The 121896-nt window shown below is 33.5% G+C and overlaps 2 protein-coding genes across 3 annotated transcripts; one reads left to right on the top strand and one right to left on the bottom strand.

Annotated features, from left to right (window-relative positions):
- The first annotated feature begins 2985 nt into the window (after positions 1 to 2985).
- Positions 2986 to 65104, top strand: LOC113514663 (uncharacterized). Of its 2 annotated transcripts, XM_052903269.1 has the most exons (9): positions 2986 to 3249; positions 50129 to 50275; positions 53397 to 53543; positions 58969 to 59109; positions 60199 to 60313; positions 60850 to 60946; positions 61728 to 61812; positions 62481 to 62522; positions 63517 to 65104. In XM_052903269.1, exons 2-9 carry the CDS (start codon positions 50167 to 50169, stop codon positions 63642 to 63644), a joined length of 864 nt encoding a protein of 287 aa, XP_052759229.1. In that variant the 5' UTR covers positions 2986 to 3249; positions 50129 to 50166; the 3' UTR covers positions 63645 to 65104. The 2 variants fall into 2 exon arrangements, with proteins under 2 accessions (XP_052759229.1, XP_052759230.1); XM_052903270.1 differs by lacking the exon at positions 62481 to 62522.
- On the bottom strand, positions 6606 to 8936 carry LOC128202558 (uncharacterized). The gene is made up of 2 exons (XM_052903267.1): positions 8932 to 8936; positions 6606 to 7755 (listed from the first exon to the last, which is right to left on the bottom strand). The coding sequence occupies exons 1-2, from the start codon at positions 8934 to 8936 to the stop codon at positions 6918 to 6920; spliced, it is 843 nt and encodes a 280-aa protein (XP_052759227.1). The 3' UTR covers positions 6606 to 6917.
- Positions 65105 to 121896: the final 56792 nt, after the last annotated feature.

Genomic DNA, 121896 nt, shown 5'->3' with positions numbered 1-121896 from the left:
CATCATCATCGTTATATCAGGCGTTATCTGTCCACTGCTGTACATAGGCCTCCCTCATAGACTGCCATAAGGTACAGTCCTGAGCCACCTGCATCCATTGCCTCCCTGCAATGCATTTTAAATCGTCACTCCATCTATAAGTTCGAATATAATTTTAAATATTTTTGTAATGAAAGTGTCTTAAAACAAAAAAGCTTGCAAACAATCTATATAACTAGATTTTTTTTTGTATTTTTTTTAGATATTTAAGTATTGAGTTTATACATTTTATACAATAAAGTGGCAAAATTATTTTATTTTACCTACTGAAGTAGATATTTTAAATAGAAACATATATTAAATAGTTGTTCAATACTGTATTATTTATTTATTTTTTTGTGTGTTTAAGGCTTAATCACAGATATTACACTATGACAAATTTGTATGGGACTTATGATTTTTTATGCAAATTAGAATGACAAACAAGTTGATGGCCCACTTGATGGAAAGTGGTAACCGTCCCGTACGTACATGAGCGTACTGTACGGACATAACAAAGTATATTGTTTCGCCTATGGTACCCCCCATGCGTTGCTATTCCTGAGAATTCAGGTGTTATTCCTCTGTACCCTGTAAATTCACTGCCATATCCTACTCTTCAGACCGAAATACAACCATGCAAACACAACTGCTTTACCCTCATGCTTATGATACCCTCAATGCGTTGTCATTCCTGAATACTAAGGTGTTATACTGTATCCTATAATTTCACTGTTATATCCCACCCTTTAAATTGAAACACAGCCATGCAAACATAACAACTGCACGGTAGAAACACGAATGTGACAGAGATACCCAAGTAAACGACTTTCGTACAGTCTTCTTCTGTTAAATGTCTTTGATTAATAAGACGGAAATAAATTAGAGGAAAACATTGCGTAAAATGTTTAAAATTAAATGAATTGAGGGTTTCTTCCATTTTAAAGTTTATTTTATGATATATATTTTTTTATTTATTTCTTATTGCATTCCATAATATAATTAGTAGACAACATTTCAATTATGGACCCTGTTGGACACAGCAAGTAGGAGAGAGCCAACACATTTTTCCTGTTAGAAATAGTCTAAGGATCTGTTACAATATTATCCAGTCATTGATATTGTATCACGATAAGTACGTATTTTTTTATTATTATTATTATTAATTATTTAAGTATTGGTGTGTATCTATTCATATCGTAATTGTTATTAGTATTATACAGTTTTTTAATATATTATGTAGTTTATAATTATTCATATTCATATTGTAGAATTAATTAATAAATAGTTGAATAATAAAATTTCAGCAATGTCAGTTTTAGCTATGTCTTAAATCATTATCAATTCATATTTAATTATTTATTTGTAAATTACAAGATAAATTCTGCTTTGTAAGTTGATAGAAGAAGCCAACCCCTGTTTTATGAGGTAAATTTTAACGAATAAAACTTTAGCCTATTTTTCATAGACACCGTGTATTACTATAAAAATATTCACAAAGTCAGGCAGTTTATGGCAAACTTTTTCATTCGCGTTAAATGCGAAAGCGCCCTCTAGATACTGCCAGTGGGTACTATATGGGCTCCCTGCCATGTATTATTTACCCCAGTCAAGAGAACCGTTATTTTCAGCGCTGCCGTTTGCTACTTTACGCATGTGCAGTACATTTCTAGGGATGGGATATTATCGATGATTTAATTTTAAACATAATCAAAACAATTTATAATATTTTTTAAAGTAATAACTACCGGTTTAACATACGTGTCATTAGTTCGAAAAAGCTTGACTAGTTTCGAAATCAATTCGTGATCTTTAGTCATGAGCGACTGTGACGCGTACCAATGCGTGCTTACGAAACATTTAATAATTTGTTTTATTAAAATTTTAGTTTTAAAGTCATGCATTTTTCGTTTATTTTAGGTATAATCTTTACTAATACTATAAATGAAAATGAGTTTGTCTATTTGTTATTTTATGACAACCTAACAGATCAACTATTTGTTATAAAATTTCGTATACACTTAAATTATAATATGTGTAGATCTTCTATTTTTAAATATTTTTGTATAACTAATGGAATCAATTTTAATCATTCTTTTTTTGCAATTGATAGGATTTATAGCCGGATTGTTTTTTTTTTTATTTTGTCGTGTTTGAAGAAGCCTTTTATGTTTAGAAGAATATTTATTAAATTATCAAAGGATAATTAACAGTCAATACTCACCTTTAAGATTTTATGCCACAACTTTACACAATATATATATATATATATATATATATATATATATATATATATATATATATATATATATATATATATATATATATATATATATATATATATATATATATATATATATATATATATATATATATATATATATAAGTATAAACTCTATAAGTGATCATTATCACTTTCTATTAGATAGAAAGTCAGTTTATTTTCCATTCTAAGTTCCGTAAAAAATACATTTATTTATTGTGTTGCATTATTTTCCATCATTTTTATTTTGTCTCGACATATTTATTTATTTATAATAAAATTCTCTTAAATTATTATTATTATATATTATATTTATATATCCTGCGATGTGATGGATTTTGAAATAAATTTTGAAGTAGAATAATCATTATAAATAAACTATAGACTCTTCGGCCGCTGTATTAATTGATTTCAAATTTAAATCATATTTTATATTAATTATTTTTTATGAATCAACTACAGGGTTCGAAAGTTTGGTATTAAGCAATATATACAATATTTAATATAAAATGTGTTATATGGTATTGAATATATAATATATTGTCCACGTAAATAAGATTTTACGTTTTGCAAGCTAATAAAGTAATATGTAACTATATAACACAAATTAATAAAAATAAATATTATTATTTATTTATGTTGTTTCACGTCAAACATTGTTTTTAAGGCGATATTTCTGCCCTATTCCCAACACTAAACAAACCTTCGTCGCAGTTAGCGGTCGACCCGACCGGCCGCGCCCGTGTCATCGAAGATTTATTCCCGTATTGTTACAATTGCAGATTTTCTTACAATTAATTCCAAGTAAAAACAATAGAGAGTGTTAGTGTCGCATAAATTTGAGTGTTTGCCCCAGCCAGGTGATAGGTGATTGCAACACATGTGGCTTAAGGGTATAAGGTTCGATACTGCTTGGCACAAGCCTGGGTAGTTCGTGTGTACAGCCCTTTGTCCGTAGGAATGACAAGGTAAGTTAAATTTATAGTTTGACTTACATTACAATTGTTATCTGAGTTATTTTGTTTCAACACGACTATTATTAAGTTATTACTCTTTAAGTAATTTTCTTACAGTGACTTCGTATACGTCCTTGCGTTTAAATCATAAAAGTTTGTCTAACGACTCGTTGCTATAGTTAAACTTTGTTAATATCTGTTTAGTAACAGTATATGGTGTTGTCCTAAATTTACTGAAGGCTTCTTCTTTACAAAAAAATTGACAGTTATTCTTTTGTATGTATATTTATATAATATATTAGCTGAATCTTCGCTTAGGTAACTCAGTTATTAAAGTATCTACTAAATTAGGATATAACCTATACGTGTACCAAATTTTATTGATTCATTCGGTAGTTTTTACCTGAACAAGTAACAAACATCCGTCGACAGATATTTTCATTTCTGCATTTATAATAGTAATTAAGATTTGAAATTTATTATAGGAAAAATAAAATAATACAAAAATTAATAGGTACTCGTCATTTTCATTGTATATTTTACATTTTAAAAATAATTACATCGTATGACGCAATGTAACATATTTGTGACTATAGAAAGAAAAAAAGAAGAAATATTTTTATTCGAGTAAACTCAGATTTAAGAATATTTTCATTATTTTACATTATTTTAAGTATAAGAATACTATACTATACGATTAACAACTTATAAATAAACTCATATAGTATAGAATTTCACTACGTGTTTTTTTTTCTTTTGTAATAGTGAATTGTGCTTTATTTTCCTAACCGCCCCTTGTGACACGGTGGGGGCGAAAGACAGGGAGACATATTGTGCACTTACTCTGTCAAAACACCAACATGTCATGTTTTGCAAATACGAATGTCTTTTATTGTCGGTGATATGTCAGCAGTAACTTGATGCTTTGCCATATATATATATATATATATATATATATATATATATATATATATATATATACAATTTTGCAGCAATAAGCTGCAGTTATGCTTTTGCTTTGGTGATGTTTTAAGAGGAACACTATTGCCCTTTCCTCGACAATTAAATCCCCTTAGTCGCCTCTTACGACACCCGTGGGTAAAGAAGAGATGGGCCATTCCATGCCGGGACTACACGGCATTGTTTGTAATGCAGTTTCTTATATTTATATGTTTGTCATATTTATTAGTAAATCAAGATACGAGTATATGATTTACTAATTACTAATTAATCGAGATTTCTCTCTGATATAGAGAGGAAATTGTATTCTATTATTATAAGATATACAGAGGAAATTATAAGGTATAATTTCCTCTCTATATCAGAGATCTGTATCAAAGTACTAAAGTACATAGTATATAGTTAACTCCTCTTGAATTCATCATAATGAACCGATTAACAATTAGTTGTATTAGTTACTAATACAGATGTTATTTTCATTATATCATTCTCCACTGGTACTCCCTATACAGATGGTGAAAACGGGTGCATCATTCCTTCTTCATCCATCTAAAAAAATGGATTCAACGTTGCACGAATCAAACATTCATTTGAGTTAATTTTAATCTTTCATTAAGGGCAAATTATCTTTTGAAACGAATGCTTGGTGGATTAATTTCAAAAGAATGACTGCATGTAAGTCTCCACAAGGAAAATTTCATTTATTCCATTTTATTTTTTTATGCAACTTAGAATGGTTAAAACCGTCGCCTATAGACATGAACAGTATCATGGACGGGGGGAAAGTTTGGCAAAGAGTTTGACAGCCCTATTGTTAGTATATTTGCCCTATTAGGTCGACCTCCACGTGGTTCCCCCTGGAAACAATTGTGAACAATTTTTGTTGAATTCGTCACGATAGGCTAACTGACCTGCTTCATCCTCACTCTATCATCCTTCACTGGTGCCCCGCCGGTGTATACCGATAGCGCGAGTGGGGTTACTATTTCATTATCACCCATTAAAAAAAAAGTATCACGGAAATAACAGTGTATACTGTGTCGCCCATGATACGGTCCACGCGATTCCTGAGAACTAAGATGTTATGCTTCTGTACCCTGTAGTGAGGATTTAATTCAATTAATTAAATTATTTACACTTAGCTGAAGAGTGACCAATTTGGTCGCGTAATTTCTAATTAGATATAAATTTATTTTTGTATTTCTTTTTTCTAATTATATAAATATTTTTCTTTTATTTTATATTTAGGAATGGTCTTGGAGCTGTTTTCATTAACATAATGGAATGGAATCCTGGAATAAATTTGAGGTCGTCGCTGCATTTTTTGGGGGTCGTTCTATACCGGAGAACGTTTTTTTTTTATATTAGGTGTAAGTTTTTTTGGATATATGGCCAGTCCATTGCCATATCAATTTACTTATCTTTAAAATTATTAGTATAAGTACTCATATAGTACTTATACATCATGATACTATATCTATATACATATTTACCAGAGGGAGACTTTGTACAAAAGTCGATTGCTTGGGTACCTCTGTCCCATTCGCGTTTCTACCGTGAAGCAGTTGTGTTTGCATAGCTGTGTTTCGGTTTGAAGGGTGAGATATGGAGTGAATTTACAGGGTACAGAGGAATAACATGCTCGTGTCTATAGGCAACGGTTACCACTTTCCATCAGGTGGACGGTCAGCTTGTTTGCCATTCTAAGTTGTATCTATAAAAAAAATTTATAACGGGATTTTAACGATCTTACTGTGTCTGTCGTTTCCGACAATTGTCTCGACTTCATCCGGAAGTCTTCTTCAGGAGGGGTACGGCGCTTTGCGTCACAGCGTCTTGTCTCGTATTGCGGGACGCTCGCAGAGGCTATAAAGACGTCAGTGCGGGCGGGATTGGGGACGCAGATAGCGGTGACAAGACAATGGTATTCTCGGAGATGAGTGACTCTATCCTGTGTAGTAAATTCCCGTTGTACATTTTTTTTATACCACTGAGGTGGCAAACAAGTTTACGGCCCACCTGATAGTAAGTGGTTACCGTAGCCTATGAATACCTACAATACCAGAGGTATTACGCGCGCGTTGCCGACCCTGAAGAAACCTCTTTACCCCCCTTTTGAAGAACCCCATGCTGTAGTCTCTTGAGAAAACCTCGGCAGGCAGCTCATTTCATAATCTGAGTGTTCGTTGGAGGAAACATCTCTGAAAATGCGCTGTACGCGACCATTTAGGCTGCATATAGACTTCGTATTAAAAATAACCATCTATCTATCTATCCTATTTAAGAGTTGCGCTCTTGTCGATGGAGCTCTTGCCACTCACCACCATTTTCTACAAGTCTCTTTACCGCTTGATACGATAAAATATCAACTTTTTCCTAACTATGTCTTAGTCTCCCTCTTCCCCTCCTTTCTTCTATCTTGTCTTCTATTATAATGTTCATAAGTTCGTCGTGCCGTATCAAGTGTTATAACATTTTTTCCCTTCTGACGTCAACATTTCTTATAATTTGTCTCTCTTTCTTAACCCTAAGTAGGACCTCCTCATTACTAATGTTAAAATAACGTTTGGGCTTTTAAAGTACGATTTTTTATGAACGAAATGTTAAGTTCCATTTATTGAGCCGATTTAGATATGAACGGCAACACGAAATTTTTTTTTTTTTTTTTTTTTTACAACACAGGGGGCAAACGAGCATGCGGCTCACCTGATGGTAAGTGACTACCGCCGCCCATGATCACCCACAACACCAGCGGCATTGCAGGTGTGCTGCCGGCCTTTTAAAAAGGAATATACTCTTTTCTTGAAGGTTATGTTGTCGTATCGGTTCGGAAATACTGCTGCTGGAAGTTGATTCCAAAGAATGGTTGTGCGTGGAAGAAAGTGCCTTGAAAAACGCACGGTGGAAGACCGCCACTCGTCCAGATGATTGGGATGAAACTTTAGTTTGTGGCGGGTTGTACGGTGGTGAAAATCAGCAGCAGGTATCAATCCGAACAATTCCTCAGAACACTCCCCATGATAAATTCGGTAGAAGATGCACAGAGACGCAACATCTCTGCGCAGTTTCAATGGGTCAAGTCGGACAGTAAGGCGTTGACTATCGATAATTCGAGCCGCCCGACTTTGAATGCGGTCTAACGGAAGGAGTTGGTACTGTGGCGCTCCTGCCCACAGGTGAGAACAGTATTCCATATGCGGCCTGACTTGGGCTTTATATAATTTCAGGCGGTGTTCTGGCATGAAATATCGTCTCACCCTATTGAGCACTCCTAACTTTTTGGAAGCTATCTTAGCCTTCTCCTCCAGATGACCGCAAAACTGGACGTCGCAAGATATATCAACGCCCAGAATTCCTAGACTTGACTTTTTATCAAGGGAAGTGCCCTGAAAGTGAGGAGATACGACAAACGGCGTCTTTTTTGCGGTAAACGCGCAGACTTGTGTCTTTTTGGGGTTAAATTGGACAAGATTTTGTTCACCCCAGATCGAAACTTGATGGAGTGAAGTTTCGATTTCAGACACAAGTCTATTCCGGCACTCATCGGTATTGATTGAAATTGAGTCTGAAAATTTGGAATTTCATTTTATGCTAGACACCCAGTTCACGTTTCATCGAAAGCGTTTTAAATGGTAACTTACCTAATCGCGTGGCTATGAAATATTTGTAAGTAGGCAATTATTGTAGTGACGTAGGTACGTAGTTATTATATGAAATGTAACTAGGTGTAATGTGACAGATTGTATTGAAGAACAATGCCTATTTTATACTAACAATAGAGAATTTTTTTTTAAGGTAAATTTGCCTTACTTTTGCCTGTTTATCAGTATCCTTTTTGAAAGGGTATCTAATATAAAATATATAAGTTGACTTACTGTGCAAAATAAATAATCGAGGGTAGCTAGATACAGGGTTATCGTTTCCAGGACATACTATTCTAAGAGGATTCTAGGGCGACGAGATAAATAGTGGCAGAGTATACAGAGAAAAAAGACGGATTCCGACGTACTCGGTTTACCGGCTAGTAACGGCTTTTAGTATAACTTAATACCAAACTTACCAGTATGACGTAAAAAAAATTAATAGATGTTCGATATCTGGGACAATAAAGTCTTACTGAACACGGGATAACCCTGTGTTCAAAGACGAATAACATTTTACTGAATTGGGTGTTATATTTTTGAAATTAAACAAAATAGTTCTAATACTACTATATTAATTAGCAAGATAATTCAGGGACATTCCCAGATTTCCCAGTCATTTGGATAGTCTAATGTAAGCTGTAATAACATTGTAATACCCTAATGTAGGACTAGATGGCGTTATATAAAATAAGCAAATATGACAAAAGAAAAAAGAACGGAATAACAAAACGACATACAAGCAGAGGGACAAAATTATAGATTTATTTAAAAGTATCTGATATATAGCATACAAAAGATTTTATAGTATTTATTTTTGTACCAGGAACCCGTTGAGTCAAAGTTCTAATCGTTTTTCTCTTTTTTTAAACAGCTTTGCGCATTGTATACCGTGGTTTGATGTAAATTACCTACTAAAGTGACTAAAACGCCTTAGCAAATATTTCATGCAATTTATGTAACAAAACTTAGTATTTTCGTAAGCAAGAAACGCTTTAGCTGCTGCATTGTTTATTTTAAATTTATATCCACGAAATGCATTTTTAAATTCATGATAGTTTTTAGCATTATGTATTATGTTTCTTAGTCTAACAGCATAGTGTAAGAGGGATTTGTCTCTGACAGGCAGGTCATATTTCGTTTTATCGTTTTGTATAATATAATTTTTTATTTTATAATCCACATAAATAAAGTTTTATGGCCTTTAAAGTAATAATAGTGCATAACAATTCTTGTATGATAATAAAGGTCTTGTTTCTCTAAGGATGTCCTAGCTTTTTGCTCGCTACTTCGTACGTTCGATTTCAGAAGTAAGAAAACCAATTAAACCATTTCTAAATGTCATATCATGATAAAACACATCATTTTGAAAATTTGATTTTATGGAATATAACTATGAAAACTGCATCAAATTTGGTGCACTGGATACCTTTCTTCTCACGTTACATAAAAAAAGTATCTATAATAAAACACTTAGTATTTAGAATAGAGAAGGACATAGGTTTTTATCTCTGTCAGTCAATAAATATATTTTTTTTTTATACAAGTTAGAATGACAAACAAGCTGACGGTCCACCTGATGGAAAGTGGTAACCGTCGCCTATAGACATGAGCAGTAACCATGGACATAACAGAGTATACTGTTTCGCCCATGATACCCCCCATGCGTTGCCATTCCTGAGGACTCAGGTAATATTCCTCTGTACCGTGTAACTTCACGCCATATCCCACCCTTCAAACCGAAACACAACCACGCAAACACAATTGCTTCACGGTTGAAACACGAATGGGACAGAGGTACCCAAGCAATCGACTTATGTACAAAGTCTCCCTCTTGTAAAACAACTCGATAATGCGGACGATGTCGCGGGTAAAAATTAGTATACTATAAATTATTGACCGACTAATATCTGTCATTATACTGTACTATCCATACTTTAAGCCTCGTATTTTGTGGTTGATCTAAAGCCTACGAACAAGAATCCCATAAGCCCAGAATACCCAAGCAGCTTTAACTTAACGAGGAATTTAAAACCACAGATTGGTAAGGGCAAAGGGGACCAAGGATTATGTTAGAAAGTTATAGCCTGAAGGGATTTTACTACAGGTTTTATTCTATCTTTTACGTTAATCTTTTGGTAAATTATTTGTATTGATAATGGCTGGAGATATTTTGATGTATACACTTCGATATAATTTTCTATTCGGTATTACCATTTATCTTGTCCTTTTGTTTTAATAAAATTACGCAATTCCAATTCGTGTTTCAACCGTGAAGCAGTTGTGTTTGCATGGCTGTGTTTCGGTTTGAAGGGTGGGATATGGCGTGAATTGACTGGGTACAGAGGAATAACACCTGAGTCCTAAGGAATGGCAACGCATGGGGGGTATCATGGGCGAAACAGTATGCTCTGTTATGTCCATGGTACTGCTCATGTCTATAGGCGACGGTTACCACTTTCCATCAGGTGGGACGGGTTAAAATATTATATGATGTTAACCCCGTCTGCGGTATTGGATTACGTTGCCTGAGGATTAGTGAGGATTTAATCAGGACCTGTTGTAAATAATTCATAAAGAATTATGTATGACTGGCGCTTTTTTTATAACACAAGAAGCAAACGAGCATACGGCTCACCTGATGGTTAATGACTACCACTGCCCACTAGCATCCACAACACCGGAGATGTGCTACTAGCCTTTTAAAAAGGAATACGCTCTTTTCTCGATGGTTACAATGTGGTATCGGTTTGAAAATATTACTGCTGGAAGTTGATTCCAAAGCGTGGTTGTACGTGGAAGTAAGCGCCTTGAAAACGTACGGTCGGCTGGGAGAATAACATGGTAGACCTAAAAGAGATTGTAAGTAATGGGGATAAATGAAGGGGGGGATGGATGTTAACAATGGGATCTAACAACCCCGTTACTAGCAATATGCCCTATGTAGATCTCCATGTGGTACTCCTTAGGAACTATGGTGGTTATTTCCTGGTGAATTGATCACGGTAAGTCAATTGCCCTGATTTCAAACTCACGTATTTATTCATCAAGCAGGGTTAGTTCAGGGTTATTCACACTAACAATCTTGTTAGTGTGAATGCAGCAACATAAATAAATAAAAAAAAAAAAAATTAACAGTCATTAAAAATTATAATTTTTTTTTTTACTTTTTATACTTATTTTACTATCGAGAGATCAATTGTTATCAATAACTATTTCCGTTATTGTAATGCGTAATAACCCTTTTTGATGTATTTTCTTAAATTCGCTGCAACATCTGGGAATACATATTAACTTTATTGTAAAGTTTAAAAAGATTTTTGTCTTTTCATGGCTAATTTTTTTATGTATTTTATGATAAATCAAATCATCGTTATCACATCATTAAATCTCTACTGCTTGAATATAGAATAGGCCTCTTTCTTGGGGGATTTTGTTGCCATGTTTGGCACAGTTGTCACGCTTGGCAGATGCGTTGGCAACCGCAGTAAGGTTTTGATGATGTTTTAAGAGAAACGCCATTGCCAATCCCTCGCACATTAAATTCCCTTAGTCGCCTCTAACGACACCCATGGGAAAGGAAGAGGTGGCTTATTCTATACCGAGACTACATGGCAACACAATGAATCGAATGCAACAATAAAATTACAAGGTAATAGAAAAAAACAGGCAACTTGGACATTCTCGTACTAAATTATAGGTACTGCAGTACAAAGCGTGTGCTACACACGGAAATAAAATACCAAAAGGAACGTATCGATTAAAGTTTCCTTTTTAACTACTCAGCTGACGGCAAAAGTTTTGCCATTATAGTGGAAAAGATTGGGTAGTTTGCGTTCGATTTATGCAAGTATAATTATGTTAGTGTTGCCATAAAATTTTAGAACGTGATTTTTTATTAGGTAGTAGGTATATAGGGTGAAATATAAATCATTAGCAGACTTTAATGATAGGGAAGTTGAATATTTTCCATTTTTATATGAGGTTAAATATATTTTGCCGCGTAGTCCCGGCATCGAATGACGCATCCCTTTTGCGTGGATGTCGTAAGAGGCGACTAATCATCGAGGGATGGGCAGCAGCGACTCTCCTAAAATATTACCAAAGTCTAATTAACTACTAGAAAAACTCCTAATAGGAGAAGGACTATATTCCGCAGGGGCAACTTACAGCTGATATGATGATAATGATGAAATCTATTAATGTTTGCCATCTTGGTTGTGATTTTTTATTTATTATATAGAAATAAAAAGAAATAATTACCCCTATACATATTAATTAAGGGTAATAGACAAAGAAAAAAAAAATATATATAAATAAGTCTTCTATTCCAACTTTACTGCAGATGGTTCATGTTGTTTAGATCTTCCGTACTCGTTTATTTTTTTCTTTCTAGGCTGTAAGAGATTTGTTCTTCAACAAATGACAACTTTTTAAGTAACTTTCTGATCCGTCAACAGTTTTATCAAATGTCTTCAATAATATAAATCGTTTATCGTCATATCATTATGTCTTCAATGATGTGAACCGATTTTGATAATTATTTTTGCCATTGGTAGGATTTACTTTTTCGTGCCAACATACAAAATTATGCATTTCACAATTAGACCTTAAATAAATAAAAAAATGTGGATTATTTTTATTTATTTAATCTGAAGATTAAATTAGATTCCTATGTATATTTACGATCAAAAATAGCATTGTTTTACAGAAGTTTATTCAGTTACTTATATAATAAAAAAAATCTGCTTTTTCACTTTAGGCTGTCTGCTCAGTTCAATAGTTGGAACAACCCAGCCGTTGAAGCAGTAATAAAATCCAGACTAGCTCGAGGTTAGCCTTGCTAATCCACAATGCGGATATCCATATATTTATTCAATGGCGTGTGTGACCTCCATATGATGATTTCATTGTAATCTATTTGAGTGCCAAATTTCATTCAAACCATTTCAGCTTTTTAAGCATACAAAATTTCATATTTATAACACTCTGTGGCCCAATAGCCATATGATGAATATAAATATGTTTTGGCATATATTATATTTTCCTGTAACCGAGACAAATATGTCTCCGCATACACTTTGTTTATTAGACAGCGATATTGTACAAAAGTCATTTGCTTGGATAGTTCTTATGATAGATATTATATAGAATATTTGTGTACAAAAAATTTATCCCAATCCCTTTAGCCATATTTGCGTGATTGAGTAACTTTATAATATAATATATAGTAAGAATTTGTTTACTTCATATGAGAAATATATTTTAGCGGTTTAAAGTAAAAAGTAGAGATCAGTAGAAGAGTCAAGAAGTATTCTTTTTACGTTGATTTACCGTTAAGCTTTGTATTACAAAGTATTTGTTAACTGCTTTCTTTCAATACAAAGCTGCCAGGTTACAGATTATTTAACTGTAACTGTTAAGTGACTTTTATGTTACTTTTAGCGTTTTCTTGTAAATTTAACGTATCCATTTATATTTTACATGAGACTATCAAGAACTAAAGCACTACGAGCAATAAAATTTTACCATCTTTAAAACTGCCTCTTAAAAGGATATTAGTTCGTTAAGAACTTTTATGACTGTCGCGTTGATGCTTGTAATAAAAATTATTCCTTGGAATTTCATTTTTAGAACGACTTAAAAAAAAGTTTTCAATTAGACTGATTTTTTTTACAATAACAAAGGTGCAAATATGAGTAAAGTCTATAGAATTTATATAAAGCCTACGTCTATATATACTTCGTTCCTAATTGTACATAATTTATTTCTATTATTTACAAGATTCGAACTCGCCTCTCCACCGGAAGAAATACTACTTATTTTTTTTCTTAACATGGGCGATTTTTTAGATAAATTATTATGTCTGCCGCGGTGACGCGCACATTATTCTCCCTTGTGTCCCCGTTTTGTACGTATCAAAGCGTATGTTTTGGCGCGCGGCCAAGTTACAGAGACATTAAAACTAGTACTGCACTGCACATACTTGTAACGTTCTGATAAAAACTTAATTATCTTTAATAGGTCATTGGAATTAGAATTCAAGTTGTAAATTTAAGTTAACTAAAATTTATGTCAATTTTACCTGTGACTATAAATATTTGTTTATTATGAAGTTTATAGCTATAGTATAATGTGAGGTGTAAACTAGTCAACGTCATTTACCCCCTACCGCCATTTACCAGTTTTATTGGTAATTATTAAGAAAAAGTTTATCCTTTATTTACGAATCTTCAATAAAATGAAATCGAGCGAATTCAATAATTAGCTTAAACGAACATTGTGACATAGTATTTTTATATAAACGTGGTGATTAATCATTGATAGAAATAGGACAAACAAAATTTTTGACAATTATTATTGGTTATTTTGTTGCTTTATATTTTTTTTTTGTTCTGTTGTATAAATTTTATGATATCTTCTTGTTACTTATAAAAAACTAGCGAAATGCCCTGGCTTCGCACGGGCGTAATGCTGATACTAAATATACCTACCTACTACAGAATGCCCTTATAAACAACGTTTACAGTTTTTTTGTCATTAGATAATACAAACATGATAAAGTGCTATAGGGCGAATTTCCCGTAAAATGTAAAGGATAAAAAATGATTATTGTGGGTTATTCTTAGGAGATAGACATATAACTATCGCGGACTTTTTTGTTGACCTTTTTAAGGTGTACACTACTGTAGTACATTATTTTGATTTATCTCGTGGGGTTCAGCCAGCGTTTGCAATATAAGCGCAAAAAATGTGTTTAATTATGACATCACATTAGAAACCTCTAAATTTATCATTGTTTTTCTACAATATTATGTATTTATTATACATATAAACCTTCCTCTTGAATCACTCTATCTACTAATAAAAACCGCTTCAAAATCCATTGAGTAGTTTTAAAAATTTAAGCATACATAGGAACGGACAGACAGAGACAGCGACGTTGTTTTATACTTTGTAGTGATAGTGATATTCCACATAACGTAGTATTTTTTTTTTATTTATTTATTCATTAGTACAAATATGTGTACATGGCGGACTTAATGCTAAAAGCATTCTCTCCCAGTCAACCATAGGGAAGTGTCAGAATACTCGAATGCGGTACTAGTAATTATTGATATACAAACATACTAAAATTACATATATAAACGAATAAATATACATATATGAATAACAAATATACTTACACATATATGATATATACTATATTATACACACAATTGAGAATAATATAAAGCACTTACTGCTCGGATAAAGATAAAAAGTGAGCGTGAACGATTTTTTTGAAAAACGGTTTAGTCGGTAGTCTCTTAATGGCATCAGGAAGCGCGTAGTGCGCGATAGTATTGTTACGAATAAATAAATTAAATTGAATATATTGCCGTGTGGTCCCGGCAGGGAATGGACCACACTGCTTTCCCGTAAGTATCGTGAGAGGCGATTAAGGGAACTTAACGATCAAGTGATAAGCAGTGTCATGCCTCTTAAAATATCACCAAAACCTAACTGTGGTTACCAACACCCCTGACAAGCGTGACAATTACTGACAAACCTTCCTTATGGGGGAGAGGCCTATGTCTAGCAGTGAACAGTTAGTTTTTTTTTTATATATCTTAGAATAGTAACAAGCTGACGGCCCACCTGATGGAAAGTGGTAACCTTCGCCTATAGACATGAGCAATACCATGGACATGACAGAGTATACTGTTTCGCCCATGATACCCCCCCATGCGTTGTCATTCCTGAGGACTCAGGTGTTATTCCTCTGTACCCAGTAAATTCACGCCATATCCCACCCTTCAAACCGAAATAATGACTGGTATGATGACGATTATATTACGATAGTAGTAATATAAAATGGGACTTAATAATACTAATAGTACTGTTCAATTAATAAGTTTTTCACTTGCATACTTTTATGACATATGTGCATGTGCAATTAGGAATGATTGGATAGTTAAGCGTCCTTTGTATATGCTGGCTATTTATATACTTAATTATAAACTGTACATTTCACTTACAATTTCCTAAAATCTACCTCTACACTAATTATATAAAGAGGGGAGAAAGGGATTGTTAGTAATGGAGACTGAGAATCCCATTACTAGCAATATACCCAACCAGGTCGACCTCCTCGCGGTTCCCCCTGGAAACTATGATGGTTAATTCTTGATGATGGGCTAACTGGCCTGTTTTCATTCTTATCTATCACCCTTCACTGGTGCTCCGCCAGCGTATCCCGTTAGTGCAGGCGGTGTGGTTACCATACCATTTTCACCATATGGAGTATTGCTGTCACTTATGGGTGGGAGCACCTAGATACCAGCTTGAAACCTTCGACTCAATGCAACGACGAGCTATGAGAATTGTCGATGATCCCATGCTTGCAAGCGGTATTGAACCCTTAAGTCTTAGGAGAGATTTTGCCTCACTCTGCGTGTTCTACCGCTTATACAACGGATTGTGTAATTATTCAATATGATGCCTACGGCCACTTTCTATCATCGTACGGCTCGCCATCGGCAGGGAGTTCACCCTCATACCTTACAGCCTAAATGGTCGCGTACAACGCGGTTTCAGAGATGCTTTCTCCCACGAACACTCAGGTTATGGAATGAGTTCCCTGCCGAGGTTTTCCCGAGAGACTACAGCATGGGGTTCTTCAAAAGGGGGGTAAAGAGGTTTCTTCAGGGTCAGCAACGCGCGCGTAATACCTCTGGTATTGCAGGCGTTCATAGGCTATGGTAACCGCTTACCATCAGGTGGGCCGTATGCTTGCTTGCCACCTCAGTGGAATAAAAAAAAATTATAAAGAGGAAAAATTTGGATTTTTAGTGTATTTGTGTTTGTAATGAATAAACTCAAAAACTACTTTGCCGATTTCAAAAATTCTTTCACCATTAGAAAGCTAAATTCACCGTGAGTAACATAGGCTATATTTATTGCTAGAAAAGATTAGGGATCCTTACTAAAACTTTAGTAATGTAACAAAGTGTAAAAAAATGCTATAAAATATCTTTCGTCGCGTGCGCTGCGGAAACTATTCGTGATAGAACAAAAGTATGCCTTACAATATTGAAGATAATATCAATAACTACAAAAAACTTCCCGACACTATATGTGTACTATTATCGTTATGTCACAATAACTACTTTTTACATTTTAAAAGTTGTTAGAAATATCGACCATGTTATGAATAACTTCTATTTAAATACTTATCCAAATAAATCATATTGTTTTCAAAACTCTTTCAATTTATGTACATAAATTTTTTAATTGTACAAATTGGCTATTCCATTCAATAGATATTACGAATTTAATAAGTCATAGAACAAGAAAAAATAACGCTGTCACGTTGTACATGTTATTCATACCTATTTATTAATCTTTATTCAAATAAATTATTACGTATTTAAAACTGAGGGCTTACCGTGAAGTATTTTTCGAAATTTCGGGGATGAACGAAACAGAAATTTGATGTTAAAATTACATAATACATGCTGTTTAAAATTTTTAAAAATGTTAATATATCGTTCCTTTGGACTATTAGAATAGGATTTATGATGAACGAAATGTTAAGCTCCATTTACTGGGTCGATTTTGGTACGAACAAAAATACGAAATTGTTTTCAAATCGTAGGTATATTCCATTCGAAAGATATTATGTTGAAAAGTGTAAAATGTTGTAAAAATGATGACCCGTGCGAAGCCGGGACGGGCCGCTAGTATGTAATAAGCCAATTCATTCTTGTTTAAGAACCGCGCCTTGTCAGTAGAGCTCTTGCCACTCTCTACGATTTTAGCCAGTCTCTTCACCTCTTAATATGTCACGACACCAACTTTTTTATTTGATTTTATTTGATATGCCTTGGTTTCTGCATTTCTTTCTTTCCTTCTTTCATCATGTCGTCTGTTAGTATGTTTTTTTACAACACAGGGGGCAAACGAGCATGCAGCTCACCTGATGGTAAGTGACTACCGCCGCCTATGACCACCCACAACACCAGCGGCATTGCAGATGTGCTGCCAGCCTTTTAAAAAGGAATATACTCTTTTATTGAAGGTTATGTTGTCGTCTTTCTCTCTCTTCGTTCTCTTCATTATTAAAGGTCGTGTCTTTGAAAGGTGTCTGTTGCCTCTTTTATCATGTTATTCCATTTTGCACGGTCTTCAGCTTCTCGCAGGGCAGCTGCAATTGACAGTCCCGTAACGGCGGTTACTTGGTCCGACCAACGATTAGGCGATCTTCCGCGTGGTCTTTTTCCCTCTATCTTGCCTACAACCTGTTTGTCTATGTTGTCGTATCGGTTCGGAAATACTGCTGCTGGAAATCGATTCCAAAGAGTGATTGTGCGGGGAAGAAAGTGCATTGAAAAACGCACGGTGGAAGACCGCCACTCGTCCAGATGATTGGGATGAAAGTCGTGTTGTGTCAGTGTCCAAATATTCTTTTCTCTCTAATTATTCTATTGATTGTAATATTATTGTAAATCAATATTTAGTAAGTTTATCTAAACTATCATATGCATGAATATCTTATGGCTGTACGATCAGAGGGTAAACTGTAGAAATATATAGCCTGCTAAGTGGAAGCAAACAGAGCAGTGCAGTTATAAATAAGAATTCAGGTCACGTGCAGAACTTTCAGTATTGTTTCCCTTATTAAGAAACAGAAAAGTTTTTCAATAGCAAACAAGAAACAGTTACATTACTGAGTTTGTTTAATGAAGTCATTACGCACTGAGATAATTACTGAGATACCAATGTTTCGACGGCGAAAATCTTTATTCGTTCTTTTCTTCCTGGAAAAGAAGATTAGTTGGTATTGAACACGGTTACTTTTCCATATATATATACAATTACATATATGATTATAAAGTAAGCTTTTACAGTTATAGAAAACATGCGATTGACATACATTTACCACATTTTAATAATTTTTTTTTATGTTTGCTGGTAGAATGGGCATAGATGCTCATCTAAACGACTTACCGAGTTACAATTTGGAAACTGGTAATACTGTCCACTGCTAACCCCACTTCCAGGGGGATTTGACTGTATTTGCTGCTTGGCAGGTGGATTAGCAACCGCAGTTAGACTTTAGAGATGTTTTAATCATCCGTCCTATCCGTCGTCAATATATGTATGTATGCATAAATATATAAATTCCTACAGCTAGTTATGAAAATGTAGTATAAGTTATTTATATAGTATTTTGGATACAAAACATTTTAATATTATGAAGAGACGAGATATTAAAGTATTACTGTTTATTTCACAATATACTTATACACTTTTATTTGATTAAGATATTATATTATTAATTAATCATAGAAATAGATAAATGAGTAAATTGTCTCTTTGTTTTTGCAATTAAATGAAAAATAATGGATCGAATCACGCAAGTGTCTGGCGCTATATTCATGGTCAACGACATAATTTTTACTAATATAGTAAATGTGAAAGCGAGTTTATTTTACAGTAATAATAAACCGACAAATTAGCCAAGTATAAAGAAATATACAGAAATATTAATAACATTTAATAGATTTAATTTATTTTATTTTATTCTTAAATAATTGGCTTTTTAATGCTACTAAAAATTTGAAATTAAAATATTGTAGCTTTTATTTTCAATATTTGCATGTTTGTTTGATTTTGTAAGGAAAAATATCTAATTTTTAAGATGTAAATTGACACCCAAAATCGTAGCAAATAAAAGTTCTATTATTAATATTATCTATTTATTTATTTATTAACCACATTACAAAAAATGTCTGGTACAAAAGGTGGACTTAATACTATATAGCATTCTATCCCAGTCAACCTTTCAAGTCTAATTATTTATAATATGAATTTTAAATAAAGATTTTAGACATCATGCTGATTTTTTTATTTCCATAATTATGGTAATAGTAAAAAAGTATATTTTTGTTTATTTAAATTTAATAAAATTAATTTATTGTAAACATTATGAGTTTCTTGTTTTTATTTCTTGAAATCTTAATTGATGAACTAATTTTAGATATAATATTTAGAATTGTCAAGTCATGTTGACAAAAATTGAAAAAAGAATGTTGCGTTGGTTTGGCCATTTCGAGAGGGTGGATGAAAGAAGAATTACAACAGATGTATCGAACGAATGGAGATATCAGTAGGCGCCGCCCTAGACGGACATATGTCCACCAAATAGGCGACGTGCTGAAGAAGGGCAAGTAAAAGTACCCGTAACCGGCGAGCGTGTATGAAAAGATTGATGAATGTGGAGGAAGCGAAAGGGGCCTGTTTGAATTGAAGCATTTGGCGTTCCATTGTTTCTGCCTACACTAAAGGGAGACAGGTGTGACAGATATGCATGTGTGTATGTATTTAAAATAGAAAAGACAAAGGTCTCTGATCAATATATACCGGTCATGCGGACGAGCACGTGGGAACAGCTTGAGATAATATAAAACTGATATTACTAGGTTGACATAAATATTCTTTTGTTTTCTAATTCAGCACTTCGTCGGCATGGACTCACTTGCCTACTATTTCTATGTATAGAACTAGAGAAAATTAATATGCTAATTTATTCATGATTAAAGTGATATCATTTAGATCAAATCCTAAATTTTTTATTTGTTGTAAGTACTTTAGTTACTAAATTTTCCTTCAAAAAGTCCCTTCGTGAACATTACTTCAAATTATCACAATAATGAAGAGCGTCAATCTGTACTATTATATAATTAGTCATTACTTATATATTTATGATATTAATATGTATTATATATGGTTAATTATATATGTATTGTATTGTATGTGATTTATGTATGTATAATTTTTGCCATTGCCATTGCCATTGCCATTGCCATTCTAAGTATATTATTCTATATGTATATATGATCATTTATATTAAAATGTATTCTTGTTGTAATCTATCAAAATATTTATTTAATTTACAAAAGGTTTTTGTTAAATTAATCTAATTTAATTTAATTTATATTTATAAATCACCGTGTCTTGGTAATCTCTTATGAATTCCCGCGATACAGGTTCGCTTAGTGTGGGGGGGGGGATATAAAATAATAAATAAATTAAAGCATCGCCATTTACTCTCCCTGTTTAGCGTAACGGTTGACTGCTAGTGAATGCCATCAGGGATTAAGTTCGCCCTGAATACATATTTTAATGTGTGTAAAAGTATAATAAATAAATAAATTTATTATTTTATAATACTTCCAATAATGCTGCTTCCTGATAGGAATTTACCAATATATTGTACTATAAACGCCACGTACGTTTTCCAACAACCACGTATATCCTCTTCTGACAATCACGTACTCTTCGTTATATTTTTGATGAGAATTTCTCATTGTTCGCGTCGAGGAAATACTCGGGCTGTTGAAATATTATGCGGCGGTTTGCTTCATTCTGCATTCTATGCGTACGTCAGCATTTTCTCTCGTTCCATCTAAATTTTATGGTTGGTGTCCCACCACTAGTCATATGGCGCAGTAAATAATAATTTATAAGTTTTATTACACATATGTCGTAATGCTTTATATATTATAGTATGTGTATTATGTTTATTTATTTATTTATACTTTTGCACATATTAAAATATGTCTATAGGACGGACTTAATCCCTGATGGCATTCTCCACCAGTCAACCGTTACGCTAAACAGAGAGAGTAAATGGCGATGCATTGATCTAAAAAAAAATGTGAAATAATTACAATTTTAAATTCTGTTTGTGTATTTGTTTATTTATATTATTCATGATAATCGAAACAAACAAATGCATAGAATTTATGCAAGTGATATTGCAGCTTCGTCTTATTTAAAATCAATCTTGTAAGATTAATTCCAGACGCATTTCGACGTTTGATAAATTCTGTCGTTCTTGATAGATGGAACAAATGAAAATCGCATTAATTTAAAAGGAAAAAAAATCCACTTTAGGTAAGTAATATAAAGGAGAATAAACACTATCAGTTCTCATATTGATGTACAGTGAAGCAGCAATACTTGGATGACTGTGTTTCGATTTAAATGAAGGATATGATAGTTAGGTCCCGGTATAGAATAAGTTACCTCTCCCTTTGCTGTGGGTGTCGTAAGAGGCAATTAAGGAAATTTAATGATCTAAAGCTTTTAAACTACAAAGATGGCAAACAAGCAAACAGCCCGTCTGATGGTAAACGGTCACTATAGCTTACATTTACATTACAGTAAATTACAAAGTACGGAGATATAACATCATAGTCTTCAGGAATAGTAACGCATGAGAGGTACCGTGAACATTACAGTGTACTCTGTTATACTCATAGTGCTGTTTATGTCTGTAGGCGTCGGTTACCACTTCCCATCAGATGGACAGTCAGCTTGTTTACCATTGTAAGTATCGTAATAAAAACTAAAATAAACTATTAAAATCGATTTTAAAGTTACAACGAAATATCGTAGATCCAAATAAATATAGACAAAAAGAGACATCTCTTTCGGTTGGAATTTGTAAATTGAAATTTGAAAATTTAACTATTTATAAGTCCCTAATGGTACTCATAAGGGGGAAAGGGATTGTTGGTAATGGGGTCCAACTGCCCCATTGCTAGCAATATACCATATCAGGTCGACCTCCACGTGGTTCCCCTTGGAAATCATCGTGGCTAATTCTAGTGCAATTCATCACGATAGGCTAACTGATCTGCTTTCATCGTCACCTATCATTTCTCACTGGCGCCCCGCCAGCGTAAACCGTTAGTGCAGGCAGGGTTACCATTCCATTATCACCCATTAAAAGAAATGGTACTTATAAAACTAAAGATTGAGTTTGAATATAGAATTCGAATTTTCGAAATTTCGAACATCACTTGTTCTCACATCGAGCCGGTTATTATACGCGGGCGTTCAGCCGCCCGGATATCCGGCGGAACAGAACGGATTAGTTTACTTTTGCAACTGTACTTATCGAGATTGCCAAATAACGATCTTCTCTGTTAGTTCCGTTTTTGTAGAGGTAGATGTTAACAGATTATTGTCTGTCGACTTTTTGAAGTTCTTACAACTTGATTAGTATTCTGTTGCAATGTAAATAAATAATATTGTAACAATATCTGACTTTGAGTAATTTTACATACTAATGAATATTTATCTGAACTGACAACAGAATTCATTATAATACCAGAGGGAGACTGTACAAAAGTCGTTTGCTTGGGCACCTTTGTCCCATTATTCAGTCATGTTTCTACCGTGAAGTAGTTGTGTTTGCATGGCTGTGTGTGTGGCATGTTTCGGTTTGAAGGGTGGGATATGGCGTGAATTTACTGGGTACAGAGGAATAAAACCTGAGCCCTCAGGCATGGCAACGCATGGGAGGGTATTATGGGCGAAATAGTATACTCTGTTATGTCCATAGTACTGTTCACGTCTATAAGCGATGGATACCACTTTCCATCAGGCCGTTAGTTTGTTTGCCATTCTAAGTTGCATAAAAACATATAAGAAGTTAAGTACACTACAGTGGTCTTTGCAACAAGAGAATGAATAATTTAAGAACTATGGTAATATATAATATTAAAGTATAATTTTTTGAATTATATTAAATTATAATTTTGGACTAGATTGTGAATAATAGCTGTTTATATATAATTTAGACATTGTTTCAGGATGGCTTTGTTAATTTCCGAGCTTTTTAATGTATGATTTATCCCGATAAATGTCTAAAAAACTTACTTCCAAACTCCATGTGTAAGAAGTTGCGGAAGAATGTTAGTACAAATATGTATAAAAGCTAGTATAACAATAACTAAACCTGTTATTTTGATCTAGAAATTAAAGTGCTGAAACGATTTAGATAATTTTTTTATGGAACCCAACCATAAGATAAAAAATTCAATTTAGAACAGACGGAGTTACAAGGAATTAAAATAAGAGAACAATATTGTACTACCGAATTAAGAGTCTCATTTTTTGAAGTCGGTTGAAAAGAAAAGAAAGAAAAGTTATTTTATTTCACATATACTCTATCTATGCATTTGAGTCTGTCATATACTCTGTGTCCTTTCATTAGAGTAATGATATTAGAGTTCAGTTCATTGAACTGTGAATCCGGAGAGATGGTCTAACATTCGTAAATGTCACTGCATTACAGAAACTGTACCTCTGATGGATTTTGTTAATTAACAAGTCATTTATGAACTTGGAAACTAATGTTATCTAAATTTGCTGACTTCAAACAACTAAGTTTGTATCTTTTGGGTAATTGAGTGTACTGCTGAGAGTAATTTTCATATATTAAAATAGATTGGGACATAACCTTCAAGAAAAGAGCATATTCCTTTTTAAAAGGCCGGCAGCACACCTGCAATGCCGCTGGTGTTGTGGGTGATCATGGGCGGCGGTAGTCACTTACCATCACGTGAGTCGCATGCTCGTTTGCCCCCTGTGCTGAAAAATTTTTTTTTTTCAGTTATTATTATTTTTTTGATGGATGATAATGGAATGGTAGCCCCGCCTGCGTTATCGGTATACACTAGCGGGGCACCAGTGAGTGCTGATTGGTGAGGATGAAAAGACAGGTCAGTTAGCCCGTCGTGACGAATTCAACGATAAATTTCGTCACGATGGTTTCCAGGGGGAACCGCGTGGAGATCGACCTGATAGGGTATATTAATAGAGATGGGGACTAACCCTCCCCCATTACTAACAATCCCTTCCCCTATATTTTCAGTATGATTACTCATCATAATTATAAGAACACAGTCGTTAATTGTCATTGCTGGACATGGGAGTTTTGTACTTTTATGGGAATGTCTAGGCTAGCGGTTCCTAAAGTGAGTTCCTCGGAACCTAGGAGTTCTGTAGAAAAATGAATAAAAAATATATATTACGAAACTCTAAAGAAAATAAAAAAAAATAAGAACTTGTATCTGTACCAACGGTGCTATATAATACAATAAAAAGTATGTATCGTATCATATAAGCCATTAAATTATTATTTTTTTACCATTGAGGTGGAAAACAAGCATACGGCCCACCTGAAGGTAAGCGGTTACCGTAGCCTATGAACGCCTGCAACACTAGAGGTATTACGCGCACGTTGCCGACCCTGAAGAAACCTCTTTGCTCCCCTTTTGAAGAACCCCATGCTGTAGTCTCTTGGGAAAACCTCGGCAGGGAAATCATTCCATAACCTGAGTGTTCGTGGGAGAAAACATCTCTGAAACCACGTTGTACGCGACCATTTAGGCTGTAAGGTATGAGGGTGAACCCCCTGTCGATGGCGAGCCGTACGATGATAGAAAGTGGCCGTAGGCATCATATTGAATATACATACGAGTATGTCTACCGTGGAACATAGGCGTCCCCCTTGGAAAGTGTTGCCAGTAGTTGTCACGCTTGGCAGATGAGTTGGCAGTTCACAGTTAGGCTTTGTTGATGTTTTAAAAGGGATGCTGCTGCTTATTTGCCACCATTAAGTTCCCTAAGTCGCCTCTTACGACACCCGCAGGAAAGGAGGTGACTCATTCTAAGTTGGGATCACATGGTTAATCACGAGGTATATATACATACCTATTACATATTGTGTAGTGGCATGGAATTTAATTTTTTTTTCTTGGAAAGTTTCTTTTTTACTTTATGGAATAAATATTAGTTGCAAGGAATAGATTACGTTAATTAACGTAGTATATACGCACTACTTTTTCATTTATGTTTTACAGTAACGTTAAAAATAAGCTCGTTTTACACTCACCTTTCCAAGTAACACGAGTCAGCCGTCGACGTTTTTCAATTGCTCTTCTAAGTTTAACTGCGCGTAACTTCAAACGCTTCAGTTCCCGCGAAAATCCGGCGACATTTACAACTGTCACGGAACTTGTATAAAATTTATTTGCTCTTAAGTCTTCTAAACGAGATCTTTGGGTTACAAATATTTTTACGGAACCAAGAGTAGCAAATAATTAGGATAATGTTCAATGATTGAAAATAATTTGGAAAAGTCATAACAAAATAATAAATTTTTTTTTAAATATAATGACGTCATTTAAAGTTTATAAATGCCCGTATTTGGTGATGCAAAAAAGAAATTAGGTAGTTATTATTATTAAAAAAAAAAAACAAAGTAAGCCCAGGCAGAAGTGCAGTTAGCTGGCGTTTAGGCTTCCAGAAAAAGAAAAATGGGCGTACTGTGTGGGCAGTATTTTCTTTTTGTATCTTTCGCGGTATTTTTTTTAATAGAGACTTCATCGAAGAAAAATAATGCAATAAAAACACTTCTCGATTTCGGAATCGATTTCGATAATTCTTTTTGCAATTTTTATGGAAATCATTTTATTTTCGTTAATGGTTGAATTTACTGATTTTTTTTACTGTTTTTTTTTTGTTTTTGTTTTACGCGGTAAAAATGTATCTATTACCATTAAATTATATATACTATGAATATTCACATAAATATTTTAGGTTTTCTTCTATGTAAAAGTTGATATGAACAAAATAAAGCTAGTTCTTAAAAAAAGATACTTATAAATATGGATCAGAATAATGGAAAACTATATAGAATATTAAAAGAATAATTAAAATTGACGAAAATATCTTCTAGCATATTTACCTATAAAAATATTGAAAAAAAAAACCACTTAATTTCTCTTTTTTTTAACTGACTCTGAAAAAGGAGGTTCTCTCTTATTTTGACATAAGTTAAAAATCTACGGTTGTATTTTTTTAAGTTTATTAACTCCGTTATTTGCGATTTAGAAAATTCTTTGTTTATCTAAAAGGATATACTTTTAGATTGATTCTGTTAAAGTTTTATTAAAATCTGTTCAGTAGTTTATTTTTAAATTAAAACAACTTATTTTGCCACGATTCAAGTCAGTGTTTGTTATTTTTGTGTAATAAAATAGAATAGAATAGAATAGAATAGAAATCATTTATTCAAATAAACTTACATTGAAGCACTTTTGAAAAGTCATTACATTTTTTTTTTAATCTACCGCTCGTTCGGAAAGCTGTCTCATCACAAGAAGAACGAGCAAGAAACTTGCGTGTTGCTCTTTTAAATAATTTTATTATTACTTTACATTTTCAAGTTTAATTGTGTGAATACAAACCACCAATTAGCACTAATTCAATTAAATACTCAAAAAGAAAAAAAAATATTGAATACATAACCAACTGGTTAAACAATTAATAAGAGGAAATCAGTCATAGTGATTAGAGCAGACCAGTCCCTACAAGCAGCACCCGTTCACGAGTATGACGGATGAGCCAGCCATCACTGCGCTCGACCATATTTTAGGGAGCCCAATGACCCGGCCCACCACGCCGCCACAAGTCTGGACATTTTAGTGAGCATGACTACTCAAAACACTAGACCACGTCAAAGCTACTCACAATTGCCATCTGATAGTTATAGTATTCACATTTTACATAAGAATGCATGCGGCAATTAATACAAAAAACCGCTACGCTTTCATATTTAATATATAATACAAATCTTAATTTGTTTAAAATTTGTTGAAAATTATCACTGATCACGCTACGCCATTGGGTTTAATACTCGTGATTAGTCAAATAATTGACCCCTAATGCTTGCTTTCTCATGTACACCTTTCATTTATTCCCTTTGAACATCTTTACGAGTGAATTATATTTTATATATTTATTATGCCAGCGGTGCCACGGAGTGAAAGGTACAAGTTTACGATTCTTAATGCTTGCAGAGTTTCGAGCCACTTGTTATGTTAAACATCTTTTTTTTGATAATAAAGATTGTTATGTTTTTTTAATGTTTCTTTTTTTATAATAAACGTGTTCTAAGTAAATCTGTTTGTACGATAGTTTAAAATTTTTCTATCTACCTACGCCGTAAGTGATGTGGCATGAATGCAGATAGGAAGACTACTAGGGGGTGACTTTGTACAAAAGTCGTTTGCTCGGGCACCTCTGACCCATTCGTGTTTCTACCGTGAAGCAGTTGTGTTTGCATGGCTGTGGTTCGGTTTGAAAGGTGGTATATGGCAGTGAATTTACAGGGTACAGAGGGATAACACCTGAGTCCTCATGAATGGCAACGCATAGGGAGTGTTATGGGCGATCCAGTATACTCTATTATGTCCATGGTACTGCTTATGTCTATAGGCGACGGTTACCACTTTCCATCTGATGGACTATCAGCTTGTTTGCCATTCTAAAATGGCATAAAAAAATACATAGACACATTGTATTATTACTGTAAAATTCATTCATTCATTTATTCGTTCATAAGAAGCGAGCTGAATAGTGTTCATGCAAAGTAATCCGTTTTCAAATTACCTATTTTAATACTTTTTCTTTTCCGTCGCTACCAACTGGACCGATATGTTTGGACAGCCGGATATTGTGTTATCTTTATCCGGAACTCGCCTTCAGCACCCGGTATTAATCGTCGTGTACTTAGTAGAGCGCTTTATCAAACCGTCAAACTGTGTGCACACGTTCATTTATAAAAAATATCGCGTTACATACACGTTTTAATGCTTGTTCTATTTTTATTATAAACTAGCTATTTACCGCAGCTCTGCCTGCGTAAACTAGTATATAAAATATCTTATTTGTTAAGTTGGGATATATCTTACCCGTGTATCAAATTTCATTCAAATCCTTTGCGATAATATGTATAACTTTATCTTTGTAATATATTTACACAAATATAATTTTTATTTTATATTGTAATTTATATATTTGTTTATCAAGAATATGCAGTATATATTTCTTTTATTATATATGTTATTATTATATTAAAATCATTATTGTCATATTGACTTATTTAATTGTAATATTATTACTTATATTTTATCTTAAATACACAATCGGGACTTAACGCGATGTAAAAGCTTTTACAAGTAAATAGTACCTACATACCTGCTTCTTCATTGCAGACGTTTTGATATGGATTGTACTACGTCGTGGTCACGACAGGACCATTTTTCCTCGGGTTAAGTCCCGATAGTGTATTTGAAATATGTGTAAACAAGGGTGTGTTTGCTGTAATGCTTTAATTTTCAAAAATAGTATTTTCTTTTTGTGTTAGCTGATGTTTTTTTTTATGCAGTTTAGAATGGCAAACAAGCTGATGGCCCACCTGATGGAAAGCGGTAACTGTCGCCTACAGACATGAGCAGTACTATGTACATAACAGAGTATACTGTTACGCCTATGATACACCCCATGCGTTGCCATTCCTGAGGACTCAGGTGTCATTCTTCTGTACCCTGTAAATTCACTCCATATCCCACCCTTCAAACTGAAATACAGCCATGCAAACACAACTGCTTTACAAACACGTATGGGACAGAGGTGTCTAAGCAAACGACTTTTATACAAAGTCACCCTCTGTTAAAAATAAGATCTATTATTTAATTGAATAATTGACTTATTTGTTTTCTTAAAGCTGTATGTTTATCATCATGTCAGCCTTTTACTATCCACTGCTGAACATAAGTCTCCCCTTTGGGAAGTTTTTGTCAATAGTTACCAAGCTTGGCTAGTGGATTGGCAACTGTAGTTAGGCTTTAGAGATGTTTTAGGAGAGACATTGCTTCCTGTCTTTCACCCTTCCTTAGTCGCTAGTAGGCTACTAGGTCTTTTCTTACGACATCCATGGCAAAGGAAGGGGTGGCCTATTCTATGCCAAGACCGCATGGCCAGCTTAAAGCTTAAAGTTGTATAATTGCCTTAAATAAATAAATAACAGCCGCTAAATGACATTTATTTATTTAAGGCCTAAAGTAGTTTAAGTAAATTAGGTTAGGTTAGGACTTTTTAAGAGTTTTGACTGATACAACCAGTCAAAACGACTTTTGACGGAATCACTTAGTCAAAAGTATTTTTAACTGTTATTTTAGAACCAAAGTATTATTGACTAAAGCATACGGTCAGACGTACTTTTGACTGATTTTGCTAGTCAATAGTACTTTTGACTGGTTAAGAGTTTTGGCATATATATTTACATATATATTTAAGCTTTAATAACAAAACAAAAATACATTGAAAAAAAAACAATTGTTAGTACTATGTACTGGAGTTCACATAATTGTATCGCGTGTTACGTTTCTTACTGCAGTCGTGACGTACACTGTGACGTCATTTGTACCCTAGATATTATGTGATGCTACAATAACTCTTAAACTGTGTCTACATGGATTAATGCATTTGGAACAGTGAAAAATATAACCATATTTTTTTGTAAACTAAGAATAACGGTCGGATAGTTATTATCATCACAAGATTAAAGGCACATGTAGGTATTTAGTTTTTTTTGTTGCCTCGGCAAAAAATGGGCCTATCCTTCCTCTTCCGTGGGTTGCTAATCCTGCTAGGTGTGATAACTACCAGCAAAATTCCTCTCATGGAGGAGACCTACGAGTATGTTCAACAGTGGACAGTTAACAGCTGAAATGATGATGATCATTTAGTTTTACATTACACTGATGATATATGTATGTACATATTATAGGTACTTAAAATGTTATTACTTAGACCAGAGGGGGTCTACCATAAAGTAAGATTCAGAATTTTTGGACTTAATTTCTTGTTTTTGTTCGAAAGCGACGCAGTAAATGGAGCATAACATTTTTCTCATCATAAACTCTTCTATAAAAGTCCAAAGGAACGATATTTTAATATTTTTTTTTATATTTTTAAACGGTATATATTATGTACTTTTAACATGAAATTTGTGTTTCGTTTGGCCTCGAAATTACGAAAAATATTTTATAGTTGGCCCGCAGGAGTACTTATCTATTATTGTACAAAGAACTGGCAATAACTTTGCGTTCACCAACATGGCGAAATAAAGAAAGCTGTAAACATTTATGTTTCTCGCTACCAAGTAAACAAATCAATCGTCGAAGTAAATTACGGAAATTTTTAAGGGAATGACTAATAATACTATTTTTATTTATTTTTTTCGGTTCTAATTCTGACAGAAATAATCTGTTGAATGTAGCTTATAAACGAAGTTGAAGAGTATTTTTAAAAGGTTTTTAAAAATAGAAGCTTCTCAAATTCGCCTGTTTTATTTTTACTGTAGGCATGTTTTTTTTTAACGGATGACAATGGAATGGTAACTCCGCCTGCGCTAACGGTATATACTGGCGGGGCATCAGTGCATGATAATAGGTGAGAATGAAAACGCAGGTTAGTTAGCCCATCGTGATGAATACACCTGAAATTCAACACGACGGTTTCCAGGGGGAACCACGTGGAGGTCGACCTGATAGGGCATATTGCTAGCAATGGAATTGGTAATCCGCATTACTAACAATCCCTTCCCCCCAGTGTAAGCATGTTACCTGTACATTTAAAAATGATAGAATTTGTTCTCGTGTTCGTCTCATATTAATTGTCTTGATTGGAACTTTAATCTGCGGAGCATAATCTTTCTCATTCTGGAGCAAAATTTATTTCTAAACAAATTTCTATTGTGCATCTCCACACAGTTGCAGTCATTAATAATATTAAATTTCATAGTGATTGACTAAGTCGTTAAAGCTCTAAGAGGTAATAAACAGATAAAATTAATTTCTCATTTCTAATATTCATCATCATCATCATCATCTCCTTTCTCCATAGACTGCCATAAGGAGCAGCCTCGATCCACCTGCATCCACTGACTCCCTGCATTGCATTTGAGGTCGTCCCTTCATTGAGAAAGACGACCTCAAATGCAATACAAGGTCATGTCTCAAGAACTCACTCAAAAACCTTTCTTCCCCATCGATTGTCGGTTCTTCGTTTAATTGCTACGCTTGGCAGATGGGTTGGCAATCGCAGTTACGCTTTGGAGATTTTTTTATACAACTTAGAATGGCAAACAACAAACAAGATGTTTTAAGGGGGACGCTGCTGCCCATCCTTCGACCAATAAGTTCGCTTAGTCGCCTCTTACGTTATCCATGAAACAGAAAGGGATGGCCCATTCTATGCCGGGTGTGGTCCCGGCATAGTAAAGATAATAAAGATTTATTTATTATTATTATAGATTATTATATTGTAAAGATTATTTATATATAGGACTTATTTGTTTATCTACGTTAAATATCTAAGTAACAGTGTATAAACACTCAAATCTTGTTTAAACGCCCGTATCGGTAGGTACAATTAATAAATTATGAACAATATTGACTTTTATTAACTTTATACCCAATTTTCTCCTTGAACTTGTCCAGTCGATACAGTAGGCCAAATGTTTCCACTGTTGAGTGGCCGATAGTTTAAATTTATCGATTTGATATACAACGGTCATGTCGATTGGCTAATCACTTGTGTTTAAAAACATATTATTGAATTTTTTCTGTTTGGCAACGAAGTGTAGTGTGTTCCTTTTTCCTCGATCCTTTCCTCCATACCGTATGTGAGTTACCAACAATAAATGCAGTCCAAGGAGGGTTGATGTAATGGATGAAAATGGAATGGTAACCCCGTCTGTGCTAACGGTATACGCTGACGGAGCACCAGTGAAGGATGATAGGTGAGAATGAAAAAGTAAGTCAGCCCATCATGATGAATGTATCTGGATTTCAGCATGACAGTTTTCAGGGGGAACCACGTGGAGGTCGACTTGACAGGGTATATTGCTAGCAATGGGACTGGTAGTCCGCATTACTAACAATTCCTTCCCCCCGGAGGGTTGATGTCATGCAGGCGTTCGTAAAAGGAAAAGCCAATATCTTGGGTAATATGGATAAAACATATTATGCCGCCTACCAACCATTACAATAAGGGTTGAAAGATGATAATTTTGTTGATGAAATGTAGATGTATAATGTAGTAAACAAGAAGTAATATTATTTAGATTTCTCTAATATAGAGATGGTATAATACACTGTACCGATATCGTCATAGTCGTAGAATACTGACGGATCTTTATATGTAATATTCGTCAGATGACGGATCTGTATTCTACGACTATGACGATATAATATACGATTTCCCATGTCTTAATGTTTTTATTTAATGGATGATAATGTAATGGTAACCCTGCCTGCAATATCGGTACACGTTGGCGGGGTTTAATGAAGGATGATAGATGAGGACGAAATTAGGTCAGTCGGTCCATCGTGAGGAATTCATCATCTCATGGAGTCGAATAGAGTATAAAAAATGACAATTTTATGCACAACTTCTGCTTACTAGTATGTCTGCTCTAACCTAGTCTATTATGAATCGAATTAATTATCATTCATCATTCTTTGTGAAGCTAGATGCAGATTTTTTTTTATGCTGCTTAGAATGGCAAACAAGCTGACGGTCCACCTGGTGGAAAGTGGTAACCGTCGCCTATAGACATGAGCAGTACCATGGACAACAGAGTATACTGTTTCGCCTATGACACCCCACATGCGTTGCCATTCCTGAGGACTCAGGTGTTATTCCTCAGTACCCAGTAAATTTACGCCATATCCCACCTTTCAAACCGAAACACAGCAATGCAAACACAACTGCTTCACGGTTGAAACTGTAGAGACATCTTATGAATTTATATGACTGTTTACTCGCTACGGTAAGGCAAGAGATATGAATTGTCTTGAGTTTTGGTTAACGTCGTGATAAGACAGTAAGATTGAGGTTTAAAAAGACTTTTCTACAAGTTTGGAGAAGTTTGTTAGATTGAGAACTTAAGAATTCAATGTGTCATTTTTTTATTTTTTATTATGTCATTTTAAACTATTTGCAGAATAAAAAATACTCTTTATTCCTAAAAATATCAATTACTTAGTAAATATTATTTTATTTGGATAAATGTTGAAATATTTTGTAAATACATTTACAATATTTTCCTGAACTAGATGTTATTTTGCGGAAGTTAATATCATTGGTTAGTCGATTTGAATTATTTTTGTTTAATTCCACTACCATTAATATGCGTGTGAACGCTTAAATTTGATGACTGACTACTATTATTATTAGTAGAAGTTCTACGACTGGACTGCGAATCAATCTGGACGCCAAATTAATGGTAGTGGAATTAAACAAATTATTTAACTTTAAACAAATTTAACAAATTTTAATTGACTAATATATTTAGATTTAAAGTATTTTAATTTAAAACGCAGAATTGTATGGATTATCAGATATTGCTTTGTAATAAGCAGAATATTACTTTGTAATAAAAAAAATTATATCGGAAGAACACAGAAGAAACTTTATCATTTACAATAAATAATTATCATGTTTGGTTAAAACAGAAACAGATGAATTGAGAAGCACTTTTAAGTCGTATATTTTTTTAAATACATGATTATAATCAGGTGTATTTTAAATCATGTATTTATTTACATTGTCTTTAGCCCTGTGACCTATATATTAATTGATCAAGATTAAGTGTGTTCTACAAAAAGGTCAAAAAATCGATTTTAATTATGGCAAAATCAATAATTATATTTTGAAAAATAAACTACTACACAAATTTTAATAAAATTTCTATATTATGTAAAAATAATTTTCCAAATCGGTTTTACAAACCTATTTAAAAAATTTTGATATAGTCTTGAGGTAACAAACCTAAGAAAATACAACTGAACCGAAAACTTCCTTCTTTTTGAAGTCGGTTGAAATGTAGCCCATATCCTTATTAATCCAAATATAATAAATTTAATTACTATGGGTTAAACTGTTAAGGAAATAAGAAGTAACAAACAAACTTACTTTCACATTTATAACTAAATCGTATGTAGTATTAAACTTTGACTGCTACGTGCTCCTAAAGTTTAATTCAAAAGTTTAATTATTAATTAAACTAACTGCCAATTCAATGGCGAATTACACTGAGAGCTTACAATTTGGTTATTCCAAACTAAGCCGTGGTTAACAGAATTAACTAATCTAATAAGCACCTACGTCAAAATTAATGAAACATTTAAAATCTTCTATTGTTTACTTACTAAACTAGATATTATTTTATCTAGTTCCATAATTTAGTGTTTGTTGCAAAAACATTTATATATTTATTTTTCTTTATTTTACAATAAAATTTGTACAAATTGCGAGCTTAATGCTGTATGGCATTCTCTGGCATATTCTCTAATATCCATTTATAGTGATTGTTATTTTATATTATTACAATTTTTATATTACTTTATTATATTTACGTGTTATTACCTTCCCGTATCCTAATAATGAAGTACCGCGTTCGTGATTCACTGTTCATCCCAAAGGTTGACTGGTAGAGAATGTTACTAGCATAAAGTTAGCATTTTGTGCCATATTTTTATTTAGTAAATTATTATTATGTCAGCCGTTAACTATATATACATTCTTTATTGCACTAAAACATACAGTAACAACAGTAAGTTAATAACAATGTTAGCAAAGGCGAACTTATCTGTAAAAGAGATTTCTTTCAGTCAACCTATCCACTGCTGAACATAGTTCCCCCCATAAAGAGGGGGTTAGTAGTTGTCATGCTTGGCAGGCGGGTTGCCAACCGCAGTTAACTTTTGGTGATGTTTTAAGAGGGACACTGCTGCTCCTCTCTTGATCATTAAGTTCCCATAGTCGCTTCTTATGACACCTACTAGAAAGGAAGGGGTGGCTCATTCTATTTCGGGATCACACGGTTAAATAATTTATTAAATACATTTATTTAAATAAATTAAATATAAAATATTTAGGCAAATTTGTCTCTCATAAAAATATTGCATATTTGGGCAATGTTGTGATCTCTGCCGAGGTTTTCCCAAGAGACTACAGCATGGGGTTCTTCAAAAGGGGAGTAAAGAGGTTTCTTCAGGGTCAGCAACGCACGTATAATACCTCTGGTATTGCAGGTGTTCATAGGCTACGGTAACCACTTACCATCAGGTGTGCCGTATGCTTGTTTGCCACCTCAGTGGTATAAAAAAAAGACAGATAGATAATTTATTTGTATTACTTACAGTATACAAATCACAACAGACACAGATAAATATAAAAAAATGAAATAATAAATATGCATAAAAAAATAAATTAAATAAAATGCGTAAAAGTCAAACACAATTTTTCCTTTTGCGCGTGTTCTATAACAAAACAAAATGGCCACAACTCTGTTTATTACTTTGCTCTCAAAAGAGCAAAACACTGATATTCTATATAGATAGGAAATAATTTTATAATGCCTTATAGATAATTATTATCGGAATCGGAATCTAATTTAAGTTTTAGTTATTTAGTACAATAAAAAAATATGCAGACCTATCTAGATTAAGTACTAGTTTTCCAATTTCCTGGCATAAAATAATTACATCCAGTTTGACATACTTTTGTCCGCACGACAGCTTTAAATGTACATTAATGAGCCGAGCACATTGGTCAGCTGGTGACATAGTTATTAAAGTTCGATGTACTACAAATTTATGTGTTGCTTGGCCAAACAAACTCGGACGAAGTTTTTGTATGAACATTGCATGTCAGTGGGGTTGGTTCAAATGTTTGTCTAACGTCACGGATGGAAACTATTTTTTTTTTTTGTAATGGGCAAACCGCACGCTTTCCTCGTCTCGTGGGCGCCGCGCACTGCGGTATCGTAACCACGCATGCGTTGGCGACTGCAAGTGAAATCAAACCTTATTTTTATCGTCGTACGATGCAATTCAATATGGATAATTTAACTTATGGACTTGTCACACGAAGCAATTCCGGCCAAAGGTACAGGTGGAGTTCATTCAAAGAAATGCAATATCATGTTATATTCATATTCCTACTGCGATTGTAGATGGCACTCTCATAGACTTATTGCCACTTTAGGGGTTTATTTTATTCGTTTTTATACTTGGCTTTATAAATTTGTAACATAATGTATATACTTCATAATAAGTATACTGTAGAATTGACTATTACAATTCATATTTTTTTCTAAATTCCTTTTATTTTCTAAATTTGACACATTGATTAAACCTGACAGTTCTTTTTATCGAATTAAAAGTGCCCGAAACAATCAGACAGCGAACTTGATAAAGTTCTTGCAGAATACCCTAAGAAGAACTAATGTTTCTTTAGAGACACAATTTTCAAAAAAAGGTAAAAGAAATGTAAGGAGAATAAATAGTGACAACACTTACATATCAATATTATGGCAACATTTCCAGCTTCATAAAGATGGGAAAACGTGCATTAATAGTTTATTACTTCTCTAGTATTCATAGACTCTGGACTGGCTAGGGTGATATTGCAATAAATATTTTATATACTCATTGGGGAAATTATTTTTTTTGATTACACTGTCGACCCGGTCCGGGGTGATTTCGTGTAACGTAAAACTACGAGAACAGTTTGCGAAAGATTGCTTAATATAAAAAAATGATATTACGTAGCACAATTGTTGTTCTAATATTATTTTTCCAATATTCAATCTATGTTAGCTGAACTTAAACCAGAAATTTTTGAACATCTCTGTAAATTATTGATGCCCATTAATTCTTCCCTTTTTGCGTCTAGGGAAAGTAGATAAAGTTTTGTTTGAGAAATCAGTTCAGGCTACAATAGGATTGATATACCTGAAGAAGGTAAAAGCCCTTAAAATAATATTAAAAAAAAGGGCGTTGAATAAAAAATCAAAAGACTGGACTCATTTATAATATTTATTCTAGGTAGAAAATCGCATTGCAGAGGGAGAACTAATGTTTGCCGTTTAATTGTTAGGTAATTAAAAAAAAAAACTGCCTCAGTCGTAGTAAAATTAGTTATTTTGATTTAAAAATTAAAAAATAAAAACAGTATCAAAACAAAAACAATTTTGATAAAGTTTTTATTGGATCAATCTGTAAATATATACTTCCAGTTAAAAAAGAAATTTTCAAGTACGTTTATAACTAACGGAGTTATAAGGTAACAAACATAAAAAATACAACTGATTTGGGAAATTTCCTTCTTTTTTAAAGTCGGTTGAAACATGTAGATTGACAGCAAATGTGCAATTGTCTGATATTACAACTGTTTGCTGTTATAGGAAATTAGGTATCTTCCCAGTTTCGCGTATGTGCAAGTTATTCCAAAATGTTAAATTCATCTATTTATGCAAAAGTTTAGTTAGAATGTATTTCGCATATATTCCGCAAAGCCGTAATAAAAATTGTAGGATGGTTTAAAAAAGAAGAAACAAACAGATACCGATAGCGATTTTGTTTTATATTATTTAAAGAATACTTGGTGTATACATATGTAAGAGCTGGAGAGATTATTAAATTTATATTATACTGCATTTGTATATAAAAGGTAGAATAATTATAATGACTTGGACATGTTTGCTATGAGTTTAAATTCTTAACTTAAGACTGTAAATGAAGTATCTGAATTTAACATACATATTAGCAGTTAATTGTCCTATACTGAACATAGGCTTCTGTAGAGGAGGGGGGGGGGGGGAGATGGTTGCCAATAAATTAAAAATTAAATGTATTTATTGGAACCATAAGAATTACAAAAGTAGGGTAGTGTACGATAACAGCCACATTAGTTAAAAATAACTGTATCGTGGCTGTCAATGCCTAACTCCTCAATAGTTGTCGTACTTGGCAGACGACTTGGCATCTGCGGTTAGGCTTTGGTGATGTTTTAAGAGGTTAACGAGAGAAGACGTTACTACTCAACCCTAGACAATTAAGCTCAATTACTTAATTATAAAGCTTCTTATAGTAAATACAATGTGAAATGTGTTACTGTAACTATATTTAGATAAATAAATAAATTCGAAAATATTTTTCTCATCGTTTAAACTTCTAAGTTGACAATTTACTATGGGAGGTTTTATGTTTTTAACAATTTTTGATTCATGTCTAATTGACAAAAAATCCATGACTGCCATATATTGAAACGAATAACGAATCTCATGTATCAGAGTTAAGATATAATCTACTCGAATAGTTTCATTCAAATCTGTTTAGGCGTTTAATCATTATTGGGTTACAAACATTCACATTTATAAGTTGGATTTCAACATAAATTTGAATACCCCATACTCTAAAAGCTAAATGGTCACGCACAGTGCCATTTCAAAGGAATTTCCTTCCGCGAACATTCAGGTTGTGGAATGAGTTTCCTGTCGCGGTTTTCCCTTGGGACTACAGCATGGGGTTTTGAAAGGGGCGTAATGTTAATAGTTGACAACGCGCACATGACATCTCTGATACCGTACTCAACTGTTTACCATTTTGTGCATAAATTACATGTTACAAGCGATGCGTTGAAAATCCATAGTTTTTTTATACTACTGAAGTAACAAGTAAGCACATATCCCATTGAAGGGAAGCGGTCATCGTAGTCTATGTATGCCTGCAATTTTAGCATTATGCGATATGTACATATATAAATACATACATATATAAATTATATATATATATATATATATATATATATATATATATATATATATATATATATATATATATAATATGTATACATAATTAAATTATGTTCCACAAAAATAAACGACTTCAGTCGTGGTTAAAATTTCATGGTTGTTTTCAAAATCGGTTTATAAAGGTAACGAAGATAAAAGCAAACTAATTGAAGTGCTCTCCTTTTTTTGAAGTCATTTAAAATCTACAAGTGTCCGATGTTTTAAGGGAAAGTGGACAACATAGCGCTTATGTTTATACTAGATTCAAGTGTCGATGACTAATATTATATTGTAATTATTGCTTGAATTCTCATGCAACCGAATTGAGGAGCTCTACTTTTTTGGAATCGGTTAAAATGTAAAAGTGTTCGTTATTTTAAGGGAAAGTGGACTACATAGCGCTTATGCTTATGACATGTCCAAGTGTCGATAACTATTATTATATTGTAATTATTAATGGAATTCTCGTGTCGATCGGTAATGTATTATGCTTACATGAACTTATACTTCGACATGACCTCTGATCTGGCAGTTTACTAGAAACCTTATTAATATAATTTATTTATTATATTTTTATTGTTACCGGAAGGAGCCTTTTTTAATGGGTAATAATAGAATGGTAACCCCACATGCGCTATTGGTATACGCTGACGGGGTACCAGTGAGGGATATAATAGGTGACGATAAATGTAGGTCAGTTAGCGCATCGTGACGAATTCCACTAGAATTAACCACGATGGTTTCCAGGGGGAATTGCTTGGAAGTTGACCTGATAGGGTTGTTGTGTTGGGTCAGTTAGACCCCATTACTAAAAATGCCTTTCCCCCCCTATAAACACATTATTGTAAAAATTTTATTACAGTACTTTATTTTTGCGCTAGGCATTATTATAGCCTAACGGAAAGTGGGCACCAACTATCGCTTGCAAATATGAACAATGTCATAAAAATAATGCTATAAGTATACTGTGCTACCTGTGGCATTCCTCATTTGTTGCATTTCTTCGGATTTTTTTATTTATACAACTTAGAATGGAAAACAAGCTGACGGCCCACCTGATGGAAAGTGGTAACCGTCGCCTATAGACATGAGCAGTACCATGAACATAACAGAGGATTATGGCAATATGACGTGAAGGTAGGTCATGCAGTTCATGCTGTATATTTTTTTATGCAACTTAGAATGGCAAACAATCTGACGGCCCACCTGATAGAAAGTGGTAACTGTCGACTATAGATATGGGCATATGGACATAACAGAGTATACTGTTTCGCCCATGATTATATATATACGATAGTATACTGTTTTGACCATTATATCCCCCATGCGTTGCCATTCCTGAGGACTTAGATGTTATTCCTCTGTACCCAGTAAATTCACGCCATATCCCACCCTTCAAACCGAAACACAGCCATGCAAACACAACTGCTTCACGGTAGAAACACGAATGGGACAGAGGTACCCAAACAATCGACTTTTGTACAAAATCTCCCTCTATCATTATTTATGAAACGTTTCTCTGAGCGAATATTAAAAGATATTGCTAGGTTGGAATTAATATAGGGTAATGTTGTGGAATGTGGTCAATATGGCGGCGACAAAACGCACGCTGAATTCGAAATAAAGCCATCTATTGAACCAAGTGAAAAGTTCGATTTATGTATACAAATTCCGGGGCCACGATCTCATCACAATGTTGTAAATACCTTATGTCAACGTAATTAAGTTCATTTTAATAAAGGAAAACGAATAATACGAGTATTATTAATAAAATTTGAGAAAAAATTTGCGTTTAAATGAGATAAACTTTTATTATTTTGACGTGAATTGGTATGCTTTCGCAGGTGACGAATTTTTATCCGTTAAGGATAAAATTGACAGCCACCATTGTCTTGCAACAAACAGTATGTATTGTATTATGCAAATAAAATTCTTTTTCTTTGTTCGTCCCCTTTTTTTGATGGACAGAAATGTTCACAGAATACTTCCCACAGTTTGATCGGGTCCTTATTTACTTCCACTCTATGGCTAAAAGGAAAAAAAGAAAATTTAACCGACTTTTAAAAATGAAGAGGATCTCAATTTATGTGTTATTTTTGTTTGATGCCACATAACTCTATTATTATTATTACTCTATTATTATTTATTTATTTACTCTTTATTGCATTACTTAAAGAATCATACAAAACATTATATATATATATATATATATATATATATATATATATATATATATATATATATATATATATATATATATATATATATATATATATATATATAAAAGGCGTTCTTATGGCTAAAGCAATCTCTTTCTTTGGGTAGAGAAGAAAAGAAAAAAGCGGTAGCTATATGGTGAAATAACTTTATCTAATATCTTTATCTGAAAGGATATACTTTCAGCCCATTCTTCTTGGTAGAACCTGCATTCGGAATGGACGATAATGGAAAAATGACTATTCCTAAATGCATAAATTTAAGTTTATTAGAATAAAAATATTTCTTTTTTTTCTTGCAAACAATTGCTTTCTCTACTATTTTTTTTTTCTGTAACACAATCATAAGTTATTGTTTACAATAAAAAACCACAAAAAATACTTAACTGATTTTAAAAATTCGTTCACATCAATGCAGTTAAAAGCCTGAGTTAAACGAGAGAAAAACATTTTTTTTATTAATATATTGTATGTTATACATACATACAATATGTATGTATTGTACATACAAATAGTCTCAAATTTTACATTTACAATAGCAGTAGTATATTTTAGTGGCAACATACTTTTCCGCTTGCCTTAGAGTTAATTAGTAGAGAATGACTTTTTTTTAATAGATGACAATGGAATAGTAACCCCGCCTGCGCTAGCACTATGCTGGTGAGGCACCAATGAGTGATGATAAGTGAGACGAAAATGCAGGTGAATTAGCCCATCGTGATTAATATACCAGGAATTCAGCACGATGGTGTCCAGGGGAGACCATGTGGAGATCAACCTGACATGGCATAATGCTAGCAATGGGACTGGTAGTCCGCATTACTAATAATCCCTTCCCTCAAACAAAACGACTTTAGGTATTGTGTCCATCATGTGTACTTTAGTTATGTACTGTAATAAATGCAATACAAATACAAAATAATGTAAAATTACAATAAATAAATAAATAACCAGAGGGAGACTTTGTACAAAAGTCGATTGCTTGGGTACCTCTGTCCCATTTGTGTTTCAACCGTAAAACAGTTGTGTTTGCATGGCTGTGTTTCGATTTGAAGGGTCCCACCCTTCATATCGAATAAAAGAGAACACAATGATGACAGTCTTCTAATCATTTTTTTATATTTAAACAAAATTTATTTTATACTTATGGGAGAGGCCTATGTTTAACAATAGTTAACTGCTGATATGTTAACTGTTATGAAAACATTACTAAATATTAAAATTTATATATACTTCATATTATTTACTACGTAGCTTGCAAACCCGTGAATTTATCGGTGCAAACGGCCACAGCCTGCAACACTGCCGACTGTGAGCGCCTGCAGTGCTGGAGTAACATTATGATATGAGCAACGCACTCACTCTAAAGAAGACTTCCGTGTGAACTTGAAAGAATATGTTACAAATGACAAATACGATAAGTTCATTAACCTCTCGTTATCAAGTACATATATTATACATTAAATAATTAAAACTAATTATTGTATTTAATTTCGTGTTAATTCGTGACGGCCTTAATCGAGCTACTTGCTTGTCGCGTAAATACAAATCCAAGTCACAGAAACAATTCAAAGGTATATATGTTGTATAATCAAAGGAACCGCGAAATCAAACAGTAAACGTTTTGGGGTAGGAAACAATTAGAAATATTGCGTGTCTCACGCACACAGAGAATTGTTATTAATCGATGCAGTGTTATGCAATATGGGCATAGTTTTAAGTTGCCTTATCAAATGGTATAATATATATTATTGGCAATAAATTATTACAGTGACTTTTTGGGCGTTTGTATTTTTTTTATTCAACTTAGAATGGCAAACAAGCTGATGGCCCACCTGATGGAAAGTGGTAACCGTCGCCTATAGACATGAGCAGTATCATGGACATAACAGAGTATACTGTTTCGCCCATGGTACCCCCCATACGTTGCCATTCCTGAGGCCTCAGGTGTTATTCCTCCGTATCCAGTAAATTCACTGCCATATCTCACCCTTTAAACCGAAACACAGCCATGCAAACACAACTGCTTCACGGTAGAAATACGAATGGGACAGAAGTGCCCGAGCAAACGAACATTAAAAGATGATTTACACATTTTAATGTTCAATTATTTTAACCAATTGATAATATTTCTTTCGAGTCCCCTAAAAGTATTGAAAATCGATTATGCAAGATGTAATCGTAATAAGGCACTGAACGTTTTTTAATATCACGCCCAACTCGTAATTTCACGGTTTCGCTTCATTAATCATTCCGTTGGAGACAGTGTTTTCAGAAATGTAACATTAGCAGCGAAGGTCTTATTATCTAAAACAAAATAAGAGTATAATAATAAATAATGATTAGAAAACATTGCCTGACGATAATTGTCATATGACATATATAGTATTTCTACCGTGAAGCAGTTGTGTTTGCATGGCTGTGTTTCGGTTTGAAGGGTGGGATATGGCAGTGAATTTACAGGGTACAGAGGAATAACACCTGAGTCCTCAGGAATGGCAACGCATGGGGGTTATCATGGGCGAAACAGCACACTCTGTAATGTCCATGGTACTGCTCATGTCATGTGTATATGTATCGTCTCTCCATCTAGTGGGTGGTGATATTAAAAAACACTTTAAAATTTAAATTAAAAACGATAAAAGAGCGATAAAAAAATGCAACGCTTTCACATAAAATACTATCATCAGAATCGGTCAATGCTCAGCCAAGCTAAAGAGTACTTACTGTACATAAAAATAGAGTTGAATTGAGAACATCCACTTTCTGAATAAGGGATCACAAAAAATATAAGGCAAAGTCAGCAGACAATAAATAAAGCGCTTTAATAAATTTGACAATTGGTTCGATTTAAATGGCGAGATATAAATATTTAATTTCGCTTAAGTAAATTAACCTTTTCAACCTACATACTGGTACTTACCAACTTACCCGCGGTCTAATGGATTTGCTAAGCGGAATGACTGAAACAAAGCAAATTCCCAGATTACACGTCAGTCAAGTTTATGTTTCAGAAACAAAATAGCAGTTAATAGAGAATACATTTTAGTATCGTCTATGTATATCTGTATAATGGGAATTTTATGAATTTACTATGTTTTTTGTGTCCAACAATTGTTTTGACTATTATATACACATAAAAATATATTATATATACATAGAAAATTAGATAAGGTCGTATATATATATATATATATATATATATATATATATATATATATATATATATATATATATATATATATATATATATATAATACATTTATTTAAACCGTAAACCTCATATCGATAAAAACTATAATAATCAATTGAAGTATTATTGAATAAATCAGTCTTTACTAGATGCACTCGATTACGAGGATGACGATCGAGCCAGCCAACGTTGAGTTGAACCATATTGCATAATGATTGCTAACCCGTCTGCCAAATGTGGCAATAACTGGCAAAACTCGTCTTATCTCCATAAGAGGAGTTAGGGAGAGCCTCTTAGGCCTATGTTCAGCAGTGGACTGTTAACAGCTGATATGAATGATGAATGAATCTGAAATCTTCAAAAATTACATAATTTTGCATTTGGAAAGCACTAACTGAAGCCAGCAGCAGAATTTTTCGTGAGAAGCAGGCTGCATATAAATGTAATATGAGATCCCATTTATTCTGCGGTAACAGCCAATGGTACATCCGAGACTCGATCTATTATTTGCTTCAACAAATATCTAGGCCAGTAGGAACACAGCCGTATTCCCTATCTGATAAATGGTTTAACACTGGAAATAGTTATATGCGATTTTAACACGGCTTAAAATTATTTAATGGCATATTTTTTAGTGTTTATATTTACCCAAAATTCTAGTTTTTTTTTTTTTTTTTTTTTTTTTTTTTTTATGGGTAACCCCGCCTGCGCTAACGAGATACGCTGGCGAAGCACCAGTGACGGGTGATAGGTAAGAATAAAAACAGGCCAGTTAGTAGCCATCATGATGAATTCATCAGGAATTAATCATGATAGTTTCCAGTGGGAATCGCGAGGAGGTCGACCTGGTTGGGTATATTGCTAGCAATGGGATTCTCAGTCTCCATTACTAACGATCCCTTTCCCCCCAATTCTAGATATTAGAATATATTCTAATGTTTAGTATATATACTAACGGTATCTTGCCACTTTGTTCTCGTTAATCATTAATAAATGGTATATATAATTATTTTATTTTATTTAACTCTTTATTGCACCATAAATAAAAATATACAATGACAAGTGAATAATTCAAGTGAAATACAGTAACATAAATACAGATTGAAATATACACATAAAGGTACAAAAGGCGGTCTTATCGCTAGCGCAATCTCTTACAGACAACCTTCAGTTAAAGGGAAACAGATAGAAGTGGGTAGGTGGCGCAAGGCATGAATTAATTTTTTTTTATGCAACTTAGAATGGCAAATAAGCTGACGGCCCACCTGATGGAAAGTGGTAACCGTCGTCTATAGACATGAGCAGTATCATGGATATAACAGAATGTACTGTTTCGCCCATGATACCCCCCATGCGTTGCCGTTCCTAAGGACTCAGGTGTTATTTCTCTGTACACTGTAAATTCAGGCTTTTATGGTTGTATTCTAATTTAGACGAACGTTTAATTTCAAAAGTGATGTATATTTTTATCTTTACTTTACCAGAGGGAGACTTTGTACAAAAGTCGATTGCTTGGGTACCTCTGTCCCATGCGTGTTTCAACCGTGAAGCAGTTGTGTTTGCATGGCTGTGTTTCGGTTTGAAGAGTGGGATATGGCGTGAATTTACTGGGTACAGAGGAATAACACCTGAGTCCTTAGGAATGGCAACGCATGGGGGGGTATCACGGGCGAAACAGTATAATTTGTTATGTCCATGGTACTGCTCATGTCTATAGGCGACGGTTACCACTTTCCATCAGGTGGGCCGTCAGCTTGTTTACCATTCTAAGTTGTATAAAAATAAAAAAAAAAAAAAATAAAAATAAAAAAAAAAAAAAAATGGGATTCTCAGTCTCCATTACTAACAATCCCTTTCCCCTCTCTACCCAAAGGCTGTCTAAAATAAACTGCTGCCTTTTGTATCGCTTCTTATTAAAGTAAACTGTATTATTATTTTTATAAATGGTGCAATAAAGAGGAAGTAAAAAAATAAATCATGTCGTAATTAAGTCGACTACAGACAATCGTTGAGCGGTGACATATTTTGTATTTAAATTAAAATGAAAATAGTTGGTTGAAATTAATTAATTGCATGCTTATTATATTATCGGAATTCAACACTAATATCAGTTACTTTTTAAATATATTTTTTTGTTATTTTATATATTAATAAAAATGTGCATGCCTACTGTTGTGGCAAATATTAGAATGCTTTTGCCTTTGCCTCTACTGACTAACTGATTATCGTATAAAATATCCTACATGTTAAATTAGAAAATAATCTACCTTCGAACCAAATTTAATTCAAACCTGTTCAGTCGATTATCACGATTGAAGTAACAAACATCTTTAAAAACTGTCATATTTATACGTAATATTAGTAGGGTATTATTAAAAAAAAAAAGAGACAGACTAGAACGGAACCATAGACAATAAAAAAGAAAGTAATACGAGGTCTGTCCGGAAAGTTCGTATAAAAGTGTTCTGGAATGCGAGAAAGAGGAGTGGGGAGGCCAGGTAAGCGCAGGACCCCTTCCTTATGTCCCTAACAATGCTTCAGTTCTGGTCTGACCGCCGTGCGGTGCGAACTGGCTTGTCACGCCATCTGTGAAGTTACCTCTTAACGAAACCCCGTCGGCATGGAGCCCGCTTCCGTTGAAGAGCAGCGCGTCGTAATCAAGTTTCTCTCGAAACTCGGCAAGAATGGCCGTGAAATTTTTGCCGATCTCAGAACAGTTTATGGGGATGATGCTGTGAAGGAACCAACCGTCCACAAGTGGCTAAAAAGATTCAGAGAGGGCCGAGAAAGCGTTCAAGATGACCCACGTTCAGGACGTCCTTCCACTTCACATTCCGACGAAAACGTGGAAAGAATTCGAACTTGTGTTAATGGGGACCGTCGTTTAACGGTCAGACAGGTGGCTGAAGAGCTTAATTTGGGCAAAACCGTGGTCCACGAAATTCTAAGAAACGAACTTCAAATGAAAAAAATTTGCGCCAAGATCGTTCCGAGAGTTTTTGAGTAAAAATTCCATTACGGTGACCGAACACCCCCCCTATTCGCCGGATTTGGCCCCGTGTGACTTCTTCTTGTTCCCAAAAACCAAATTGGTACTTCGGGGGCGGCATTTGGGGGACATAAATGAGATAAAAAAAGCTACGACGGGGCAGCTGAGAAACCTACAACCAGAGGACTTTCAAGGAGCCTTCTCACAGTGGAAACGGCGTTGGCACAAGTGCATTATGTCACAGGGGGAGTACTTTGAAGGGGATAAAATTGATTTACCTGAATAATTGTAAAATAAAATTTTTAAAAAACTTTTATACGTACTTTCCGGACAAACCTCGTACTCATGGTACCTCTAATTTATATCTGTTTTCAGTAAACGGGTGAATAGTTAGTTATTTTAAACAGATCGCACTAAAACGATAACCTAAGATGTGGTTCACGGTTCATTTATCTCTGTGACCCTTCTCCGACCTTCTCATCAATCTTTGCCTGATGGATTGAAGGTGTTATATTTAAACAAAATAAAAATAATATGAACTTTCATTATGATAAAACATTTGAGCTTGTAAATTCGAAAGTTTTTAATTTTAGTAAAATTAGATGCGTAGACAGAAAAACAATTGAACTTTATTGAAAAAATGAAAGAAAATTAAAAACAATAGTTGTATTCATATTATATTTTTTAAAATCAATATTGTTTGTACTCGTATCTATAATAAGTTTATTACTGTAAACTTTTGGAGAAAATAATAAAGAGTGTCTATAGATACATAGACACTCTTGACCATTAAAAAAAAGATCGAGTCGACTCTGCTTTGATCGTACCGATCTGCTACAGCTAAAATCCGAATAGGATTTCCATTTCACCATTGTGCTCTTAAAATTTCCTTTTAGATATACAGGCAGACCTCGTACTTACGGCGTGTTAGATTCTCGAAATACGCGACGTAAATCGAAACGACGTAAGTCGAGACACATCATTTATTATTAAAAGTAAGTTCTTAAAATAATTATATATGAAGTGCAGTGAATTCTCTTAAGTCGTAAATCGAAACAATTGACGTATGCTTGAGGAATGTCAAAACATTGTTCGACGTAACGTAACTACAAGAGGGAGACTTTGTACAAAAGTCGATTGCTAGGGTACCTCTGCCCTATTCGTGATTTCTACCGTGAAGCAGTTGTGTTTGCATGGCTGTGTTTCGGTTTGAAGGGTGGGATATGGCGTGAATTTACAGGGTACAGAGGAATAACACCTGAGTCCTCAGGAATGGCACCGCATGGGCGAAACAGTATACTTTGTTATAGTACTGCTCATGTCTATAGGCGACGGTTACTGCTTTTCATTAGGTAGGCCGTCAGCTTGTTTGCCATTCTAAGTTGTATAAAAAAATCAACAAAAACGACTTAAGTCGAGGACTGCCTGTATATTAGACAATCTGCTGTGTCTCATCAGATAAGATTCTTTAAACGTATCTAAATACACTCCTTTATTCGTGTCAATATTGTAATGTTGTGTATCCGTTTGGAGCGCTTACAAGCCCATTCATAAACTCGCTTCAAAAGCCGAGCTAACGTTCTACTGAATAGTCTATACATACCGCTTTGTGGAAAACGAGGCTGGGTTATCTGGAGTGAAGACTGTATCTTAACTAATATTATAGATAGATAGATAGATACTCTTTATTGTTTCCTCCAAAAGATTACAATAGTAAACTTATTATAAATATAAATAATTATAAGAAATAATCACAATGAGAAAATAATGGGTGACCTTATCGCTAAGAGCGATCTCTTCCAGGCAACCTTTGGATGGAGAGGAGTAAACTAGTTAAATAAGTAAACTAATATTATACAGTGGTAAGATTAGATTTATTTGTCTGTAATGGACAAACTAAATATAGGTAATTCGACTACTAAGTTAGTAATATACTAATCTTCATATTCGAATGATTTTACTAATTAGTAATCAATAAAAATAATAAAAACAAAGTCATTTCCCTATTTGTTTTTATACAACTTAGAATGAGAAACAAGCTGACGGCCATGAGCAGTACCATGGACATAACAGAGTATACTGTTTCACCCATGATACCTCCCATGCGTTGACATTTCTGAGGACTCAGTTGTTATTCTTCTGTACTGTGTAAATTCACGCCATATACCACCCTTCAAACCGAAACACAGCCATGCAAATACAACTGCTTTACAGCTTTGGAGATATTTAAGAGGGACGCTGCTACCCATCCGTTGCTCTCTTTCAGCGCCTCTTACGACACCAAAATGGGTAGTATTTTATTTAAAATAAAAAATATTCAAAGCCGGGGAGATTCGTCAGTTTTTTTTATAAATATAAATGGACACGGATAATTTTATGAATTAGTTACAATAACATGAATGTATTTTATTACAAGAAGTCCCAATGGTAAGATAGCGTAAACAGTTTTCTTTTTATTGCCCGCACCATTTTTAGTAGACAGAATTCGATCGGATAAAAAAGAAATAAACTTAAGTATATTTATTAGTAAAACTGATTTTTATCTCTTTGCAGGCGTTTTATTGGCATGTGACGCGGGCGAAGTGAGCGGCATGCGAGGCGAGCGCTCTAAGCGGGCCGCGGCCTCGCTCGCCGCGCTCGCGACCCTCATCGCGCTTGCGCTTCCACCGCTCTGCTTCGCACAGTACGACACAGCGTCCAGTAAGTTTAATTTATTTATTTATTATTTTTTTAATATTATTTTAAGGACTGATATACTTCTTCTTCATCAGTCCTATTGTACCCTGAACTGATTTCTCAAACAAAACTTTATCTACTTTCCCTAGACGCGGAAAGAGAAGAATTAATGGGCATCAATAATTTACAGAGATGTTAAAAAATTTCTGGTTTAAGTTCAGCTAACATAGATTGAATAAGAACAACATTCAACTTATTTAAGTTAAAGTGGCGCATGAATTCTTCTCTTTCCTTATTTATTTTAATTTATCAAACCACGCCGGCATACACAGACCAACAGTGTATGTCGGCTGCAAACCCAGCGATCCGGAGGTAGTCGCCTCCGGAGTAGCCGGGGTAATGGGGTATGCCCCGAGGCCCCTACCTCGCCCGCCCACACTTCATCTGGCGGGTAAAGAGAAGACCCTGTTGTCGTTGTTTAATTTATCTGACGCACCCATTCATTTTACTATTAAAAAAAAAATTACTTCGTATATTAGTTAAGATAGATAAACGTGATAGTTGTAAACCACATTTTCAGGAACAGGGAATACTTACTTTATATCCCTGTTTATTGCAGTGATTTTAACTGACCTGCTTTAATCCTCACCTTTAATTTCTCACTGGTTTCTCAACGGTATACAAGTACCCTGGTAGGGTTACCAGGGTACCTGTATACCGTTAGCACGGGCAAGTTTTTTTAATGGGTGAAAATAGAATGGTAATCCCACCTGCACTCAGTCAGTCAGCATTGCAGGGATTAACCACGATGTTTCCAGGGGGAACAGCGTGGAAGTCGACCTGATAGAGTATACTGCTAGCAATGGAGTTGTTAGATCCCATTAATAACAATATACTATATACTACTATATATACTATTTCGCTATTGTCACGATTTTCTATCTTAGAAAATTTAATTTATTTAATAGAAATTTTGATAACTTAATTTGCGTACCTTCATTTAATATACATAACCAGGTCAAGCTATTCTTACCCTTATTTCCTTTAGAATTTTATTGATTACACAGGTAAAGAGGATAAAGTAGCTAATTCATTAACGAATATTGTATTACCTTGTGGCCAGATTGGCATGTCCGTTATCCTTTTTATATGGCCTTTAAGTGTTCTATGTCCATCGGTCAATACTTTATCATCAGTTATAGTCTTATTCACTAATAACCAATCCAGGTTTCCGTTTGTCTAATTAATTTTTATGCCATTATGAACTCTATTGCATTGGAAAAATAATGAAGGAATAGAAAAATTATTGTTTTACGAATTAATTGTGTAGGTTTATGGGCATCTCAGTACTTAGCGGTGGTCATGTCTTTATACTGATTTTATTAGCGAATAATATGTACTGAGTTGTTATAATTTTGACAAATATCGGTTGGAGAAATGAAAATGTGTGGTCGACAATAATAATATTACTTGTATTTTTAAGCGACTACCAAAATACGGCATGGTAGTTCATAATATGGTACTGTTCATGTCTATAAACGACAGTTACCACTTTCCATCAGGTGGGTCGTCAGCTTGTTTGCCATTCTAAGTTGCACGAATTTACTCATTATTTTATTGCTCCTCGGCGTTATATTGTGTTTGAAATTGTTTAATATTGCTGAGTAAAATCAACTTTATTGTACAGTGACAGAAACTATTAAAAAGTCCTAAATAAATAACATCAAAACTTAATTTCAATAATTCTGTTTAGAATAAGCTGATAAGAAAAGAATGGGAAGGAATGTTACGTTGGTTTGGTCATTTGGAGAGGATGGATGAAAGAAGAATTACGAAAGAGATTTATCGAGCAAGAATGAATGGAGATGTCGGTAGGGGCCGCCCTAGACGGACGTATGTTGACCAAGTAGGCGACGTGCTGAAGAAGGGCCAAATTAAAAGTACCCGTAACCGGCGAGCGTGTATAAAAAGATTGATGAATGTGGAAGAAGCGAAAGAGGTTTGTTTGAATCGAAGCATTTGGCGTTCCATTGTTTCTGCCTACCTTAATGGGAGACAGGCGTGACAGATATGTATGTATATATGTATGTATTAAGCTGATAATTTACTTAGTTTTTGTTTACAAACACTTTTTTGAGTATATACTCGTTTAGGGGGAATTGATATTGTCACTGGAGACATTTGTAAATGTTGCCGTAAACATTAGGGGACAAGAAAAGTCACTTTGTTTCATTATAACTATACGATGATAATATTACATTATGCCATAAATTTGTATGCAAATATTTGTAATGTGGGTAGTATTCTTATGCAAAACCTACAGTATTCTTGTGCCAACAAATGAAATGGTAAAAGAACTAACAGCCTATTTAATCATTAGGGGAAAGGAATTGTTTGTAATCTAACAACTGTATTGCTAGCAAAATATCCTATTAGTTCGAACTCCAAATGGTTGCTTCTGGTAACCATCGTGGAATTTATCACGTAAGGTTCAATGACCTGACTTATTTCTTACTTATGTCCTATACCGATAGCTCAGGTGGGATTAAAATTCCATTTTCATCCATAAAAAACTAGCTGATTAATATTAATTTAAGACAGTGTTCTCATATTAAAAATGTTATTTTTTTTTATAAAGAAACGACACAATTTCATAGACAGAAACGACATAATTTCGTGGTACGTCCTGTGCTATATTTTTATTATCACTTCTTGTGTTGGCTTCATACTTCCTTGTTTTGCGCAAATAAGATTCTGAATCCTGATTTATATGTAAATTAATATAAATGGTACATAAATAATATGACAAATAATAAACTATAAATAATAACTTCCATGTAATTGGGTAAAGAAAGTTCGTTTAGTTTCGGGACTAATTTAGGACTTTAAATCATGAGCGGCTGTGATACGAACGCGAGCCTGAATGCGCGCCTTGGCCCACTGAATTAAGTATTCACGGTACCGTTATAGGTAACAGATGGTGTTTGCATATCTTCGGGTAAAAACAGTAGTAACTGAATTCATTATTAGTAACTGAATATAGATACAATAGATACAAAAGATAAATATAATATATATATATATATATATATATATATGTATATATGTAGACCAAAGTCTTAAGTGACAATACGACTTTTTTCAGATAAGAACTCACGCGGTCGTTATGGTGATACGTGCTCCACGGCGGTGGATTGCAACTTCACGGATTCTGTATGCGACGAGGTGCATAAGATCTGCAAGTGCCACCCAGACGTGCCGGTCAGCAACCACGTCGATAAATGTGGCAAACGTGAGTACTTTTTTTTAATAATAATAATAATACTTTATTTTAACTATATAAAAGTATATTAATTAAATACATTAGGCATATTTTTATTTAGTTCTACCCGCAACTATCCCTTTCAAACTAAAAGGTAGTCAAAATGTTAAAGCCTGTAGACTTATTTATTGTGGTTGTAACAATCCAATTAATATCTATATATAAAATTCGCGTGTCACAGTGTTAGTTGCCATACTTCTCCGGAACGGCTTGACCGATATTGACGAAATTTTATATGTACACTCGGTAGTCTGAGATAACATTGTTATCTATTTTTATACCCCTAAGTGAAAAGATGGCCTCCTCCAAACAATTTTCCCCTAAAAATAATTTATATGACAAAACAACATTTACCGGATCAGCTAGTCGTATTATGGATGGAAAGTTGGATCTACATTTTTTTTTATTAAAAAAAACTCTTTTTCTAATATTATATTTAGACGTGGACTAGTTTGAAAAACATATATTCCTTCAGCGTGCATCTTTATATAAAGCAGTGGCATAACAATAGGATGGCAGGGCTGGCAAAATGCCACGGGCCCCCGACCCAAAAGGGCCCCGGCTCAGGAGACGAACCTTGTACTTGAGTATTTTATTTGATTTGAAAATAAATGATAGGACCCCATCAAAGGAATTTGCCACAGGCCCCAAATGGTATAGTTACGCCACTGATATAAAGTATCCCATATGTTGAGTTAGTTGACAACCTACTCGTGTACCAAATTTCATTTAAATCCGTTGATTAGTTTTTGCATGAAAGACTAACAAACATCCACCCATCGTTACAAACCTTCGCATTTATGATACGAGTATTAATAGGACAACGACCTAAATAACGCTTAAAACATTTTAACTTTCCAGCATCTACATATATGGCTTTATCTTGGTTATGTTCTCGTGAAATAGGACAAAGCAATTTACGACGTTTAACTTTCAACATAAACCGCGGGATGTCGTAGGGTTAATGCATAGGATCTCTAAAATGATTGTACAAGTCAGAGGGAAGCACAAAAGATCCCGATGGAGCACCGTGCGTCAGTTTGTAGGCTGACCCCAAAAGCGAATCAAAGATAAGATAACCTCAAACATCTTTTATCTAACTAAACAAAAGGAGATAAAAAATATTCTAATTTTGAATTTCTGAATACGAGGAAATTAAAAAGTATTTATTTTCAACCGAAAAGAAAAATTTTAAAATTTCGCAATTTGACTTTTCTTTTTTTATATTTTTTTACCTTTATTCCTTTATTTTATTCTATTCTATAACTTCACCAGTTGTAAACTGATTTGGAAAATTCTTTTTTATCTAAATAGATATACTTAGAGATTAGTGCCATAGAATTTTTTTTATACAACTTAAAATGGCAAACAAGCTGACGACCCACCTGATGGAAAGTGGTAACCGTCGCCTATAGACATGAGCAGTACCATGGACATAACAGACTATACTGTTTACCCCATGATACCCCCCCATTCGTTGCCATTCCTGAGGACTCAGGTGTTATTCCTCTGTACCGAGTAAATTCACGCCATATCCTACCCTTCAAACCGAAACACAGCCATGCAAACACAGCTGCTTCACGGTTGAAACACGAATGGGTCAGAGGTACCCAAGCAATCGACTTTTGTACAAAGTCTCCCTCTGGTCAAAGTCTTATCAAAATGGGTTAAGTAGTTTATTTTTTTTACGAAAATAACTGATTTTCTTACAATTTAAATCGGTATTTCTGTGGGACACAATCCTTATTCATAAGTTAAATTCTCAATATATTCAATTAAAAAAAGTCTATGTAATATAGAAAAGGAGATATGTAAATCAGAAAAATATATTTTAATATTCATTGTCAGTGAAAAAAAATTATTCCTAATTCATTTTACATGTATGTAAAACTTTAAATTCAATAACGAATTTAAACACAGTATAAATATCACAGATTCAATATTGCTTCTTCATATAATTCCCTTAATTAAAATTATTTCTTTTAAAATCTCAAAAAACACTTCTACAAGCGACCGCTGAGGTCACCAGTTGAATGCGATGCAAACTTGACCCATATTCCATTGTATGTGAATAAGAAATTAAACAAGGAATGAAGATAATATTTTCCCCAGGGGATAATAAAATAAACAACGGGGTCTCGTGAAAAGGGACCGTTGAAATATCCTTGTTATAAGGTCATTTGTTGAAGGACAATCTTATTTGGTTAATCGCACGGAATCCGGCGATTGTGTTGTTTATATTTGTAACGCTTGACTCAGGAGTTACATTTTTTTTTTATATTATTTATTTATTTAATTCTTTATGTACAATAGACCAATAACACTAATAACACAATAACATCAGGTTAAAGAATATGACAGAAGTTATGAAATATACAAAGGCGAACTTAACTCTAATAGAGTTTTCTTCCAGCAAACCCAAAGCGGAAAAGAGCATCAATGTCAGCGAGTAGAGCGGTGTACAATATTGTGACAATTTTTAAACAGATTTTTTCCTGGAGATTTTTAAAGACTTATTTAATTTTGAAAAAAGAAAAGAAAGAAATATTTATTATTATTTATTTATTCTTTAATTTCATTTAATTATTTTATACTACTTTTTTTTATACAACTTAGAATGGCAATCAAGCTGACGGCCCACCTGGACCATGTACCATGGACATAACAGAGTATACTGTTTCGCACATGATATCCCCTATGCGTTGTCATTCCTGAGGACTCAGGTGTTATTCCTCTGTACCCAGTAAATTCACGCCATATCCCATCCTTCAAACCGAAACACAGCCATGCAAACGCAACTGCTTCACGGTTGAAACACGAATGGGACAGAGGTACCCAAGCAATCGACTTTTGTATAAAGTCTCTCTCTGGGGGTTCTTCAAAAGGGGGGTAAAAAGGTTTCTTCAGGGTCGGCAACGCACACGTAATACTTCTGGTATTGGAGGTGTTCATAGGCTACGGTAACCACTTATCGTCGGGTGGGCCGTATGCTTGTTTGCCACCTCAGTGGTATAAAAAAAAACACGTACATATATTTATTGCAGTCGCAACTCTTAATCAGTCAAAAGTACTTTTGACCTTATGCTTTAGTCAATAACATTTTTGACTAAAATAACAGCTAAAAGTATCTAACCTAACCAAACCTAACTGCAAATTTGCGGGGGGAAAAGGGATTGTTAGTAATGGAGACTAAGAATCCCATTGCTAGCAATATACCCAACCAGGTCGACCTCCTCGCGGTTCCCCCTGGAAACTATCATGGTTAATTCCTGATGAACTCATCATGATGGGCTAACTGGCGTGTTTTCATTCTCATCTATCACCCTTCACTGGTGCTCCGCCAGCGTATCCCGTTAGCGCAGGCGAGGTTACCATACCATTTTCACCCATAAAAAACCCAAATTTGCAGACCTAATAACCAATAAGTCAAAACCATTTTTGACTAACTTGTTCAGGCAATAGTACTTTTAACTGGTTAAGAGTTCTGACTGAAACATATACAATTACTGTATATAATTTTGATAGTGGAACGCCCGTGTTGTACCATGAATCGATTTATTATCGCGTGTTATATGCTCTTTAACTACTATCACTTATTATGCAGCTGTTATTAAAATAAGTACACAATGGTATTGCAACCAGTTTAGTGAATTCTTAGAGTTATTTGTTATTTAATGATTTTATATTAAAAAAGTTATTTCTATCTTTGTGGTTTTACTATAAAGATAATTTAAAACACTACTCATCTAAACAGTTTAACAGAAATTCAAGCATTGTTTAGTTGATATAGTAATTTATTTATTTATATTTATCAACTAAGGGAGCTTGACAGTTTCTCAATTTGTTCCACTAGCAATCACAATATAAACAAACATAATAACATTTAATTATTGGACACTTTCTAAATAATGTATTGCTATTCTGCGATACTCGACAAGTTTACAAGTTAATAAATATATCCAAGTCCGGATTCTGGCTCCTGGCACCGTTGAGCAGACGAGCCTATTTTACTAGCTCTGTTCTTCTCATCGGAACACGAGAAAGCCCCTTTTTTATACAACTTAGAATGACAAACAATCTGACGACCCACCTGATGGAAAGTGGTAACCGTTGTCTACAGACATGAGCAGTATCATGGACATAACAGAGTATACTGTTTCGCCCATAATACCCCCCATACGTTGCCATTCCTCTGTACCATGTAAATTCACGCCCTTTAAACCGAAACACAGCCATGCGAACACAACTGCTTATAGCAAGGTAAATTTTTTATAGTAAGGCTGTTGAAGTTTAAACTAAATATTTAAAATTAACAATATTTAAAAACGGTTAGTTTTAAATATCTCACGACTTTGTTTAACTATTTATTTAGATGAAAAATATCCTATGTATTAAACCAAAAGAAGGTCGAGGCTTTGTCTACATGTATTACGATAGAAAACATCCTGTGTTAATCCAAAGAACAGTCGAGTAAAGAAAAGAATTTCGAATCTTTCTTATTTATTTTTTAGGGACTTTGCTACTCCTATAATACGAAATGTGAATCACTAACGCTGACCTGAATAACCTCTTGAAAGCAACCATCAGAGCAGCTTATAAATACATTCTCTACACCGTGATATGAATAGATTTTAAATTTATAGTGATCAATATCCGATAGTTATATCAAATTAGTCATTTAAATGGCTAGATTTTTCGCAGCTATGTTAGTCTCTTTCTAATTAATCAGAGGGAGACTTTGTACAAAAGTCGTTTGCTTTGGTACCTCTGTCCCATTCATGTTTCAACTGTAAAGCAGTTGTGTTTGCATGGCTGTGTTTCGGTTTGAAGGGTGGGATATGGCGTGAATTTACAGGGTACAGAGGAATAACACCTGAGTCCTCAGGAATGGCAACGCATGGGAGGTATCTTGAGTGAAACAGTATACTCTGTTATGTTCATGGTACTGCTCATGTCTATAGGCGACGGTTACTACTTTCCATCAAGTACGCCGTCAACTTGTTTGCACTCTAAGTTGTATAAAAAGAAACTTAAATTATTTATATTTTAGTACAAGAAGGTAAATTTCGTATATACGAACTTTCATAATTTAATATAGTATTTATATATTAATACCTATGTATAAAAATATACATGTACACTTTTATATATATGATGAATTACTGCCTACGGAATTACTCGTTTTGATTTAGAAAACCCAGGTGAGATTGAACATTCCATTAAAAATGAAGTGAAAATGAAGCTTCAACCTTGACATGGCGTAGAAGTGGCAGATTCAAACCCTTCTCACTTCGTATTTTTTCAATCACAGGATATTTAGTGTAATAAAATTTTTGTGTTTTAATATTTTCACATATATATTTATTTATTTATTTAATATTATTATTTGTTACAGCTGCATCGATAAACGAAACGTGCACGTTCAACGAACAATGTGAGGATGTTAACTTTAAGACACAATGCCGGAATGAGAGATGTGTATGCAAATTTGATATGATACCGGAAGTTACCGTCGATGGCAGTGTCACGTGTACTGGTAAGTAATACGACTGTATTTGGAAAAGGGATTGTTAGTAATGGAGACTAAGAATCCCATTGCTAGCAATATACCCAACCAGGTCGACCTCCTCGCGGTTCTCCCTGGAAACTGTCATGGTTAATTCCTTATGAATTCATCATGATGGGTTAATGGGCCTGTTTCCATTCTCATCGATCACCCTTCACTGGTGCCCCGCCAGCGTATCCCATTAGCGTAGGCGGGGTTACCACTCCATTTTCATTCAATAAAAAAAATACAACTTTATAACTATGAAAAGTGATTTTTTTTTTATTATTTGACTATAATCTCATCTGATCTTAAGTGACGATAAGATCTTAGGTATTTATTGTATTCAGAGATGAGTTTTTCTGACAGAGAAACCTGTAACACTGCGACATCTGTAATCTTTTATGCTGGCCCTTTTATAATATTAAAGTTTGCTGCTAAAACTGTTAAAAAAAAAAAAATATTCCCAAATCCGACGCTTTGATATTTCTGAACTTTTGAAGTTGTTTTAAAATGGAAACTCACTTTGTAAGTGAGACCTTATTCGTTTGGTCATTTTGGAATCTAGTTGGTGTTATTGATCCATGTATGCTATTTACAAATAATAATACGACACAACAATTTCGTCCATTTATTTATTTTGCTCTCAGCAATAAGACTGTCTTACTGTACTTATACAATTGTATAGTTATATTAATTGTCTTGTTTATTTCCTATATTGTATAATGCAAATAAACTCATTCATTCACTATAAAAATTTTACTGATCACGTAGGTCGAACAAATTGTACTGTAAACCACACGGGTTATATGAGTTGGAATAGAGTTTATTTTCAAGTTTTTCCTCCTTAGATTGATGTTAAATGTCCTATAATGTAAATGTATATATATATATATATATATATATATATATATATATATATATATATATATATATATATATATATACCTATAAATAATAAGCTTATTTAAATAAAGTTAATCTTGAATTTGAATTTGTATTTGATGATATATTTTTTTATTTTTTATGATGTGCTCTGTATGTTATGTGAGTCTAAAACTCAGTTTTTCTCATTTTCAGCGGATAAGAGCCCGGAGACTCCAATAAGGACCCTGGATCCAGCTATGATTGGGGTCCTCGTTGGCATGGCGCTGATGTTCGTTATTATTTGCGTTGTTCTTCGGCTGTTCAGCAGGTGAATTTATGTTTTAATAAGCATAAAGCTAGTAAAAAAAAAATTATTCAATATGTTAATTAGTCTTTATACATTTTACACTGGCATTGAGAGAATGTTTTCTAAGACAAATCTAGTGAGAAAAAAATACTTTTTTTTATCTCTTTATCTTTATCTAAAGTTGTAATACTATAGTAATTTTTATTATATTTACAAGAAGGACATTTAAGCATTTTTAACTACGGCTTTCATTTATTCATTCTTTATTGAATAATAAAATTTGTAGAAATGGCGAGCTTAATGCTATATGGCATTGTCTACCAACTAACCAGTATACATACATACATATACATATATTTCATTCCAATATATTATTTATTTATTTAACTCTTTATTGCACCATAAATAAAAATATACAATGACAAGTGAATAATTCAAATGAAATACAGTAACATAAATACAGATTGAAATATACACATAAAGGTACAAAAGGCGGTCTTATCGCTAGGGCAATCTCTTACAGACAACCTATTACATAAATTGTGTCTAATTTTCAGAGCAAGATGGAGGGAGAATCGCACAATTTTCAACACTCCAAATCCGAGGCTAATGAATGTGTCCTTATTGAGAGATTCTAAGCTATTACACGCACAGGTAAATATGTTATAGATTGTTACATGCCTTTTATGGGATTTGCTTTTATGGCATATATTAGAACAAAAGTAATTGAAGATTGTGTCACACGAAAAGAAACCAACTTCAATTGTGACAAAACCAGTTGTTTTGATCTAAAAATTAAACAACTGAACTGATTTTGATAAAATTTCTCTGAGACTAATCTGTAAGCATATCCCTTCAGATAAGTAAAGAATTTTCCAAATAAATTTACAACTGATGGAGATATGAACTAACTAAGATAAAAAAATCAACCGAATTGAGAACTATCTTTATTTTTTTGAAGTCGGTTAAATTTTTTTTTATACTAAAAAGTACGATGATAATATTATAACTAATAATGCAAATATAAAAGTTTTTAAAGATAGTTATATAAAAAAAGTCTTCCAGTCTTGGATTCGTATGATTTTTTTTTAAATAAAATACAGCTCATGCTGATAATATAGCTTTCAATAGGTGATGACAGTTTATTAATTACAAACAAACAATCAAACTTTTTTCTTTATAATATTGGATGTTTTGTAACGAATTAAAATGGAATGGATTCCACCTGAGTTATTGATACACTGATAATATAGAAAGAAATACCTGTGAAGATGGACATTCGGCTGATCGTGACGAATTTACCAGCAGTTATGCAATGGTTTCATGGTATATACCATGAAACGCACATGAAACACATATTTGTAAAATTTAAATTGACAAGGTTTACTCATATCTGGCTATATGAATGGAGGAATTAATACTAAAATATTTTTAGGATCGTCGTGGATCTCGTGTAAGCGTTCGGCCACCATCGAGACAGACTAGTCAACAAGAATTGCGGCCGCATTCACCAAGTCCAGGTATCAAATTCAATCTAATTTAGTCTTCTTTATAGAAAAAAAAAAATATATATTTCGTCAACTTCAGTATCTGATCAAGACAAGATTTACAAGAGACAGTAATTAACGCAACCAATTAGGTCAAATATAATAATTTATCTAAGTTATCTCGACTTCTTGTCCAGGTTACAAAGGACAGTAATCAAATTGAGGCGATATTTCTTATAAATTATACAAAGTGAAAGCCTATAAGTTAATATAGACCAAAACGTCAAATAAATCACAATATAACGTTATACTTTGCTCATAATATTGTAATTCTAAAGCCAAATGATTTATTTAAAATAATATGGCTGTTCTATTCAGTTTCATTATAATCACCTTTTACTTTTATCTATATTGACAAAACTACACAGTATTTTGTTTATTATATGTCTAATTATAAAATAACTAAGAGCTACTATAGTATTTATAATTGAAATCGGCGTTGTTACTAATATTGTGTTATGTTTATTGATATCATCACTACTATTATCAATATCATTATCAAAATCATTAACAAATATATAAGTTATTATACAACGCGTATTAGTATTATTGTGTGTTTCTTTCAAATCATCGTTTTGTTTATTTTTTGTATTCAAATCCTTATTATTGATGTTATTCATAAATATTTCATTTATTAACAGCACTCCATCACCAAAGCCATCAGTTACACCGAAAACCCTCAGGTTACATTTATTTTTAATTTTGCTTAATCTGCTGCATTATTATTTTCAACCATAAACAACACTTGTTGATTAATGTTTTAGATGCGTATCTGTTTTATCGTCATTATTATTAAATTCAACATTTTTATGTTGGATTTAACAATTAAATATTATAGAAAATTTTCATGTAACTTACTCTGCAGATAAATTACATACATTTACATTATTTATACTATATTTAATGTTTAAGAAACAAATATTGATATCAATGTAGGTACATTCAATGTAATAAAAGAAATATTATTTTTGTCTACGCTAATGGGAGACATGCGTGATAATTATGTATATATGTAAAGAAATATACTTACAATAGACTAAGCTAAAATATACCTTGATTACAATATACATCTAAAACATTTGTCATGTATACTATATATCACATACCGTCGTTTTCACCATAATCTTTGGAAAAGTATGTTTTATATCAGATGCTAGCATTCACATTATTTTGGATTGCATATTATAATAAGACTATTAGAATATTATAGATAACTTATTTATACATTACACACAATCCTGTTAAAAAATTAGATATTTTTATAATAACGATTAGCTCGAATAGTTGAAAAATTCTTCAAGAAATTGCATTAAATTTTTTTTCCAGTAATTTGACGACTTGCATGTGAAGATCATTGGAACAAGTAACTTAATTTCCTTTTCTTGTACAATGCTGGTAATTTACTCTTTCAATGATAAAGTAACCGTACTGTAACAGGAAATCTTGCTTTGCATTTGGAATGAAATAAATTGCCTATTAGATAGCGTTAGTACCATCTCTCTAAACCCGGCTTTCACGAAAATACTTTTTCAAAAATCATATACCTTTGATCTGATAGCGGAAGAAACTTTTGATGACTCAGCATGTTTCATTTGACATCATGCTACGAATTTTGCTCAAAGCAAAAACAAAGCGATTTAACACTTATCTACTTTTAATGAAAACCTTTAATTTTAGGTTCTCGCCGAGGTTCAAGAGCAAGCAGTGGACATTCAGCTACATCATTGAGATCAGCAACACTTCGTTCGCCGACTACAACTGGACCTACTTCGGTTACTGTCGAAATACGAGCCCCAGATTCGTAAAATCTAAAAGACATTCATATTATAACTAAACAAAAAGCTAAAATCACAAAAACACTTAGAAGAAAAGGTAGAAATCGAATAGTTCAAAATGATGATAAAAAGAAAAGTATATTAGATATAAAGCTAAGTAACGATGCTTCTAACGTGTAATCAGGGAACGCAAAGTCTGTATTCAAAGTTGAACAAAAGTAATTGTAAAAACATTCAGTCCAGTTTTACCGTATTTGTGATAATATTTACCAATTGTTCAGCATTAAATTAGGCTTATATTCATCCATTAATTGTATAGCAATAATGTCATGCACTAATATATCTGTCATAAAATCAGCCACTTTAAAAGTGCCTCTATTCATAATATCAATGATTTACTTTTTATCTTTCATGAAGTATAAAATTTACCTAAATAAGTTAATGAAGCACATTGTTAGATTTAAAACAGTTAAACATTTAAATAGTATATTCACGTTCACCATTCAAATATTAAGTCACTTTTTATTATTAGATATAATGCACAGTTCTAATATACTCATAATTTAAAGAATAGACATATAATAGGGAGAAATTTAGCTTTTTTAGCATTAGGTGAAAGATCGCTTTTTGGCAAATTTTGTAGTTCGATAGTTTAGTAAGTCGATTATTAATATAAGAACACTATTTCAGATTTACTCTTCTTTTCTAGATTTCCTTGTAAGTAAAAGCTAGATTTTGTGATTCCCTGCCTTAGAAATATAAAGTGTAGCTTATATCTAAGCTAAAATTTATTTACGGGGACCATCTCCTGATGAGGAGTGATCTGAATTTCGAGTAGATTGGATAGTAATTAGGAAGGAGGGAAGCTTCGATATCGCTTTCTATAACTATAACGAGGTAATTATAAGACTTTCAATTATATCTAGTTATAATTTGTGGTGCGGACGAAATGCTTTCTTTAAAGTTTCAATGAGAGACAGTTGTGAGTCGAGTTAAGGTTTTCGTTTAAGATCTCGTGTAGTCTTCTTAGGTACTTCTTATATAACGATACGATGTGTAAAATGGGGAAATTTACACAAATAATGATAAGTCATTGCACTTCTGAAGCTTCGACCAAATTTTATGTAATACGCACAAGCGTCTAGTACAGATTTAGGGACTTTATAATAATTGAATGCCACTATATGCGTGTTGATGCAAATAAACAAATTAATTATAGAAAAATATCATCTCCACCTTTAAGTATGGGACATACTTGATTTATGGGGAAGACTTGAAGTATGGCTCATACAGAAAATATCATTATCATTTTTAAATAGAGCAAACTGACATTTGTACTGGAATAAGCTATTGTATCTTAAATATAATAAATAATAATGCTCACATCAAGAAAATGTATTTCGTACACTGTGCTAGTTATATAATTACTGAAAAATTTATGCTGTAATTTAATTATACTATGAACTTTTATTATAACTTATACTTCCTGATATTGTTGTTTTATTTATATCTAGCTTTTACCCATTACTTAGTACTCAACCGTCTGCGTCTCATATATGTACGTATAAAGGAGTTAGTCTTACGGTTGAATAGACTTATAGATAGAAATTGAGAATGGAAACTTGTTGAATGTCTGTTGCTTGAAAGTAACCGAAGAATTTCAGTTTGAAGAACCACGTGAATTTACTGGGTACAGAGGAATAACACCTGAGTCCTCAGGAGTGGCAACGCACGGGGTATCATGGGCGAAACAGTATACTCTGTTATGTCTATAGGCGACGGTTACCACTTTCCATCAGGTGGACCGTCAGCTTTTTTGCTATTCTAAGTTGTATAAAAAAAAACACAGAATTTGCATATTTTGTCTTAAAAATACTTAGTTCTAGGTATTACAGTTGGTTATTTATCAAAGAATATAACGGTGAAAATCTTGAAATAATAATAATGAAAATATTAATTAATTGGAAGAGAATGGTATATAAAAAGGTTAAGTTCGTCTTTTGTACTCAACATTTTTTGTAATATGATCATCTCTTTATTGACCATATTACAAAATATATATATATATATATATATATATATATATATATATATATATATATATATATATATATATATATATATATATATAAAATAATTAATAAATAAATAAATCATATTTCTGTAGTATTTATTATTATTTCTAAAACAGTTTCTAGTGCCCCTAACGATTATGACACGATCTAAAAGATATTTTAAAAACCTGTTTAATCTTCAATGTTCAAAGTCTAACGAAATTAAATTTTATTTTTTACTCATATTTAATAAAATCAATTGCTGTTTTTTAAAATCGCTTAATAAGGATAGAAATATAAAGCACTATTGGAAAAAAATATCCACCAAGATATTTTTTTATTTTCAAGTGAACAATAAAAATTGAGAAACTTACTCAAGCTTACTTATTCAAGCTAGTAAATGAATCGTAGGGTTTCCGACAGATGTCACTTGACATAATTTTTCTGAAATTGCTGTAAACTTTTTAAAAACAGACGGCGATACTGAAGTTTTCTCTATAGGTGTCAGAGAAAACTTCAGTTGTTCAGCTGTTTTATTCAGGAATCACAGAAAGTACAGGAGTCAAGATCAATTAGTTCCTTTCACTGTCACTAGATGGAGTTATATTTATAATTACAATAACATTTACATACACTTCTGCGCAATGATAAATACTAGCTATTTTATTTATTCCTGTTATTTCAATCATTCATTTGACTCAGTCATTCGTGTTACCGTGAAGCATCCTTTATGTCTGAGTCACTGCTAAGTGCTAGCATGACTGAACAGCCATTGCAGGCTTAATAGAAACCTATTTGAAGGGTGGGATATGGCAGTGAAATTACAAGGTACATGGACATAATGTCGTAGCACTCAGAAATAGCAATGCATAATTGTAAGCTTAATATGTTTTTAATGTTTACCAGAGGGAGACTTTGTACAAAAGTCGTTTTCTTGGGTACCTCTGTCCCATTCGTGTTTCAACCGTAAAGCAGTTGTGTTTGCATGGTTTCGGTTCGGTGTGCACTGTTTCGGTTTGAAGGGTGGGATATGGCGGGAATTTACAGGGTACAGAGGAATAACAACTGAGTCCTTAGGAATGGCAACACATGGGGGGTATCATGGGTGAAACACTATACTATACATAACAGAGTTATGTTCATGGTACTGCTCATGTCCATAGGCGACGGTTACCACTTTCTATCAGGTGGGCCGTCAGCTGGTCTGCCACTGCCTAAGTTGTATACAAAAAAATGTTTTGCTTTGTCTGATGCTGGTATTTTCCTTGTATCTGAGTGGTTTTTTATCCGACATTATTATATACATAAGCCTCCCCCTTGGGGGGTTTTGCCATTAGTTGCCCCGCTTGGCAGGCGGATTGGCAATCGCATACAGGCTTTAAAGATGTTTTAAAGGGGACGCTATTGTCGATTTCTCGCCGTCCTTTAGTCGTCTTTTTCGACATCCACGAGAAAGAAAGGGGTAGCCTATCCTATGCCGGGACCACACGGCCAATTGGTGATTTTATTTCTCAATCTAAATACTATAAGACAATGTAGTGAAACGCCTCTGTGTACTTTCGCCGTACACGTAACATTGTTTTTTTTTAGTTAGAAAGAAAGAAACAAAACATTTATTGCCAACAACAAAAAGAGTTATATCAATTATCAACAGAAAAAAAAAAAAAACTTTACATTTGTAATTGCTAACATGGCCGCCACTCAGCATTATTGTTTCTATTTTTTTATATAAACTTCTTTAAAAAAATTACGGTTAAGTCATAAGTTTAAATCTGTTTGACACTAATAATAGAAACTTGTAACTCAAACATATAATTTAAGTTGTGAACGGCACTACAAATAGGCAGTGATAGTAATACAAAACATTTCCTACTAATTAGAGTTCCGAGCCACTGCCAAGGGAATGGAGATACTTGGAAAATGCCAAATTCAAACTAAAGTTATAACAAGGACTTAACGAACTAAGAATAGTTTACTCGTACGATGTACAATTTACGTCAAAGGGAAAATCGTGTATGCTCTCACAAATAAGTATTTATTGTTCTGGACTGGAATGAGAAATTTGATTGTGCTTACTCTCGTGGAAAGTTTTTGAAGAGTGTGTTTTTTATGATAGCAATATAGACAGACAGGTATATAATTTATATATATATATATATATATATATATATATATATATATATATATATATATATATATATATATATATATATATATATATATATATATACTGTTTCGCCCATGATACCCCCCATGCGTTGCCATTCCTGAGGACTCAGGTGTTATTCCTCTATACCCTGTAAATTCACGCCATATCCCACCCTTCAAACCGAAACACAGCCATGCAAACACGACTGCTTCACGGTTGAAACACGAATGGGATAGAGGTACCCAAGCAATGATGTTGATAAGTGGCTATGAGATGAATATGTACAATATTTATTTACAAACGCCACAAGTAAACTGCTATAAGGAATGGCTGACATGACGATGATTATTATTTACTTATCTTAAATGTATATATTGTAAAAAGTTACTAATATCTGAAACCTAAAAAGTTTTATGAACTGAATAATATAAACGTAAGCATGCTGGCGTGGTTTTAAACTTTAGAATGAGTCATACTGAAGCCGGTTGTATTTTTCCTGCTAGCACTAGCATACATCTGGCTTCGGTACACTGGTACAGGGTTCATTTTCAACCGCCTTATTCGGTGTTCCAGTTTCCGGAATAAGCTCCTTTGCTCGTCGTATTCAGACTTGCGAGCTTGTTTACTGCCACTGTTTACTGTCTTATTTTGTTCTACAAAAGATTCTATAAAAGACATGAACAATAAATAATGCTTTTTTTTTATTGTAGTGAGAATTACGAAAATAAATCATTTGTGGAATAAAAATTGATGTAATGAGGTGTATAACTTACATATATATGCATATTTATTAGATTTTTGTTGTGTTTTTATTTCATTTGACTGATTTTTATAAACTTTTTTGTGTATATTTGGTAGGTCTGAGAGTAGGTCGTAGACTATTTTTATACCCCTATTAGTTAAGAGTGGTCCTCTCCAGAATTTAATTTTTTATTTTCTAGTAAAATTTTTATTTATACTTTTTTTTATAAAAAATAGATTTATTTTTGAAGTAACTTGAAAATAAATAATGTTTTATTACAGAGATTATTAAAACTATAATTTAACCAACATAAAATAATGTATATTTTATTTTATAAATTAAATTAAAATTATAAATTATATTCCGTAGTGTAGGAACTACATAACTAAAAAAATCCACTAAGTGAAAATAAAATATTTAGTACACAAGTGAAAAAAAAAAGGTTTTAACATAAAAATAATTTAAAGTACTACTTATCCAAACAGTGTAAGTAACTATGAATGTGTAACAAAACTTTAAGTGATTAAACATTGTTCATCATTATTAGCCGTTATCTGTCCACTGCTGGACATAGTCCTCCCTCTTGAGAGATTTTGCCAGTAGTTGTGACACTTGATAGGCAGATTGGCAACCGCAGTTAGACTTTGGTGACGTTTCAGGAATGTTGCTGTCCATCCCTCTACTATTAAATTCCTTTAGTCGCTTCTTAGGACATCCACGGGAAAGGAAGGGGTGGTTTATTCTATGCTACTATACTACACTGCTAGGAACATTGTTTAGTGTGTGTTAAAATATTTATTTGTAATTTCATGTGACAAAATGTAAAAAAAAATGTTATAAAATTTATTAAATTAAATATATTTTATTTTATAATTAGACTTCCTTTTGTTTTGACGTAAACATATATTAGACAAAGGCATGATGTGATATGGATACCATTTCGAAATCTATAGCTTAGGTCCCTCTGGCCATTTATAGTGGGAAAAAGGTTATCACCGATTTCGATATCACCCATATCAGTCAGATATGGATGTACCAGAGGGAAACTTTGTACAAAAGTCGATTGCTTGGGTACCTCTGTCCCATTCGTGTTTCTACCGTAAAACAGTTGTGTTTACATGGCTGTGTTTCGGTTTGAAGGGTGGGATATAGCGTGAATTTACTGGGTACAGAGGAATAAAATGCTGGGCCACCTTATACAACATAACGATTGTTTTAAGAGTATAGTAGAAGGAAAATAGAGAACAAAAGAGGAAGAGGAAGACCGAGGAATAACTACATGGGACAGATAAAGGGAACACTAGGTGTCATGCCGTATAGGGAGGTCAAGGATATAGCCTGGGATAGAGCTGGCTGGAAGAAGACGCATGAATTAGTTGCACCGACAAGGGGAAACTCTCAAATGAAAAGAGAAAAGAGAGAGGAATAACATCTGAGACCTCAAGAATGGCAACGCATGAGGGTATCATGGGCGAAACAGTATACTCTGTTATGTGCATGGTACTGCTCATGTCTATAGGCGACGGTTACCACTTTCCATAAGGTGGGCCGTCAGCTTGTTTGCCATTCTAAGTTGTATAAAAAAAAAGATATCTATTATCGAATATGTTAAGTCTGTTATGCAATATTATTTTAAGATAAAAGACTTTTACATATATAACATATACAAATTAGAGAGATTACAGAATTTGTGTATACGTTTCATATATGGTCTGCGTAAATATGATCATGTCTCCGCTTATAGAACAAAATTGAATTGGCTGCCAATTCGAAGGCGTCGAGACTTTCATATAATGTCGTTTTTATATTCCGTTCTATATAACCCTACTTTTCCCTCCTATCTTCGTGAACGTTTTGATTTTCTAGTTCCCCATGACGTGTCCTCCCGTTCGACGAAATCTCTTATCCTCAAACTCCCTTCACACTCATCTACGCGCTATAGTGGATCTTTTACCGTCCATGCTGCTAGATTGTGGAATTCTCTTCCCATATCTATCCGTGAGAGTCAATCCCTAAATATTTTTAAGAGTAGACTTAAAGAGCATCTTCTATCTCTATGAACATATATTTATTTATCTATATGTGTAGGTATATTGTATGTATATGTGTATGTATATGTAGGTTTATGCATAGATGTAGGTATATATTTATGTATATGTATGTGTGTATTTGTACTATATAATATAATCTAATTAATTTAATTTTGGCTATTTAAAAATTGTACACTGCTGTATCCGCTGACATTGATGCTCCTTTCCACTTTGGGTTTGCTGGAAGAAAACTCTATCAGAGTTAAGCTCGCCTTTGTACTTTTGTTTACCTCTGTCATATTTTTATAACTAATGTGTACAATAAAGTATTAAATAAATAAATAAATACAGAATTTAGCCATTATATAGATATTGTATCTAAAATATATAGATATTGCTATATATTATCTACCCCTAGTTAGACCCCTTTTGTAGAAAGACGTCTAAATACGTATTGAATACCTGTTTATTGCAAGCATACCTTTTTGTTGTAAGTCCGTTCATCGGTCGCCGTTTATAAAGTCTCTATCATACCAGCACTCGTCTCTTTTGCATTCATTATAGAAACAAAAATCAAACATTCATTTATTAAGGAAAACTTGAACATTTGACATTAATACTAATTAGTTTAGTGACCTTTTATTTAATTAATTAAGTCGTAATTAATGTCCCAGACAAGGTGAAGTGCCTACATAGACACTCGGCATAATTTATCATTTCATTCTAATCATGATCTCTTACTTTGTAATGAACTTAAGATTTGCAACTGCTGACTCCTATAATTACATCGTTGGTCAATGGTCTATACAGTGTAAAAACAACGCTGGTAGAAGAGGAGGGCAGCGACAATAATAAAATAATATTAAGAGAGAGGCTTACCAATATATTTTCTTAAGACGTGCACACTTCATACAACAATAATATGTCAATCAAGAAGAAAAACAAAAAAAGTATCAAAGACATATTCATAATATAAAAATATAAATCTAAAAAAGGTAAACTTATATGAAAGGAAGTCTGTCGCCAACACAGTGTTTCGAAGAAAGAAAGAAGAGTATCGTACCCTGTCAGGTCAACTTCCATATGGTGCTTTCCATCGTGCTTAAATCCAGGTGCATTCATCAATATGACTTACTGAGTTGATCTGCTCTTTCATTCGCACCTATAATCGCTCACTGGTGCCCCACTAGCGTACATTGCTAGTGATTAATTATCATCCATTAAAAATACACAAGCTCATTTCAGAATTATCACAAGTTCCATGTTCATTACAAATGAAGAATGGAGAGTAGTTGTAAACCACTCATGCGCCGTTCTGTAGACTGTTCAGCCACTTAAGTAACTACGCTTTGCAACCAGTTGTCTACAAAGACAAAATTGTACTCCGCAATTAAATACTATATATTAGAAAATATTTAGTATAATATACTTTTTGTAGAGTTTAAATGAAAGTATTGCTGTAAAAATCAAAGAGGATTTGCTAAATTGGTTTGGGTATGTGAAAAGAATATTAGATGAAGGGTTAAGGAAAGAGATATACAGTGGAAGGAAGCAGGTTGTAGAGAAATCTAAATTAACCTAGAAATTATACGATATATTATTTTTTATATGATGGAGAAATCAAGAGTCATTGAAAACATCATGCACGCATGTAAAGTAACGAAAGTGAATTTAAGTACTTTACTAAGGTAGCTAGAAACTAAGGAAACTAACTTAGCGTGAAGATAGATAGATAATTTATTTACATTACTTACAGCACACAAATAACAATACAAACATACACATAATACACAGTAAAAGAGATAAAAGAATGAAAATAAAAAAAGTAACAAAAAAAACTAAAAGCAAAATATATAAAACAACAATTTCCTTTTTTTTCCTTCACGCGCGTGCCATAGTTATATAAAATGATCACAGCTCAGTTTATTGCTTCGCCCTTAAAAGAGCAAAACACTGATATTCTGTTGTGGCCAAGAGTCAGTCGCGAAATTCCTTATTAAAAATAATAATAAAAAGAAATATGAATAAAATGCATTGTGTGTGTAGATAGATTATTTTATCGGCAGTTTGTGATTATTATGCATTTGTAAGTGATACCAATTTATGTAAATATTAATTATATTATATAAATTATATAAATTAAATATACAAATTATATAAAATAAATTATATAAATTAAATATTTTTATACATATATATGTGTGGCCAGAATACCGTAACAGGGTAACATAGTACGGATTCTGTCCACTTCCTATTTTGTAGAATGTAAAAACGAAGTGGCATAAAGATACGATATATATATATATATATATATATATATATATATATATATATATATATATATATATATATATATATATATATATATATATATATATATATATATATATATATATATATATATATATATATATATATAATACAGTGACTAAGTGAAGATATAAAAGACGATTATATAAAAACAAAATTGATTAAGTTATAAGTCATAACAGAATGATTGTTATTCAATCATTCCTAGAAGAAATTTTATTCAGTTTTGAAGTCATGAATTTGTCATATAAACAGAGATATAACTTCTTCAAGCAAATGTTGGTTATTTGGTTAGGAAATAAAAATTCTACGAAGATATATGCCACGCTGGCTGAAAATAAATGAAGATAAATTTGCACTGAGTAAGATTCAATTGTAAATTTTATATAACGTGCAAGTAGATGTTATACATTAGCCAGGTGTTTTTGTAACTATGCATTTCTATCACATGTCGTGTGGTACCGGCACAGAATGAGTCACGTAGAATGAGGCGTGAATTTACTGGGTACAGAGGATTAACACCTGAGTCCTCAGGAATGGCAACGTGGGCGAAACAGTATACTCTGTTATGTCCATGGTACTGCTCATGTCTATAGGCGACGGTTACCACTTTCCACCAGGTGGACCGTCAGCTTGTTTGCCATTCTAAGTTGTATAAAAAAAAAAACTAAATTATTTAATTTTGGTTTTTCTGCTATTCTCAGATTTTTACCAAATTGCAAAACTTTACATGAATCCTTCTTGATTGCTCATAGACTTTTACGCGACTTGGACTAAAATATAAAGAATGATCCATATATATTTAGAAGTGATATTGCAGTGTAATCTAACGATTTACATAGCCGTGGACCACACAATTTCACTCATGTAATATTCATTGTGTAATTGCATAAATTTCAAAATGGCTGGCGTACCAATATGAATGCTAATTTGGTTATTATCAGACTTATGGACGATATTCTGGTCAGCGCTAGCTTTGGAGTCAAGTTTAGATATATTAATATACTGGTACTAGCTTTTTCTTGGTTAATTTTAAACTTTCGTGTTGTTTTCACATATTTTAAATACACAGTTGAGATTTAAAGCAATTTAAAAGCCTTTACAGGTAAATAGTACCTGCATATCTGCTTCTTTATTGCCGACGTTTGTTTATTTGTTGTTACGAGCTGCCAGACGAAGACGCCGCTCACTTCAGTCCTGTAGTGACCACGACGTGGTGCAATCTACGTCGAAACGTGTATTTTTTTGGGTGAAAATGGAATGGTAGCCCCGCCTGCGCTAACGGGATACGCTAGCGGAGCATCAGTGAAGGGTGATAGATGAGAATGAAAACAGGCCAGTTAGCCCATCATGATGAATTCATCAGGAATTAACCATGATAGTTTCCAGGGGGAACCGCGTGGAGGTCGACCTGGTTGGGTATATTGCTAGCAATGGGATTCTCAGTCTCCATTACTAACAATCCCTTTCCCCCCGAAACGTGTATTTAAAATTGCTTTTTCTTATTTATTATTCTGTAATATTTTGATATTCTCCACAAAGTGGGTATTTACTATCTTTTAAAAGGTCAGCAGCACATTTGTAATTCCTCCGGTATTGCGGTTGCTCATGAGTAGTGGTAGTCACTTGCCACCATTTGAGATTGTTTGCCTATGTTATAAAAAATACTAGCTCCTTTGTTATCTGTCTATTTAGTATATCTGTCTATTTAGCATAGACAAGAAAAGAGGATAGAGTATGGCTAAACTCTGCCTCTTTCTCGAGTTTATCCCATCTCACTCGCAGAAATACAGGTTCACAAAAATACAAGCATCATGTCTTTATGTAGTGTATTTATTTTGGGACCATAGCGTTTCTAATCGATTTGAAATAGGAGAAAGACATTTTGACTGTGTTTTTTTATTTTTATAAAGAACCCGGGGTGTGTTTCTTGTTTCTTAATCATTACTTTTATTGGTCTTTGTGAAGTGTGTTTTTATCACATATATGCGAAACTAAATAACTGCATCTCTATTTTACACACACTAATGAATAATAATAGGATATCCGCAAAAGAACCAAAATACTAATAAAATATAATTGCTACCTGCTGCTGATTTTCACCATCGTACAACCCACCATAAACTAATATTTCATCCCAACCATCTGGACGAGTGGCGGTCCTACACCGTGCGCTTTTCAAGGCATTTTCTTCCACGCACAATCACTCTTTGGAATCAACTTCCAGCAGCAGTATTTCCGAACCGATACGACAACATAACCTTAAAGAAAAGAGCATATTCCTTTTTAAACGGCCGGCAGCACACCTGCAATGCCGCTGGTGTTGTGGGTGATCATGGGCGGCGGTAGTCACTTACCATCAGGTGAGCCGCATGCTCGTTTGCCCTCTGTGTTGTAAAAAAAATCGACATATCCCGAAGGATAAGCAGGCTGAAGTGGCAATGGGCTGGTCACATAGCTCGAAGATACGACAACTGATGGGGAAGAAAGGTTCTTGAGTGGCAACGCAATGTAGGACGATCCCCCACTAGATGGAGTAACAACCTCTAATTCGTTACAGGGAGTCAGCGGATGCAGGTGGCTCAGACCGTTCTTTATGGCAGTCTATGGGGGAGGCTTATGTCCAGTAGTGGACAGATATTGACTGAAATGATGATGATGATGAACGAATAACGGCACAGAGTATTTTAATTCCAATATATAATTGACTAGATGGCTATGTTTTATGAAATATATTGTCTATCAGATACAAGCAGTATGAAGACGACGCGTTTTATAACATGTATGTTATTTTGTTTTCTTTTTCGAAAATACTTAAATCATAAGTACTTACATTATTTTTCCCTCTCTTACCCTTGCATTGTGCTGTTCCCCTGGTAGCTTTTTACGACTTCCTGAGAATGAAAAGAAATGCTGACACATTGCATTCTGATTCCGTCACCGCACTGAGTTGCAGGAAGTATTGTATAAATTATTATACGTTTTACGTATGAAACATATAAAAATATGTTTATATTCTATACCGAAATAGATAATATAATGTCCCAGTTTCCATTCACATTAAGAAAAAAAAAACATATCCATTTGCGAAAAAGAGAGATTGAAGGAATCCATGATAAATAGAGGGCGAGATACTTTCAAAGGTATATGTCACTGTGATTGGTGCTCCGTTAACATAAATTCCCTTAGAGATTGCGGCTAGGAGATTTGTGTTTCACCCACGGCCCTAGACACCTGATTTAACATGTGAAATTTATGCTTGTCTAACAGAGAATAAATTTATAAGCATACCAAAACTTGCCACAAAAATAATTTTAAACACTGATTATGTAAACAAATTTTAACAAGACTGAGTGAATGAATGAATAAATAAAAACTTTTTATTGTTGCCTTCAAAGAATGATACAGGTATGAAGTGATTGTATATTGTTTAGTCGTTGTAATATACATATGATGTTAATTTGTAATTTTATATACCTTAATCTATTAGATTATTACAATAAAATTTATTTCTTTAAATATCATTCAGTTTTAATAATCTTTTGTTTAGTGTTAAACAGGTCGCAGACACACTTTCGTAGAAGGATGTCTTTATATGTGTTGAAACACCTGTCTATTTACATTTTTTTGTGGTAAGATTGGATAATATTTGCTTTTTGTACGACTGCCTAAAATAGAAGTGTAATGTTTTCAGGATTTTTTTAATAAATTATATATATATAATGGAATAGTTTTTTCTAATATGGTGAAAATGGCATAGCAACCCCGACTGCGCTATCGGTATACACTGGCGGGGCACCAGTGAGAGGTGATAGGTGAGGATGAAAAGGCAGGCCAGTTAACCCATCGTGACAAATTCAAAGATAAATTAGTCACGATAGTTTCCAGGAGGAACCGCGTGGAGGTCGACCTGATAGGGTATATTGAGAGCAATGGGAATTAACCTCCTTATTACTAACAATCCCTTCCCCCATAATGGAATAGTTACCCTGCCTGCGCTTTCGATATATACTGGCGGGGTACCAGTGAGGGATGAGAACCTGCTTCATCCTTGTCAGATGAGATTGATCTCTATTTTTTAACTATTTAAATTTAGCGGTTTTGTCCTGTTTTTTAACTTACGGAGCGAAATTTGCTTGTTATAGGTATTTTTTTTTTAATGGATGATAATGGAATGATGAGCCCGCCCGCGCTATCGGTATGCACTGGCGGGGCACCATTGAGGGATGATTGGTGAAGATGAAAAGGCCAGTTAGTCCATCGTGAGAAATTCAACGATAAATTAATCACGATGGTTTTCAGGAGAAACCACGCGGAGGTCGACCTGATAGGATATATTGATAGCAACAGGGTCTAGCCTCTCCATTATTATCAATCCCTTTCTCCCTGTTATAGGTATTAGGCGACCACAGAATATAATGAGAGTCTCGTGATGAGGTCTAGACTAGTGGCGGTATAGTATATATATAAATATATAATAGTATATATACATAAATTATGGTTGAGCGCAATGATGGCTGCTTGGTGTATACCAAGATTTCCGATTTATTAATATCATCAACTTGATTTTATTCTACAAAAAAAAAATGTAGCAAAACCAGTTATTTTGATTTGAAAATTGATTTTGATAAAATTTCTGTAAAACCAATCTATTTATATATCCTTTCAGATATAAGAGAAAATTTCCAAATCGGTTTACAAGTGACGTAGTTCTGTGGAAACAAACATAAAAAAATACAACCGAACTACGAATCTGCTTCTTTTTTAAATCGGCTTGATAATCATATGCGCAGTATATAGTAGATGCAACCATTTACAAACACCGTTCATACTATTAATGGTAATCTATCAAAACAAAAAACACCATACTTATTTATTGGGAAGAAAAATAATCAAGAAATATTTAATATAATTGCTATATTGAATAAGATTATATATATAAAAATTGTACCGGGTATAATGTTAAGATGTTGGTAACATTACCTCGTTGATATGTTGGCCTAGGAATCCAGCTCTCAGGTCACCAGATTAGTCGACCTAGATAAATATCTAATGAAATACTTAACTCTCTCCGAGCATTCCGTTTCTAACAATTTAGTCAAATAAATCCAGATAACTATTTAACTCAAATATAGGCTTTCTTGCCACCATTAGTGTTATCAAAAGGTTTTCTTGAAGGATTATCTAATTTACTAAAAGAAAGGTTTCTCTCTCACTAAGACGTGGAACACATTTGCAAAATTAAATTTGTGTGACCGTAGCAAACCCGATTACTAAACGAAGGTCGATCGAAAAAGCCGTGACCATTTATAGGCCATGCCTTTATTGTAATTTTCCATATTGCTGACTTAAATAAATCCACTTCTTTGTTGAAGAAATTTAGTAGACTTTTACTTTTTCTTTGTTCTATTCATTTTTGACCTGAAACTAATGAGGATAATAAAGATGCAAATAGTCATATTTTTTGTTGTAAAGTTATTTTGCTATCGTTTTATCGGGACTCGCTATTATTTTATATATATATATATATATATATATATATATATATATATATGAGTATGCACACACACCTAAATTCACGTTATCTAATTAAGAGCATAAATACTTTACCGGTTTTATACCACTCATTTGTTGTAATAATCTACAAAAATAGTGATTTAAAGAAAATAGATGTCAAAATAATAAAATAGTTAGCTGTGAAGAAAGTATATCAGAAAAAGGCAGCGACAGAAACGTTATACTTACTGGTGATATAGGTAGGGAGATGTATGTTGAATGTAGAATAAGTATATAAAGCACAAATAGTGAAATATAAAAGTTACCAAATTAAAGCAATAGTTCAGCACAACATAAACAAGGACAAGTATATAATAATAAAAGTAACACAAGAGATAGAGATAAAACTACATTTACAGCAAAGAAATACATACCGATAAAGAGATAAAAGAAGCAATAGTAAATAAAACATGACAAAATAAGCAATTATATAGCCAATTTCTTTAAAATATCCCAGACCAGGACAATGTAGACAGTGAACTTTCATTTAACTAGATTAAAAATCTGATATGATCAAGCATAGAGTCGTCAATATTTGCTATACAGAATCAAGTCGCAATGACGTTATCATTGTCAAATGATAACGTGATGTACTAAAAGAGCTAGCAGATGGAAAGTGTCACTTACATGCTTGTAAAGTTAAGGCGACAAGACATTATATTGGGGTGCAAGAAACTAACTGGATATTACGTGAAACGACATCAACACACAAATCCTTATCAACTATCATTTTTGGGCTCGCTCCTCTTTTATATATATCTTTTTCCACACAGTCTATCCATCTATTCTTCGGTAGTTCTTTTCCTTTACATCAATTCACTTTCATACTTAACACTTTCTTTAAAACATGGCATTCATTTCTGCGCATGATATAGAGGAGACATTCTGTTACTTCGCAACTTTTTCGATCTGCACATGATCTTGTCTTGAAATCATCGTGACAAATTCTTAGTGAATTCTACGCGATGGGTCGTCTATTAATATCGGAGACGGGGTTACCATTCCATTATCGTTATAAAAATCTAGTATTTGCAGATTGGAATCTCAGATTCTTGAGTTACAGATTTTAGATATTAGGATTGACCGACTTGTAATATATTAACGCGGAACGGTCATAAAAACACGAGAATCGTAATCTATAGTATATATCGTTAGACCCATCAGTATAAGGAAATCATTTCTAGTAATAATTATTATTTTATTATTATTATTAATAAAAGAATACTAATTTCGGTTAGTTTCACTTGTGTTAAAATATTATATTGACCTTTGTTGCTCTAACATTAATAACGAAACCGAGGGGCGAAAACTAATTATCTGTTTTTCTCAGATTCTTGTTTCTGTAAGTTAATTAGTTCTTGAGGTAAACCTACGAAATAATGTTATAAATTATAATATTAATTTACTATGTAATATTAATTAGGTAAGAAAATTAACTTTATATTCGAATATTGTTTTTCATAGTCGTCTTTTATTTTAAGATCTTAGAAGTACGCGAGAATGTATGATATTCTGGGCATTGAAACAATAGTCCGCGGTGTCATAAGAATGAATATCTAGGTAGAATTGATACTCCCAAAATTAGTAGTTCTATTAATATCTTAAATGCAAAAGTTTGTATAGATGGATGGACAGATGTACTGATATTTGATACTTGTTCGTGTTTTTACCGTGAAGCAGTTGTGTTTGCATGGCTGCGTTTCACTTTGATGGGAAGGATATGGCAGTGAATTTACAGGGTACAGAGGAATGACACTTGAGTCTTCAGGAATAGCAACACATGTGCACATCATGAGCAAAACAGTATGCTCTGTTATATTCATGGTACTGTTCATATCTATAGCCGACGGTTACCACTATCCATCAGGTGGGCTGTTAGCTTGATTGCCATTCTAAGTTGCATAAAAAAAGAAATTTTTTTATGTAAGAACTACTGAAAAGATCTGAACGAAATTTAGTAAACAACAAAGTTATATCCTAAATTAACATATAGGACACTAGGTACTGATTCATGCAGGCAAAGCCGCAGTAACAGTCAGTGTTAACTATTGACGCAGTTCGCGTCCAACTTGCGTCCTATTAAGTCAGGGCTTACAAGTAATAAATATTGCAATAATAAGGTGCGTCAAAATTACGTGCAAATCTGACTCGATTTGAAAAATTATTTGTTAAATGCGAATAAATTTGTAGACACTCTCTCAACATATGCAATATCTGGAGGAAAGAAAGTAACATAAACGAAAGGATATCAGCGTCTTTTCTACCCTTTCTATTCTTATGGCAAAAGTGCAAATTTCGATATGCACTTATCCCATTTATGAACATATATACGAGTACTTCTTTCTCTTTCTCTGTATTTGTATATTTTTTAATACCGGATCATCGTTTTTAAATAACTCATTAGTAAGTAGTTTACTTGCCATATTCACAATTTTGCTAATTTTTGCAAAACGTAAAGTTAAATAGCATTTTCTAAAGTGGCTCATGTCTGAATATAGTATTCAGATTATTGAAACTAGTGTTTATATTAATGACAAACATTTATTGTTTCGAAGAGCAATCAACATATTTCAAAGCAAACACTATTTTAGATTATAAAATGACCTTTTAGGTCATACTGTAATATTCGTATTATTCAAGAGGTTAAGGTCACAAATAAAATTATTATTAGTGAGGAATTTGAAAATCGATAAAGCACTCAATAGTGCGGGTAACTAAGGGCTTATGTGAACATTAAACTAACGTACGACCATTATAGGATTTATTATTTAGTGGGTACTTAAATAGTTATGGATAAGGTTCTTGGAGTTTTTATTTATTAATAAAGTACTGAGTGCCAAATCGTATTTTGCTTGCACGAAGATTGTTGACACAGGACTTGTTTTTCAAATGAAGTGATAGAAATGGTTTTATATTTTATTTTACTGTGTATATTATAAGAAATAAATATTAGCACCGTGAAATAGTTGTATTTGCATGGCTATGTTTCGGTTTGAAGGGTGGGATATGCGTGAATTTACAAGGTGCAGAGGAATAACATCTGAGTTCTCAGGAATGGCAACGCATGCGGAGTATCAAGGGCGAAACAATATACTCTGTTATGCCCATGATACTGCTTAATGTCTATAGGCAACTGTTACCACTTTCCATTAGGTGGTCTGTCAGCTTATTTGTCATTCTAAGTTGTATAAAAAAAATTACTCTCCTGATGGTAAATGATTACCGTCACCTATATTATGGAACAGGGTGTAACTATGGAATAACAGATACTACCTACCTGTACCCTCAGAGAAATTGCAGGTGTGTCTTTGTATAATTGAAGTCGTATAAAAATAGTAAGATTCTATAATTCAGCTGTTGTTTATTTTAATAGTCAGATGCCGCCTGGAATAATTAAATAATGATTGTTTATTATTGTGTTTACTTTGTGGAATCCAGGCGTTAATAATAAAAATGTCCATATGACATTTAAAATGAGTTTATTCAATAACGAAAGATTGTGTTTCATAAAAAAACACACTTCAGTTGTGACAAAACTAAATATTTTGATTTAAAAACTAAATTACTGAACATTTTTTAATAAAATTTCCACGGGTCAAATCTGTAAATATATCAAAAGAAGATAAACAAGAACTTTCCAAATCAAGTTTACAACTAAATTATGAGGCAATAAAAAAAAATACTTCCGATCAGAGAACCTCCTTCTTTTTGTAGTCAGTCAAAAATAGGTTTTATCATTTTTCGTTTTTGAAAATAGAAATACAATATTACGTTAAATAGGCGTCAAGTTATTGTGTTATCAACTTGTTTTATTGCCAATTTGTTATACAAAAAACTGTTGGAACAAGTCCCGAACAAACCTATACGTAAGACGTGGATACGAATAAAAAACCGATCGAGCGCCACTGTATTCGCATTTGGGGTCCCTCGGCAATATAATTTTAGCTCGAGAATATAACCAATTTTTTGGTACACTTTCACTCGCACAACACGTTCAATATAAGGAAGGCAAATTGTCTTAAGATTGTTCTATTATAGATATTTAAAGAACCAGAATATATTATTATTATTACTATATTATGTAAGGATATTGCAATAGACAATGTTTAATTAGGGAATTATTTATTTGTGATATAAAGATGATAATTAAATTGCTAGTTTCTATTATTAATTTTGACATAACAGTGTTAACAAAGGAATTAAAGATGGCGGCTACTCGACCAAAAACAAGATAATTAATAAATTGATTGACAGCAAAGGCGCGAGAGGCTTGTAAACTGTCACGTGTCATAGATTCGAAGCGTAGGTAGATAATAAAGTAATATATTATTTTCTTATATAACTATTTTATTTTAATTATGTTTTACTAATGACCGCGTGGTCCCGGCATTAAATAGGATACTTCTTTCTTTCCCGTAGGTGTGGTATGAGCGAACTAAGGGCGACTAAGGGAAGGCAAGGGATGGGCAGCAGCGTCTCTCTTAAAACATTTCCAAAGCCTAATTGCGAATGCCAATCCGCCTGCCAAACGTGGCAACTACTAGCAACACCTCCCATCCCACCAATGGGGGAAATTTATATTCAGCAGTGGACAGTAAGATTTAATATAGACCTTTTTCTATGGAGGTGTCTTGTTAGTAATTATTATGCTTGATAGGTGAGTTGGCAACCATAGTTATGCTATGGTGATGTTAAAAGAAACGCTGCTGCCCATTCCTCATTATATTCCTATTAAATTCCCATAGACACCTCTTACAACATTCATGGGAAAGAAAGTGATGGCCCATCATTATGATTAAATACCAAGAAAATTTGTATTAATTATATTTTATGCTGTTTTAAAAACAGAATTCTGTTTGTCAATCTCGTGGTAATGATACAATATATCAAATATGCGAGGGTTTCGCGTAAAAGTAATTTATTACATACTCTAACATGTTGTTATAATATGATGCAGAAAAATTGGATATATATCATTCGTCACAATATAAAATTTGACCCAATAAAGGAGCAGCCTCTTTGTGCTATTCACGTATTTAAATTTTAAATACTGGACCTTATCATTATTTTACCATTTCAATAGAAATGAACTGCTCTTTTTTTTTGTATTTCACGGGGACGTTTCATTATACGGAACAGAGTACGTTTATGATTTTCACCATGAAATTTGAAATTTTTATTTAATGAGTTTCTTTTTTCATTCGCCATTTTTAATTAAGAGTTCTTTTTATGAGGACTACAAGGATACAACAGTTTAATACACTGACTCACATTCTGAGGACTGGGAATTTGAATCCGGGATATTAAAAACGTATGCGTGTATATATATATTATGTTTTTTTTTTCTTTTTGACTAGCTTTTACCCATGACATCAATTGCGCGGCTGGCATATTTTCAGTGGCTGGAATAAAAAGTAGCCTGTTACTACCTCTATCTTATACGATATGTACATATAAAATTTTACAGGAATTAATTAAACTGTTAACAAACAAACAAATCCACTTTCACATTAATAATATTCGTGGGATTATTACTTATTTAGACCCTTAATAGTTTTTTTTAAATATCTTTCATACAAAGATATTGTCTATTTATAATTTTATTACATTATTAATATTTATATTATTTTACTAATATCTAATGTTCACTATAAATAATATAGAAAGATTTTATTATTTAAATAATCCAGAAATAAATGCGTTAAATAAATGTAAACCTACCTATAACAGAAAAGATAATGTAACATACGGAACCTCAAAGGCAATATTTCTCATAATTTAGCGAGCGTTCTATCGGAAATTATGCTCGTGTGTAGACACGACACGGCCGGTCTATATGTGTGTATGCATAGTTGACGTTTTCTATAATCTGTGACACAGAGTAAAAATTTTGGTAATAGTTTTAGAGAACTTATGACAAGACTTCTTTTGTTTGTCAGTTGATTAGTTTAGGCTGTAGACGTTTTCATTCATAATTTGTTGGTTGTAACTTTTTAAATGAAAGTACAAATTTATTGTCAACTAGTATTTGTTTTTTTTTTGTGTTAATAGCTGAGGTAAGATAGATTAAAAAAAAAATTGAAATTACATATTGATAAGTGCTTATACTTCTATATAAAGAAAAGTCTAATATTTTATTTATTTATTTATTCTTTATTGACCACATTATAAAGAATGTTTGGTACAAAAGGCGAACTTAATAATATAGTACTTTCTCCCAATCAATTTTTGGCAAAATTTTATTATTTTCTCTTTACAGTAAATATTTAAAAATTTTAATATGTAATGGATAAATGAAAAAAAAAAAAACTTAATTGATTTTAAAAATATATTGTTATTTTATTATACATTAACATAGCCTAGATTTATTCATTAAATAAAAAAAATTATAAATAATAAATTGTGTTTGTCGCCACTTGGTAATTTAACAGTTTAACCAATAGCTGTGAAATTTATATTATATATAGTACAATATTTAGAATCTGTTCGATCTTCATCGAAATTTGAGAGCAGTCGGGTAGTCTCGGTTTAAATCGGCTCTTTTCGCTACTTCGTCTTGCGCCAGCGTCACCGACGGTACCGTACGCGTATACATTTACTTTTATTACAATTTCAATTGTAACTGGCAACAACGATAATCATAACAATGTTATAGTCCACTGTTTTGTCATTATATGATCATCCCTTGCTAGTACGGGTCTAAACATTCCAGTCGCTAAACTAAATCGCAAATAAAAACTAGCATTATAAATTTATATATCCAGACAATTTAATACGTTCTGTATTTTATTTTTTCTCAGTCAGACGAAACTAATTCTTGCTAAGCTAAATCACAACTAAATTAAAGGAATCTGTGTAGGCAGATAAAAGATATTATAAAGGTCTAAGTTGAAGATCTAAGCTAATAGTAATAATTCTTGAAACTAACTTTATAAAATATTTCTGTTTTGGATGATCAATGGATAGCATATCTTTTATAATTAGGTACCTACATATAAACCCTTTTGGCTTAGCTTACAGTTCTTGACAATAGGCATAATACAAAAAAAAAACTTAATGTTTTTACTCTTGCAAACTTTCTAGAAGCAAAAGAATTTATTCACAGTGCCCAATGTTAATTAAAACAAAGTGAGCTTTGTACATTTATTAGTTTTTACACGCAACTTCGTCCACGTTACAAGAATATGTTTACTGACCACAATAAAAATTAGCCTATGTTTTTCTCCATCCTAATTACTATGGGTATACTAAATTACGTGATAATGAATTAAACCGTCATAAGATAACAAACACATTTTCACTGCTTATAGTGGAGGGATGGACAGCATTGTCTCTTTTAAAACATCACCAAAAGTCAAACTGCGGTTGCCAACCCGCCTGCTAAGCGCAGCAAAATCCCCCTTACGAGGGAGGCCATGTTCAGTAGAGGACAGTTTACAGCTGTCAGATAGAGGTATCCAATTACAATGCTATAGTACTTAAGAATGGGGGGAAAGGGATTGTTAGTAATGTGGACTCATGGCCCCATTGCTAGCAAGCCCTATCAGGTCTACCTCCACGCAATTCCCCCTGGAAACCATTGTGATTAATACTTCTTGCATTCGTCACGGTAGGTTAACTGACCTGCTTTCATCGTCACTTATCATCCTTCACTGGTGCCTCGCCAGTATATACCGATGGCGTGGATGGGGTTACCATTCCATTATCACCTGTTAAAAAAGTACATAAGAATTGCATACACGAACATAGACGAACTACGTATTCATATTTAGTCTGTGACAATAGCATCGCAATTTGTGTACACACAGCTATAAAATGATAGGGCCAATGGGAAAGTAACATTATTACAGGCAATTTGCTTCTACGCCTGCTCAAAGTTTGTGTCGTGGAACTGGCGTTCGTACCTACATGGTGTACATAGCTTCAGCATACGTATAATTTATTATGAGAACATTGGTTGCGTAGTCATATATCAAACAAGGTATTACAGCTTCATATGTTTCACACTAAAGGGTCACGATAAGCTAAATTTATCTTACGTGTAGGAAGTTGCCTATTATTGTGTGTATTATACTCTCTAGTTAATATTTTGTTTTACTTTGTTAGATTATAGATAGAAGAGTAGTTTTACAAGCATATATATTAATTTGTCTATCATGATTTTTTTATACAACTTAGAATGGCAAACAAGCTGACGGGCCACCTGATGGAAAGTATTAACCGTCGCCTATAGACATTAGACATGGACATAATAGTGTATACCGTTTCGCCCATGATACCCCCCATGCGTTGCCATTCTTGAGGACTCAGATGTTATTCCTCTGTACCCCGTAAATTCACACCGTATCCAATCCTTTAAACCGAAACACAGCCATGTATACCAACTGGTTTACGGTTGAAACACGAATGGGACAGAGGTACCCAAGCAAACGACTTTTGTACAAAGTCTTCCTCTAGTAACTCTGGTGATTGTGACGGGAGGAATAGTAAAGTAGTATGTCTGGGGGAAAGGGATTGTTAGTGATACGGACTACCAGTCCCATAACTAACAATATACCCTGTCATATCCCCCCTGGAAACCATTGTGCTGAATGAAAATGAAACTGTGGTGTAATCATCATGATGGGCTAACTGACTTGCTTTTTTATTCTCACCTATCATCCCACACTGGTGCCCCGCCAGCGTATATCGTTAGTGCTTGCGAGGTTACCACTCCATTATCATCCATTAAAAAAAGTAGTATGTCAAGTCATGTCAAGAACCCAATATAACCCATTCGCGGGGAAGAAAGTCAGTAATAAAAGTAGTAGTAAAATCCAATCACATTACAAATAAATCAATCAACGTAACATAAATAAACGCGAGAAATTTTAACAAAGCGTGAACATAAATCGTTGGCAGTTCATACCGCCCTAATAACTAAGATTATATAGCCCAAATTTATGTGTGCTATGGAGTTATCTATGTTAGGTAGCGGAGAATTTATACTTCCGCCCCCTGGCTGGGTACAAGACTTCGATATCCTGCAGGGTACGGACATTATAAATATACCTAGACACCGTATAACGTTTGTTGTAGGTTTTGATTTGTTACATTTTGAGTTTGGGTCCTGATATTTCATATTTGTTTACCGACAAAACCAATATTACGAAACCAATGGACTTGAATAAATTATTAATGGAAAGGGTCATTCGAAATCCAGTTATAGAATTCGTGAAACTAACGGCTCTCTCCAAAGAACACGCATTGAATTGGCAATAAATTTTAAAACTGCGCGGTCACGTGGAATATATCAAAATTATTGTCATATTTGGAGATATGTTATTTAGTTCTATGAATAATATTGTTAGATTTTATTTCTTATATTATTTTCTGTTCCTTCCTTTATATCCGCTTAAAGTCCGCATTTGGAACAAAGTAGACTAGACTAAAATCAGTAGTAGACTTATTAAAATTAGATACCAACAATTTCAAGAAATGTTCACATTGAGAAAACAATGGACGGCCTTAACGCTAAAAGCGATCTCTTTTAGGCAACTTTTGGATGGAGAGAGGTAATTATAAACAGATTGAACGGAAGCACGATGAAAATGTCGTTATTTCCTAAAAACATAGACATTTCTCTGATATGGGACAGCAGCCGTGTCAGTACCGGTAGAAGGACCGAAGAAGAGACTTCTAGAAGGGTTTCTAATCAGCGATCAGGAGGTGACGTATCGATCTTTGAATTGCGGTGCAGAAACCAAGATGGGAAACTACTCTATTATAATCCCACAAATAGCAACTAATGGAATGAAATAAGGTACAGAAGTTAGCTGCCCCAAAAAGAGGAGACACAAAAAAAAAAGGAAAGATTTCTGTTAAAAAAATGATGCAATTTTTTTCTAATTTGACGAAGATACTTATGTATCTTTCATTATATATAGTCTTTATGTAACTTTATATATCTTATGTATGTATAAATAAATATTATTCAATTTAAACCTTTTTTTATTATCGAAAACAATTCAAAATTCATCACATTTACTCGTAGATGCACTTTGAAAATTTGTCACGCTTTGAGTGAGAAATATGCAGGAAGAAAAACAATTTCTTAATATTATAAGATAAATATTTAAACATATTTCTGTTTTAAATTTAAAAAGCTTATTTAATTGGATTTTGGTAATTCCACGTCGCTTTTAATTAAGATAATATTGTACGGTGTACTTTAAAAACTAGAAACTCTACAAAAGCAGATATAATTACGCTCGCAAAGATCAAAGGCAAAGAGGAAGTTACTTTGTACTATTATGTATGTATATAAAACGCGAATACATGAATTTGGAAGGTATTACTAAAGGTTTTTTGTACTATTATCACGAACTTTCATTTTTCTTTAATAAACCTAGATTTAACTAGCTATGAACGCCTTTAAATGTATTTATTTATTTAAACTTCAATGTAGAATTATACACTGGTACAAAAAATTAAGGGATCGAAACAAACTAAAATTTTTAGCAATTTTTCAAATGGCTGTATCTTTGATAAAAATTATCGTATTGGAGTAAAAAAAGCAATTTGAAGTTTGAGTTTTCTAATTTTTGGACTTTGCAAAAAAAATTCCAAATAACAGGTATCGCGTGATCTTAATGAATATTATTAATTATATTATGAAAAAAAATTAAGCAAAATTTTTTTTTATACAACATAGAATGGCAAACAAGCTGATGGCCCACCTGATGGAAAGTAGTAACCGTCGCCTATAGACATGAGCAGTACCATGGACATAACAGAGTATGCTGTTTCGCCCATGATACCTCCCATGCGTTGCCATTCCTGAGGAATAACACTTGAGTTATTTTTCTGTACCCAGTAAATTCACGCCATATCCCACCCTTCAAACTGAAACATAGCCATGCAAACACAACTGCTTCACGGTTAAAACACGAATGGGATAGAGGTACCCAAGCAATCGACTTTTGTACAAAGTCTCCTCTTTGATCTTATTTTTGGTGTACGAACTTGAAAAAAATTTTTCCAACTTAACCACCTTATGGATTAGATAGGTTGTTCACTTAGCTTCAATTTTGTTTTTTTTTTTTATTTTTATTTTTTTTTAGTTTTTAAATTAAAATAACTGATTGTGTCACAATTGAAGCCGTTGTTACTTTGGGACACAATCTTTATTTCCTGTTTGAACTGTCAACTTGTAGTTAATTTCTTTATTCTTTCCTCCAATTCAATAATTACAACACAATTATTAAATACAATTAAGAAAACAAATGAAAAGAAGTTATTGTGTGTCCAACTATTTGTTAACTTGTAACTTAACGTAAGTAGTAATTCTCTTGTACATAATAGATTAACTTTCCCAATAGTTTTGACGACTGTCGTCGAAAATAAATTTAATTATCAATTATCGATATATAGATAGTAGAAAATAGATATTGAAATTATTAAAATAATTGATTTATTTAAAAAAGATGCTTAAATAAAACCAGTTAAGTGCGATTACATCTCACACATAGAAGACTCCTTTAATAAAATAAAGTGTAAAGTGGTTGTTGCTTTTTTTAAATAAAAAAATATTTAACTACATAGTTAAATATTTTTTGATATGAGATAAAATGACTAACAAAGATTTAATTGATTTCAATAACTGATCTAGTTAGAAATATCATTTAAAGAAAAAAAAAATGTTATAACAGCTTTATATGTGCTAGTAAAATTACAGGCTATGGACCTCCCTATTTGTCAACGCTTGAAGGGATCATGTTTTTTTTTAAATAGATGATAATGCATTGGTAACTCCGCCTGCGCTATCGGTATACACTGGCAGGTCACCAGTGAGAGATGATAGATGAGGATGAAGCAGGTCAGTTGGCACACCGTGACGACTTCAACAAATCACGATGGTTTTCAGGGGAACCACGTGGAAGTTGATCTAATAGGGTATATTGCTAGGGATTATGGATACGGGATTGCTAATCTCCATTAATTCTCCTCTCTTCTCCCAAGAGATCATATTAGTCGTATGATCCCAGCATAGAATAGGCTAGCCTTTCCTTTCCCGTGGATGACGTAAGATGCGACTTAGGGCACTTGGATGAGGGATGGACAACAGCGTCCCTCTTAAAATATTAAAATATTATTATTATTATTTACAATACCAAAGTCTAACTACGGTTGTCAACCCGTCTACCAAGCATGGTAACTACTGACAACCCTCCCTCCCCTTTATGGGGGAAGCCTGTGTTTCGCAGGAAAGTTAACGGCTGACATGGTATATGGCATAGAATTCATCGTACCTGTCATGAAGGTTATTTTTTACCTTTTTAATACGAAACCTTAAAAAAGTGGCTCTAAATCAGTGTGTGTAACGAGAACGCTGCAATGTATGCATTTGAACGCGGCAGTAAGATGGAGTCAAGGGTCCATTAGAGGCCGACACTGATAGTAAAACACTGTTACATAACAACCACGTCAAGGTTCCACATAAAGGAGACTGAGAGAATTGTGACAAAGGTGCCTCTTTGAACCGTTTTCCTTTTATACTTTTTCAAACTGTTTAAAGTTAGTTTAAGAGTATAAAAGGAAAGTTTAAAACTGACGTTTTATGACTGTATCTATTTAATTAAATGAAATATTTTATCCCATAGAAAATCGACTGCAATTGTAACAAGAATAGTTATTTTCATCTAAAAACTAAATTATAAAACTGATTTTAATAAAATTTCTATGGTCATCTCTAAGTAAGTAACATATATCCTTTCAGATGAAAAAGATTTTTCCAAATCGGTTCACAACTGACAGAGTTATTAGGTAACAAACATAAAGAAAAAAAAAATACAAACGAATTGAGAGTCTCCTTGATCCCATAGATCGGTTGAAAACTAAAATAGTATAAAATATGCGTATATATATATGCATAAAATAAATAACAATATAATTAAAATAAATATATAATTAAAATTGCCTCATAATAGTTATTTGTAATTTATAAAAGACTAAAACCAACAATAAATTTCTTTTTTATGAAACCATTTTGATTGTATGTGACTTAGGAAATATGAACTTTTTATATTTTATAAAATTAGCTAAACTAAAAAGCAGGGTTAGGATATTAATTTATTTATTTTTAATTACTTTAATAATATCAAGATAATACTCGTACCTGTTTAATACCGGAAATAAGTATTTGTCATTAAAGATTATATAAATATATATGTATATATGTACACACACATGCATATACATACATATATAGAACACTAATAGGGTAATGGTTGCCCGTTAATGTATCAGTTAGTTGGTCTCTAACTGAATAGTAACATTTGCAATTCAATTACTGAATAGTGAGTGACTGAGCAAACTTGAGTTTGTGGGATGTCTTGCTTTGACCTCAAGAAAATCTGATTTATAAAACAAACTAGCTTCTACTCGCGTATATATTTATTTATTTGTTCATTATTCACTTGAAATATGAGATACGTGGTAATAGATATAAAAAGCATAAGTATATGATTCGCCATGTATAGACATGTAAATATTGAGTCCTTAATACTAATTTTAAAAATGTAAATAAAATTTTACATTATCTTATTATGTTATTTTAGTATGTCAGTATTCATTTAATTATTTATTCACTTCATTATACATATACATACATATCTGTCACGCCTGTCTCCCATTAGGGTAGGCAGAAACAATGGAACGCCAAATGCTTCGATTCAAACAAACCTCTTTCGCTTCTTCCACATTCATCAATCTTTTCATACACGCTCGCCGGTTACGGATTATTTATTTATTTAACACTTTATTGCACCAACATAACAGGATTTGTTGAACAATTTTCAATAAGTAAAGTGTAGTACAAAAGGCGGTCTTATTGCTAAGCAATCACTTCCAGACAACCTTTGGGTAGAAAGAATTAAAGAATAAATAGGTAGGTGACGTGTTAAAAAATAGATCTGTAAAAATAATAAATATCTGTGACATCATAATCATATACACATACATAAATAAACACACATATCCAAATATATACATATATACACATATGTATATATAGATATATATACATACATACACATATACATACATACATATATACGCATAAATACATACAAATAAACAACACTAACACATATATATAACAGACACAAAACTGGAAATACGGAACACTAAGTGATTATAAGGATAGGTAGTGGGATTTAACTAAGTTACCTATCCTAATAATAAAGTAGTGGGGGGAAGGGATTGTTAGTAATCGGGAGGTTAGTCCCCATCCCTATCAATATACCTTATCAGGTCGACCTCCACGCGGTTCCCCCTGGAAACCATCGTGACTAATTTATCGTTGAATTAGTCACAATGGGCTAACTGACCTGCCTTTTCATCCTCACCAATCATCTCTCACTGGTGTCCCGCTAGTGTATACCGATAGCGCAGGCGAGTTTACCATTGCATTATCATCCATTAAAAAAAATAATAATAATAAAGCATTACCATTGCATTATCATCCATTAAAAAATCTTCTAAATAATAATAATAATACCTGTATCATACAACCCGCCACAAACTAAAGTTTCATCCCAATCATCTGGATGAACCGTGCGTTTTTCAAGGCACTTTCTTCCACGTTCTTTGGAATCAACTTCCAACGGTTGATTGGTAGAGAATGCTACTAGCTTTAAGTCCGCCTTTTGCACCATATATTCTTATGCTCAATAAAGTTATTAAAATAAATAAAGTCATGAGTAAAAGCTAGTATCATATAATCTTTATTATATAAAACATTTTCACCTCATCTTGTTTGTAAACCATATTATTACGTCACAGTGTAGAAGCGGGCTTGGCTTTCCTCGTTAACTGTTAGTTACCTCGAAATTCCCAGACATACTGTTGATGTCAAACTGTCGAGCTCTCTCAAAACGTTCAGTCTTGTTTAGATTTTAGAGCTGTTATCTTATTCAGTTGCAGTTAACAGATAAGGTTATTATAAAGTAACCTTAGATTACAAAGTAACATAGAACCATGACTTTCGTTTCGTATATTTAGTTTTTTTTTATGCAACTTAGAAAAGCAAACAAGCTGATGGCCTACCTGATGAAAAATGGTAACTATCGCTTATAGACTTGAAAAGTATAAACTACATGTTATAGTTTATTAAAATAGTTATTTTTTTATGTTTTTTATAGTGATTATAGTTATCATTATTTATATTTATTAAGATTAAGATTTATTTATAACCTGATATATAAGTAAATTAATCTATTATCTTACAATAAGAAGTTTACTTGGGTACCTCTGTCCCATTCGTGTTCCTGTCGTGAAGCGGTTGTGTTTGCGTGGCTGTGTTTCGGTTTGAAAGGATATGGCAATGAATTTAGAGGGTATAGAGAAATAACACCTGAGTCCTCAGGAATGGGAACGCATGGGGTATCATGGGCTAAACAGTATACTCTCTTATGTCCATGGACGATGGTTACCACTTTCCATTAAGTGGATCGTCAGCTTGTTTGACATTCTTAGTAGCATAAAAAATATTAGTATAATGGTCGACAAACTTCCCTTTGTTTTACCGATAGCACAGATGAGGCTACCATTCCATTGTCACCCGTCAAAGAAACCCTTGGTCTTTTTTCTAAATGTTCTCTAAGGAACTAAAGGTTGTCTGAAAGAGATTGCTTAACGATAAGGTCGCCTTTTCAACCGATTTCAAAAAGAAGGAAATTCCCAATTCAGCTGTTTTTTTATGTTTATTATCTCATAATCTCGTCACATATAAGCTGATTTGGAAAATTTCTCTAAAAAATATACTTACAGATTGGTCCCATAGAAATTTTATTAAAATCAATTCAGTATTTTTGTTTTAAATTAAAATAACTGGTTTTGTCTCAATTCTAGTTAAATTATATATGACTTCGCATTAATTGTGCAGTGCAGTGTTTTTCAAAGTGTAGGTCGCGACCTCCTGAGGGGTCGCGAAGCTTCTGATGAAGATCACGAAAACTATCTTAGCAAAAAAATGCATTTGAGGTGAAAATATGTACTTATTTCTGTATTTATCGTAAACCTAATATTGTAAATGCACAAAAATATTGTATAGATTAAAAATATTCAGTCCCTACAGCATCTTTGTAATATTATAAAATTCATGAAAAATAAAGCGAACGGTCGGGGGGCACGAAATACTTTTTTTATGTTAGAAGAGTCGTGTCATGAAAAAGGTTGAAAAACACTGCTTTATATGTTTCTATTATTTTTAAGTAACTGATGCAATAAAGTGTTAAATTAATAATTTAATAACATAAATTCCATTTCAATTACCATGCTATATAATAGATTCCGTTCCATAGACTTGAAACAGATTGCAGATACAGGGGAGTACCTTCCGACAGTTTGCAATCTGAATGTCCTTTGACGTACCTAATACAACAGCTCATGTATATAGTGAATAATTGAAAGGCTATCTCGATCTTGCCCGTAACTCTGTATGTATGGAACTGCTTGTATTGCATTTGAATGTAATAATAATTCTGGCAGTTATTAATAAATTAATAGATAATAATAATAATAAAACTTTATTAACAAATACAGGGTTTTTTTATACAACTTAGAATAGCAAACAAGCTGACGGCCCACCTGGTGGAAAGTGGTAACCGTCGCCTATAGACATGAGCAATACCATGGACATAACAGAGTATACTGTTTCGCCCATGATACCCCTCATGCGTTGCCATTCCTGAGGATTCAGGTGTTATTCCTCCGTACCCAGTAAATTCACGCCATATTCCACCCTTCAAACCGAAACACAGCCATGCAAACACAACTGCTTCATGGTTGAAACACGAATGGGACAGAGATACCCAAGCAATCGACTTTTGTACAAAGTCTCCCTCGGGTTGCACTGTTACATATTTTTTGCCCTAGCTTACAAATTAGGGTAACCTGTGCCTTGTAAGTTAGTTCCTTCCAACACAAGAACTAATACTTTACATTTGTACATGCTTAACAATCTAAAGCTACAAAAATAATAAACATGATGAAAAATAAGGAAAAAAAAAAAGAAATTATTGTTTAACTAGAAGATTACAGTTAATTCAATTTTTAAATCTGTAACGTTCAGTGTGTGGTGTGAGAGAAGGTGAACAGTGTGAGTGTGTGTATGTTTAAAGTGAGAGGAAGAGTGCTATTAATGTGTATACTATTTTTGTTTGTTCTTATGCTTCTATATATAAATCCAGTAACTCTATTTATTTATTTAGTTATTTATTTATTTGTTATAAGTTACAATAACAGTTTGCAAACAGAAATGAACCATTAAAAGAAAACAATTATCTATTGGTCTTATCTATATTGTATCTATACAATTACGATTATGTATAAATAGATAGATAGATACTCTTTATTCTTTCCTACAAAAGATTACAATAGTAAACTTATTATATATTACAAGAAATAATCCCAGTGAGAGAACAATGGGCGACCTTATCGCTAAGAGCGATCTCTTCCAGGCAACCTTTGGATGGAGAGGAGTAATTATAAACAGTTCGATCGGAGGCACGATGAAAATTCTATTATTTCTAAATATGGAGATGTGATATATGTAATAATGTAAATATATATCCCTACTCATTATTATATGTATATATACATATATAAATACTGCTCACATGTATATGTGTTACGTGTTTTAAACACAAAGTTATAAAATTAATCTTCATCTTGTTAACCGTTAACTATCCACTGCTGAACATAGGTCTTTCATATTAGGGGTTTTTTTTCGATGGATGAAAATGGAATGGTAACCCCACCTGCGCTAACGGGATATGATGGCGGAGCACCAGTGAAAGGTGATCGATGAGAATGAAAACAGGCCAGTTAGTCCATCATGACGAATTCATCAGGAATTAACCATGATAGTTTCCAGGGGGAACCGCGGGGAGGTCGACCTGGTTGGGTATATTGCTAGCAATGGGGTTCTTAGTCTCCATTACTAATAATCCTACCCCCCCTTATTAGGAGGTTTTACCAGTCGCCAGGCTTGATAGATGAATTGGCAACCGCAGTTAGGCATTTTTGTGATGTTTTTTACCATAGTACAGCACGCTATTGACATGGAGTTCACCTTCATACCCCAGAGCCTAGATGGTCACGTACACCGCGATTTCCGAAATGTTTTCTTTTACGAACGCTCAGGTTATGGATTGAGGTCCCTGTCAAGGTTCTTCCAAGAGACTACAGTATGGGGTTCTTCAAAAGGGGGGTAGAGAGGTTTCAATGTATTCATGTTGTATATTTTTTGTGTTTAATTAATAAATAATAATAAAAATAAATAATATTTCCTTTGGAAAATACACTTTATATCCTGAGGAGATAAAAAAAAACATCGCTACAAAGAACATCTTAAAATTCCTATCACAGATAGGAATTTGCAGTGAACTTTAAAAAAGGGCAAACACAAAAGATCACAGAAAGGTCGCGGTGTCACATGTTTTTCTGCCTAAAGAAACTCGTCTCTCAATAATAAGAATAAATCCTGTTCGGTACACAGTTTTCATTTATACTTACATCGGCGAGTCACGCCCCAGGGGCACAGTGGATGATAATACTCCGCCGAATCCACATCACATATCTATCGCTCAACGTCACGCTCTCTTTGTAGGACATTGTTTACGTATAATAATACAAAAAGCCTGCCAATCATTACAGTGACTTACACATATGACACAATCCATCATTGTGACGCGGCTGTCATATCGGGACACGACAGTTTTTAACCGACTTCATAAAGGAGGTTCCTATTACAGTTGGGTGCACTAAGGAGGTCGCATAGATTATTTTATTTTAGATTAGGATATTTAGATTAGGAGGTAGATTAGATTCAGCCTCGAGTCTCAAAAACGAGTCAACTTTTTGTCGGCTATTTTTCAAATTAGCAGACTCATTTTTTTTTATTAATGTTCTACTACTGACGCACGCGACTTATCTTGACGTATTTATATTTAATTATAGAATATATAAAATGAATTTTTGTGCATTAAAAACTTTTAAAAATTATAAGACAAAATAAACATAGAAGTTATAAAGGAATCACCCATAAGTATTAGTTACGCAAAATTGTACGAAAATGTTGACTCGCTTTTCTTGAAGCATTTGTATAGACACACTATTTATATAATTTAAGGGAGATCGTTATGTTGCTTAAAAGTATTTATGACCAGAGGGTCCTTACCAGAGGGAGACTTTGTACAAAAGTCGATTGCTTGAGTACCTCTGTCACATTCGTGTTTCAGCCGTAAAGCAGTTGTGTTTGCATGACTGTTTCGGTTTGAAGGGTGGGATATAGCGTGAATTTACAAGGTATAGAGGAATAACACCTGAGTCCTCAGGAATGGCAACGCATGGGGGGTATCATGAGCGAAACAGTATACTCTGTTATGTCTATGGTACTGCTCATGTCTATAGGCGACGGTTGCCACTTTCCATCAGGTGGGCTGTCAGTTTGTTTGCCATTCTAAGTTGTATAAAAAAAATGGAAGAGTATAAGAACTACGAGCAAGAGAAAAGTAGAAAATAATTTATGATTGTATTCCATAAAAAAAATTGTAGCAAATTATTTTACATTAAAAACTAAAATTACTGAACATATTTTGATAACATTTTTGAGTTTGCTCACGGTATTTTTTAATCCAAGTACGAAGCCATGGAATGTCTACTAATAAAAACTATCTTTATTAATCATAAATTACATTGAATTAGATCTACTAGCCACTGAAGTAGGCCGAGGCTGTATCTCAGTGGATAGTTAAATAACTTCCTTTGACATTTATGTGGGACCCATCTGTAAGTACATCCTTTCAGATAAAAAAAAATTAAATCAGTTTATAACTGATTTTCAGATAAAAAAAGATTTTTTTAAATCAGTTTATAACTAACGGAGTTATGACGTAACAAACAACAACAACGGAATTGAGAGAAGAAGATTCTTCTTCTCTTTGACGTTAGTTAATAAAAGTTATTTATTCATATATTGTTGCCAGTGATAACTTATGGAACGGGAGGGAAAGGGATTGTTAGCAATGGAGTTTGACAGCCCCATTGCTGGCAGTATGCTTTATTAGGTCGACCTCTATGTGGTTCTCCCTGAAAACCATCGTGAACATTTCTTGTTGAGTTCGTCATCGATGGGCTAACTGACCTGCTACATCCTCATCTATCATCCTTCACTGGTGCCCCGCAAGTGTATACCGATAGCGCGGGTGGGGTTATCATTCCATTATCATCCATTGAAAGAAAAAAAACTTATGGAACTGAATCATGGTGCCCGTATGCAAAAGCTTCAAGTTACTCAGCGAGCTATGGAGAGGGTTATACTCGGAGTTTATTTGCGTGATAGAATCCGAAACGAGGATATCCGCGAAAGAATCAAAATAACCGACAAAGCCCGAGAATAAGCAAGCTAAAGTGGCAATGGGCTGGTCACATAGCTCGAAGAACCGACAACCGATGGGGAAGAAAGGTTCTAGAGTCGCGATCGCGTACAGTGTTGTATAACCCCCTACTAGATGGAGTGACGATCTGAAATACATTGCAGGGAGTCAGTGGATACAAGTGGCTCAGGACCGTTCTTTATGGCGGTCTATGGGGGAGGCTTATGTCCAGCAGTGGACGGATAATGGCTGAAATGATGATGACGATGATTCATATATCCACAGGTTTTTGCAATTATTCTTGGTACCTATTATAACAATAGATAATTTCACTTCAATATCTAACGCGCCCAATCACTATCTTTGACATATACAAATGCGAAAACTAATGTAAACTATGTTGCCCTTATATTAAAGTTTAATTTCAATAAATCTATTTCATACTTTAGTTAGACATGAGCGATAAAATATGCAAACAACATTGAACACATCGAAGGAACGAACCCATAAGCGAAAACGAGTTATAAACATGCAAAGGTATTGTAAATGTAGCATTTTATTTGCTAGGCAGGAAAGAACGAGGTGAAATATGGTAAAAAAAAATCTTTGGCACATTCGGCTTGTACAAAACATTACGACCTGGAGGTCGGAAAGTTACAAGAAGAGAATGTTTTATCATAATGCATTGCTATTCCTCATACTTGCCAACCCGGCTGCCAAGGGTGGCAACTACTGGTAAAATTCCCCAATAAAGGGAGGTCAATATTCGGCAGTTGAGAATTTACGTCTAATATAATTATGAAGATGACTACAGGAAATCACATATGTATATTGTATTGTACCTATATATTCTGTGAGCCCATAGTGCTGTTTATGTCTCTAGGAACGGTTATCGCTCTCCATCGGGTGGGGCGTAAGCTTGCCATTCTAAGTTGCATAAAAAACATATGTATATTATTATGTGGTACCTATTTTTTATATATCCCGTGAATGTACAATGCGGGCATTGTTGTTTTAACCAGGATGGTATAGTTGCCAGGGTAATTCTGGCACGTCAGTTCCTATTAAAAAGTAGCATGTATTGTAAACTACATTTAATATCCGACTTTATTAATAGGAAACAAAGTCGAATATATATTGCACTTAATATAGCACATTCGACTTTTTTAATAGAGACATGCGATATGGCATCGCGTAAGGGTTACAATGGGAGTCATTTTCTGAGTGCAACAGGCAATTGACGTTGCTTCTAACAGTGATAAATAATTATCACCAGGTGTACTATTAATCATCTTTATTATGGCATTTTTTTTTTAAATAAATGAAAATGGAACATGCGCCTCGCTTGCACTAATGGTGTACGCCGGTTGAGTACAAAAAGAGGTGATAAGCGAGGATGAAGTCAGATGATTCCGTTCATCATCTCATAATGAGTCCGTTTAATATTATTCTATATACTACAATCAAGTTTTAATTTTACCAGAGGGAGACTTTGTACAAAAGTCGATTGCTTGGGTACCCCTGTCCCATTCGTGTTTCTACCGTGAAGCAGTTGTGTTTGCATGGCTGTGTTTTGGTTTGAAGGGTGGGATATGGCGTGAATTTACAGGGTACAGAGGAATAACAACTGAGTCCTCAGGAATGGCAACGCATGGGGGGTATCATGGGCGAAACAGTATACTCTGTCATGTCCATGAACTGCTCATGTCTATAGGCGACGATTACCACTTTCCATCAGGTGGACCGTCAGCTTGTTTGCCATTCTAAGTTACATAAAACATAAAAAAACCTGAATTTTGAGTTTTGAGGGTTTGGATATATAAATTATTTAATTTTTCCAATAAGTAAAAAGCAGTGTTATTAAGAAATGAATAATTTTAATTGTTAATAACTTTTTTGTTATTTTCCGTTATTACGTCCTATATAATTCTGCATTCATCATCGTCACCATCATTTCAGCCATTATTCGTCCACTGCTAGACAAAAGTCTCGCCCATAGACTGCCATAAAAAACGGTCCTAAGCCATCTGCATCCACTGACTCCCTGCAATGCATTTCAAGTCGTCACTCCATCTAGTGGGGGGTTGTCCTACACTGCGTTTTCCCGTACTGGGATGACCTATTAATACTTAATATGTTTTTAAATTCTAGTACATAATACAAGGCCACATTAAAATACATTAAAATAATATAAAGCAAACGACTTTTGTACAAAGTCTCCTTCCTTTATATAGCGTTCAATAATGTTAGTTTAAAATAAAGAAATTGGCAATGAAGCTCAAGTCCCAGTACCAACTGTCTCCCCCTTCATTAAGACAATTGGAATATGCGATAGATTATTTAGCTGTCGGACCTGTCAATAATGGTTGCTGACTATACTCAATATTATTCTTACCCGTCGTCTGTACGCAGCTAACACGTAAGCACTTCGTGCGTTAGTCGCATTGGTCGTTTGTCAAGTAACCAATCCATCTTCCCAGTTCATTCGTCAACCGTGCACGGCGGCGCACACTGAGTCGAATTATTATAAGGAACTACTATAATCTAAGAAAATTACGTATCGATTTTACATATCGTTTTTTTTTTATAAAATACTGGCCTAACTCAAATTTGGTAGTGTTAGTGGAATAGGAGCATCTAAAAAAGCAGGTTTCACACGTTATGAAAGAACATTGGTTATTCTTAAATGCATTAAAGGGAGTCAGTGGATGTAGGTGACTTAGGCCTGTCCTTTGGCAGTTTATAGAGGAGTCCTATGTTTTTTTTTGAATGAAAAGGGAGTGGTAACCCCGCCTGCGCTAATGGGATACGCTGGCGGGGCACCAGTGAAGTGTGATCGATGAGGATGAAAACAGGCCAGTTAGCCCATCATGATGAATTCATCAGGAATTAATCATGATAGTTTCCAGGGGGAACCGCGAGGAGGTCGACCTGGTTGGATATATTGCTACCAATGGGATTCTGTCTCCATTACTAACAATCCCTTTTCCCCCCAGGAGTCCTGTGTTCAGCAGTGGTAAGATAACGTCTGATATGCCGATGAAGATGATGACTCCTTTTTCTTAGGAAATATGATTTAATTTGGGTTGATTAGTGTGTTATTAAAAATGCTATATCTGATGATATATTTTATTGTATAAATACTTAATGATATTTTAAAAATGAAACTGAAGTTTTTTATTTATTTTTTACGTCATAATACTTTAACAGCTTAACTAATTATTATGAAATTTGCCATACATATACTATTTTGGATGGAGAAAGATATAGGATATTTTTTTAACCTGATCAATTAATACAATCTCAATTATACGGAGGAAGTCGCGGGTATATACTAGTGAATAAATAACTACCCTTTCATAATAGTGGAAATTGGAGGGAAAAGGATTGTTAGTAATGGGTCTAACAGTCCCATTGCTAGCAATATATCCTATTAGGTTGCCCTCTACGCGGTCTCCTCTGAAAACCACAATGGTTAATTCTAGAATTTATCACAATGGGCTAACTGACCTGCTTTTATCCTCACCTATCATCACTGACGAGTGCCCCGTCAATGTAAACCAATGACTTCGGAGTACCACTCCAATTCCACCCATAAAGAATATTGAAAATTTAACTCACTATTTTAACATAAATTTTACTGTAAATTAACCATAATTTCATGAGATATAATAGAACTAATCTTTCAATACTTTATATATATATATATATATATATATATATATATATATATATATATATATATATATATATATATATATATATATATATATATATATATATATATAATACTTTTTATTTACGACTTCGTAATTAGGATATGTTGATTCACCGGGATAAAAATAGCTTATAAGTGATTATTTCTTGTAATTGTTTATATCTATAATAAGTTTACTATTGTAATCTTTTGGAGGAAACAATAAAGAGTGTCTATCTATCTATCTATATCGTTCTGCATTCTAAATGCTACGTGTATACTAAATTTTATAACAAATGATTTAGCGGTAATGGTATCAAGAGACAATAAATACCACTTTTACATTTATAACATTATAAAGTATACCAGAACCAGTATTGTACACAAAGTAATTCAATTTATTTGAAAGATCGTCGTAACAATAAGAAAGAAATACATTTCGGTGAATAGTTTATTATCTGTTACCCGGTACGGGCATAAGGAAAGTCACATACCGTTGAAATTATGACCGGCAAAATATTGTTCACCAGAAATGTATCCAGAATGTTTCCCACTACCAAATCACACACGTAGTGTGCGCTGAGCCCCAACATGTATGCTCCGAATCGCCTATTGGCGTTCCTTAAAGCGTATTGAGCCGATGTGACTCGAATACACGATCCTCAAATATCTCCCTTCTGACATTACGTGTACATTTTTTATGCGCCTGTCAAGCTGTTTTATGCCCAATTTTGGCGTGAGAAAACTCAAAATTGTGGATCTCACGGGCAAAATGTTCGAGTGCAATAAACCGAAGTAATAGCTTGTAAGTTTCGCCTCTGCAACTTTATTAAACAAATTGATTTATATGTTTCAGTAGAAAGTGGTCCATGAAATTGATTTAAGTATTTCATATTTATTTAATAAGAGAACCCATTTAATAAATTAATATTATATTAATTAAAAACAAAATTATAAGAAAACTGAAGACTTTTGCACACTTTAGTAACACAAATAGGTCATGACTCAATTTACTAAAATTTTTAGACTGTTCCCTTTTTAAATTATTTTTAACAATTTATTGAGTCAAGGATTGAATGAAAAACCTTATCTACATGAAGCAATCGCTCTATGAAGTTTGTTTATTTGTATTGTGAATGAAAAATCAATACAAGCTATAATCGTGGTCAGATAAAGTGAACGACATGACTTTCATAGCGATTTCATTTTAACTGGCTTTTAATGCCTTTAGTCTTGATTATGATATAGTGACAATTTTATTTCTGGGATTTTTTTAATTTTACGTCTGTGATGTTTTACTCATCAAAATTAAATCGTTTATCGTTCACTGCTGCAGATGCTTGTAGGTCTCCCCCATGTTTCTTTACAAAGTACAGTTCCGAGCCATTCGGATTCATTGATACCCTGCAACACACTTTTGGCGTCTAGCCTCCAAAACATTACTGAATTTTTTGTACGAGGTCACTACTTAATAAATGTACGACATTCATTTTCAACATTTTCGGTTACTCGAGTTATATGATCATTGTCATTTTAGCTTAATAGTTCTTTGAACCATATACTTTATGGAGTTTTCTCGCAGTATACTTATCGAGGTATTGACTAGCTTATTGAGTTTTACAGTGTACCTTAACAATAAAAATTCACACACCTCTATATCTGGAATTATAGTTGATTATAATTGATTAGTTAAACGTTAATAAAATAGTCTTATTGACTATTAAAACAACGCAATATCCTCACAGATCGAAGTGTAACTCAAGTCAGTTGCGAAATAGGACGAAGGGTCCACCCGTCAGTCTGGCCCTTACCACCCTTACCAAAGCGAGATTGTTTGCGACGAAGCTCAACAACAAGACAAATAGCCGTACAAGATCGATGTTTATTTGGGACACTTGTGTGCTTGTCCATTGTTACAACATGAATACCCTATTGGCAGACCCAGAGAAGTTAAGCTGAGCAAATATTAAATTGGCCGTGTTTGTTTGACGTGTAAGAGCTTGCTGGTTGTGTGAGCGTGATGTTTGGAGTTTATTCACGTGAATGAGGTGCTTAAAAGCTACTTCTGTTAACAATAATATTATAGAAACTCCCTACAGTACATCGTATCGTTATACATAATTCATATTTTAAATAAGAAACTTGAAAAACAATGTCGCGTCATTGTCTTTCGAGTTTCGTTCGTGGCTTCGTTTGCTGAAGTATGGCAGTCTTATTAGCAAGTAGATTACAGAATATTCTCGTTTGCCGCTTGTTAATCGATATAGCCATGTCGCAGTAGTTTTATGCAACTTTGCTCGTATAATATTATTATTTTACTATATTTGTTTGATATAGACAAAAACATATATAAGCTGTAAATATACGAGATCTCTCCATATGAAAAATGTATCATCGTTTAAACTATTATCTGCTAATTTCAACTCTCTTTACAGACATTCTTCAGTGCCTTCCAATCTTCCGCTTGTATATATCCATTTTTTGTTAATTTCCAGAGATGTTCTATCCATGGTGGGATATACACCAACGAAATAATTTCCTTTATACAGTCTTCATACTAATAGATTTTTTACTCCATCTGCTACTGCTACCAGAAGGAGACTATGTACAAAAGTCGTTTGATTGGGTACCTCTGTTCCATTCGTGTTTCAAACGTAAAGCAGTTGTATTTGCATGGCTGTGTTTCGGTTTGAAAGTTGGGATATGACAATAAATTTACAGGGTACAGAGGAAATACATCTGAGTCCTCAGGAATGGCAATGCATGGGGGCTATCATAAGCGAAACAGTATACTCTGTTATGTCCATGTTACTGCTCATATCTATAGGCGACGGTTACCACTTTTTTATCAGGTGGGCCGTCAGCTTGTTTGCCATTCGAAGTTGTATAAAAAAAATACTAATAGATTTTTTACTTCATCTGCCATCTCTCAACTGTATTTTGTTACTAAGTCGGCTGTTACAGTAGTATACCGCTTTATGAATCGGAACATAAAAAAATATGATGATATTAAGTTTTTTCTATCATCATCATCATCATATCAGCCACCTACTGTCCAATGCTGAACATTTGCAAATAGTTGCTACGCTTTACAAGTGAACTGCCAACCGCAGTTAGGCTTTGGTGATGTTCTAAGAGAAAGGCTGCTATCCATGCCCATTCCTCGACCTTTAAGTTCCTTAATCGCCTCTTATGACACCTACAGGAATGGAAGGGGTGGCTCATTCTATGCCGAAACCACACAACATAATCTTTATTTTTACCATTTATTATTACACAATTGCCACTTCTGAAGTTTGTTAGATAACCAACAATTTATCCATCCCTGACATTTTATTCTCTCTCACATTTGTCCTCGTTTTATCTCCAACTGGAGAGCTGCTTTATTCGTATTAATTATTCACACAATAATTTATCCGATATCCGTCTTAGCTATTCAAATTAAATCGAATACAGTTCCTAGATACAATTCTAATGAACTAATTAGCATTCATATTGGAGACTAGCTCTACAGATGAGTTATATCGTGTCCAATAGTTTGTACTTGTTCAAACAATTCCAGCTGCGATATTAATGGCTGTGCGTGCTTCTGATTTGAATAGTTCCGTATTGTATATGGTAGTTATAGAAGAATGAACACTTGGACTTGAAATATGTAATTACAATATCTACGAGAAGATTTATCCTATTCCATTATAATGTTAATGAATACATTCAATTTCATTAACAAGTTCCATTAGGTAGCATTGAAGCCAATCACGGTTTCTTTTAGTAGAAGAAAAAATATAGTTTCTAGATATGAAAATATTGATAATTATATCGTACATCTGATACCAGAGGGAGACTGTACAAAAGTCGATTACTTGGGTACCTCTGTCCCATTCGTGTTCCAACCGTGAAGCAGTTGTGTTTGCATGGCTGTGTTTCGGTTTGAAGGGTGGGGTATGGCGTGAATTTACTGAGTACAGAGGAATAACACCTGAGTCTTTAGGAATGGCAATGCATGTTGGTATCATAGGCGAAAAAGTATACTCTGTCATGTCCATGGTACTGCTCATGTCTATAGGCGACGGTTACCACTTTTCATCACCTGGGCCGTCAGCTTATTTGCCATTCTAAGTTGTATATAAAAAACATCTGACAAAATGAAGTGAGAGTGACTTTAGAACTAGTATATCTGTATGAGATGCATTTTGATAATAATCAAAGTAAGAGAAATAATAATGATCGATATAGATTACCATACCATTCCTTTTCCCTTTCCAAGCCTTTTATATTCAGTTCTCTTTGCTTGCTCTTGGATGGTAAATACAAGGGTGGAGAGACAAACAATTAGGTACAATAGAAAGGAAGCGAAAAAGAAAATGACACCCTAAGGCCACATTGCTGTCTCGTGTTCATAACGATATATTGGGCCGTAGCTTTTTTTATTTGATAACTAAGAGAAACCTGTTTATAAAATGTGCTGGTTCTTGTTATATATTTTTATTTGTTAATTATATTTAATTGTTAGTAAAAATGCCGTCTGTTGACTTGATATAATATCTCTATCTATCCTATTTAAGAGCTGCGCTCTTGTTGGTGGAGCTCTCGCCACTCACTGCGATTTTCAGCGAGTCTCTTCACCTCTTGATACGACACGACACCAACTCCTTCCTTGATCTGCCTGATGTAACTATGTCTCGGTCTCCTTCTTCTCTTCCTTCCTTCTATCTTACCTTCTATTATAATGTTCATAAGTTCATCGTGTCGTATAAAGTGTCCCAACATTTTTCCCCTTCTGTCCTCAATAGTTCCAATAATTTGTCTTTTTTCCTTAATCCTAAGCAGGACCTGCTCATTGCTAATTCGATCCCTTCAGCTAATTTTCTCTATCCTTCTCCAGCACCACATTTCAAAGTAATTATGTAATATATGTATGCAGGGGGAATTAGCAAAAGAGTTTGACAGCCTCATTGCTAGCAATATACCTTTTTAGGTCGACCTCCACGTGGGTCCCCCTGGAAACCATCGTGAACAATTCTTGTTGAATTCGTCACGATGGGCTAACTGACCTACTTCATCCTCACCTATCATTCTTCACTGGTGCCCCGCCGGTGTATACCGATAGAGCGGGTGGGGTGTTTAAAAAAAAAAGTATATATATATATATATATATATATAGGGTAGGCAGAAATAATGGAACGCCAAATGCTTCGATTCAAACAAACCTCTTTCGCTTCTTCCACATTCATCAATCTTTTCATACACGCTCGCCGGTTATGGGTACTTTTAATTTGGCCCTTCTTCAGCACGTCGCCTATTTGGTCAACATACGTCCGTCTAAAGCGGCCCCTACCGACATCTCCATTCATTTTTGCTCGATATATCTCTTTCGTAATTCTTCTTTCATCCATCCTTTCCAAATGATTATCCGTCCACTGTTGGACATACTCCTCCTCAATAGACTGCCATAAAAAAACAGTCCTGAGCTACCTGCATCCACTGACTCCCTGCAATGTGTATTCGTCTGATTAATTTCAAGAATATCTCCCAACTCAGATGTTGGGAGTTGGGAGATATACCCGTGATGGTAAAACGGTTAATATATTGCTATACTCGACCGTTACTTTTATTAATGGTAGCACGTGCCAGTCTGTACCTTTAAAGCTTTTACTGGTCACAAAATACAGTATACTAATGGAAATATTGATGGCGACTCATAGTTCCTGACTATATTAATCCAATAACAGGTACAAAAGATGGCCGGGCTATTTTTGAAACAATGTCGATAGAGAATTATTTTAGTCAATCATTTAAAATATATGTATATAACTACTATAGAAATAATCGTATTATTCTGGTATCTAAACTAATATTCGTATTATAAAAAGGAAAGATTTGATTATTTGTTTGTTTTATAATGGATAAACTCAAAAACTACCCGACTAATTTTGAAAATTCTTTCACCCGTAGAAAACTACATTATTAGCAAATAAAAAAGCTATATATTATTTTCGATATATTATTTGATAGTTATTATAATATACAGATGTAATACGATACCAATGATAGATAAAATAATTATTTATCAACTTTTTAAAAAACAAAAATTCATTCACGAATATATTTATATGGGGCAAACAGGGAAGTAAGCGTTATCAAATTCCAATCCAGAAAATAATATATAGGACTAATAAAGGAGCATAGAGTCCGCTTAGTGTAAATTCAAGTCCAATCCACAGTATTCTGTAAATGAAATTAAAAAATAAATGAAAGCAGTTTAAAAAAAAAAGTAAAAAATACATCCATCCCTTAATTCATTTTAGATGTAAGTAGACTCGTTTAATGTACATTAAATTAAGAATTATTTTATCTGGAAGTGACAAAATTTTATTTTTTTACAAATTATGTTTTGGGTTCTACTTTGTGGTTAATAATGACACTCGTAGCATATCGAATCAGAATGTAACGTGATTAGCTATCACGATAGCTAATCACGGTTACATTCTGATTCGAAATTATTATAACGTAGTTTATAATATCACAGTTATATTATTGTATGTAACAATGACAGTATATTGTTAGCTTTCATGGTTATATCCTAATTTTTAGTCATAATAAAGTAGTTTATGATATCACGGTTATATTGTTGTATATAACAATGATAGTGTATTCTTAGCTTTTGTAATCATATCCTAATTCGTAATCATAATAACGTAGTTTATGATATCACAGTTACATTGTTGTATGTAACAATGATAGTATATTGTTAGCTTTCGTGGTTATATCCTAATTCTTAATTATATTAACGTAGTTTATGATATCACGATTATATTGTAGTATGTAACAATGATAGTATATTGTTAGCTTTTGTGGTTATATACTAATTCGTACCCATGATAACGTAGTTTATGATATCACGGTAATATTGTAGTATGTAACAACGATACTATATTGTTAGCTTTTATAATTTTATTGTAATTAATAACCGTGATAAGTGAGTAATTTACGATATCATGGTTATATTTTAAATTATAATAATGACAACGGTTTTTTTAATAAATGATAATTAACATAATTGTAGGTCAACAGGAAGTACCTTATAGGTTTTTTTTAATGGATGATAATGGCATGGTAATCCCGCCAGCGCTAACGGTATACGGTACCAGTGAGAGATGATAGGCGATAGTGAAAAGGCAGGTCAGTTAGCCCATCGTGACGAATATTCATGAAATTCAACTTTAAGGAGGACCACAAGGAGGTCGATCTGACAGTGTATATTGCTAGTAGTGGGACTGGTATTCCGCATAACTAACAATCCCTTTCCCCTAATATTAACGCTGACCTTCTGCGTTTCCTCTTACTTCTATTACATTATTCTGCTGGTCGGACTGTGCTTTCATTCATGTAGAGATGTAAGGCGAAAAGTCGGGGAAATTGTGTTTCCAACAAAACTAAGTCATGGTTTTTTGGTATATGTCCAATTCCATTTATTATTATTATAAACAGATAGGTTGTTTCTAGAATACTTTAATTCCTTATCATTCGCGTGTGCCCCTTATTGAGCACTCAAGAGAGACTGCCCAAGTTGAAGTGAAAACAGCGCACGCAATACAATCATGATCACGCGAACACGCGATCATTTGATTGCTTGATCACGAAACGCTGACGCGTCGAACTGAATTACATGCTGGGGCATGATCACTGGACATTTTTCTTTGACAGAGTAATAATGACGTCAAATTATATGAATGCATTCAATAGTTATTAGGTAGTGTACGGGCCAAGTTCGTCGGACATTATAATATTTAATTCACATTTTTAATCTTATTAAAAATTTACTTTATATATTATATCTCGATTTCTTAGAAACGGAAACGTGTGTAGAGTACAATAGAGTCAACACTATATTCTGTGATATACATATCTGTAGGCAACGAAATGTAGGTACTTTATGCTACATGGACCATCCTAATTCAGGCAGGCAAAACCGCAAATTACTGATAGTAACGAATGGATACTACATCCTACATCCCTGAAACATATCTCACCAGCCTATCAGGAGGCCAGACATTAAAATAAGAAAGGTGCAATCTAAATACGCAGTAAATCTAAGGGCTCCACCCTGTAATCTTTCGCTTTCACCCACGACAACGCGGAGTAGGTACGCCAGTTATTTATGAGGTAATAACTGCTCTTATAATGCAACTAAAGCCTTTAAAGCCATGCTTTTATTAGTTATCTGCGTATAACAAATTTAATTACAACAGTTTATTCAAACAACTTGACCATAAAGTTAATTAAATTAACATGCTTAATAATTGAAATAAACAATACACTTTTTTTTAATTTAAATTAACGTGGTCATAAATTTAATTAAATTGACAATTAACATTCTTCAAAATATTATTAATAATTAAAAGATAAAAATTATATTCTATTTTTAAATATTAAGCAAGGCAATGATAGATAATTTTCGAAGGTATAGTTTAGTTCAGTAAATAATGCTCCGAAAATGTGTATACATTTATAAAACTCAAATTAGTGTTGTATTATATATATATATATATATATATATTACGTAAATAAAATATAATCTAATATCTATAATATAATACACCTTAAAATATTTATGTTTTATTTAGTTATCCTTATTAATATTACAAATGTGAAAGTCAATAAAAGTAAAAAATCTTTAATATATCTTAATGTATTAATGGTTTGAAAACACGTTATGAAATTTGGTGGAAAAATACGTGTAGTATTTGAAGTGGAGGAGGATCCCGGGATTTTTTTTTATATAACTTTGAATGACAAACAAGCTGACGGCCCACTTGATGGAAAGTGGTAACCGTTGCCTATAGACATGTGCAGTGCCATGGACATAACAGAGTATACTGTTTTGCCCATGACACCCCCAATGCGTTGCCATTCCTGAAGACTCAGGTGTTATTCATCTGTACCCTGTAAATTCACTGCCATATCCTACCCTTCAAACCGAAATACAGCTATGCAAACACAACTGCTTTACGGTTGAAACACGAATGGGACAGAGGTACCCAAGCAAACGACTTTCGTACAAAGTTTCACACACACACATTTTTTATGCCTACATACTCATATATTTAAAGATTATTTTAGTATAATTTAGTTTGTTAAAACGAATAGAACGTAGCAATAAATGCTGGCCAGTAAAAATAAATATTTTGAAAATGGAACATAGTTTCCAACTCGTCATAGTTGTCAATACTATATTCCGGCGTCAAAGCGCGCTCAAAGCGGATATAGGTTGGTTCATGGCTTGTGACGACTTCCGATGTATGACGAAAATGCGATAGAACGCGCCTCATGTCTATATCGAGCTAGGGTTGCCAATAGAAAATGATAATAATATACCTATCTAGTAACACACAGCTATGCATATACCTATTAGGGGTGGTACACGTTTACTGTTATGCTAATTCAAAGTAATGTTACTCTTGTCATATTACAAAGAGGCTGTACTATTATTTTAAACTAGCTTTTTTCCCGTAACTTTGTACGTGGATTTTAAAAATAGGAAAAATAATGAAACAGACAAATTTTTAGATGGCGTATCAAGATAAAACATACACCATAGTTTTAGTGTATATATATATATATATATATATATATATATATATATATATATATATACTGTTATCATATGAAGTTGCGGAAAGAATGTCATATATGTGTAAGTATATTTGTTATTTATATATATTTATTCGTTTATATATATAATTTTTGTATGTATGCATATCAATTATTACTAGTACCGCATTCGTGTATTCTGACACTTCCCTATGGTTGACTGGGAGAGAATGCTTTTAGCATTAAGTCCGCCATGTACACATATTTGTACTAATGAATAAATAAATAAATGAAAAAAGAAATAAGTTGGCGCAAGAGTTACTAATAATAATAATAATTGAGATTGTTTCACAAAAAAAAATCGACTTCAATTATGGTAAAATTAATTTTGATTTAAAAACGAAACGACCGAAGCGATTTCGATAACATTTCTATGGATCTAATCTGTAAATATAGGGGGGGAAGGCATTGTTATATAATGGAGATTAGTAGCCCCATTGCTAGTAATAAGAGATATATATATATAATAGAGTATATAAAAGTTGCGGAAAGAATGTCATATATGTGTAAGTATATTTGTTATTTATATATATTTATTCGTTTATATATATAATTTTTGTATGTATGCATATCAATTATTACTAATACCGCATTCGAGTATTCTGACACTTTCCTATGGTTGACTGGGAGAGAATGCTTTTAGCATAAAGTCCGCCATGTACACATACTTGTACTAATGAATAAATATATAAATAAGAAGGATTTCAGTATACGAACAAAGTCACGGATAGAAACTAGTATAAATCCAATATCCTCTATATCCAGTTATTAGTATTTAAACTACCACATAATATCTGCACATCAATGCAATAGAAACAGATAACCGCTCATTTTCCACTCAACAAATTAGTATCCGATACGGATGTTAGAGTTAATGAGACTGAAAGTAGGGTAGTGCGTAACATTGCGTTTGCATTCATATTGCAATATTAATCATGCACTTTTAGCTTTTATTACATTACTAGCTTTAATCCGTGACTTCGGCCGCGTGACCGAGGTATGTTAACAAATCATGATTAAACAAAGCCTATGTTCTTTTTCATACCATAGAGCACTTACTAATGTACCAAATTTCATAGTGACTAGTTGAGTAATCGAGGTGCTAAGCAAATAAGTACAGTAAGTACTTTATATTATTCTCAATTTCGCGTATAATATAGTATATGTTATATATGTGTAGGTATATTTATTATTTATACATATTTATACGTTTATATATGTAATTTTAGTATGTATATATATCAATAATTATTAGTACCGCATTCGAGTATTCTGACACTTCCCTATGGTTGTATGGGAGAGAATGCTTTTGGCATTAAGTCCGCCATGTACACATATTTGTACTAATGAAAAAATGAATAAATAAGTTTTTCAAGGCACTTTCTTTCACCCACAACCATTCTTTGGAATCAACTTCCAGCAACAGTATTTCCGAACCGATACGACAACATAACCTTCAAGAAAAGAGTATATTCCTTTTTAAAAGGCCGACAGCAAACCTGCAATGCCGCTGGTGTTGTAAGTGATCATGGGTGGCGGTAGTCACTTACCATCCGGTGAGCCGCATGCTCGTTTGCCCCCTGTGTTGTCCAAAAAAAGTAGGTAATTATTATCTGCTGTTTATTGTCCATTGCTGAATATAAGCCTTCCCCATAAGGTAAATTTAGCCAGTAGTTGTCATGCTTGGCAGCCGGGTTGGCAACCGCAGTTAGGCTTTGATGATGTTTTAATAGGGACGCTGCTGCCTATCCTTTGATTATTAAGTTCCCTTAGTCGCCTCTTACAACACTCATAGGAAACATGGGAAAGGAAGGGGTGGCCCATTCAATTTGTAATATTTAACACAATAGAAACATCTCTCTGATCACCTGAGGGAGACTTTGTACAAAAGTCGATTGCTTGGGTACCTCTGTCTCATTCGTGTTTCTACCGTAAAGCAGTTGTGTTTGCATGGCTGTGTTTCGGTTTGAAGGGTGGGATATGGCCTGAATTTACAGGGTACAGAGGAATAACATCTGAGTCCTCAGGAATGGCAACGCATGGGGGGTATCATAGGCGAAACAGTATAATCTGTTATGTCCATGCTACTGCTCATGTCTATAGGCGACGGTTACCACTTTCCATCAGGTGGGCTGTCAGCTTGTTTGTAAGTTGTATAAAAAAAAAACCTGATTAAGGAATAATCGTAACTAATATTATATATATATATATATATATATATATATAGGAAAGTGGTAACCGTCGCCTATAGACATGAGCAGTAGCATGGACATAACAGAGTATACTGTTTCGCCCATGATACTCCCCATGTGTTGCCATTCCTGAGGACTCAGGGTGATTATATTTTATATATATATATATATATATATATATATATATATATATATATATATATATATATATATATATATATATATATATTAATATATATATATAAAAAACCTCAAGTACAAAAAATTCAAGTACATAATTACTCAATATAAGTATTTCAACATAATGTCTATCGGTTTAACTTACATGTAATTACATATATTGAAAAAGCTTAATTAGTATCAGGATCAATTCGTGCTCCTTAGTCATGAGTGACTGTGACGCGAGCGTGCGTCTGACAGCGCGCCTCAATAATATAACTAGGTAAAAAGATAAGAGAGTTTTATTCAAAACGTGAACTGATAGGCAGTCGGAACATGGTAAATACTTTTACATCAAAACAGGTGGTTTCCTTGGAACAAATGAAATGGGGGCTGGGTAACGTCAACAAATTGTAATTTGTATGATAATGAAGGCGATGCCGTGACGTCCTCGTATTTAATACTGTGCCGCTTCCTCTAAACAGACTCCAGTCATGTAATACAGAAATGACTTAATCAAAGTATATGAGTGTCGCTCGCGTGGGATCATTAAACTTTATTACTTTAAAACTGATATTTTAATCGAGGAAATGCAAATGAGATCAAGTAGTCTTTTTATGTGACTTTCAAAGAACGAGGTTCTTGGTTTATTTATATTTTTTAACTCTAAAAAAGGAGAAAATTGACAATTCGACTGCATATTTTCAATATTTATCCTAAATCGATTTAGATTTTTCTTATCTGAAAGTATACACGTACTTTTAAATTAGTCTCCTAGTTTTATCAAAATCGGATCAGTGGTATAATTTCAAAATCCACTATTAAAGTCGATGTTTTTTTGTGGGCCAATAACTTAAAATATTTTTTTGTGAATGTTATGTGTGATTGTATCATTAATTTAGAAGTATTTTTCATAATTTTTATTGCAATAGAAAAGGTTTAGTCCCATGTTAATTTAGGAATATATTTTTATTGCAGATTTAAAAAAAATGCTTGTTGTGGAACAAAATATTCTTTATTAAAAAAAATGGTAAAATATATATAATATAAGCTAAATTAAATTGTGAACATCCATGAGTGGAAATTAAAATTAAAACAAACTAGCAACCTGCTCCGGCTTCGCACGGGTGCAATGTAGAAACAATGCGGTGTTAATCTGGATTTTTTTTTTATTTAATCATGGGAACACCAGCAGTATATGGAGTTATAAATAATATTACTATTATATCCGTTTAAATAGATTTCCAAATTTCACATAATTTGTATATTTTTTTTTTAAATATTAAAATTAATATAGACAACATTTTCAAAGAAAGAAATTTTTTTCCGACTTGATTTCTTTCGACATCTTGAACAATTATTGTCATATTTCAACAAATTAACACAAAGTTATAATAAACTATAAAGCATAAACGTTCTTTTTAAATTAATATATCTATTGATGAAAACCGCATTAAAATTCTTAGCATAGTTCAAAAGAGCTAAGCGTACAGACGACGGGAAGCCACTTTATTTTTGCTATGTGTATGTGTTGCTGTAAATTTTCTCGTTTCGTTTTCGCGATTTCATTGCAAATCTGTCAATACGTAGTATGTTATATCACATTTAAGATAGGGATAGAGGAATTTGGAACTCAGATCTCTCTATCTATCCTACAAAAGACATGTTGTCAAGATTAAAAATTGTTAAAAATATCGAATTACATTTTTTTTTTATACAACTTAGAATGGCAAACAAGCTGACGGTCCACCTAATGGAAAGTGGTAACCGTCGCCTATAGACATGAGCAGTACCATGGACATAACAGAGTATACTGTTTCGCCCATGAAATCCCCCACGCGTTGCCATTCCTGAGGACTCAGGTGTTATTCCTCCGTACCCAGTAAATTCACGCCATATCCCACCCTTCAAATCGAAACACAGCCATGCAAACACAACTGCTTCACGGTTGAAACACGAATGGGACAGAGGTACCCAAGCAATCGACTTCTGTACAAAGTCTCTCTCTCTCATATACAATAAATATCTACAATATTATTTGTATTGGTAGACGAACATGTGTCCTACAAAAAAATCGACTTAAATTGTAAAAAAACTAGTTCTTTTAATCTAAAAACTAAATTTCTGAAGCGATTTCGATAAAGTTTCTAGGGAAATGTATGTATATTCTTTTAGATAAAGAAAAAAAAATTCAAATCGGTTCACAACTGACCGTGTTATGAGGTAACAAATATTAAAAAAAAAACCGATTTCAGAACCTAATTCTTTAAGAAGTCAATTGAAAAATACAGACGATTCAAAAACTACCTTTTTTCAAATCACTCGAAAATATCTAATAACTAAATCGTTTAACATTAATTAACTCAATACTCCATGATTGCAAACCACAAAAAGGTTGCCATAATAACAACAGAATCAGGGAGTTATTACCCCGGCCGTTCGTTCTACAAGAACAGTCCGACAGTGGTAAATTGCAGCAAAGAGTGTAGTTAATGACACCCAGAAACCACTTGAAAACACGGTGTAAGTACCGGAAAATAAACTCTCCATTGCTCCAGCACTTACAACTTGTTAAACGTTCAGTTACTATTAGTATTTTATACAAAGGAAAATATAATAGTTCTGTTCTTAATTTTTTATAATTATAAATGTATGTCTTAATTCTTCAGCTGAAATTACATGCCGAAGTGGACGTTAGATTCGTAAGAAAAAATTACTATTAAAAAATTATTATAATTAAAATTTACTTGATTAAATAAATATGTATTATTATTATTAATTAAAGGAAATAATTTAATTCGTATATTTTAAAGATAATAGCGTTTTGTCTGCTCTTCTAAGTTTAATAAAATAAAAAATAAAAAATTACACGATTCTCAAATATTTTCGAATAAAATATTATCTTGTTTCTAAACTCAATCTTACTTTACAATCTTACAGTTCATATTTTTTATCTCTGTCATCACTCACGAGTTCTAAGCCATTTCTCATTTTAGTACAGCTATTATTATAAGAAGGGTTGAATGCACGAGTACGTAGTGGATTAAATCTAAACTCTAGTCACGTATAGCTAGATCTTAGAAAATAGTGAAGCGGATCCTAATGAATAATTCTCTGTTTATTTTATGTAAACCATTGATATTTGAACTAATATTGTATAGAGAATTGATTAGATTTTTTTTTGTATCTTAAAAACTGCTTAACTAATTTGAAACATTTTTTCATTTACAGCAATCTACATTGTTGACCAGTTTTTCCCTGCGACTTCGTATACTTGACCGGGATATGTTAAGGTTGTATGCTGCATTTTATTAAAAAAGAAAACTGTCCGAAGTCAGGGTAGGTCGCTAGTCTGAAATAAAGTTATTATTATCGCCTAAAGAAACTGAATATATTTTCAAAAGAAACGTAGATCGAAAAACTACATAAAATACTGGACGTCCAATCTTAACCCTATTTATTTCCATAATATGAAGAGATATTTGTTTCCTTATTAATTTTCATGCATGTTTCTTTAAGAAAAATGTTTAGTTTCATAGTTACAAAAGCCTAATTATTAAATTGTTTTCAACAAAAAAAAAAACGGATTCGAATGTAGCAAAACCAGTAATTTTGATTTAAAAACTAAATCACTGAACCGATTTTAATCAAATTTCTATAGAACCAATCTGTAAGTACATACTTTCAGATAGAAAAATAATTTTTCAAATCGGTTTACAACTGACGCAGTTGTGAGATAATAAATATTAAAAAAAAAATACAACCGAAATCGAACCGAAGAAGTTTTTCAACCTCCTTCTTTATAAAGTCGATTCAAAGTAATTTTATTTATTTACTTATTTATTTATACTTTATTGTGCACAAAAATTACATAGTTAAAGTCTATATTAAATGAAGATGTACAACAGACGAGCTCAACTCTGTAAGACTTCTGTTCCAGCAAACCTTGAGTGGAAAGGAGCATCAATTATCAACAATACCAAGAATACCATTTACCAGAGGGAGACTTTGTACAAAAGTCGATTGCTTGGGTACCTCTGTCCCATTCGTGTTTCTACCGTGAAGCAGTTCTGTTTGCATGGCTGTGTTTCGATTTGAAGGGTGGGATATGGCGTGAATTTACTGAGTACAGAGGAATAACACCTGAGTCCTCAGGAATGGCAACGCATGGGGGGTATCATGGGCGAAACAGTATACTCTGTTATGTCCATGGTACTGCTCATGTCTATTGGCGACGGTTACCACTTTCCATCAGATGGGGCGTTAGCTTGTTTGCCATTCTAAGTTGTATAAAAAAAATGCTATTTATTTCGATTCCATCTTGTATATAAATGCTTCTAATATAATATAATATTTATAGTCATACAATTGAAAATATTAAATCTATTGATTTGCAATATTACTGATAACATTTTCAGGTGAAAGTTTTAAAACTTTTATATTTACATCCACTTTTATATCTTCTTCGTAATATGAAATTCTTTTAAATGAAATCACTTTGAAGTAGTTCGAAACAGTTTAATTTTTTTCATTTACGACGCTCGGTAGTTAAGGAGTTATTTACAAGTTCAGTCGGAGCATGTGATTGGCCTAATTTTACTTAAACACGTAAAGTATATTTTTTTATTATTACTTTACTAAGAATTAAATATTTAAACATGACAAATTTCATAAGTTAAGGTCACCTAAAAACGATTTGATGGTACACAATAGTGAGGCTAGGCTCTGGAGAAGGTTCCAATTATCCTCAGGCAGCTGATGATGATAAAGGAGACTTCGTAACCTCCGTACTTTGTTTTAAAATTAAACATGATATACAGTGGACACTAAATAAAGGACAAAATAAATCGTAACCTTCGTTCCAGTAATACTTTCCAACTATCTTTCCCCTCTCACCGTACTGGTTTCGCTTTAAACTCTTTTCTCCTACTTTCTTCACGACTCTGGAACGCGTTTCCTGATGCCATTAAGAGACTACCGACTAAACCGTCTTTAAAAAAAAAAAAAAACATTCACGCTCACTTTTTATCTTTATCCGAGCAGTAAGTGCTTTATATTATTCTCAATTTCGTGTATAATATAGTATATGTCATATACCTATGTGTAAGTATATTTGTTATTTATATATATTTATTCGTTTATATATACATATAATTTTAGTATGTATGTATATCAATAATTACTAGTACCGCATTCGTGTATTCTGACACTTCCCTATGGTTGACTGGGAGAGAATGCTTTTAGCATTAAGTCCGCCATGTACACATATTTGTACTAATGAATAAATAAATAAATGAAAAAAGAAATAAGTTGGCGCAAGAGTTACTAATAATAATAATAATTGAGATTGTTTCACAAAAAAAAATCGACTTCAATTATGGTAAAATTAATTTTGATTTAAAAACGAAACGACCGAAGCGATTTCGATAACATTTCTATGGATCTAATCTGTAAATATAGGGGGGAAAGCATTGTTATATAATGGGGATTAGTAGCCCCATTGCTAGTAATAAAACCTGTCAGGTCGACCTCCTCGCGTTTTCTATGTCACCTTTCGTACAATTTATCTACTATTACTAGAGGGAGACTTTGTACAAAAGTCGTCTGCTTGGGTACCTCTTTCCCATTTGTGTTTCTGTCGTGAAATAGTTGTTTGCATAGCTATTTTTAGGAGTAGGTCCCGAAATAGAATAGGCCACCCCTTCCTTTCCCGTGGGTGTCGTAAGAGAAAACTAAGGAAAGGCGAGAATCGTCCCTTTTAAAACATCTCCAAAGCCTAACTGCGATTACCAACCCGGCTGTCAAGCGTGGCAACTACTGGCAAAACCCCCCAAGCGGAGCTTTATGTTCAGTAGTGGACACTTTCCATAAGGTGGGCCGTCAGCTTGTTTGCCATTCTAAGTTGTATTTAAAAAAAAAAAACTTAAAGGCTGATATGATGGTAGCTATACTTTTTTTTTAAAGGGTGATAATGAAATGGTTACTTCAACGCTAACGGTATACGTTGTCAGGGTACTAGTGAGGTATTATAGGTGACGATGAAAGTTGGTCAGTTAGTCCATCGTGACGAATTACATTAGAATTAACCACGATAGTTTCGAGGGGGAACCACGTGGAGATCTGATAGGGTGTATTGCTAGCAATGGGACAGTCAGGCCTCATTACCTACAGCCCCCTTTCTCCTCGCTATATTTCGGTTTGAAGGGTGAGATATGGCAATGAATTTATAGGGTACATAAGCTAATACTTTAGTCCTAATAGAATAGGAATAGCAAAGCATGAAGGGTATCATGGTCTATACAGTATATTCTGTTATCTCCATGGTACTGTTCATGTCTATAGGGTACAGAGACCGTTACTCTGTTAACTTCTCTGATGGCTAAAAATAAAGCTTTTCTGGTTACATAGAAACCAGACGGTATACCGGCAGTGGTCCTAAAGCAGTGTGCAATTGTGTCCTGTATTAACGTCTTCACGATCTCGACGAATTAAGACCACCCTTGTACATCCTGTAAAAAAGGGCGATAAGTAACCACGATTGCGAGTTTCTCTCTAAGGTGATGGAGCGTATAGTTAACGCACAGTGTTAAAATACCTAGAGGATCACGATTTATTGAGTGACAATGGGCCATAGTCGCTCAACTGGTGACCTCATATCTTACGCACCGATGGGCATCAGCCATTGAGAGTCAAGGTGAGGCGCTCGCTGTCGGTCTTGATATTGCAAAGGCATTTGACCGGGTCTATATCGAAATTGCCCTACTATGGACTTCCCGACAGTCTCTGTAAATGGGTCGCCAGTTTTTTATCCGGCAGACGTATAAAAACCGTTGTAGATGGTTGCTGCTCCGATAGCATGGATATTAACGCTATGTTTCTACTGCATATTAATGATATGTTAACCTTCGGTAGCATTCATTGTTATGCGGATGATAGCACCGGGGATATACGGGTCGTACCAATGTTATCGTGGAGAACAATCGTGAACAGCTTGTGTCTGAAATCGAGAGAACACTAACTGGAGTCTCTGATTGGGGACGACAAAACTTGGTCCAATTTAACCCCTCTAAGACACAAGCTTGCGCGTTCACCGCTAAAAAAACCCATTTGCTGTGGCCCCACAGTTCCATACAAAAGCATTGGGATCCTTGGTGTCGATCTCTGTTATCTCCATCCAAAAAACTGGTGTGCTCAATAGAGCGAAGCATCATGGATCAGCGATTAATGCTTTACAAATCGCAAATCCGGCCCCATATGGAGTATTGCTGTCACTTAGAACCCTTCGACTCAGTGCAACGACGAGCTTATGAGAATTGTCG

Source organism: Galleria mellonella, unplaced genomic scaffold, assembly GCF_026898425.1.
Source record: "Galleria mellonella isolate WM207_F2 unplaced genomic scaffold, CSIRO_AGI_GalMel_v1 utg1386, whole genome shotgun sequence".
Taxonomy (NCBI): domain Eukaryota; kingdom Metazoa; phylum Arthropoda; class Insecta; order Lepidoptera; family Pyralidae; genus Galleria; species Galleria mellonella.
Note: the sequence above shows the minus strand (reverse complement) of the source record. Positions and strands in the feature narration are given on the sequence as shown.

Coding starts and splice junctions, on each gene's coding strand:
- LOC113514663 (XM_052903269.1), top strand. CDS start 50,167: ATGCGAGGCGAGCGCTCTAAGCGGGCCGCGGCCTCGCTCGCCGCGCTC. Junction 50,276..53,396: donor ACAGTACGACACAGCGTCCA/GTAAGTTTAATT, acceptor GACTTTTTTCAG/ATAAGAACTCACGCGGTCGT. Junction 62,523..63,516: donor GTTACACCGAAAACCCTCAG/GTTACATTTATT, acceptor CTTTAATTTTAG/GTTCTCGCCGAGGTTCAAGA.